The sequence below is a fragment of the Tachysurus vachellii genome, chromosome 6 (assembly GCF_030014155.1).
Source record: "Tachysurus vachellii isolate PV-2020 chromosome 6, HZAU_Pvac_v1, whole genome shotgun sequence".
Lineage (NCBI taxonomy): Eukaryota > Metazoa > Chordata > Actinopteri > Siluriformes > Bagridae > Tachysurus > Tachysurus vachellii.
The window spans coordinates 21,578,327-21,685,800 of NC_083465.1; the positions used below are offsets into that span (position 1 = coordinate 21,578,327).

The 107,474-nt window shown below is 39.2% G+C and overlaps 4 protein-coding genes across 7 annotated transcripts in view; 2 read left to right on the plus strand and 2 right to left on the minus strand.

Annotated features, from left to right (window-relative positions):
• Positions 1–12,023: 12,023 nt before the first annotated feature.
• Positions 12,024–78,475, minus strand: prim2 (DNA primase subunit 2). Of its 2 annotated transcripts, XM_060872888.1 has the most exons (15): positions 78,386–78,432; positions 77,572–77,665; positions 74,901–75,054; positions 74,363–74,475; positions 73,222–73,325; positions 72,610–72,730; positions 71,812–71,907; positions 71,347–71,484; positions 51,882–51,949; positions 42,112–42,184; positions 40,233–40,418; positions 22,695–22,821; positions 21,878–21,960; positions 16,152–16,220; positions 12,024–12,386 (listed from the first exon to the last, which is right to left on the minus strand). In XM_060872888.1, the coding sequence occupies exons 3-15, from the start codon at positions 75,043–75,045 to the stop codon at positions 12,165–12,167; spliced, it is 1,545 nt and encodes a 514-aa protein (XP_060728871.1). In that variant the 5' UTR covers positions 75,046–75,054; positions 77,572–77,665; positions 78,386–78,432; the 3' UTR covers positions 12,024–12,164. The 2 variants fall into 2 exon arrangements, with proteins under 2 accessions (XP_060728871.1, XP_060728870.1); XM_060872887.1 differs by lacking the exon at positions 77,572–77,665 and having other exon boundaries at positions 78,386–78,475.
• A 6,399-nt stretch (positions 78,476–84,874) lies between these two features.
• On the plus strand, positions 84,875–87,130 carry LOC132846734 (axonemal dynein light intermediate polypeptide 1-like). Its single transcript, XM_060871442.1, has 6 exons — positions 84,875–85,067; positions 85,296–85,432; positions 85,516–85,685; positions 86,382–86,560; positions 86,664–86,828; positions 86,916–87,130. Exons 1-6 carry the CDS (start codon positions 84,981–84,983, stop codon positions 86,949–86,951), a joined length of 774 nt encoding a protein of 257 aa, XP_060727425.1. The 5' UTR covers positions 84,875–84,980; the 3' UTR covers positions 86,952–87,130.
• An 8,629-nt stretch (positions 87,131–95,759) lies between these two features.
• On the plus strand, positions 95,760–101,767 carry il22ra2 (interleukin 22 receptor, alpha 2). Its single transcript, XM_060872893.1, has 5 exons — positions 95,760–95,853; positions 95,936–96,068; positions 96,870–97,048; positions 99,249–99,418; positions 100,824–101,767. The coding sequence occupies exons 1-5, from the start codon at positions 95,793–95,795 to the stop codon at positions 100,968–100,970; spliced, it is 690 nt and encodes a 229-aa protein (XP_060728876.1). The 5' UTR covers positions 95,760–95,792; the 3' UTR covers positions 100,971–101,767.
• A 2,008-nt stretch (positions 101,768–103,775) lies between these two features.
• The window catches only part of map3k21 (mitogen-activated protein kinase kinase kinase 21), a 21,776-nt gene continuing 18,077 nt past the window's right edge, over positions 103,776–107,474 (minus strand). For 2 of the 3 annotated variants that reach the window (XM_060872892.1, XM_060872890.1), the window contains 3 exons: positions 106,700–106,794; positions 105,927–106,607; positions 103,776–105,022 (listed from right to left, as the gene is read on the minus strand). In XM_060872892.1, coding sequence (XP_060728875.1) covers positions 104,637–105,022; positions 105,927–106,607; positions 106,700–106,794 — 1,162 coding nt within the window. In that variant the 3' untranslated portion in view covers positions 103,776–104,636. The remainder of the gene's footprint in view (positions 105,023–105,926; positions 106,608–106,699; positions 106,795–107,474) is intronic. The other variant, XM_060872891.1, reaches the window with a different exon arrangement.

Below are 107,474 nucleotides of genomic sequence, written 5' to 3' on the forward strand. Positions count from 1 at the left end.
CAATACCTCTACTGAGTGAAGGCCTTTTAGAAGCATCTGTCAGTGGTGTTTGCACCCACAAGGCTTCTGCTGAGCACCCCTCTAGGTTATTGCCATACAGGTTCGACATGAAAAGCCTCTCACTTACTAGGGGGTTTGGTAAAGATTGAAGGGTGGACGATACAGAGTGCTGTGGGAATGAGGCGGCTCAGTGGTTGTTGTGTAATGTTGTATTAGGACATTAGGTTGTATTAGGTTGTTGTATTAGGTCTTTTTGTGATGTGTTTTATTAGAGCATGTGTGTTCTGAATACATTGAGCAGATAAAGAAAGAAAGGCAAATAGAAACATCAAATATGTAATTATATATAACCATTTCTATGGTGCAGTATTGATTTGATGCAAACATTCTGGCACCCTAACAGTTAATATTATGTGATTCTTCTCCTGCCTTAAAAGAAGATTCTTGGTTCTTTAAGTTTCTCCAGGAGAGAATACACTTTCAGAAGAATCTTGGATCACTCCACAGTGCAGAATATTTCATATATATATATATATTATATCTTTAACATTCAGTGCTTGGTACATATTGACTTCTATCTCTCTAGAAGCTTTTTTTATATATATAAAAAATGACATTTTGGATTTATTTATATATTATGCATGGGGTTTTTTCCATAACTTTTTCTTTAAGATTTGTTCAAGTAGAAAATTTGGCTTGTCTATGCCAATTTCTTGTACATTTATGTTCCCTTTTCTATGAGAGGGTGCCAGTAATTCTGTAGATGTTCATTCCATCTTCAGGAAGACAATCTTTCATCTCACATCATCTGCAGCATCTGTTGCTGGAACACAAGAGGAAGCTGGCTGATTACACTCAGAGGAAAGAACAGATTAAAGCATGTAACACCAAACACTAGGTGTGAATGATAAATGATTTCCATGTCGATCAAAGTACATCTGGAATTGGAAACATTTTTGGTGTTTTGTATAAATGGAAATCTATTTATATAAATACAATTCCTGCAAAATATGAGGCTTCAAAGTGATTTGTTGAACCACTGTTTCTTGAGGAGAATAATTAATGTACTCATTTATGCAGAGTTAATATGCCCAGTTATAACAACATGCTATTTTTGATATTCTTTTACTGCTATTTATTTATTATTATTTTATTTCTGAGATGTCACTTCCAAATGAACTGAACTCTGGTACTAGTGTGGAGCAGAGAAAGACTGAATAAGAGTAATACAAAGGCAAACAGGGGGAAGTGTGATTCATAAGGCTCGCATCCAAAGATTCATAATCCTCGCCTCCGAAGATCCAGCCTCATCATCCTCACAGCGATCAAGCCCCAGCTAAAATAAGTGCAGGTTCTTGTCACATTGATTTTTTTGTTCCCTCTGTCCTAACAGTATGAGCTTTGTTCTGGCTATTTCTGTCACACACTGCAGTATCAAGTGAATCCCCAACTCCACTGCCACACACTCCTTATCCTCAACTCTGACATTTGGAGAAGTGAACTGTCAAAAAAATCCACAAACGCTTGTTCTTTCACATGAATTCAGAGAAAAGAGAGCAGTGTTCGTGAAACCTCCAGGAAAAATGAGCAGGATCAGGTGAGCGAACACCGAGCTGAGATAAGTGCAATTCTCTACAGACCGGAGAATGTACCTCAGGCCCCTGCTAATTAGTCACTGTCTGGACAGATTAGGAGCAAGTTCGAGCGCACAGGCAGAAGGAGAGCGCTTCACCTACTGTGTCATTAAGTGTCAAAGACGGACATAACTTTAAAAATAATTGCTTGTGCCAACACCGTGCAGTTTTCTCGCTGCCATTCCAAAATTTCCTTGGGAATTTGCAGCACGCTGATGTTGCTTTACAGAAGAAACGGTTCATTTGCAATATTATATCAGCAACCAATGATATAGAGAACAGAAAGCAGAGAGCCAAGCTTACAAATGCTCCGTCTCTGCCCAACACTCCAATGAACTGTTATAGTGAGAAGAGATTAAAGCTGGGAGATTCAATGTCGATGCATCTCAGGGAAAAGTGCTCAAAATGGGGAACTGGAGCAACTTGGAGCTCTTAGGCTACACTAGTCGGACAACATACCAGCCATTATACATCCTGCTTCAATAATTCCAAACCGAAATCTAACAGAAAGCCAAATTATAAACTTTACACAGCGGTTAAATATTCAGACAGGTTTATGTTCTAAACTTTACTGTTGTTTTCTTCTGGGAAAAAAAGGAAAAAACACAGAAGCAAACACAGAAAAAACTGTCACACTGTAAAATACAGGGAGATAAAAAAAAAGGACAGATAATTCTAAGGCATCAGGTGCTTGGTAAATCATTCATCTGTTTTAATTGATTTATCACAAAGTACATATTTGTCATATTTTCTGACAGGGTTGAAAACATTGATAAATAGGAGCATACATCTGAAAAAATGGATATACTGTATGTATATATATATATATATATATATGTATATGCGTACAGTATATATACAGTATTGGGATTTAGGAAAGGTAAAAGTTTACTTGCAAAACAATGTACAGCACTACAGCAGTTTTCTGTACAGCAGTTTTAACCCCCAGAAAAGGCTAATAATCCTGCAGGTAAGTGTTGTTGTCACCTTGTGTTTATAACTTAAGAAAAATCTTCGGCTTTGAGCTGTGGTGTTTTGTTGTGGTAGTGCTGAGGAACTATGGAATAAAAAAAAAAAAAAACATATGTCCTTATGTGTCTTGGATGAAGCATATTAGCCTTCATTTTCCCAGGTGGGTAGCTTTTGTGTGATAAGGGAGAGCATACTGTTAGGTGAGAATAAGCCAAGACTAAATTAGGGAGCGTGTGTGTGTGTGTGTGTGTGTGTGTGTGGATGGGGGAAGTGATTTAGTGTAAGTGTAAATTGGGGAATATTTGTGCTCAAAGTCCTGAAGAACTGAAAGATTCAGGTAACTTGTACAGAAAAAGAAAGTAAATGAAGTTAAAAGAAAAGTTCCCAGGAGCTAAGACAGGAATTTGTAAGAACATTTTCTCAGAAAGTCCCAGTGCATTAGCTCTCTCCTTTCTCTCTGCTCACTTGCTAATATTAACCTCATGAAGGAGTGACAGACGGAACTAATTGCCATCCGGACGTTTCAGACCTCCTACTGAACATGAGCGAGGATTGTAACACTCAGCGTGCTGTGTTTATACCGTATTTAAAATAAATAAATAAATAAATAAATAAATGCCACTAGGTCCATATTTCCTTAAACTTTGCATTCTATGAAATGTCAAAAATCCCAAATTATTATTATATTATTATTTCTACGTCAGATTGAGCAAATACCAGCACAGCAATGTGGTTGGGTGAAAAGCATTAATGTTCTGCGCCACATTGCACAGTCTGTTTGCAATATTTGTAAGTCGTGTAGTAATTTATCTTACTTTGGCAACATAAATGAACAAAAATTACCTCTACAAGCAAGTAGGTAAAATGGTGTCAGAGCTTTTGAGCATTCACTGTGTCCACCTTACACCCTGCCATTCCCAATAAGACCTGCTCCAAGTAGTTTTAGAAGCAGACAAATAGCAGAGAGTCTGTGTGTTATAGTATGATTAATAATTGCAAATCCTTTCACCAGGGTGAATATAAAACTACTGTCCTAATGCTGCAAGTAACTGTAAAGAAAAGACCGGGCAGCTTTGTCAGTTGCAAGCAAATCCCTAAAGAGTATTAAACATCAAGGGCTCTTGCCGACAATAGCAGAGTCGCACAGTCTTAATATCCGACTCCCTTATTATTTGGCGTAAATCCCTTCCCTGTCAAGCTCCACGCTCAGATCTAGAAAGCTAATTTAATTCCTGGAGTGTGGCAGGATCCAAGCAAAACCGGGCCATTTCTGCTCTACTGTGTTACACGCTCTGCAGCCAAGTGCTGTGCCCTGAGGAGACCTCGAGTAAAGATCTCCTCGCTCACAATGCCAACCTCACAAATGTAACCGAGAATTCGGCTGTTTTCCAGTTCGCATCATTTGGACAACAAAAGGGTACAGCATTTAAATGTCCTAATGAGTAATAATTATTGTGCTCCTTTACACAACAAACACATATGCGTTAGGTTTGGCTCATCACCGTTAATCACGGTACAAGATTAGAGAGTTAACACTACTGTTGTCTTTTACAAAATATCAATCAAAACAAATTTCCATTTTTATAATGATAAAAAGGAAATATACTGGCTGTGTAAGAGATTTTATGCAAGTGACATATATTTTCATGGGTATAGGTGGAGTCATTTCAAATATTATTGGAGCAACTGTGGATTTTCGTCCCAACCATTTGCGTCTGTAAGATTTTTCACATCGAGAACGTTTACGCCATATTTTACGTTCTATAAAACAGCCAGTTAAATGACATCAGGTTATATACACATGCACAGAAATGCTGTAAAGCAAAAAAAAAAATAATGTGTAATAATACACATAATAATAATACACAATAATAATTCAAATATAATGAAATGAAACAAACATTTACAGCATTTGGTAGCTGCTTTTATTCAGAGTAACTTAATGTAATATAATATAATATAATGTAATGTAATATAACACAGAACATTAAAATATAGATGTTTAAAATGCTTAATATGAGAACAGGACTTTCTGAAGTTTTAGGTTAATAAGAAATATCGGCTATTTGTCAATCCCACGTCTACTATTTATCCAGAAATTGCCTATCCTGTGTGAATGAATCGTAATTACTTCAGACATCCTTCGGCGACATTCATTAAACACACTTATCTCGCAGAAAGTGGATTTGATCTTATTGTGTGACGGATCTGCTAATAGTATCATGCACAGAGATTTTGTAATGAACATTTCCATTTATCTAAATCAGCCTGTGTGTGAAGTAAAGCTTCTGAACTTTGGTTATCCTACCATGATTTTTTTGTACATGGAAATGCTTTCTGAGTTGCTGTGATCCTCTTTCATAATAAAAAGCTACGTCTGTAGCTGGAGAAGTAAGTGCTTTCCGCTGTGCCACACATATGGTTATATACTTGCGAGTAGAATAACCAACTCCATGCGTTGCAAACTTCTTCATTAAGCAGGGTCAAGTCTTTGAGGACCAACTGGGAGCTTTCACTTAGGAGACCACTCAACCTCTAAATGGCTAAAGAACCAGTGGGAATCTTTTAGTATTATATATGAGCACTAACCCAGCATGACCGAAGAACCAATGGGAGGTAGAAAGAAAAAAAAGCACCATGCAGCATGCCAGAACGAAGCTGAAAGCATATGCATATTCAAAGCAAGGAGTATTCATTAAATTTTGTCCCTTAATGGCACCATTACTTCTTTGCCTACTGGGGGGGAGCCATTTGCATGCACAATGCAAGTCCGACACCGCAGAGCCTCTAATTGCCTCTAAATTTAGCAAGCCCAGCTTGTCCTAGGTACATGGTGAAAGAGGGGCGGACAAGACCATTACTGAAGGAGAGAAAGAGAAAGGAGACAAAGGGCATATTTAAATGCCCAAGGACACATTTACAGCTGGAATGCACAAAATGACAAGTTTCACACTATAACAATACAAACACATGGTACATACAAATGCCAATAAAAGAACAATTGCTGCTTCTTTTAATGGTTTGACATTCAAAAAATGTCTACAGCGATCTTTCCAAATTCCAGCAGATCCAAGGGAAGGTTTAACAGCTTAGATGTAAATGCTTTAGAGGATTAACCCAAAACATGTGCCTGAAAGAAGGCAAATGAGGAGTGATGGAGACCATGTGAACATCCTTAAGCACCATATCTCTGCTCTCAGAACTCAGCCAGCAAATACAGCCCCTATGTTATTTTGGTTAAGGCTTAGGAGCTCACTTTCCCATCCTCTTAATCTACTCTGAGGACCATCACACCATTATCTTTAATATGTACTATATCAGGAAGGGATGCACCAAATGTATACACAGACAGAATACATAGATGAATGGTTTATGTATGAATGTTCATTGATTGGCAAACACTTTCATCAAGTATATATTGAGTTTCCATTTTTCTGCTTAGGATATTTATTGAGCACTCAGTCTAGCAAGGACAACCCAGCAGCAAAGAAATCCTCCAGCATGTAAGAGCACAATGGTCTGATCAATAGGCCACAACACAACACAGCTTAACACAACAACCTTCTGGGTGTCTCCATGTCTGGCCTAGTACAATGTATGTACATGAGGATTTGGATCAGTCAGCATTCGTGTGAAAAAAGTGAGAAAATATGAAAAATAAAACCAAACAGAAGCAGTAGGAAACTTTTGGCACAAGTTTCTTCTCACAGGCTTCTTCCCTTCTTTTGAACAGCGAGTACATCCACCGTTACATATCCCGTCTGTTAAAGTGCAATATTCTACAGTACAGTATCATTTACTAGAATCAATGTAAATACATACTTATATTTTTCGATGGTTATATAAACTGTACAGTATTCACAATTGTAATATACAGTACAGTAGTTACTAAGCACATCTGTAAAGAACTCAACTGCACCTTTGTATATTATGTATATTTTTTATCTTTTTACCCTTTAGTCTATGTTTATATATGTATACACTATGTTTAAGAGAGCTCCTGAAACCACAACAACTTCCTTGTGTGTGTGTGTGTGAGCACCCCTGGTGAATCAAGCTGATTCTGAATCAGTAGTCATAGATGTGCATTGTATGGGTAGGAGACATTTTTAACTCTCATGCAGACTGGAGCAAGTGGTCAGTTATGAAACTCAGAAAAAAAAAGGTTTATACGTTTCCAATAAAACACAGTATTATTATTTCAGTATTCAGCTACAAATTTACATTGTAAATACTTGACCACATATAGTTTATTTTTCCCTTCTCACCTGCCAGTACTGAAATATTCATTAACTCTTACAGTGGAATGACACATCATGACGTGATGGACCACAGTGCAAAAATGTCACAAGTGCACTGTGGATCTCAGCATTCTATTAATTATGCATATAATGCAGATGCACTGTTTGAACACCAGATGCCCCAATATGTGCAATGCAACCCACAGAGTTAAATTATACAGAGAACATGCTGATCACATGCTCGTGCTTTCCATGGTGAGCTGCGTTATCTGCACTTGTGAAATAACCGCAAACCTGTTAGCACCAGACTGGAACAACCCACATGATTTGTTCGTTATTATGGTTACATAAGCACATTATAATGTTTAATCGGAGCTTTGCAGTTGCTTCCTATAACCATTTAAAAAGACAGAAATCAGGTATTTTAACCAACTTTGGAGCTCTATTTCTTAGTTATAAGTTATGTTTCAGTGAATTATCATCACCAGGTCAGACATTTTGTTTATCCAATCAAAATTCATACATTATAACAAACACACACACACTAGTACTGTTCAAGTAAAAAAATGTATTCAGTTAATCAGACATAAGCTGTTATAAATTACAATTAATCACTACTAACTTGTATTATAAACATGTGCATGCTAACTGATGTCCAGTGGTCTTCAGTAAGTTTATTAAAAGTAGCTTTTAACAACTTCCTTAGTGCCCTAGCCTAACGTAGCCCTAGCCCATGCAGTTCATGTATTTTCTTTAACAACAGTTCCCCTCATAGGTAGCATGTAGGGTAGGTCGCAATATGAATGGTGTCTTGAATTATCAACCTGCATACAGGATCCCTTACCCACATGTTTCTTTAAACAGATACTTCCAGTAGCTACCCAACACTTTCTAAATATAATAAATTCTTCCCTTAGCACTGGCTATGTGCCAAAATCTTTTAAGCTGGCGGTTATCAAACCTTTAATTAAAAAACCTGACCTCAACCCAAGCCAGCTGTCCAACTATAGGGAAATATCAAACCTCCCCTAGAAAAGGTTGTAACACAGCAGTTATGCTCATACCTGCAAAGTAATAATATTCATGAAATGTATCAATCAGGATTTAGGCCATAGCACGAAGACAGCGCTGGTTACAGTTGTAAATGACCTGCTACTGGCCTCTAATGAGGGTTGTGTCTCTTTGCTGTAGTGTTAATTTCGTCACCTATTTTTAATTTAGTCTTAGTCTTAGTCTTGTGCCAAATGTCCTTGTTAGTTTTAGTCATATTTAGTCATTCACATATCTTTTTTTGTTAGTCAAGTTTTAGTCGACTAAAAGGCTCGTCATTTTAGTCTAGTTTTAGTCAAAAGAAAACTCAAGGTATCTTAGTCAAGTTTTAGTCGACTAAAAGTCTTTTAATTTTAGTCTAGTTTTAGTCAAAAAATTGTAGCTTGGCCACATCTGGAATCTATTGTAAGAATAAATACAACAAGGCCTCATTAAATGCAATAATATCAGGAACACAAGAGTTATAGTGGAAATAAATAACTTAATGAAAAGCCTAAGATCAAAACTGTAGGTGTGTGTATATATATATATATATACATATATATATATATATATATATATATATATATATATATATACATGGTATTGCACACACCATTATTGATGATATTTGGAGCAATATTACATGTAATTGTTAAACTTGATTCCCTTATATATACATTTGCTTTTAAGCCTAATTATTCATTTTGATTATAATGTGATTGTGACAGAGGCGTGGGAAGAGGTTTCAGGTTGGGGGTGCTGAGTTTTTTCTGTCACCACTTTTGAATAAGAAACAATATCAAGGCTATAAAACTTGTCAAAACTCCGCGAATCACAAAAGTATCAGTGAGAAGTTGAGAACACTCGTTTAAACAGTGCATACACTCGAACTTGACTGCACATCACATTTTTTACTTTATTGATGCTGCTTTTAATCGTAATGCAAAGACCGGTCATCGGGACATAAGCTGTCATGTACAATAAAAGAGCCTGCGCAGCGACAGGAAATATAATTTAACACAAAAAGCCGCCTAGACCAGGGGTGGACTTGCGCTCAGGAGTTTTTATTTATTTACTTATTTGTTTGAGCGGCGTGTGGAAAAATTCATTCTATGCACACACTATTTTATTTCTTGATAACAGACCGCTGCGAACTACAGTATAACACACCGTTGCCATGAGAAACTGAACGTTGCCATGGACACACAGGATTCTAACCGTAGAGCACACTATTTTCTTTAGAGGAAGCAATACAATCGTTTTTAAATCAATAAACTCCTTTTTAAATCATCATTTTGTGTCAAATTATTGATTTATTTGGTAGGTAGCGATATAATAAGCGGGATCCGCTTCGCGGACCTGTAACTTGAGCAACAGCGCGAAGCCGCAAACTCGTTGTGAATATATTAAAGGCGTAACAGCTGATGAAAAAGCAGAGACAATTGTAGACGAAAATGAAGAGAGATTTTATCTTAGTTTTTATTTTATACATAACATTACCGTCTCGTCTTTTCTCGTCAACAATAATGCATGTTAATTTAGTCTTAGTCAGTGTTTTTGGACAGTGGTGCAGTCTTGTCATCGTCTCGTCTTAGTCATGAAAAAAAGGTTGTTGAACATATTTCGTCTCGTCTCGTCTGACGAAATTAACACTACTTTGCTGGTATTGCTTGATCTTAGTGCAGCTTTTGACGGATTTTTATTTGACGGAACAATATCAGTTCGTAGATTTAAATGGTGACCAAACAAACTCTAAACCTACTAAGGTAATGTTCGGTATTCTGCAAGGTTCTGTTTTAGGCCCATTGCTTGTCTCCCTATGTATGCTACCCCTTGGTGCAATTATTTATAAACATGGTATTAGCTTTCACTGTTATGCTGATGACACGGAGCTATATATTTCAGCTAAGTCAGATGTGAATCACCAGCTTAATAAGATTGAAGATTGTGTGATCAAACAGTGGCTGCTTACTAACTTCCTTCTGCTTAACTCTGACTATCGTCCCGTCGCACTCCGAACTACCTCGGGTCACGGGGAGCCTGTGCCTATCTCAGGCGTTATCGGGCATCAAGGCAGGATACACCCTGGACGGAGTGCCAACCCATCGCAAGCCCTTCGCACTCACACCCATTGTTATGAAGTGCTTCAAGAAGCTCATCATGAGGCATATCAAGACCCAATTACCACCCTCACTGGACCCCCTACAGAAACACTAGCTCATGCAGTTGTTACCTCTAGGTTGGATTATTGTATTGCTTTACTGTCTTTATGTTCCAGTAGGAGCATAAACAAGCTCCAGTTAGTCCAGAACGGAGCAGATAGAGTCCTAACTAGAACCAGAAGATATGAACATATCTCCTCTATCTTATCCTCATTGCATTGGCTCCCAGTCAAGTTTTGCATTGATTATCAAATACTATTAATAACCTATAAAGCACTTAATGGTCTCGTGCCACAGTACCCGAGTGAACGTTTGTTTTTTTATGATACGTCATGCCTACTTTGATCAAAAGGTGCAGGCTATGTGGTAGTGTCTCAAGTACAAATGGCAACAGCAGGTAGCAGAGCTTTTTCTTACAGAGCCCCACAGTTATGGAACAGGAACTCGGAACACTGGGACACCCACATTTACATTATTTACTGTTCAGTGTCACCCAAATGAGGATGGTTTCCCTTCTGAGCCTGGTTCCTCTCATGGATTCTTCTTCATATCATCTCAGGGAGTTTTCCTTGCTGCCGTTGCCTCCGGCTTGATCAATAGGGATGGGGATAAATATATAGTATTTTAAATTAATATTTTTAAATTCATTTTAAACTTTAAATGTATGTATTTATTTGTATTCTTATTTTTTTATTTTCTTATTATATATATATATATTTATTTCTTCTTTTTTCTTTTCTGTTTCTATACTTCTGTAAAGCTGCTTTGAGACAATGTGTATTGTTAAAAGCGCTATACAAATAAATTGAATTTGAAGCCTCAGGATCTCTAAATGACATCGGACCTGCAAAACATAGCGATCCTTCTAACAACAGTGCTTGCCTTGTATTTGTCATCTGATTGACAAAACCTACACTCTGTAAGGTGTTGTTTAGTGAGCATGGCTCGATGACACTGTCTTCGGATTTGCATCTTCGTAACATCAGCAAAAATGTGCTTCACCCAAACATTGTACTTAAGACTTGTCATGCTTCGGTGGAAGAACAGTCCATCATTGTAATATGTGCACACAACACAAAGTTTTATCCAAACTTCCATCTGTAAGCATGCTCCTCAATCACCGTATTATCCGCGTTTGACGGCATCACATACAGACAGGTAAACCACTGTGCTGTGATTAGGGCAAAGATCCCAAGGCAGAGGTTTGTGAATACTCAGATCAAAGTTCACCTACAGTAGACAAGGTTTATCTTCTACATCCAGTGTCCTTTCCTCTTCAGTCAATTGGCTTTTCCACCAGATGAATTTGATTTGTTTGGTCATTTTTAGAGGACTCCTGCAGCAAGGAGTCTAAAATAATAAGTGATATAGCTAAAGTGTAAATGTTAGAAATTTTAGAACCGCTGCATATCCTGTATTACGTTGACCACAGCGCCAACAAAAAGCCACTTGAAGCATGGATTATAGTCTGTACGTCTATCTGCTTGCTTAAAACAATAACATTAAATCTGTGCTTTTTTTTGATTGATTGTTTTGCGTGAAGGTTCAACAAAACGAATGAGTGAATGAAGGCTAATTTTATGGACTAAACCATTTTGGTTTGGTTTTAGATTTCCCTTTTCATCGCTTTCTAGTTTTGTAATTCAGTTAATTAAAAAGCACAAAATGGCAAAATGGTTTATAGAATATTACTACAAGTGGGTTAGTAAGTGGTTAGTATTACTACATTATTATTACTAATACATTACTAGGTATTGTTTAGTGTTTGCTAAAAGAATTTCAACACAGAGCTACATTTGAATACATATCTTGTGTCCATTGAAATGGATGGATTTAAGATCCCGCCTGGTGCATGAAAAGTGGAACACAAAGTGATATGAATAAAAACAAAGAGATGTTTTAAACACTGTAGAATGTAAATGTTAGTGCAAATAGATTAGAAAGGTTTTGGAGTCATGTCTAGATCAAATAAATACAATCAGTTTAGTCTTCATCATTAAAATTTTATTTTATTTTTAATGAATTCAGAAAACATGAAATATTGTTACTACCAATAATTACCATATAAACAACAGATATTATGACAACTGAAAAATCATGACAAATTCCAGTCAGATTTGTCTTTACTCATCAAGGAAGTATGACTCTAAATCCCCAATATCATCCACAGCTTTAGTGCTACTCTGACGTGACGGAGGGACACTGGGAACATTACTGGCCGTATTTTCCTGTCCCCTTTGAGGCATGTCTGCTTCTTTCTTGACCTCTTTTCCTCCACTGAGAAGCCTCTGACTCTCAATGAAGTACTGGTTTGGGTGATTCAGAGAAAATCCAGCATCGTCAATCTGTAAGGAAGAATCAGAACATTCGGAAAGTTTCACAAGCTTGTGTTGGCACTTTACACAGTAAGAGAGGATATTGAGATTAGAGCAATGTTGTTTATGGAAATGAACTCCTTTTGCAAAGTGAAAAAGACATGCTCTGCCCTCCTTTCTACCTTTCTACCAGCCTGATGTAGCTTTGAAGTTACACCAAACATTCCCACTGTGCTGCCTTGTCAGGAGATTGGAGTTCTTTTCCATTGTTTAAAGTAAAGGGAAGTAGACAGTTTAACTGTATGTGAACTGTTGGGAACATCACCAGGGCCTTGTACATTTCCAAGTCCTCCAGAAATGAATCAGATCTGAAGTCTTCTTGCCCTCAGAGAGGAGAAAACCCAGGTCAACAATGTTGCTTGAGAGCAAAGCTGAGCGATCCCTCACATACAGATCCTTTCGAGTCTTAAAGATATTACAGCAAGGTTTCCATAAACAGGGTTCATCTAGCACTGCAATCTCAATGGTATTAAATTGCTGCAGCTGTGGCAGGTTCAGAGCCACAGCTGTCTGTAGTCAGGAGTCAAGGGAGCAAAACTGGTTGTGCTCTTTAAATGAGAAAGATCACAGTCACTGATGATGAGTTGGTGTGACTATGTATGCAGAAGACGGCAGATGTCACTGCTTAACTTTAAAAGTCATGGAGGAAGCATGTCATAGCCTTCACCCTCTCTGACTGATACTCTTTGATATGTACGATATGTTAGATGACTTTACTAGTAGGATAAGCTTTGGAGGACAAAACAGAGGAGAAAAACAAGAAACAACGAAAACTGTACTTTAAAAAGTAGTAATGCTTATATATTTTTACTGAAATGAAACCTGCTATACGGTGCCACTTAAAAATAATATCAATAAATTGTCAATACAATTAAAATATCGAGCTGTACTTTAGGCAAATAATTTTAGCTGGAATTCAGTAAAATGTTGGGAACCTTTGCATTAGAGTGAAATGCACTATCACAGTGCTGAATAAAAAAAAAATCTAAAATTGAAATAAATAAAATTGAAGCATAATGCTGTATCGATCCAGCGAGTTTGGAGTGAGGTCATGTTCCACCTTGCTTTGTAGCAAGGAGGGGAACTGCAATGCTGCCAAAACTCCTTGCTGCCTTTTCATTACTCTCTCCAGCACTTGATTTATTGCCCTTGTGTAAATATTTCACCGATGAAGTATTACATTTTGACCTTTAATAAACGCCGGCGGGGTGGGAGGAACGGTGGCGAACTATCCGTTCTAACTCGTGGCTGTGGGAGCAGGTGGGACATATGGCGGTGATTAAAGTCCCACCACGTGGCCTAACAAGCGTGTCTTTATGCCTCTGATGACTCCAGCATATCAAATCAGACAGTGGGTGGAAGGGGGCAGGGAATCTATTCATGCGTCAATAAGTATGCTTTATCGTGCACATTAAAGTCAGTGATGTCTTTTCATACAAGCGACTTAAAATATGACTCCTGACTTTCAGATATATGCGCGTTTCACTGTCTGCGGAAACAGACAGCTCATCATTCAAGCCCCGTTAGGCTGTTCATCAGGAGGGCTGGCTTTTCATTTAGGAGAAAGACGAGTTGTTCACACTGTTTGTCTATTAGTCATCAGCTGCTAAACAGGACCTGTAGTTCTCAGAGGCACTGCTGTTTTCATTGTAATCCATTATAAGCAGTTCAATCTAATCACGGACACTGAGTGCTTTAAATCTATCCACGAACACGGTGCACGGTGAATCTCTTCCATCAAGAGGGATTTGGGGCCACAGATCAGGGCTTTTTAAAACACATTAAAATTAAAGTGCAGAAAATGTGAATCACATCACAGGAGTGAGTTATGATTACATTTCCTCCAGCTAGGGCACAGAGACCCGAAACCTTTCCACACTACCTTCATGTACTCCTTGGATGGTGCCACCAATCATCAACGACACTTGATGTAAACTGCTAATTGGGCCACATACTTTTTTTTTTTATACAACAGCACTGTTGAATTCTCAGTTGGTCATAATGTGGTCATTTCCTTTAATAGCACAGCTGTAGGGCAAATCGCAGGCATATATTAATGCGGTTTCAAAAGCATTGCGTTTCTATAGTAACAGTTTGTCGGCTGGTCTCTTGTAATTTAAATCTGTGGACGTTCCTGAATAAATGTAATTATTAACAACAACAAAAAAAAAAGCATACATGACTTTTTATAATAATCAGCCAGTGTAATCACTGACCATTTTCTGTACAGTACTATACGAGGAATAAACAATTGTTTGCTATTAGAGAACGAATGAGGAGGAGCTGCTTCCTGCAGGCCATTCAGGCCCTCAACCAGGACAACACTTAGAACCAGGACTGTTCTGGACTTGTCTACTCAACATACCCTTTATTCATTGTAAAAACTGTCCTAACACTAATCTGCATTGTTAAATTTCCCCCATGCACCGTCTCTCCTCTCACCTGTATGGACAATTCTGTTGTTAGTATATTTTTATTCTTTATTATATTCCTTTTTTTTTAATTCTTATTGATTCTCTTTTTTATTACACTACAGTTGATAAAGCATGTCACTGCATATGACTAAAATACAATAAAATAAAATTTGTATTTGAAAATCAAACCCGGGGTAATAAATGTTCCACGCTGCATTTCATTTTTTTGTTTAGCAGCACGGGTATCGCATTTATTCCTTACATACAATGTTGTTGCTGTACATGTATCAGATACACAAATACACAGCTTATACACCTTTTATCCATTTCAGGAAGTGATTTATTTTCCCCCAGTTTACCCTGAAAAGTCTCTGGCTTGAACACTGATGAGTTGTTTAACCTTTTGGCACTATACCCAGGATATTTTCCTTCATCCCTAAGCCTCAAACACTTCTTACGTGACGGTAATGACGAGTATTTGAAAGGTTTAGCGCTCGCTTTCGGATCAAAGATTTTCTCCTTTTCACTCAAATTAACTTGTCACCAAGCCGTTCGCTCAGCTCAGGTATCTGCGCGTATTTTCATCCATAACCTGTCAACATGGGGCCTGCCTTCTGATTGGAGGGACAGGACACCGCTAATCCTGACTGACACGGTTTGGAAACTTTTCTCTGTGTGTGTTTTGTGTGTGTGTTGGTGTGTGTTTGGAATTGTGTCGCATCAACACGGTCTATACAGCATTATGTCTAAATACCATGAGCACAGCAGGGGCTGAAACAGAACCGGAAATCGGCACACAGTGAAATGTTTACTCATTCATTTGCTTTCCCACTGGCTCTGACCCACAAATCTGCAGCTTTCAAGCCTCGCTTTATAGTACGCATTACTGAACTCTGGGAAAAAAACAAAACAGAAAAACAAAAACTCGTCAACAGCTGCTTCTCATAAAATAAAGACGACCCACCAATTTTAGCATCCAGGCCAATTTTGCTCTTGTGTAGTTAGCAATTTTGCCCTTCCAGGCAACAATAGAATATGAATCATTTAAAAAAATCTTTTTTTAGTTGTGACCCAAACTGCATGTCAAAAGGTCTGATGCTAAAACACATTAGAGCAAATAAAAAAAATAAAAAAAATAAATCCTAAATGGAATTCAATCCTAAGTGCTCTGATAATCCCATGAAAATAAAGCGGCTGTGAAAGATAATGATGGATGTGATTACGGTGGCCGGACTCGGTGGAACCACTGTGGATGAATTACAGGGTCGTCACGGAGTCGGAGGAAAACAGAAAGAGGGTCAGAATCAAAAGGCAAGCTTACATTGTGTGTCAGTTCAAAGTACTTCTGGCATGCCAGCTGATAGTGCATTCCCTTGACAAGGTCCAAAATCTGTAACAGAGAGAGAGAGGGAGAGAGAGAGAGATGGAGGGAGAGAGAAAGAGGAAGAGAGGGAGAGAGAGAGAACAAAAAGATCAACTGTTAAACGCTCCATTGCTTTTAATTTGCACTTTAACATGAAGGCCATGTTTTGCAATGTACAGTTTATTCCTAACAAAATGAAAACCTCAAAACCCGAAGCTGAACTCTGCATAATTATAAAGAATTCTACCAAATGAATTTAAAGGCAAAATGAGAATTTGTGATTAATGTTTAATGCTGCGTCTGACATCCTTACAGTCTTCCCTGAGCTCGTGTTTTTGAATTCAGAGCATTCCAGCTGAGCAAGATATCGACACATGCTGAAGTGTATTACACATGGCATCACAGCATGAAGTGTGAGAAGTATGACAGATGGTGGAAAGAGTTCACGTAAAGCGCCGCATCCAGCTCTTATCTCATATCAGAGAGAAGTACTGTAGGGCTGGTCGGGTTTGGGTTGGGTTCAGTTTGACGACTCGATCGCCTATAAAACAAGTTAAAGCTGAGGTTTGGCGTAGAAGTGATTTTTTTTCCCAGGACAGTGTCAATCATTCTCAATTCTTCAGAATCAGGTGCAGTTCTAGTAGCAGGTAAAAGACTTGATCATGTGATAAGGTTCTGGAGGATGTGGATCTGAAGAGAATATAGAAGTAACTTTAGCTAGATAATTAGCTTGGAATACCAAGAAAAAGAAAAGAGAATATTAAAAATCCAGCACTATAGCCACATAAACTGAGGCTGCTTCGTATTGTTTTCTGCCCAAAGAGACAAAAAAGTTGGAGGATTCAGGTCAAAATCCACCTGCAGTATGTTGGACTTAAAATGAACATGATAACACAAGGAAAAAAAGAAATAAAAAAGACAGACAGAAAGAAAGAAAAGAAAAGAACCTCTGCACCTCTGTGGTTGTTTCATGCATCATGAGATCATCAAAGATAAAATAACACAAGCACATATGTACATCGTCACATCACTCCTCCATTCAACCAGATGCAACAATTAAATGTTGATGCCATTCAAACACATGCCAGCAAATCCCTTCCCAATACATCATAGCACACATGGTCCATGAAGTCCAAGGTTGGTGACTTTAAGAAGATTCAAACTGGCACAGAAAATTTCTTGGTGCAGTTGCATAAAACAACACAGAGTTGAGTGAATGAATATTTTTATAAAAAGGTCGGTAATAAAAGTGCACTGGCATTCATTTTGGAACACAGGAAAGAGAGAATGTAAATAAGTTTGACATAAACTTGTAACTCGGAATTGCACGCCTCTGATTAGAGAGAACAGAAAATGTCTATTCTACTTGGTACTGCTACTCATTTACATTTTACATTTACAGCATTTAGCAGACACCCTTATCCAGAGTGACTTACAACTGAGCAACTGAGGGTTAAGGGCCTTGCTCAGGGGCCCAGCAGTGGCAGCTTGGTGGATCTGGGGTTCGAACCCATGACCTTCCGATCAGTAGCCGAACACCTTAACCACTGAGCTACCACATCCCTCAGAAACTCAGGACGGTCTCCTCAACATGGTGGCTAATAGCATCAACGACAAACATAGTAGCACCTCTTGGTTTTAAATCACCTACTGGACACACTAGTATTTAATGGCTGTGTTTGAATTTTCTTACTTCTAAGACTGATTAAGCATTTGAAGGCGTGTCTTAAAATTTCACTAACACTAAACATATAGTGATCAAATAATAAGGTATAATACAATAGGCCGATTCAGGACAAGCATCGGTAATGTTCCAACTCAGAATGTTTGACATATAGCACAGTGTTTGACTAGAAATCCCAACAATAATTCATAACATTTATTAATTACATATCCTTACAAATGAACCGCAAGGACTAAACAATTTTTTTTTCTTCTTCCTTCCTCCTTTGAGTTATAAATAGCATGTGGAATTCTCAAGTCCTTCAGCACATCCAGAGGTGGGAGTCACACCGTGTTGGGTGCTCACTGACAGAGTGAGAGAGAGGTTAATTCTGAGCCCCGTGCTACTTCGCACCGGCTGGCGTCTGCTCCTTCTGGCCTCTGGTGTCACTTTGGCACCAGACAGGGTGACGGAGACGGCTGCTGTTCGGCATTTTAATCACCACTCTCACATTGGCTGCAGTATTTAATTATCCAGCACACTGGGCTGAGTGCTGCAGTGCGAGCTTGTGGCCTCAAATCCACAGGTCTCAGACTCTCGGAACAGCCTCAGACTACGAGGGCCTGCTCGGGTCATTGAACTAATAGTGAATTTAATTTGACGGCAAGCGTGCAGCCTATGGGCTAAATTGTCAAACTAAGTTAGCGCTTTGCTCCCTGGTCTCCCTCAGCCTCACTGCAAGATGGCTTGGACAAACTGGCTAGTATACATTTACCAAAGAAAAGTGCACGATTTCTTTAGACACAAGTATCTGAGATACTTGTGAAATGGTGAGAATTTTCATGTTCAGAGCCACTATTAGTTGTAGCATGTAGAACACGGCGGGTGGGAAAATCACTAGCATGGACCCCCCATAACCTGCTGCACTACATAAATAGGCTGAGGCACAACCTGTCTAACAACAGAACATTCGGTTTGTTTGTTTTTCTCTACTAGTTGGCATAATTAGAGCATAAAGCTCACAGGTGACGTGTTTAAAATCAGAACTACACAGACTATGTGCTCCCTGGTTGTGTGGGACGTCATACCTTCTCTCCCCTGTCAATCACAACAACCCTGGCCAATCATTTGTGGGGCACTTGTGAGTTCATATATATGGAAGAGTGCAGTAAAGAAAAGAAAAGTAAAGAAAAGTAAGATTCAAACCCAATTAGTCCTCAGGTAAAATCTTTTATGTGCCATATGTGGACAGAAAACTAAACCTCACAGCCAAAACATTGACTAACATCATGCTGAGTTATTGTCACAGTCACAAAAACACATTGTGCAACATCGGAATCTTTTTTAGAAATGGATAAAGATCTGAAACTCTTTCTTTTCCCTTAGTGCTGCCTGATTATCTAGTCTAGTCTTGCTTACCACTATTTTGCCTGGTCAGTTAGATCTCCCAGAAACCTTACCATGAGACTGAACAGTACACTGCCATATTTACTTGTCAGTGGGCTAGCTAATAAACTTATGATTTGTTCGCCACTAAACAAATCCTTTCATCCCCAATATTAAATGAGTATAGGTTAGCAGGGCGTCAGCTTTTAAATTGCATTTACACGGTACTGCATAACGCTGAACTGAACATCACCTTATATTAACACTAAACTTCTAAGCTTTCACAATAAGATGATATAAAGAGACTTGAACAAACTTTCTTCATGGCACTATGAATATATATTTTTAAGACCGAGCTTTAATAGACTAATTTTCATCAGTCCATTAAATACACTGGTGTCTGAGGCCCATAACTACATCAGAACATTCCAGTAATAATCAGTGACCTCAGTTCATTGCTTATGCGCTATAACATAATTTCAGGTCTTAAAAGCTGCCAAATGTGTGCTTTAAATCACTGGGTTTTAAAGAGTGGGTCATAGAGAATTAAAAACGGCTGAATGAAATTACCCTTCATTACAGAGACCTACTGACCAGGAAGCGGAGGATTGCCAAGTGATATTCGGAATCTCAAATGAGCAAACTACATGCTATTTCCTGTACGGTATACACAATGTGCTTGAGTGCCTGATTTTTTATTTTTTTTTTGTTAAGTGGCGTGCTGTTTGGGCTAGATGTCTCTGCCATTTAGCAAAGCGAATAGAGGCCACTGGCCACTCGACCACTGTTGTATCAGAATATCATTTAATCAGTGCATTTGTAGTTGATTTCAGGCATTGCTAAGTATTAGCTTTAAACTCAATATCAATAATAATAATACTAATAATAATAATAATAATAATAAAAACATTTCATGTCTGTTTTTTAATTGGTTTAAATTTATTTAATTTAATATGGGAATATTTTTTGTTAATTTATTTATTTAGTTTACAGAATAAACTTCATTTATATTCTTTAAATTAATCTATATTACAGCAGATAAACCCCTGTTTCTATTACAATATCACTTGAACTGAAATCAGAGCATCAGAAAACAAAATATAATTCTATAGAATGACCCCACAAACATTTTTTTTTTCAAGGTTTCAAACCATTTTAGCCATAATTAAACTTGGAACGTGATTAATAATGCTGTTCATTTCTTGTGTTCTCCGGTGACACTCAGCGCAGACGTGTTCAGAAACATTTCACGGTTCCTGCGGGGGACATGAGACAAGCGATTTATAATCACTGTTCATGCCAAGTATCAAGAGGGGGTACAACGCCGAAGGACTTCTCCACTACAGGGTTTGCTACACCACTCGACAACACTGGATCCTGCTCAATATGCAGCACATGACAAAACCGAGGGGAAAAAAAAAAAATCACTGCTAGAATAGAGGAAAAGTATACGGATGTAATAAAATAAGAAACTATAAAATTCTAACTATAAAATAACGGAATTAATTATTTTTTATGATCAACTATGTTGTTGACTATAGATTATAGATTTTGAGTCTTGGTGATTACTGTTATTGCTTGTTGTTTACATCCAGGTTCTTTACACTACAACCTTATATTTTTTGGAATATACATGATACAATGAAGTATTAGAAATAATGTAAAGTGCACATTCTTTTAGAATGTTTAAATGATTATCAATAATTTTGTCAGTTCCTCAGTAATAATGATCAATAAATATCCGAAATAGACATCTAATACATATATCTATAGATATCATTACCAAACATTTTTTATATATATATATATATATATATATATATATATATATATATATATATATATATTTTTTTTTTAGCCATACTGCACCGCCCAACCCAGAGGTGTAGCAAAGTTAATGAAGACTGCACCATTCATTTAAAGATTTATGGGACTGTTGCTGATGTTGTTATAAACTGTTGTTTATGTTGTCATGGCAACAGCCTGACCCATTTACTAAGGTAGATGTAAAACGCTATAAACCATTCAAATGACTAATTAATGCATTGTGTCTGACTGTTCCTAGTTAATATTCGTAAACAGTGTCTGGTGATTTCCATTCCATCCTGTGATGCTGCATTAAACATGGTACCATTTCATGTTCATTTCAGTGCAACTCTGAATCACACAACAAAAGCTATTTAAATAGCAAACACTAACACATGAGGCATTTTTAAAGTCCATTCAGCTCCTAAACTTATTTTATATGACTTGGGTGACGGTAATAAAACTGCCAGGAAACACGTGAGCACTGGGTCAACATCTTGTTCCTACCAGCAAAATGAATCAGGATAGAGTGGCGCTTTTTTGTTTACAGTTACAACAGCCAAGTTCGTTTCACTGCTCTTATAAAAATCAAGTCCTTGTGAAGACGCTTTTCGGCTGCAGAACAATCGCACGTGCGTAACCTAGTGCATTATTTTCGGTTGAACAAACAGCAGCAAATGACATTGAGCTCAGCTTTAAAGCTGTTGGAGGAGTCGTATAGAGGAGAGCCGCTTTTATCCTGTGTCTAATGTCTTAATATGACACAGGTGGCTGTGTGTGTGTGTGTGTGTGTGTGTGTGTGTGTGTGTGTGTGTGTGTGTGTGTCCACCTGCATGATCCCACCAGGAGAGAGTTTATATGACTGCAGCTTTTGCTTCAGCAGCTCTGGGTCACTGTGGCGGAATGGACATCCTGAGAGGAGAACACGAGAATGACAGGAGAAATACAAACATTAGATCGGCTGAGATTAGAACAGTTTATAGCACAGTGTCGTTTAAATCCATATTCGGATAGGTCAGATTGGGATTAGTTGTATATAACAGTAGTTCTGACTACAGTAGTGAAGTGACGTTACTGGCTTATTTACAGTACATTTACGGCAAAAGTACTTCAGTTCAGAGGTGTTGTTACTTAAATAGAAATGTGTAATTATTTGGCAATGAAGTTTTCTGTAAGCAGATGTTTATTTAACATTTATGGAAGGAGTCTCCAGTGTCTATGCCGAGTTTTCTGTTTCTCTTTCGATCTAAATCTAAAGAAATGTAAGTGATAACAGGGCCTAACGTCACTATAAACAGTTAATGTCACCTTCATTGATAAGCTACAGTAAGTGCTGTGGTATATAAGAGGAAAATAACACTATGATTATTAATAATATCTCCACTTTGTATCAAGCCACGCCACCAGGTCCTTAGTTATTTTCTTATACAGTACCTGAACGGCTCTGTCTTTTATTCATTATATAATTAATTCTATAATTATTATTCCAGTCATTCTGGTTTGCAGTATGAGACTTAATTAATTATCAATTTTCTATCTTTCTTTTTTCTTCAGGACATTATCCGTTTTTATTTTCAGGTCATTACATACTGTATATCTCCCCCCAACAGAGCGCTGTGATTCATATTTAAAAGAACTTCGCTCACCGTGGTAGTCGCCTTGGCTGGGTGGATTAGATAAAATCACTTTCATGCAGCTGTAGGGCGTGTAGTCTGTTCTCTTGCCTTCCTTCCCAAACATGTGCCGGATGCTGTAGGCATATGCTTTGTCAAACTGAGGAGCAAATGAGAGCAAGAGAGAGAGAGAGAGAGAGAGAGAGAGAATCGTGTCAGATGGAGAACAGAACATACGTGAACATTGAGAGGGTCATGGGAGAAGAGTTGTGGGCCATAAGCGAGGAAGCTGGGGGTGAAAGAGACACAGTCGTCCATCAATTGGATCGTGGCAGAGGGCTTTCCACTATGAAATATAGAGCTATTAGCAGAGACCTGCTGCAGCGGTGCTGCCAAACTACAGATAGCTACGACTGGATTATGGATCATGTGTCCACTCTCTCGCACATGTCTCTATTCAACCACCTTCAGGCGTACACGAATGCATCCAGTAACCAATCTTTTATATCCGGGGAAAATCAGAATATATTTCCTTGCAATAACTTTCCTTAACATTTTACTATATTTTCCTGAATAAGCCACTTGCCACAGCAGTGCAAATATTTACATGATCTAGAAAGCACATAATCAGGTAGGTTGGTCGGTCCCGATACTGAACAAGCGAGCTAAAACTAAATCTAACACCTATCAGGAGCTCTGCATTATTGCATGAAAGCATTAGGGTTGAGTTTTATAGCACAGGGAGGCATTACAGGAATAAAACTGTTCCTCCGAGACATATGGACACACTCACTGAAAGATAACATATGTAAGAAAAACAGTTCATGATTACTATTTCTGGCATCTGTCAAGTCTGTAATCATGCTCTGTTCACTTCTGAACAATCAGTGATTGAGAAATCAATCTGCCTCGTTCATGTTTACACTGCTGTGGTACTTTACATGAGCGTCGAATGTGCCGTTGCTGATGTCTCAAGGAAAGTGGATTAAAGAAATTACACCAAATTTGGGGCTGTTTCATTTGAAATGACTCTCTTTATAAGTTTTCTTGAATGCACAGACTAAGCTACAAATAAATTGTTTCTGCATTTTATATCATCTGTTGGAGGTGGCGGCGGTGATTATGTTGGTTTGACAAAAATAAAAACTAATCTACTTTATGTCTGTTAACTGGAAGCAAGATGATGTGAATGCCAGATATTGAGCCTTAACGTCCTCACCCACTTATCGTGTAGTACGTTTTGTTTACATTATTACAACCTCTGTTTGGACAAAATCTATAAGTTTTATACAGACAAATTTGTACATTTTGCATTGTTCCAAATTCAGGAATAAAAACCAAGCTTTTTTTAGTCATGGTTTTCCGTCATTAATATTTTGTAGACTTTCAAAATCAAATTGTAAAGCCAGCATTGTGAATCGCATCAAATGGTCAAAATGTATTGGATGGACCCATGATGTCATGTTTCTTTTCTATATTATACCACAACCAGGAACCTTAAACGACAATGATAATATTAAGGTTAATGAAAAAGTCCAAGATTTTCGAAACTTTTCCAGATCTGGAGAATAACATGCCATTTTCTATTAATTTTTAGGACTGCAAATTCTGTTAGAAAAAGTAATGATAATAATATACCAGGGTGACTCATAGCCATGCAAGTCTTTAGAGGTTTAAATCAGAGAAGTAAGTTATATAAAGGTGCAGACACGATAAAAGTAATCATTACTGCATTCTAGATAAGAAATGTGATGGCAGTGATTGTGAGACATCACCCTCACAAGGTTATTATAGTGACAATCAAAACCTTAATGAAAAAAAAAAATAAACCTACCTTTATACGCATTTGGGTTTTATTTCATGGCTAAAAGAAAACTCTAATGTGTGCACTGCCTGACTTGAGAGATATTGCATATGCTTAAGAAACCATTACAGTGTTAGCATTCGACAAGGGTCACTGCACTCAATCTCAGCTCTGAACTCAATAAACCAATCACATACATTCAGAGAACCGTCCAAACTGAAAAATCCAGCCTCCATCTGCTGGTTGTCAGACTTGCAAGTGAGTGTTCTTCATTTCCCGGCACTCAGAAGCCATTAGAAGTACAATAAAACCCGTAAACTAGGCAAGGTGACTTCAAGCGGAGTGGCTTTAAAGAGGCAATAAAATCAACCTATCTGTATTAATAGGGCTTCGATAGCTGATGGATAGTTGAAGTCTCTTGTTTGAAAATCCTAAGAAGAGGTCTGCCAAATGAAGTAAATGTAGGTGAGAAGTATTGTGAAAGCTGAATTTGTGACTTGGATACTTTTTGTCCCAGTGTAGATCAGGTCGAGCCTTAGGAGCATAAGAAGATTAAAGCATGCAGCAGCACAAAAAGGGAAAGAAAAAGACCAAATTATAGCACGTGGAATTTTCCTAAGCCACCATATAAGCACACAGTCACATAAGGATGTGGTCTGTCTCCCTCCCTGTCTGCTGGGCTCATTAAAATAGAAACTAATTGCTGTATTAACATCAACAACCGCCCCTTTAATGTAATGTATGCAAATGCGCATCAGTGACATTACATACGTATCCCGAGTGGAAGCTTGGAAAAATCCGGAATGAAATAAATTGGTGAGGTAATTGGTCATGAATTACCATGTAAGTCGTGTAAAAAGACTGCTGGCACTAGCAGCTCTGAATCAGCGGCAGGCCGGGAGACGCTTGTGTGACAGCAGGATTGTGTGCATCTGAGAGCTAGCATCTGTTTTAACAATCTGTCAAATTCACTAGGATGAGATGTAACCATTTCATGCAATTCAGCTCATAGAACTAAAATAAATTTTTTAAAAAAGTAGTTTATATACACAGTATACACTCATTATACCAAAATGTATGTAGATTGTAATATTAACAAATGTCTAGCAGCTACATATCTGCCAAATACATCAGGCTTATTCGAACAACATGGTAATTCATAAAAGTTCATTATTTTGGGGGGTCGAAGAATAAAACATTAAAAATCCACTGCTTCTACTAAAAAGATTTGGTGCTGAAGTGTACAAGTTAATTGGGTCAGAAAAACAGTAACTGAGCTCAGTGCATTTATACTGTGCCCTGTGGGACCGAAGCTAGGATTCAAGCCACCGGAGAAAATCACACACAACCCCAGTCAAACTCGCACCTACAAATAAATCAGATCATCCCCATTGTGCTCGTGTGTTCCTCGAATATATGCAGGAGGTCACATGACTGCCAACACACACAGTCCATTTTCAATAACCTGCCACTGAGGGTCTACACGTGTTAATGCTGTTAAGACTGAGCAAAGAAGGAGATGAGAAGTGAGGAAAAGGCCAGCAGGCATTTCATGAGCATTTGGTGGAACCCTTCGGAACACCTCGATGTTAGTATTTGTGCTGAAGGTGCACTAAAAGGCATTCATGCTTCTCACTAAAGCCTTCTACAACATCCTAGAGCGCTGAGCATTAAGCATGTAAGACCCTCTTACCAACAATTAAAGCAAAAAGCATGCAGACATTTATCTTCCTTCTCCTGCTTGTCATGTTGCCAGATCAGCCTTAGTGGTGCACTTTACCATAAATGGTAAATGGTAGTAATTTGAGGATGAGTGTGATCGTTCATCATCATGCCCTTTCTTTACTGCAAAACTGTCACCACAACACCCTGTCTATTGTTTATAAAGCTCTGATCTGGTTTGTAAAAGCTTTTAAATCTCTGAAGAGAGCTAAATTGTGAGAGATTTTGAGCTGCAGAAAGAAGAAATGTACCATTTTCAGCAGAGAGAAAATAGATTTATAGAGGTAGATCAATTCTAGGTGGATTATTGCTCTAAATCTCTGATTTCTATAGCCTAAATGATTCCTCCAATATTCATCTTCTACCGCTTATCCGAACTACCTCGGGTCACGGGGAGCCTGTGCCTATCTCAGGCGTCATCGGGCATCAAGGCAGGATACACCCTGGACGGAGTGCCAACCCATCACAGGGCACACACACACACTCTCATTCACAAACACAATCACACACTACGGACAATTTTTTTCCAGAGATGCCAATCAACCTACCATGCATGTCTTTGGACCGGGGGAGGAAACCGGAGTACCCGGAGGAAACCCCCGAGGCACGGGGAGAACATGCAAACTCCACACACACAAGGCGTGTGAGAGGCGTGTGAGAGGCGAACCTGCTAACCACTAAGCCACCGTGCCCCCTTCCTACAATATAACCATTAGAAATTTCAAGTAATCATAATCATAGGGTAGTGATGGCTTAAGCGGTTAAGACTCCAGTTTGTTGATTGGAGGATTTGGGGTTCAAGCCACAGCAGGACCAAGCTTCCAATGTTGGGTCCTAAGGCCCTTATTTCAAAGAAATAAAAATATATTTTTTAAAAATTATAAATGGAAGATTCAGGTTTGTCATAAAATCACTTTTTTAAATGGAAAACTTTTTGACATTAGTTGTTTTACATGACAGAAAAACAAAATGTTATGTGTAGGTCTTGTACAACAGTTCGATCTGGTACACTAATTTGATTGGTCCAGCGGCACATTAAGAGTGCTCATATTAAGTCCAACCACACTTTGAGATTTTAATGTGCCTCGTTGTATCGCTCTGCTTGTCTATTTTCCACTTAAAATTCCACTTCTTAGTTTGACACAGTTACTACAGTAGTGTTATGGACATGGGCAAACATAGAAAGTGATGCAATTTTCATGCATATTATGTCTGACTTACAATATGAAAGCTCATTAGTTGACCATGAAAAGTAAGAAGGGAAGCCAATTTTACCAGCAGCGCCTTTAACAGGACTGTCAGTGGGATTTAGCTATCCTGCTAACTGGCTGTCTATCACTGAGTAAGTGTGGCTTGTTCTAGATTAATTTCCATTCATAAGACAAAAATGAACCGGACATTTGGCCATACTGTGTCCGAAATGTCAATTTTTTCAATTTCTCATTCTGCAGCTTCATGACTACACCAAATAACGGCAATGCTGATATTCAGACAACAGCAATCTTGCTTGTGATATTGATTAAATATATTGCATGCTTACATGCTATGCATGTAAATGGTGAATCCTCCAGTTTATTGCCAGTTATTATGGGGTCCCTCAAGGATCAGTTCTAGGACCTCTGCTTTTCTCGAATTATACATGCTTCCATTAGGGAACATCATTAGAAGACATGGAATTAGTTTCCACTGTTATGCTGACGATACACAGTTATATATCTCATCAAAACCAGATGAAATAGCTAAATTGTCCAAATTAACTGAGTGCGTTAGAGAGATAAAAGACTAGCTGAGCTTTAATTTTCTGTCGATAAACTCCAATAAGACAGAAATACTATTTATCGGTCCAAAAACCAGTACACAGAAGCTCTCACAATTCAACTTCCATTTAGAGGGATGTACTGTTACTACTAGCTCGACAGTGAAAGACCTGGGTGTTATATTAGACAACAACTTGTCTTTTGAAAATCATATCACCCATATTACAAAAACAGACTTCTTCCACCTTAGAAATATTGCCAAGCTGAGAAATGTCCTATCTGTATCTGATGCTGAGAAGCTAGTTCATACGATCATGACCTCCAGACTGGACTATTGTAATGCATTACTAGGTGGTTGTCCTGCATCTTTAATAAATAGGCTACAGTTAGTCCAAAATACAGCTGCCAGAGTTCTCGCTAGGACAAGAAAGTATGATCATATAACCCCAATTTTATCATCTCTACTTATGTACAAGGCTCTTAACGGTTTAGCTCCAATGTATCTAACTAGTCTTCTAACATGTTACAATCCTTGAGATAAAAAAAAAAAAACCTCAGGACTCCTGGTAATTCCCAGAATACCTAAGTCTACTAAAGGCAGTAGAGCGCTTTCGTATTTAGCGCCCAAACTTTGGAATAGTCTTCCTGATGGTGTTATTTCCCAGTTTAAATGTAGAGTTTTATAATCTCCATTGAGCACCGTCCACTGACCATCAACAACACAACAGTTGAGAGGGTTGGCAGTACAAAATTCCTGGGGGTGCATAACACAGAGAATCTCACCTGGTCTACCAACACATGGTCACTCTCCAAGAAGGCACATCAGCGGCTGCACTTTCTCCGCTGCCTGAACAGAGCATGTCTCCCTCCACCCATCCTCACCACCTTCTACAGAGGAACCATTAAGAGCGAGTTGATGAACTGCATCACTGTATGGCACGGGAACTGCAGTGCAGCTGAACGCAAGACCCTTCAGAGGATAGTGAATGCAGCCGAAAAGATCATCGGCGCCCCTCTCCCCTCGATCGAGGACATCTTCATGGAGCGATGCCTCAGCAGGGCCAACGGCATGGCGGGGACCCCACCCATCCCTCCTACAACATCTTTCATCTTCTACCATCAGGAAGAAGGTACAGGAGCATCAGAGCCCTGCTCTGCTAGACTGCGGAACAGTTTCTTCCCCCAAGCTGTGAGATCCCTGAACTCAAACCTCCACTGCCACCCCCTGAAAATACACAGGCCTCCTGTGACGTGACCCACCTGACTGCCACCAGTCACACTCTCCTCAGCATTAGCACACTGGCACATCAAAATTGTTTAAATGTTTACATGCTCATGCTGCACACCACATCTTGCACTAGTCCGCTACCAGCTGCTGTCTTTGAATGCCTCCTGTTGCACGTGTACAATATCAAGGAAGCATTGTAGAGTCTTCATACTTATATTTATTATTTGAGTGTATTTTTTTGTGTATTTATATTGTATTGCTTTGTTTTGTGCTTTGTGTTGTTTTTTGATATTTAATGTCTGTATGGATGTTGCACTGTTTGACCTGTGAGACACGACATCTCGTTCCACTGCATGACTTAACATGTAGCAAAATGGCAAATAAAGAAACTTGAACTTGAGGTTCCCCACTGAGTCTGGTTCCTCTCAAGGTTTCTTCCTCTCAAGGTTTTTCCTTGCCACTGCTGACTGAGTCACCTCAGACTTGCTCATTGGGGATAAATACATACACATTTAAATATATCTAATATTAATCTTGAATTTTGTATTCTATTAATCTTTATATTATTCTTTATATTAACCTTTTGTTCTATGTTTATGTTCTGTAAAGCTGCTTTGAGACAATGCCAACTGTAAAAAACGCTATACAAATAAACTTGAATTGAATTGAATGTGCACAAAGACTGCAATGCAAGGATATGCTATTATGTTGTACCCTATTTTGAGTACGATATTAAGCCATCGTATACTGGATTACCCGTGTGACAGGCCCCAGTTTGTTAGATTGGGAAGCAGCATGTCTGAACAGGTGGTGAGAAGCACAGGAGCATCACAAAGGCCTGTTCTGTCTCCGATCCTGTACACACTCTACACCTTGGACTTCCAATACAACACTGAGTCATGCCACTTGCAGGTTCTCTGATGATTCTGCCAGGGTAGTGTGTATTAAAAATGGGCAGGAGATTGAGTACGGGATGGTGGTGGACAGAATTGTAAAGTGGTGTTAGAACAACAAATTGCTTCTCAACATGTAAAAGGAGCTGGTGGGGCCTACAGGATGAAGAATGGTGGAATGAAAAGACGCTACTTCCTGTGGAAGCTTAGATCCTTCAGTGTATGTACCAAATTGCTAAAAACGTTCTACCAGTCTGTGGCTGCAACAATATTCTTTGGTGTAATCAGCTGGATTGAGCAGCTTCCGGACCTGTCAATGCAAAGAGCCGAGTAAGCAAATCAGGTAAGCTGTCTCAGTACTAGGCTGCAAACTGGACACCCTGGAGGTGTAAATTATTCTGGTGTAAAGTCTACTTAAATATGTTTATATAGGTTGAGCCAGTTCCTCAACTGCTACATACAAAAACTTACATTTTTATATACTATAATAGTTTTATACTCTTGCTTGCCTGAATAGTGGAAGAGAGCAGAACCAGGTTTCACACCTATACTACTTATTCTTAAAAGAATTAGAATACCCTAAATAAAAAACATCACAGCTCTATCAGTTTGGGCTTGGACCCCTAAAAATGAAAGAGTGTCAACAACATCCTATCTAGCTTGTTATCTGAACACATAGTGATCCTTCTCTCATCCTGCCTGGCACATCCTCCACTCATCCATGTGTCAATTAGCATGGTTAAGCCACTGAGAGGTGTTTGGGCTCGACTGTGTAAACACGGACAGGTCGAATGATGGAGGAGACCAGATTTGCTTCATGCAGGAAGAACACTCTCGAGGGGATCGGTGCTCTAATTAACCAGGCAGCTGGTGAGGGGGATTGCGTGTACAACTCCAGCAGCCATTAGCAACAGTACAGCGGCTTTTGTCCCAGCCGCATCTCTTTGTATCCCAATTACCTTCTTGACACTGGGGAGGGGAAGCTAAGTTTCTGTCATAAATTACAGTCCGGTCTGTCTCAGTGGGACAAAGAACAAGGGACACCATAAGAAAAGGCTACATGCACTTTAAACAAAAAGGTACGGATCCACCAAGCAGATAAGCCGGGTATTAAAGACAAACACAGACTTCCAATTAAGCATATAATGAGCATTTACATAATTTAAATCATCCCTGTTTGAACTCTGATTTCCTTGTGACAGATAACGTTAAGAGGCACTTCTATATAAAATATATATTATTGCAGTCTATATAAAAATGAAATTCTCTAGTCATGATCCCCACTATCCTGTAAGCCCTCCTCTCAGAATAAAACACCAACATAATGCTTTCACATGAAAGGTTATTTCAAATTGCTAAATTACCCTATAATTACTTTTTTATATTCATGTAACATTTTGAGAATAAATGTTCTTTTGGAATACTTAAAGAAGCATTAGGCATTATTGGTCAAGATTAGGGCTCTAATGGTTAAACAGGCAGAGCTGAATAAGCTTTGAATGATTTTTTTTCTTCTCACTCCTCAATTATTCCTGCCCATGTACGCAAAGCTCCACACCCCAGTACCTACACAGGTTCACCCAAACATCATGTCATGCCTGCACTTTCTATAAAATGGATCGTTTAACTTCTTGAAGCCAAGTTTTAACACCCAGTTCGGGTTATTCTGAATTATGGGTTTTTGAGCTATTTTAAGCTAAAATTAAGCTCAACAGGCCATTAATCTGCTTGAAAGCCAAGTTTAAACACTTGAATAAAAAATTAAACACAAAAAAAATTGTCCACTAATTTAATGGCTCCAATAAATAAACAAATCGCTTTGTTTAAATTTTGTTAAATTATTTGGGATGGAACTTTTCCAAATTTTTTTTTATCTTCTTATTAAATTCAATGAGAATAAATTAAAGCTGGTGAGGGAATTTCTGTTTATAGCTGCTATAATGTGAGTGATAACAGGAAGTAACTAATCTCATAAAACATTGCACAATTTACAATGAATAACTAATGAATAATTTACAATGAATAAAAGTTAAGATGCATCATTCAATAAACAATTAAAAAAAGTGTAATAGAAAATCGATGTGATATAATAGGTATAAGAGGAATAAAACCCCGAAAACATCTTTCAGGTCGGTTGGTGCACCAAACAAATCCAAAAGGAGCTTGTTCGTGGTGTATGTAGTACAAAGTAAAAGCATTCAATAATGCATTCAATAGAGCATTCAATAATGAGTGCCGTCTAAAAGCATTTAAAGAAAAGGCTTTAATGTTTTATTTACTGTAACTAAGCTGAGCAATAAAAAAAATCAAATCTCAGCAATGAGAAACGATGGACATCACAGATTTCAGAAAAAAAGCTTGATAAATATAGTCAATAATAGTTAAGATACCAACAGACTATATATGCAGACTTTAAAAACGGACTTTACTAAAGTATATTTAGACTGATTTGCTTATTTACAGAAGGCTAGTTTTAGGACGTTTTATACTGCATGAGTCTCTATATCGAGTGAGCCAAAATCATTCATCTCACACAGATGAGAAACTCTTCCAGCTAGATCAGTGAGAAGCCTTACTTCTGGCACATTCTGTCCTAAATCATCTGTCTTTATAATTACACTAAACAGCGTTCCAGAGTTATTAACATTCTTTAACTCATAGCACCATAAACTAACCAACATCCATCTATTAAAAGCAAGGTGGTATTTAGAGGTAACAATTGTGTCATAATATATTGTGAAATAACATTGTTCACTACTTAGACAGAGCCCATTCATTTTCACACATCTGACCAATACATCTGGCTTGTAAACTCTCACATTTCACACCAAAAAAGAGAATAAGAGTACAATCCAGCAGACACAGCAATATTTAAAGGAGTTTTACATTTTTCAAAATGACCACTGATTTTCTGCAGATTTGGCCCAAGACATGTTGTGTGACCACAACAGCCATTCAGCCAAAGACCTCTTTAATTCATGTGTATATAGAAATTAATTACCTGGGACTTCTGCTAGTTTTCTACAAGTAATATGGTCAAGTTGCATCATATATATATATATATATATATATATATATATATATATATATATATATATATATATATATATATATATATATATATATAATAATCTATAACAAATATATATATATAAAATCTGAACAAAAAAAATGACAATAAAATCAACCACAAAAATACTCAGTGATGTATTTATGAACTATAACCACATTTCATGACTAATGAATAAGTTGAGGACAAAAAATTTTGAGGTTACAATATTATATTACTTACTTATTACTTAGAATATTACTTTTTATTTTTTATATACTAGTATACTTTTATATACTAAATGAGTCTCTCATTTTAATTTACTAATGTTAATATATTGGTTGTTCTTTGCTCGTTAAAATATATGTTATTTAAATGTAACTTAATTTGACAATGACATTTGATGGAGACCCTGAAAAAAATCCCACATGTTCACCAAAAAACAAGCTGGGAGGTGGCAATGATACCCGCTTTACCCCATGCCAAAACGTCAGGGGTGTGCTGGCTAATCCAGGAATACATATAATATGTATTTATTTATTTAAATGTTGAACTCATTTTTTCTTTAGAAAGAGGAGTCACCATTTTAAAAATCATGGAGCTTAAAGCATTTAACATGGCAAATATTTGTGCATTTATTTTCGGAAATCAATCGGGTCACATGGTTACCTTCAACTAGTCACTCATGGTTTCTGTTTGCTAACAACTGTCACTTGACTAATAAATATAATCGTAGCTGCGCACCACAAGTGTACGTTTCTTCCTTGTTCGAACTGTCATCCTTGTGATTCAAAAATTCGGGTGTTTTCTCACATGCAAGACTGTCAGTGTTGGAGAAAGATGATGTGTTTTGACAACTTGTTAATCAAACAATCTGTTCTAGGAGACTTGAAGCTGACGGCACTTTACATCAGTGTATTCCGTCACAACCCGGGGTCCAAATAAGCTTAAACCTCGACTTGCTTTCTGTCTTCATTTGCTATGAATAGAAGAGAAATTAAGACTGCTAACACACACTATGAAGATTTTTACAGCAAGCATGAGCAAATGAGTGTCACCTTTGTACAAACCTCAGATTTTTAGATCTCAATGAATCGAGTGTTGAGCCTAGAGAGAAGCAAGGATCCCATGCCTACAGCTCAAATCAGAAAAAACAAGTCCTAGGCCAGTGATATGGAACAGGAGCTTTCGGAGACCTGGGCTTCATGCAATATTTATGAGATGTCATAACCTGATAGCTGAATAGGAGCCACAGAGTTCATCATTATTTATTAACACAAAATCAAACTTCTCGCTGAATTCAGAATGGGACACACACACATACACACACACACACACACACACACACACACACACACACACACAGAGGATTTATATCAAATGCCTAAAAGAAAGGTGAATGGGGTAAGAATGGAAGTTCATGAAATGACAAACCCACTTTACCTTTTCCTCTTCTACAGGGTGACTAACTTCCAGTGAGGACGTAAAGAACCTCTGCTGTTAGCTTAAAAAAAGCCATAATCCTTAATGGCCCTCCATCTAAATGTTTCAGTGGCACCCCTGCTAAGTGGATGAGGGTTTTAATATACATGAGCGAAGACAAGAGGGGAAAAATAAAGCAAAACAGCAATACGGCTTTAGCGCTTCAACTACATAGCTTGAGAGGATGATTAAAATCCATGACTCCATGCAACAGAAATAAAGCGTCATCAGTTCTGGTGATATGGAAGAAATGCCTTACTGAAACAACCTAACCACATGTCTCACTTCCTGTCAGGGTGTTTACATGTCTATCCATCTCTTTCTCGCTCTCTCTCTGCCTACTTATGTGATGGACAGCATACCTATTAATCTCTCTCCATCTAAACTCTCTATCTAGCCATCTCTCTAGCTTCAACTGTAGCCACCCACTCATTTATCTTCATCAATAAATATGCATTAATCCAGCCAAATCCATCTATATCTATCCATCAGTACAACCATCTTCAACTATATCTATCCATTCCCAGCCATCCATTTCCTCACACATCTTTACTCATCTGTATACAACTTATCTATCCATTAATCCATCCATCCCCAATCCATCTATAGCAATAAATCCATGTCCATCTATATCTACCAATCTCCATGCATCCATCCACTACTATATCTATCCATCCTTAAATCTATTTCCATCACCTATCTCCATCCATCCATTTATAACCTTTAATCAATCCATCACTATCTATATCTATCCCAGTATATATATATCCGGGCATCCAGCTCCAGCCGCATCACGTTATATCAATCTATTTATATCTATCCATCTCTGGCAATCACTCTATGTTTTTGCTGTGTGCTTAATGTGTGTTACACTTACTGTGTATAGTTTTAAAAGCTAGAATAGTTTGCATTTGATTTCTTCTGACATGAAAATCAGTTTTGGGGGAAAAACCCTGCTAAATGATTACATAAATGCAAAGTTTTATGTTATATTTATTTTATATTTTGTTTATATATGTATGCTTTTGCACAAACGTTTGACAATATGTGATCGTCATTCTTATTCTCATTCTCTCTTTCTCTCTCTCTCTCTCTTTTTTTTTTTTTTTTTTTTTAAAATCACTGAAAGCTGCACATTTTCTTTCCAGCACAAATATCACACGGGTTACAGGTTGGGTTTTCTTCATCAAACAGAAGTGGAATATTAATGTGGCTTTTGGCATGCTGTCTCTGACACCTCAGAAACATCAGTCTAGGAGCTGTACATCCCTCCATCCTGTGCCTCTGAAGGCAGAGTGTGTTAGTGAAGTGAGATCTCACCAAGTTACACCTGAGACACCATACTGTGAAGATGCAGCCACCCCAAAAATAGACCACTTTGGCGAGTGGCGGTGCATGACTACTACAGAACAGGAATGTCTGAATAATTTCTTCCCCTTCTCTGACTTGTGGAACGGATGAAGCTCTGTGAGCCCGAGTGGGGTAAACACACAGCCTTAGATTGCTTTTGAGTGTGTGAAAGTGGCTTAGTTGTAGTCAAAGCCGAAATGCTTCTTTGAACTGAGGCTTGTTCCTTGCTGACTGTGAGGCATGGAAAAATGCTCGGTGCTTCAGAGCACTGTTTAAATCTCAGAGTAAAGGATTTCCTATGGCTCAATACTGTCCATTTGAAAAAAAGGGAGAGAAAATACATTTCATATATGTAGGGCATTTACATTAGGGCTCTCTGAGATTAAAATCTTGAAAACATATATGTCTATTTGAAATTTTTCAGCTTCGTTTCCATTCAATCAAAAGAGGTCAATAATTTAATCAAAAAAAATACTATTTCCATAACAGAACTGTCTACAGTAATTCAGCACAAGATTATACATTTTTCAGGCTATTAAAATGAAATGCCTTGGTACTGCAGAGACTCAGTCCTAAACCATACGCATGATCTCATTTGGCCTCACTATATTATTCATATGTATATTAAGTCCTTCTGTTCATAGCCTTTTTGAGGGGCTGTAAGAGTTAGCATGATGCTCCTAGAGAAAAGCACTGATACCAAGTGTGGTGCAAAGCTTAAATAGTGACACAGCTCAAGGACACAATTTCACCAGAAAATGTAATTGCTTTTCCACTTCACAGGGATGTGGGGTTTCCATTCTGCATGGCTTATTTGTTCTCTCGCTCAGCCCACTCCCAAATTTTAGCTTTAAACTGGATTCCATTTTTGGGGAGTCTTATGATCTGACAGCACATTAATCTGCTGGACAGTAAAAGAGTCTAGGAGAATTTAATTGTCATTCTAGCTAGATAAGAGCATACAGTATACAACAAACTAGTGTTGTCCACCGCCTTGATGCAATATCACAGGGGTCACAGACAGCAGTGAATACAATCCTTAACATTGGGGGAAAAAATAAATGTTCATAGAAGGCAATAATTGTGAGACGGCATTGGAAAACCCATCAGATGTCAATGTGGCCAAATTACAGCCGCAAGAGTTGAAAAGTCAGGTTGTGGCAAGGTTTGTGTCACTGCCTATGACAGGTCTGACACCTCTATTTTGTGTTATGGGACACATTACACATAGTGTGTTCATTTATTGACTATTTCCCTGATAAACTCTGAATAATAAACAGTTTACACATAGCGCCTACAAAGAAGATTAACACATTGCAATCAATTACAAAGAAACAGTTTCCAAAAGGTGTCCCAACCCCATACAGTATCAGGTAACATTTCAAACACATTTTGGAATGAAAAGCATCTTGTAATGAACAGAAATACAAATGATTGGGATTATAGTTTGAATTGTTAGCTTGCAAACGGGGTATTGCATGTCACTAGTACATGAGTGTACTTAAATCCTACTCAGGGTGTATTCCTATCTCATTCACAATGTTCCTGGTCTCCTGATCCACCGTAACCCTGACCTGAACAAAGCGCTTACTAAAGTAGGTGGGTGGCTGAATAAATGTTTTCAGTCAGTATTTGAGTTTACAACTCTAGGTTTATTGCTCTATTTGGTCCTCTACTGGAATAACAAAAACTAACTCTGTTTTTAAAGCTTTTAATTCCCCACAAGTTTTATTTAGACCATGGATTATAAATTCATTAGGCGTGCCAGAATAAAACCTTCAGCAGGCCACGGCTCGCATGGCTGACACCCCTGCCCTATAACATACGTTGACCCTTCAACTATAATTAATCCAGATGATGTAAAAATGCTTTTATTTCCACGATTTCTGACCTTGCTCTGGCTCTCTGCCTGCAAATCTCATGATGCAAAGCCACTGATCAAACACAGAAGTACAAAAAAGATCTGAAACTACTGTATACTGAGAGTAATTTCCCCAAACAGTGAATAAATGTCATGCTTTAAATAAGTTGTTAGATAGCTATGTTTCCTAGTGAAATAGACACAAGTCTAATCTATTAAGATTGTAATCAGATACCAGCTGTCAAAAATACCCATGCTCCTGTTCTGCTTTTCAGACTCGCATTTCACCCCCTAAACACAGGTAAAAGCAGACTTTAATATTACATGCATTTAATTCTGTTCTAGTAGTAGTAGTAGCCTTTATTGTCACTGGTCACAGGTACCAGCGAAATTAGACATCAACCCGTCCATACATACAATACATACAATATGACAAGGGGGGACAGGACAGGAAGACAGGGGATTAAAGAGGAAATACAGCATAACATGAGGGAGGGGAGGAGAAAAAAAAAACAACTCCGAGACTATGCTCCTGTGGGGAGTACAGTGTGGGAACAGGAAAAAACACCTCAGCAACATAAGCACATAATCAGTACGCCACGACTTGCAATGAGAAATGAGAAAGGAGAAAGACTTTTAGGAAAAAGGAACGTCCATAAACCTACATGTAGTAGAAAAAGTCAAAAATGCATCTTTTTTTTCCAGTTTCCTTTGCCTGCCAACTGTTTTAATGAAGCTGTGAATATGTGCTTCATTCATTAATGGACTTCTAGTCACATTAATTAGAACATGCATAAACATACATATTCAGGCTTAAAAAAAAAAGTCTGTGGTATTTAGCAGCAGTGGCAGTTCATCTACATAAAAATAAAAAAACAGCACTGTACAGTTTTTCAAGAACAGAAATGTCAGCTCCATCTATTTTCTTGAAAAGGTTGCTTGTACTCAGCGAAACATGATAAAACCTTCTCTCATCCTAAAGATGTCCATCTAAATTAGTGAAACTGTGGTGATGCTATTGTTCTTCTTCTGCCTTTTTTTTTTTTTTTTACATGCAGCCAGAAACCACATTTACAAACTTGCTGTCCTCTTGATCTTCATTTATTGCTTTTGTCACACAAAGTGACATCTTATTTCTGCCAAAATGGGAAATGTAACATTTTGTGGAAAAGAAGCTTAATTTGTCTCCCCTTTGCCTTTACAATGTTGTCACAGAAAATTGCACACCATTTCATAGATGGAGAAGGGAAGTGCAGTGTGCGCAGTTCTATTGTTCAGTTTATTGGTTTTAGATTACTTCAGGTGCAGATATTCACCTCCGTTCACAGTGGAAAGAAACAAACCATCACAGCATAACTGAAGCTGTATGGCTCAATAGACACACTGCGATGAGTGTGGCCTCAGGCATGAATAATGTATTTAGCAGAATATTATGCTTATTTAGAAGAGAAGACAGCACATTGGGGGAGGGAAGAATGGCATGGCAAAAAAACAAACAAAAAAAAATTATTAAATCACATTGTGACTGCGGTATTCGTTTCCTCTTTAAAGTGCTACTGTGTTTCCTTAATTTATAAATTATAGAAAAGAAAGAAAGATTTGTCTATCCTGTACTAGCAGCCATTTTATTCAGAAATACGGTTTCCCAGGATTTCCATGTTAACTGTACATTTAAAACCAGGCTGTTTTAAGCAGGAAAAATAAATAAATGAATAAATAAATAAATAAAATAATAGCAGTGCCAATAATAATAATAAGTAGAATCTAATAATGCGGAGGAGCAAATTACTCAGTATTTTGAAAGTCAACAACAAACTTCTGCTCATATGCCATTAATTGTGAAACTGTTTCAATTTTACTCTGTATTCAAAGGCACTGCTTGCACAAAGTGCTGCGGAACAAAGCCGAGGACAAAAACAAGAAAATTACAATACATAATATTAGAGATGGCAGTGCGTCTTGCCTTCAGGATACAATGACTAGTGTCTGACTAGTGGGGAAACTAAATATATTCAAATGCGTCCCCATCAGGACAGTCATTCTCAGGTAAGGATGTGAATGCCATTAGCTCCTCGTTGATTGAGAATCAACTGGGAATAAACATTCCCTCGCCGAGCGAGATGACGAGACAGAGGACTCAGCTAGGGAGTGTAATCTTCTTGTTAAATGTACCATGGGCACAAAAAACACTGCATTCTCCAGAACTTCTTAATTAAGGACTGAAAGGAAGGGTGCCAAATTATTTCCAGCTTCTCCTTCACAGTATAAGAGCTCTCATTTGTCTGAATGACCGGAATTCAGAATCACTGAAGGGCAAACAGGGAGACGTACATCAACACAACAAGAATGTGAAATGTACAGATAGTGAGGAGGCTGCTAAATGAGCACAAGAGCAAGTGAGGGTTAAAGGCACGGCTATATTTACCTTATCAGCGTCCACTTTGCCCTTGACAAACTCAGACCTCCAGAACTGCAGAGCCTGGTCCAGCGTGAGGCCGATGCCCTTGAGGAAAAGGCCGTACTGCATGCGGCCGCCATGGCGCAGGTGGTGGTTTTCTCTCAGGGCTTTGTGCAGCTGCCTCATGCACAGAGGGAATGACTTGGTGGACAGCTAATAGAGGAAGAAAAGGAGGAATGAAAGGAGATCCTTTGCTGTCAAGCAAGTAATCAGGACACAGAATAGGGTGGAGTGATGTTATTAAGTCAGAGTATGAGAACGTCACAACCCAATATTACAGTCTGACACAGAACCATATTTACTCACTCTGCAATACACCGGGGAAAGACACAGAGCAGAACAAATAATGAAAACCCACTACTCAACTGACAGGACATATTGTTATAGGAAAATAATCAACAACAGGCTGGTGATGTGAGGAAACAGAACCTGCAGTCACACTGCCACACTGTGTTTGTCTACTCATAGCACAGTAATTTAACTAAGGTTTACAAATTTGCATTCATTAAAGGATGGCCGTTGCATTTAACGTTGTGGAACGTCAACAAAGCAAACGAGCTTCTGTTATCACTTATGTTATAGCAGTTGTAAAAATGCATTCCCTCTCTTACTGCCCTCTTTTCTTTCTGAGTTAGTAAAATAAAAACTTGACAGAAATCTGAATGTGCAAAGTCCTCTATCTGGAAGACTTAGAGAGATTATTGGCTGTTATAAAGCCCCGACATCAGAGTCATGCCTTAACTGTTAATGTGCTATTACTACACACAATAATAATTTATTAGAAAGATCATATGAAACTAAAACTTGTGATATGCATTGAAGCAGAAACTACATTTTTTTGCAAAATACTGTTTTATATAGTCTTCTTATTGTAAGTATCATATCTTATTATCAGAGCTGCTGAAAATCAAGAGCAATCAGAAACCAGAAATCTACTGTAACTGTGGTGCAAATAACTCAAAGCACCAGCAAATGTTAAAATAAATAAATAAATAAAGTTTTTATTAAAATTTGAAAATGACATTAGTTTTAAAACAAGTCTGATAAAGAGAAAAGAACAAGCGCCTACATAAACAGACACTACACAATGACAAACTGAAGGTGGCAGAGCTGATTAATTATGTAATGAAGATTTAACGCAATATGTAAATCGGTCATTAATTGGTCTAATTAAGCAATGACAATGTTGGACTGTTAATCACACACACTCAGTCACCAATGTAATACCACACTGTTAGAACAAGCACTCATTTACATGGTTAAGGAACATATTTATTTTGATTTTTAAATCATTTGAAGGACTGCCACAGGGTATTTAAAATAAATGTTGTCTCTGTTGTTCTTTTCTTTGAGCTGTCTACTGCCCTGTTTTAAACCCTCAGGGTGTTTCCCCATAGTGCCATGACTATGATACACTGTCATACCGGTCACGTGAGACAGTGCATCATATATACAGTATATACAAAACAGAAGAGAAATAATGTGGTAGTCTGCTGGCTAAAGTAAACAATACCTGAAATACAAAACTCAGAACTGTTAAATGAACATAACACACATTACACTACTAAAAATATTTAATTAACCCAGAGTGTTGGTTAAATATTTGACGTGTTCAGCTCGATCTGTAAAATACAGATGTGTCAGTGGTCTGTACTTCATGGCTAGAGAAAATTTTATTTATGCCAGCGTTGCAGAACAGTGAATTGAAAAGCAAATGAAAACTGTGAAATAAATAAATAAACAAACAAACAAACAAATAAATAAATAAATATTTTTAAACTAAAGATAGAAAAAGGTTAAGCGCATTACAAGCTAGATGTTATGATTTAAGTTACTGAGTACTCACCGGATCGATCTGTTCCATGGAGACTTTTCCGATGTTCTTCTGAATGCTGTAATCCTGACCCACGTAGGCATGACTGCAACACAGGACAAGTCAAGAATAAAACTGGAGATCAATCAAAGATGTTCAATATGGAATACCTTTTAGGTAGAAAATATATTTTATTGCTTTCAAAGTCAGAAAGTTACTGTCAGGTGGTCAGTGTTGTTTGTAATGATTACTGTGTTGGCAGTGGTGATAGTGGTGCTGGTGATGGGGTGGTTATGATGGTGGTGTTTGTGATAACAGGGGTGATGACTGATGAGAGGAATAAAATGAGTGAGGGATTTGGCAATGATCAGGGTTGTGCTGGCAGTGACGGGGGAGACTGATAATGGCATGAGTGACTCTAGTGGTAGGGGTGGCAAAGATGTAGTGCTGGTGGTAACGTGGCAAGGATAGTGAGGACGGGGCAATTGTAGTGCTGGGGGTAAGGTGGCAAGGATGGTGATGACAGGCGATTGTAGTGCTGGTGGTAACGTGGCTGATGGAAATGAAGGGGCAATTGTAGTTCTGGTGGTAACGTGGCTGATGGAAAGGACAGGGCAATTGTAGTTCTGGTGGTAACGTGGCTGATGGAAAGGACAGGGTGATTGTAGTTCTGGTGGTAACGTGGCTGATGGAAATGACAGGGCAATTGTAGTTCTGGTGGTAACGTGGCTGATGGAAATGACAGGGCAATTGTAGTTCTGGTGGTAACGTGGCTGATGGAAATAACAGGGCAATTGTAGTTCTGGTGGTAACGTGGCTGATGGAAATGACAGGGCAATTGTAGTTCTGGTGGTAACGTGGCTGATGGAAATGACAGGGCAATTATAGATCTGGTGGTAACGTGGCTGATGGAAATGATAGGGCACTCGTAGTTCTGGTGGTAACGTGGCTGATGGAAATGACAGGGCAATTGTAGTTCTGGTGGTAACGTGGCTGATGGAAATGACAGGGCAATTATAGATCTGGTGGTAACGTGGCTGATGGAAATGATAGGGCAATTGTAGTTCTGGTGGTAACGTGGCTGATGGAAATGATAGGGCAATTGTAGTTCTGGTGGTAACGTGGCTGATGGAAATGACAGGGCAATTGTAGTTCTGGTGGTAACGTGGCTGATGGAAATGACAGGGCAATTGTAGTTCTGGTGGTAACGTGGCTGATGGAAATGACAGGGCAATCGTAGTTCTGGTGGTAACGTGACTGATGGCGATGTTTGGTGGTGTTAAGAACAGGAGATTAGTTTATTGTGTTATCCCAGATTTCACTAGATTGTAAGTGTGGGTCATCACCAACATACATGGAACTCTTATTGACTAGTCTTAAAATTCAGAAAGTCAGATGGCAGTCAAATGATTTTAGACCCTTCTCTCTTTTCACGCTGTACAAGGCACCAAGATTGGAATTTAGACCCAATAACTCATACCTACAACAGATAAAACCATAGACCCAGCAGACAGACAGACATAACATGAAATTTTCAGCTGACTGACAGCATCACAGAGGAACTCTTTTGGCTCTAGAGCACGTCTGCCAGAAGAAGCACCACAAACCTGAGGAATGGTTGGTGTATCTCAGTATTGTTTAACACCGTGTGCTCAGAGTAGCAAATATATGTTAAATACAAGAATGAGCTCAATTGAGCTGAACTTTTTTATCTGAACTAAAAATATTTAAATACAGATTATTAGATTTTTACAGAGCTTTAAACAACAAAATATATCATGTATAACCCCAAAGGTCCTGACCATAGGCACTGGATTTTACAGACAGATTTTAGTCCTCCATTTTGGTTATATAATCTGTTTGGGTGCAAAAACTGAATGGCCAAAATGCCCAGGAAAGCTGAAAGCTGAACGAGTGAAAAAGCTATTTCCAAACAAAGAGATGTATCTTAAATAACGGCCATTAAAAAAAAAATAATAATAATAATAATAATAATAATAAAAAAATCTTCTTCATATTTGGTTCAACTGTCACAAACATGGTTAAAAAAAAGCTTTTTCAGGCACTCTAGATTTTTCTAAGACTGCATAGAATCCCATTCTACTTTCGGCAGATGACGTACTAGACAAGCCTTGTGAATCAGAACAACAGAAAATAAGCACTCTCCACACTTCACAAAATGTTTCTCTCAACAAATACAAACGTAAAACATTTTGGGTATAATTTCTACTCATAAAGATAAATGGTGCGTTCAGACAAAACACCTCTGACAGCGACGATACATCATAATCACTGAATGAAACTTCAGAAAAACAGTTATCTCGAGAGAAGCTTCGTGTTTTGACAACTGAATTGGATGGAGTATTAACTAACAATGAAAAATAAGATCTTTCCAGTGATTGATTTAAACTAACATATAACAACACCGGATATTATACATAATGTGGACACAAGCAGGCTATTTTAATTTCCCCACAGTGCATGAAATTGTTCATATTCATGCATGCTCTTTTCCGAGGACTCCCCTGAGTTCAACATCCATCGCTGATTTGCGACCGTTTCTATACTTTATTCGCCAGTTGGGACTTTAGCCAAGTTAATCTCCCGTATCAACTGCGGTTCTACTGAGATTCTGGAGGTAAGCACCTTTGCTAGAACACTTCCCCCTCCTCTAAATGTGAAAGCTCAGCAGTGGAAAGAAATGCAGGTGCATTATTGAAGCTGCCCCTGCTTCAGCACTGTGATTCGCTGAATGCTTTCATACTAGCCTAAAGCTAAACTCCACACTGCACATTCTGATGCTGGTAGAGTCAGAATTCAGACATAGCTGCCTGGTAGAAATGATGATGTCTTGATCATTCCTATGATTAAGGAATAAAGCAGGACACAGCAAGTTCGTATGAGAAAATTATTCCGGTGATGGGATGGTGTGATGCTGCTTGATGCGAAACTGAGTTACTGTTATGACCCTGAATTTGAACACACTGTTTAGTCAGTTTAAACGTGTTCTTTAAAGACTTTTTATTAGATTATATCTACGTTTAACGATGTGAAACGTCCACGAAACGTCTGCACCCGTTATCCCTTATGATCGAGCAGCTCTACACGGTCGTTCCCTCGCCGACGTTGTTTTTCCTCACCACAAGTTGTGCATTAATTTTGTATAACAGCAGCACAGATAGTTCTGGCTATAACACGAAGGTGAGTGTTACTGCGCTTGAACCTCAATGTTAGGGTTTCTATAGCAACAGCACATACATAGGGAATTGTATGATGGACGCCGCATTTTAATTTATACGTTTTGTTTGACAAAGGAATCCTGTGTATACACGTGTGAGATACTGAGTGAAATCATGCAAGAAAGAGAGAGTGAGAGAGAGAGAGCGAGATCATATTGAGCAAGCGAGTATGAGCGAGTGAGAGGGAAAGCAAGAAAGAGAGGAAGCAAGAAAGAGAGAGTGAGTGAGTGAGCAAGTTCATATTGAGCAAGTGAATGAGAGAAAGAGAGCGTGAGAGAGAGAGCGTGCAAAATCATACAGAGCAAGCGAGCATGAGAAAGCGAATAAGAGAGAGAGAGAGCGAGAGAGAGAGAGAGAGAGAGGGAGGGAGAGAGAGAGGGAGGGAGAAGGAGGCTATAGTGTAGGTGAGAACATGAACCAAGTTGTCTTTCCCACAACATTATATCTAACTGTATACACACACGCACACACACTATCACGCGCACACACACTCTCACTCACGCACACACACACACACTCACGCTCGCACACACACACACACTCACGCTCGCACACACACACACACTCACGCTCGCACACACACACACACACTCACGCTCGCACACACACACACACTCACGCTCGCACACACACACACACTCACGCTCGCACACACACACACACTCACGCTCGCACACACACACACTCACGCTCGCACACACACTCTCACTCACGCACACACACACACACTCACGCTCGCACACACACACACACTCACGCTCGCACACACACACACACACTCACGCTCGCACACACACACACACACTCACGCTCGCACACACACACACACTCACGCTCGCACACACACACACACTCACGCTCGCACACACACACACTCACGCTCGCACACACACACACTCACGCTCGCACACACACACACTCTCACGCTCGCACACACACACACACTCTCACGCTCGCACACACACACACACTCTCACGCTCGCACACACACACACTCTCACGCTCGCACACACACACACTCTCACGCTCGCACACACACACACTCTCACGCTCGCACACACACACACTCACGCTCGCACACACACACACTCTCACGCTCGCACACACACACTCTCACGCTCGCGCGCACACACACGCTCTCACGCTCGCGCGCACACACACACTCTCTCACGCTCCCGCACACACACACACTCTCACGCTCGCGCACACACACACACTCTCACGCTCGCGCACACACACTCTCACGCGCGCACACACACACTCTCACGCGCGCACACACACACACTCTCACGCGTGCACACACACACTCTCACGCGCGCACACACACACTCACGCTCGCACACACACACACACACTCACGCTCGCACACACACACACTCACGCTCGCGCACACACACACACTCACGCTCGCACACACACACTCACGCTCGCACGCACACACTCACGCTCGCACGCACACACACTCTCACGCTCGCGCGCACACACACACTCTCACGCTCGCGTGCACACACACACTCTCACGCTCGCGCGCACACACACACTCTCACGCTCGCGCGCACACACACACACTCTCACGCTCGCGCGCACACACACACACTCTCACGCTCGCGCACACACACACACACGCTCGCGCACACACACACACTCTCACGCGCGCGCACACTCTCACGCTCGCGCGCACACACACACTCTCACGCTCGCGCACACACACACTCTCACGCTCGCGCACACACACACACTCACGCTCGCGCACACACACACACACTCACGCGCGCGCACACTCTCACGCGCGCGCACACACACTCTCGCGCGCGCACACACACTCTCACGCGCGCACACACACTCTCACGCGCGCACACACACACACTCTCACGCGCGCACACACACACACTCTCACGCGCGCACACACACACACTCTCACGCGCGCACACACACACACTCACGCTCGCACACACACACACACTCACGCTCGCACACACACACACACACTCACGCTCGCACGCACACACTCTCACGCTCGCACGCACACACACTCTCACGCTCGCACACACACACTCTCACGCTCGCACACACACACTCTCACGCTCGCACACACACACTCTCACGCTCGCGCGCACACACACACACTCTCACGCTCGCGCGCACACACACACACTCTCACGCTCGCGCGCACACACACACACTCTCACGCTCGCGCGCACACACACACACTCTCACGCTCGCGCGCACACACACACACTCTCACGCACACACACTCTCACGCTCGCGCACACACACTCTCACGCGCGCGCACACACACTCTCACGCGCGCGCACACACACTCTCACGCACGCGCACACACACTCTCACGCACGCACACACACACTCTCACGCACGCACACACACACTCTCACGCACGCACACACACACACTCTCACGCACGCACACACACACACTCTCACGCACGCACACACTCACGCTCGCACGCACGCACACACTCACGCACGCACACACTCACGCACGCACACACTCAGGCACGCACACACTCACGCACGCACACACTCACGCACGCACACACTCACGCACGCACACACTCAGGCACGCACACACTCAGGCACGCACACACTCAGGCACGCACACACTCAGGCACGCACACACTCACGCACGCACGCACGCACGCACGCACTCACGCACGCACGCACTCACGCACGCACGCACTCACGCACGCACGCACTCACGCACGCACACACTCACGCACGCACACACTCACGCACGCACGCACTCACGCACGCACGCACTCACGCACGCACGCACTCACGCACGCACGCACTCACGCACGCACGCACTCACGCACGCACGCACTCAGGCACGCACACACTCAGGCACATACTCAGGCACGCACACACTCAGGCACACACACGCACACACTCAGGCACGCACACACTCAGGCACGCACACACTCAGGCACGCACACACTCAGGCACGCACACACTCAGGCACGCACACACTCAGGCACGCACACACTCAGGCACGCACACACTCAGGCACGCACACACTCAGGCACGCACACACTCAGGCACGCACACACTCACGCACGCACACACTCAGGCACACACTCACGCACGCACACACACACTCAGGCACGCACACACACACTCAGGCACGCACACACTCAGGCACGCACACACTCACGCACGCACACACTCAGGCACGCACACACTCAGGCACGCACACACTCACGCACGCACACACTCACGCACGCACACACTCACGCACGCACGCACTCACGCACGCACGCACTCACGCACGCACGCACTCACGCACGCACGCACTCACGCACGCACGCACTCACGCACGCACACACTCACGCACGCACACACTCACGCACACACTCACGCACGCACACACGCACGCACACACGCACGCACACACTAACGCACGCACACACTCACGCACGCACACACTCACGCACGCACACACTCACGCACGCACACACTCACGCACGCACACACTCACGCACGCACGCACGCATGCACGCACACACTCACGCACGCACGCACGCACGCACTCACGCACGCACACACTCACGCACGCACACACTCACGCACGCACACACTCACGCACGCACACACACGCCACTGTTCACTAGCACAATAATCTCGCTGGTGTTCCTCTTGTTGTGACTCACACAGTGATTAACTATTCGTCAGGACTAACTACCTGGGACTGACAATTTTCACCAACCATCTTTCCATTTTATTTTTTTGGCTTGGAAAGAGATGAAATCTTGTTTAAGGCATGTCAGGAAAAGACATATTTGACAGCACAACATAAAACTGAATGACAAATGAGATGCATTTGTCTAAAGCAAAGCGAGATTTCTCTTGCGGTGAACAGGAGTTCATGATTCAAATACAAATCATGGGTTTTCAACAGAATCAAAGCAAAGAAACTGCAAACTATTGTTGAGTGAAAAAGTTTGTATACACTTTAGGAGAAATGACAAGACTTTGGCTTCAAGAGGCAACTTATTACGATCAAGAGACAGAAATGAAAGCATGTGTCCTATCTCAGCTGTTACCCTGACCAACCCTGGATCACTACACTGATTTGATATTGATTCCCTGTCCCAGTCAGTGAAAAGGGTTGGGTTTGTTGGTTTAGATGGCTTCATTTCCCATAATATTTTCATGAGTCAGTTATAAATCAAAATAATCTTGGCCCACATGCTTGAGTGTGAAACATTCGATTCTGAGCCTTCCTGCTCTGGTGCAACAACATAACATGGAAACATCACTGTTCGGATCTCACTGTTCGGATCTCTTCATTAATCCAACAAGATTTTCATTCCAAACTGAATGAAGGCTAATGAAACTTTAAATCATCCTCATCATCATCATCTTGACAGTTAATGATAATAAATAACGATAATGTTTAGTGCGATCAGATGTAATTTCTCTGTACACATTAAAATAACAATGACAAACAAATTCTTCCTCTAAACCTTCATACAACATATAATAAAAAAAGCTCTCTGTGCATAAGATACAAAGAGTAACACAAGCAAAATGTGTGTAAGTGTTTGCATCGAACACTCAATATTCTCCTGCATTCAACCTTTTCTGTCCACTCACAGCAACTGGATTCTTAGATATATTTGTAATATTCACTGTTTTGCTGAAGAATTTATCCACATTTCAGTCTTAACCTTTTTATAAGGGAAACTGTACAAACACAATCAATGATATTATTCTCAATAATAATAATAAAAAAAAAAAAACATGGGACCACAAACTTTTGCTATATATGCCTGGCCAATAGTATTACCTCACAAGACCTGCTGAGGTCAACTGAAACAGATGAAGCTCAATAGATTTGTATCTAAACATCTGAATCCACACACAGTAGTGCGAACAGTCTCCTATTGAACCGATTGGACACGTCCTCACACTGCTCAGGGTCAAACGAGAGTCTTATCAGGCCAGACCAGGGATGACACACAGCAGAAAGCATCTGGCAGCCTCAAACTGCTGCCTGTGTGTCCCCACACCGAATTCAATTAAAGCAACAGAATTCAAGGGACTGCAGCTGCTTTAATTGGATAACAAATGAAATGGCTGCTGGCTGTGATGCCAATCGAGCATGCTGCCATTGTTCCTTTATACCATGAGAGGGGGGGAGAGAAAGAGGAGAAAGAGGAGAGAGAGAGAGAGAGAGAGAGAGAGAGAGAGAGAGGAGAGTAAGAGAGAGGAGAGCGAGCGAAAGAAGAGCGAGCGAGAGATGAGCGGGGAGAGAGATGGAGGAGAGCGAGAGAGAGTGAGAGCAAGGAGAGCGAGAGCGAGTGAGAGTGATAGCAAGAGGAGAGAGAGCAAGGCAAGGAGAGGAGGCGAGAAGGAGAGAGGGAGCGAGGAAAAATAAAGGAGAGAGAGAGTGTAAGAGAAAGGAGAGAAATAGAGTGAGCGAGAGAAAGAGCGAGCGAGAGAGAAAAGAGAGAGCGCAAGAAAGAGTGAAGAGAGACAGAGAGCAAGAGGAGAGAGAGAGAGACAGAGAGAGAGAGGGGAGAGGGAGAGAGACAGACAGAGAGGGGGGGAGAGGGAGAGAGACAGACAGAGAGGGGGGGAGAGGGAGAGAGAGACAGAGAGAGAGAGAGAGAGAGAGAGAGGAGAGGGAGAGAGAGAGACAGAGAGAGAGAGAGACAGACAGAGAGAGAGAGGACACCCTTGTGTGTGGACTCTATAGAGCAGCTGCCCTTTAATATCCATCTACGTCAGTCACATCAGTCAGAACAGCCGGGTTTTACACGTCCAGAACCGAGCACTGATACTGTGGTGCACATGCACAATAACAGCGAAATAAAATTAAATCAAACAAAACAAATGGAGTGAAGCTGTACAAGATGGAGCAGCGGTCATTATTACTACAATGAACATGTTGAGTCTGTTAACAAAGACTGTTAATGCTCAATGTCAGGAAATGGATCTAAAAATATGTAATTTGTTTGCTTTGTTTTTTTTGTTGTTGTTTATTATTATTATTTTTTCAAACTCCTACACACGAGTGGAAGACGGCTTTTACTGAATGACGACGTCACACACGATGTCTTGGCCCAAATCTGCAGAAAATCTAGGGACATTCTGAATAACTGTAAGCTCCTCAATAGACTGCGTAGTTTGCTTAATTTTGCACTCATTTCTACAATCGCAAAATGGTGAAATCCTGGAGCTAAAGAAAGCTTGTGATGGCTAATTTGTCCGTATGATGATGTCACAAATGATGATGTGAGAATGAGTAAACCAGTTCACAAAATAAATGCCCTACACTCGTGTAGTAACACCCAGTACCATGGCAACCAGCCAGTACTGGAAAAAAAGATGAACAAAAACACAGATTCTTATCGAAGGAAGACGACATTTTACAACGTCGTTTATTTTAAAAGCTTCTCGTCACACGATTCGGCTCAGAAGAGGAGATGTGTCTGAGAAGACATGAGACTCAGTGAATTGCACCAGCGATAACAAAACAGTGATGATAAATAGCAGAGCTGTAAATCAGAAGCGCTGAGAAATATCTGATGATCCCAATTACCTGAGGTGGTTAAGCAGAGGCTGGAGTCGCTCGTCAGACTGCACGGCTGGTAAAGAGCGCGCTGTCAGCTGCGAAAACACAACACAGTACGAAAGGGTCAAACGTTAAGGTCATCTTTACGATCAGTGGGTTTTGTGCTGCCAAAAGAAAAACGAGGGAAATACATTACTAATACATTACTACAGTCAAATAAAACGACTTACAAGTTGTTGTTTACTTGGAATATGGATGATGGAACTTGTAATGAGTCTATTGTTAGTGCCAGTATTTCCTTCCTCAAAAAAGTCATCTCTAGAATCAGCATAATATATATTTAACTGTGAATATGTCTGTATGTTGACTAACCTAATGCAAACTTGCCACTGGATTTATTGTTCATGCTGTGAGAAGCCATGTTGACTTAACATCACTTACTGAACTCAGGAGCTGAGGATACCTGAGCCCCAAGTCTATTAGAGCTGAGGAGGGGGTTTCCTTGTATTGTTTTTTTTTTCCTAGTCGGAAAAAAAAAGCCCAGACTTATGAGCTTTACCGTTATTATAAGCAAGAAAGTAGTGCATAAAAAAATGAACATGAATCTAAATACTTAAACCGCATAAAAACGTATATTTACCAGAAACTAAAATAAATCATGTCCAATATCTGCGGAATGACAATGAACTGTTTACAGTATCACTACTACTAATAATAACAACAGTACTACAACATCTGGAAGCAGCTGTATACTACTGTGTGGGGGAATACTCAAATCTGATGACACTATTGTCACCTGCAAGGTCACATTCATCATTTCTACAGTAGCCATTTACCAAGGGATTTGTATGGCAGGTGCTCTAGTTAATTAAATATTAATAAATTCATTATAAAAATGCCATTATTTAACTAAAAAAAAGGTTGTCGATGAGATGAAGATTTCTGTGACAATACTTTTCAGTTTCTTCATAACATGGCCAGCTGTATTTTTATTTTTGCCTAATTAAGTGTGTGTGTTGTGTGTGTGTGTGAGAGAGAGAGAGAGAGAGAGAGAGAGAGAGAGAGAGAGAGAGAGAGAGAGACAGAGGGGGGGGGAGAAATTCAGAGTCTGCATATGACATAAGCAATAAACGCAACTAACTTTCACTGATTTTCCACAACATTAAATGCAACTATATATGAATAAAAGTATCTGCTTATAAAACTGTGTGTAAGCTGAGTAAAAGAAAGAATGAAACCGTTAGAAACAAGCTGTTACGGTACATTGATCAACTTCCATCCTGCTGTTTCTTCTCATATCGCACGTCTCGTTAAAAAGAGCAACAGAACTGAACAGACATGAATCGTCACACACACAACACTACGCTCAGCTCGTAAATATAACATACATAAGCTCTGAAGATGCAGTGCGTCTGCTAACCGAAGCAGGACACAGTCGGCGATTAAGAGACGTGTTGGTTTGCAGCAACATTTCCACTCCAACAAACATGGGATCTCAAGATCATAAAAACAGTTCATCCAAATGAATTAGCTTCTATTTCTATGCACCGGTTCAACAAGGCATGCAGTACAGAAACAAATTCTGCACAAACACACACACAGTAAGACACACACACCAGCTAACAAACCTTTACAATCATCTGCAAAGCTGAATTTACACTAAATAAACAGACGTGTGCTAACAGTAAATGTACAGATTACAGCAGCAACCAACTATTTAGTAAAAGCTCATGGGAATGTATTAATAATGATTTTCCTGCACTGAAACAGTTCACAACTGTTTTTGGTTCATTGGATACAAACACAGAACACAAGACGATTGTTTTATTTATTTATTTATTTATAGCATAATTTGTCCACTTTACACTTGTTTTTATTTATGTTCCTTCTCGTTCCTCTCCTAGAACTGGCACTAATAGTATACAGTATATTACATGGACATATTGCTATAAAAGTCCTCACTGTCTTTCAAAAGTGGAAGTTCGACCAGAAAAAGAAATGCATAAATACTATTATTAATATAATAATTATTATTATTATTATAAACACAATAATAACGTTGTCTCTGCTGAAACATAACAAACGTCAATATTCTGACGTGTTTAAAAACTATTTAATATTCAGAGCATGAAGAAATTTCTGTAATCTGTTTTAATACTTTGTCTCTAATGATTGTGAAGCGTTATATTGTACAGTATGGGTTTTGAAACGGTAAACATCTCTCGGTCTTACTACTCTGAAGAAAGGCTCTAGTTGCATAATGCAGCTTAGAGCAAGAACTAACCCAGATCATGGATGTTCCACAAAATAAATAAATGGATACAAATCAATCTTTGGATTTGTTATCGATCTGCTGTGGAATATATGACTTGTTTTTTTAGTTTCTTTCATATTATATAACCATCACGTTCAATGCTAAACAAAAGGCCGTGGAAAGCGGTGAATAGCAGCAATAGACTGAAACACACTCGGTTCAGTATAGTTTGTTAACCAGGTTTTGTTTTGTGGCATTCAGAAAAAGAAAAATCCAGACAACACACAAAGCTCGAAGGAAACACTATGAGTCACAGACATTCAGCCAAATGGAAGCAGAGTACATTCTCATGCAAGGTCTCCTGATGGCCCGACAGACAGCAGAGAGAAGCCAAGAGGGGCAAAAAACACACACACACACACACTCTCACTCTCTCTCTCTCTCTCTCTCTCTCCGTAACGCCTCGCTAATAGTCCAGAGGGACGCAGAATCATTACTTCACTGCTGCCATGTTGGTGATCCAGATAATTGGTAAGAAATAGGAGTCAGAGAGAGAAAAGTGCAGCAGAGAGCGCAGGACTCCAGAGAGACGGCTGAAGTACAGAGAATTTTTCCTGAATTCAACATGGCATTCCATATTTCCTACTGTGTAAAATCCAGAACGATACTAAACCACCTGATCGACGTAAACATCACTTCCACTACTGACATGATCAACTGAATTAATCCAGCTGATTTACAGGGAAAAATCTAAAGTTAATATAAGGAAACAGAAAATAAGAATAATAATCCTATTTCTCACTCCTTGCCAGTATTTCCACTGGTGGAAACAGAACACCTACAAACACGCTTCGACCTCGTCCGACGTACTGTAGCTCTTATCCGGCTTCAGCAACACTTCTTGCTTTCCTTCTCAGCGCATGTTGTCAGTGAATCTGATTGAGTTATTAGTTGTGCCATCAAACTCCCTGCTGTATTCTCTGCTTTCTCCACAAAGCTGTCTGCATCGCTTTCAACTGATTCACATAGACTCCATGTTTCTTTTATTCCTCTACTCTTCGTGTTCATCTGCAGCCGGTCTGTCGTTCTTCATCTTCCAAAACCTCATCTGTCTGTCATATACAAACATTTGTGTTGAACATTTACAGCTCTAAGAGCGGTAGCCTTCTCATCTCGCACCGCACGTATTAAGTAATTCTGGTTGGTAGCTTTATTAGTACGTCTACAAGCTGGAGTATGCAGTGTTTCATGGCTTTCTAAAGTCCCTCTACGGATTTGTGTGATTTTTGAGGCCAATAGCGTTTGATTTTGCCGCAGTTGTTTGTCAAAATTTGACATGAGATTTAAAACGTTTTTTTTTTGTTTTTGTTTTTTTGTGAAAACTACCTGAATTGGTGAAATCGCAAGTACAGGATTCTTCTTTTAAACCACTAACGGTGAAGCCACACGTCGTTAGTTTCCACGATAGCTGTAATCATGGTCCAAACATGTGAATGGAAGAGGACGTTGGCTGACTAGTCCTGTAAAGCAGTTTTGCGACAACGTCCATTGAAAAAACTGATACACAAATAAAACGGAATTGATTGACTCAGACATTCAGACTACTGACTTGTCCATTCCTGATATATATATATATTATACATCATGACAGCATTACTTAAATTCTACTTCCAGATTTCACTTCTTGTTGTGAAGATAAATGTTGACAGTCGATGATTAATTGCTTCCAATTGAATCTAAAATTTTGGCACAACACAGAGCACCAGAACACTTTATCTTAAAAGTGTTTTGTACGAAATCTGCTTTAACGTAACACTTTTATGACAGTAAAAATGTGATCAGCCCTTACACAGTGCGTTCAAAACAACCTCCCGGACGCAAACAGAACAAACTCTTTGACAAAGTTGTATAAAATCTTAAAAGTACACATTTAAATACTTGATACTTTAATGACATACTTAATTATTTTTGTGTTTCACCATCCAAAGTAATTCAAACAGGAAACAATAAGACTCCTTTACACACACACACACACACACACACACACACTTATCTGCTAGAAGTGTTTCTCTGAGGGGTTAAAACAAAGCATCAAAGATAAAAGATTTGTGAAAAAGAAGACTAGGCTTCATCATGGGTGTATGGATTAATAGATTGTCATCAGGCTGTTTTTCAGCATCATGAACTCTTTTGTCTGGCAGATCTCATGGAAAGTAAAGAGGACAAAAGCTTCCATTTTCAAGCGGAAACTGATCAATGTCGGGAGAAGAAACGACCGCATTCTTTCCTCTGCACTTTCTTTTACTCTTAATTAAACAATCTCTATTGTCTTTAGTTGGGCAATTAATCACAAATAGGAAAAGCATCTTAATATGTTAACACTGTCTTATGGTAGGTACTTAGGATTCAGACCCTTACTTGTGCATTTGGCTTTTTAGAACTTGATAAACGTGTCACTCGGAAACTGGGACGTCAAAGTGCAGGAACAAAATCAAGTCGAGATATTTGTGAGATTTGCTTTTCTAATTGGTAAGCAGCTTAGTTTTGTGAAATCATTTCAAAGAAGAGATGAATTTGAGGGGGGAAAAAAAGGCTAGACTATGAAGAGACAGCTCCTCCATTAGGATACAGCGAGAACTACATGCCCTCACCCTCACTACTCTAAAGGAGTTTCATAACAATCAATAGACCACGTCAAACACTTTTCATTTGGTAAAAACTGTTTTTTATACATTCTGAAAAAAGACCTGATTTCTGTTGAATGTTGTCTGCTATTAAAAAAAAATAATTAAAAAAATTCCCTTAAGCTTTGAGATATTGGCAAACTGGTTAGAAATACAGCATTTGGAAACGCGGCTCATTAAATAAAAACCCTGCCAAAGCAGCCATCGCTCATTTAAGAGCTGGCGACAGCAAACAGTAGAATATATATCCAAAAAGTGAAAACGCTAATGAGTGCTCCCGGCCAGATGGTGATTCAAGTGCAGTGCAGCATAAGCCATTCTAGAGAGTGGTACTCGTCAGGAACCTGAACTCTCAAGCTGTCCATCGACATCCTGCCAGGGGAGCGTGCGCTACACCGAGAAGCTACTCCAGCTAATTGGCATTAGTGTGGTTCACTGGAAGCAAGCACATTTCTCTAAGGAGCACTGGGTCCCAAAGATGTAGCTTGTTAACATGTACACCAACTGGGAAGTAATGCAGGTCTCTAAGAGGATGGTCGTCCTCTGGGGAAAATGAGAGACGAGTGAATGACATCAAGCGACAGAGCGGATGATGAAATTTTACCATTAGCCAGATGTCTGAACAGTTCATGACCATTAACTGTTGGCATCAATGAAAAAAGAAAAAAGTCAGTTTTTTTTTTTTTGACAAAAAAGTTAGGTGCAAAACTAGGAAGAAGAAGAAATGGGTCAAAAATGGAGAAAAACATGTACATGTAAAAATACATTTAAAAAAAATCTTAACGTACGACACCTTTTCTAGTCATTAATGTGGTAACATCAAAATGAATAGCTAATACAATGATAAATGATTGCACCATTAGCATTGATCAACTATTTACACTAAAAACTAAAGGGAAAATAATGGCTAGATTAAATCCATAACAGGTACCCTGTATGTTTTCATAGGGTTGTTGGAAGCCGTACCGTACCACCGTCCAAACAACAAAAAGGATTGTTTAGCACGTTTATTCTTAATCCTTCTCTTTTTTTTTAACTTCTTAATTTACATTTCTTCTTCATTTTATGTTTAAATGCCCTTGTCGCTGTCCGACTAAATTTCTTTGTATTGTATAGCCTTACAAAGTAAACAGCACCAACTAGCTGACAGCCGAAAGTTTATAAAGAGAAACAAACTGAAGCAGTTATTGTGCGTGAAATCGCGGAACAGTTTACAATTTGACTTGAAGAGCAGATGGAACATCAGACCTACGATATCACTGTCTAACTATAGAGGATGTGTTACTGACAATCAACCATTCAAATGCTACAAAAATGATAAAATTATAGATCTGGATTTTAGAGTGGTGAAGGCCTAAATTCACACCTACACCTTCATATATTTCCAGATGACTGATAAATCAAATATGTCCAAAGTAAACATAAACCATAAAAAGTAAGCCTGAAAAGTTGTTCTTGTGTTTGAAGCTTCCACCTAAAGCAAGGTCATAATAACTAATCACATGGTTCTCTACATGGCTTCCTTTAAAAGCTGAGAAGTCTCCAATGTTTTGCTTTTAACAATAATCACTTATTCAGACATGTTTTCTCAGATTCTTCCCAAAGTTTTAGATGCATCAAGATTTATTGGTAACTTATTGATCAGATCCATAGACGGATAGGCAGCTGCAGTTAGGAACAACATCTGCCGCTGCTTTGCTAATCCTCTGTAACGATAGGTCGTATTGAGCATGGGATTATCACGGTATGAAAACAAGCAGCAATGTCATCTTTCTTTTGTTGACCGAGACAGCACAGTGTTGATAAGCAATCAGTAATACAGAAATTGATCTGACCAGATTAAGTCTCAGGACCACGACGGGCTATCTGTCCAATACAGATATGGAAACGCAACCAGGAGGATGAACATGAATCAGACAATGACGCACCCACAACACGTCAGCAAAAGGTTTGTTGTACTCTACGAGCTTATATTTTCACTATGGTAACGATTACATGAAGACCCTGAAGCATTAGTGTTATAAGTGTTTAGTTTAATCCACAACAACATGAACTCCTCATGATATAATGGAGTGAGAGGTTAACTGGACACTTTGTTATACAGAATCTTGTTTCAGGGTTCACACACTGCTCATACTAACAATTAATCCTGGCTATTCATAATCTGAGGTTTCACACTTTACATCTCTAAACCCTGGCTCTAATTTGCATATCGGTGGCGTCAACGACCACGACTGCGTAAATACAGCACACAATTGCGAAGTTTAAATAACAACTGATTATTTGGTGAGTTGAGAAATCGAAGGAAAAAAAAGACAACAGCAAACAAAAGAACAAATGTTTTTAACTACAGTTTACACAACGCACATCATATGCTTTGTACAGTGATAGAGAAACCACTTCTTGTTAAACTTGTAGTATTCAAAGCAAAGAACAAAATATTTAAAAGCTTAAAACATTTTGAGAAAGCCAATGGGAGTTTGAGGCAAGTCACTGAGCTTAAACTTAAATGAGGCAGGTTTACGTAGTTCACATGTGTACATCATGAAGACTATTGGAAAAGATATGAATCATGCTGGCAGCATTATGTACATTTCTTCTTTTTTTATTTTTTTTATTTTTATAAACTTAGTAAGGATAAGGTATTCCTTAACTATACATCACTGCGCTTCCCGCAATCAAAATTACACATTACAGTAGATATAGTTTCAGCTTTAATTTCAGCACAACCATTTGGTAGATTTTTCCCCCTGTACTAGTACATGTGATTTGGGACACTAAATAACACACACTTGTGTGTCAGAAATTAGGGATGAAATTACATTTTTTGGGGGTGGGGGGCTGAAAATGATCCTTCCTACAGTACATCCAAAATCATCCCGCTGCTCACATCAAGCCCTTCACAAGCTGACTAACTGAAAACATTGACCGTCTTGTTAGCAGTGTTGCAAAATGTCATTTGGTGCAATTGGAAAAGGCTATTCATAATCTGAGGTTTCACACTTTACATCTCTAAACCCTGGCTCTAATTTGCATATCGGTGGCGTCAACGACCACGACTGCGTAAATACAGCACACAATTGCGAAGTTTAAATAACAACTGATTATTTGGTGAGTTGAGAAATCGAAGGAAAAAAAAGACAACAGCAAACAAAAGAACAAATGTTTTTAACTACAGTTTACACAACGCACATCATATGCTTTGTACAGTGATAGAGAAACCACTTCTTGTTAAACTTGTAGTATTCAAAGCAAAGAACAAAATATTTAAAAGCTTAAAACATTTTGAGAAAGCCAATGGGAGTTTGAGGCAAGTCACTGAGCTTAAACTTAAATGAGGCAGGTTTACGTAGTTCACATGTGTACATCATGAAGACTATTGGAAAAGATATGAATCATGCTGGCAGCATTATGTACATTTCTTCTTTTTTTATTTTTTTTATTTTTATAAACTTAGTAAGGATAAGGTATTCCTTAACTATACATCACTGCGCTTCCCGCAATCAAAATTACACATTACAGTAGATATAGTTTCAGCTTTAATTTCAGCACAACCATTTGGTAGATTTTTCCCCCTGTACTAGTACATGTGATTTGGGACACTAAATAACACACACTTGTGTGTCAGAAATTAGGGATGAAATTACATTTTTTGGGGGTGGGGGGCTGAAAATGATCCTTCCTACAGTACATCCAAAATCATCCCGCTGCTCACATCAAGCCCTTCACAAGCTGACTAACTGAAAACATTGACCGTCTTGTTAGCAGTGTTGCAAAATGTCATTTGGTGCAATTGCTCTGGAGTTCCAGGCCAAGCAGCAGAACCGCTGTGTTGTCGTTAAAGCCTGGCAGCTCAGTATGCCAAGTGTTCGCATCTGATCCACACCGGAAAAACTTGACCGCACCTTCCGTTTAAAGAAACAAACAATTTAGCACTTTCCCCAAATGGTCAGTTATTTAGTATTCAAACATACCAGCTTTAAATATCGTTGCCAACCACAAATTAGTTTGGCATCGAAAAAAAAAATGCTTGTCTGCTTGTCATGTCAAAAAGCCTTTGAATTTAGGAAGGCAATTTTCTTTTCTCATCTCTGTCCATGGTCAAAGCTTGTTTTTTGGTTGTGTGTGTGTGTGTGTGTGTGTGTGTATGTTTCTTCTTTTAAATATCTATGTTGCTGATTGACAGTTTTCTATTACTCCAACAAAGTGCAAAATTCTGCACAGTTGCCTTAACAAAAACAAGCAAATTGTAAATAGTCTAAATTATAGCTTGTCAATTTATTCATGTGTTGTTATTTCTCGCTCAATCAAAATAAATTAGATGTAAGCTTCATTTTATTGCCTGATTTATAAGACCAGGCCATTCCTCTGACTGATGTTCTAACTAGAAATTTCAAAATAAATAAATGTCCCTACTACAAGTACCTCATATTACAGAACAGTCCTCATCAAGCAAAGTATTTTATAAACAGTAGCAGGAGTATAGGGTGTCATTCGGGACTGAGCACTGCAGTAAAATTGAAAACTTTTATGAAGGAAAAAAACAAACAAACAAAAACACACAGCTAAACAGACCATAATCTGGTAGCCATAATGGGAGACTCCTGAATACTGCAGATCTGCACATTTATGCAATAATCCAATCAGACTGTCATCAGAATGGGGAAAAAGTGTGATCTCAGTGACTTAAAATCATGGTATGGTTCTTAGTAGATGAGCTGGTTTGAGTATTTCTGTGATTTTCACACAAGTCACTACTCACTACAGAGTTTATACAGATGTGTGTGTGTGTGTGTGGGGGGGGGGGGTCGCAGTAAATAGCAGGTCTGATTGTGGCAACTCCATTGTGATGATAGAAGTCAGAGGCCAAAGTGCTTGAACCTAACAGGAACTTAAATGAGCACTCTTTATAGAGCAGAAGCGAGCAGAAAAAGCATCTCAATATGCACACGTCAAACCTTGAAAAGTCTTGTCTCCAAAAACAGAAGAGCACATCAGGTTCCACTCCTGTCACAACAGTAATCTGGGGGTTCCTGTGAACACAAGCTCACAGAAGGCAGCTAAACATCACCCGGTCTTCAAGAGTCCAGTTAACCAGGTATACACGTGTTACTAAACTAGGCGAAGTGTGTATAAACAAGCATTTTCTATTAATGGAAGCCTGGAGGAAGTGCTGTATAATTGGGCTTCGCCGATGTTGTGAAATCTTCGGGTTTGTCAAGCAAACCCACAGCCTATATATAACTAAAACAGAGAGGCCTATTCATCAAACAAACAAATAACTTTAACCTTTTACAGCACCAAAGATGTTACTGTGCTCAATATCTGCGACGGTGCTCAAAGCAAAATGTCATTTGATGTAAATGTGCAGCAGTTCAAAGCAATTACAATGTACAAGAAAAAAAAACATATGCAGTGTGTTCTGGGAATGAGTTCAAGCCTGTAAGAGGTCAGATGGCAAATTAAAATCCATGACTTACACAGAACAAAAGCCTTCATAGGATTGTTACAGTAGCAGTAACAATCATTTAATTTGGTTAACTATGTGGAAAGTGATGAGTGCAATCTGGATTGGGATGAAGGGGTGTTGAAGTGGACCTGCAGGGAGGAGCCATGTTTTATTTCTTCCCTTTTGCATGAAAATATACTTTCTGCTTTCATCTTGTTTTAGTTTTTACGAAAACACAAACTGTTAAAACAAGTTAAACACTGACGGCCAAAAATCTTTAGGCCATGGCTCATTTCTTTAATTAATTAAGACAGTGAACTGAAGCGGTTTTCCCAGGAATGGCATCTTTGTCGTGGCATTTTACGTTCGTTTTTTAATGACCGTTCCGATGCAGCATTATTCACTCAGGTCAGTCGTCCATACGCGCCGTGTACTCTGTGTACGCTCTTCAGAGTGTTTAAACGCCATCCAGATGGTGCAAACGTGCCAGAGGCATTGAGTGGAGTCACAGTGTTATCGTATAAATTACTTTTTTTCATGGTTCTCCAGACCACTTTTCCATTGTTCTCCTCTATCATTTGGATTAAAAGCAAAAAAGACGTTCTAGACACCTTCAGTGAGGTTTTGAAAACACCTCCAAGATTTTCTGGTCTGAGGTCAGCAGGGCAAAGCAGCTCATGGGGTTGGATAAATTTAAGTTTAGTCTGAGCCTGAACTCACTATTGTGAAAGAATATTGTGCATCTTATTACGACCTCTGAATATCACTTATACAACAATCATCTCATCCATGCAACATGTATCAGTTTGGTGTTAATGCACAATCTCACAGCGTCCATCAGGTTTTACAGTTCGATGATGCTACATTATCCATGAACGACGTCTGAAATGTACGTGACTCTGTTAACCATCGCTGGGTATGTAACCTTTGAGACTGAACAGTAGTCAGTAATTATTACTAGTGTAGAAATGTAACCAATAAAGGAAGAGAGAATGAGACAGATAATGATGCACGGTAACAGCTTCCCAAGAGCTGCTGCAATGATGATGATGTTTAAACATTAACAGGCTTTATCTTTTAGTGCTGTGACAATGTTCTGAAGAACACTGAAGCTTTTAACACATCTACATACCTTCAATAATTATAGCTGTAAAATATGCAAGAGCTTTATTAGCTCAGGGGTTTTATTAGAGAGCGAGAAAGAGAGGCAGGGAATTAAAGTGATAACTATGGGATGGAAATGGCTGGTTGAAAAAGTGATGGCTTTGCCGTGTTTCACTACAATTCCTTAACTTGTCTCGATTCAATCAAATACCAAACTAAATAAATCTGCAATTTAATACTTACAGGGTAAGAAACAGACAGGAAGAGTTCCATGAATTTGATGTTGCTTCAATAGCGCAGGCTGAATCAGTAAAATCCATGCGGGGTTTTTTTTTGTTGTTGTTTGTTTACTTTTAACTTTGTACAAAAAAGCAAAGGACACATGCTGGAGTCCAAGAGACACCTTTCTCCGGAGTGGAAAAAGGAAATTGGTGCTGCAAAAGGAACCTCATTAACCTTCAAATGTTTTTTTTTTTTTTATTGAAGATTCAGACTTGTACCTGACAACAATGAAAAGAAAAAAAAATATCTTTTTCTCAAATGTAAGAACGTAAAGAACAGACTTGCATTCTCATTACTGGTCTTGTCAGGTTATCTATGAAGAACGGACAGGAAGACAGAATGCATGTTGGGAGAATTGAGATGTGCTGCTATCATCACCAGTTGAACAATGGACCGTCCAAATACATTTCTAGCAGTGAGACAGGACGGCTGAACGCGAGATAAAATTGGCTCTTCGGTGCCTTTTCAGCTTCTTAATAGGTTTGCTATTAAATGGCTGATTAACCGAATGTTAATAAAACGTGTTTTAATGTCGTAAGCTCATGGTTTGTAGCTCTGATCTCACATTAACCCAAAACGAATCCTACAAAGCTTAGTCGTCCTTTACTACAGAATGGAAGCTGGCATGGTTTAACAGAAAGGACTTTCACCAACATCTAAATCATGTATTACAATCATTCTTTATACATGCTTGTATTGATTATTGTCGTTATAAAGATGTTAAAACTTAAGATTTATAGGTCAGGCTTCTATTATCCACCATCTGGGACTTCTAGAGGGTTCCCCCTGAGTAATTTAATGCATCCTCGGTATTTGTATTTTTGAGTACTGGAATTGAACTTTGGCCGTGGATAATATAGTACGAGTGCAAAAGGGAACAAGATCGCATAAGAAGGCATTTTAAGAAATGGCTAATTAATCACATTTTAATTACTATTACCATTAACATTGTGTTTGCAAGTTGTTTCAAAGCATTTTTGGTTAAAAAAAAAAAATCATCCTTATCCGTCTACTGCACACATTTTGATTATCCATTATAAAGCTTATTCCATATAATTTCTTGGTTTATTTTAAGATATTCTAATGCAATATATATATATATTTTATTTTTATTTTTTTTTGGACCCTACCTCTAAAAAAAAAATTGTGTCGTCCAACAATGGTACAAAATATCACAGAGAAAATGATGAATTCACAGATCATAAGACAAAGTTTAAGAGCATGTTAATAAATAATTCAGAAATAAAGCTAAAACACTTCAAACTTCTTGACATTGAATTTGATCCAGGTGCAGATTGGTAACGTAATATATTTATGTCAGTCAGGTAGGGATATGGTAGCCTAGTATTTAAGGTGTTGGACTACTCATCAGTACGTCTTAATTTAAAATCCCAGGTCCACCAAGCTGCCAATTCTGGGCCCCTGTGCAAGGCCCTTAACGCCAGTTCCATAAATTAAAAGAAAAAAAGATGTAAGTCACTCTGGATAACGGTGTCTGTTAAATGCCAGAAATGTAAAGTCATGTCATTTACTGCATGTTCTTCACGCTTTGTGAAATTTCTTGTTTGTGGAACAAAGGTGTAGATTACTTTCTCCACATCACATGTTGTTCTGTAGTTACACAGTTCTTTTGGCCTGGTGAGGATGTGATTTATGAATTTTTCTCCCCACAGATCACTTAGTTTTATCTGCCATTTTTAATCAGATGGGAAGGAAAAAAGTGTGTGTTTAAAGCTGTTACTTTCCACCAGCATTTGAAAGTTTACAAGCCACATAGCTCCTAAACATTAAAACTAGATATTTCCTCATTACTTTAAAAAAAAAAAAGAAGCAGAATGAACATGGAGACAACAAAGCAGTAAGGTCAAGCAGTCGTCACACCAATTACCAACATGTGCACGCTGTTCAGCAACTTCAGGTCTCTTGCATCATGTTCATGAAAAATATAGTAACACATTCTTTCAGCACAAAGGAAGCTGAAGGAGATGATATACTCTTTCAATATTTTACTTAGCACTAGCTCTTTTTAAGCAAAGCCAAGAGACAGTCGTTTAGTGCCACTGAAATTGCTGTATGCTCGTCACAATTTCATGCTTCACACCAGGATAGCTCAATAGTCACACGTACAACGAATAATATTTGCTGAAGCTACAAAACCAGCAGCTTTTTGTGGTGACCAGTGACCACAAATCAGATCGCTAGAAATAAAAATTGTAGAGGGAAATGTTTGCATGGATGGATGGACGGACTAACGGACAGATTTAGACCTCTTATCATATCAATTTAGACCTCTTATTCACAATGTATTAAACACCAACACACCTAAATATTAGGTAGTAAAAGAAAGAAATATTTTTTTAAATGATTGGTTCCTCTTAAGCTTTCTTCGACAGACAGAGAGACAAACAGAGAGACAGACAGACAGACAGACAGACAGACAGACCAGGGTTCCCACTCTTTTTCAGAGTTCATTTTCCAGGACATTTCAAATTTAGGAAAAAAAGACAAGGATCACAGATTCACGGCCTAAAGTAATATGTTCTTCTCTCAGAAGACTGAGAGATATGTTCTTCTCTCTTTTAAGACTTCTCTAAGAAGTCTTAAAAACAACTTTATGGCTATTACTTTATAAAATTAGAAAAACACCAGATACACACACACACAGAGCTTCTGAAGTTAAACTCTTCACTTTATTATAATGAACACATTATAACAACTGCCAAGGCCCTTCTTGTTAAACTTTCCCTTCCCTCTTCCCATAACTGCATTCTCAAAAAAAAAAAACGGCATTATGAAAAATAACTGCAGAAGCATTCCCAAATGGAATAAACAACATTTAATTGTCTGTCCAAAACATTCACTGCATTAAGCTCCAATGAACAGTATCCTTTTGAACTTTTCAGTGTAGTTGCTTCAAACTCTCTTGCAGGTTTGCCAAACTTTGTTCTAGAGCTTCAAACTCCTCACTTTTCTCTGTGACACTTTTTCGATAGGCATTTGATTTTGACAGTAAGGTGAAGTCATGCTTTCTCTCTCTGTATTTATAAATGTGTCATTGACTCACTTTCACAAACGATTCGTTAATAAATGCATATTCAAAGAAACGCCACTGTATTGTATGTTGCTAAAAACGTTCTGCTCCGGCTTTGTTTGGAACTACTATGGTTAGTGAAGGATAGAAAGGAAGTCACTTAACTTCTTGTTTAGTGAACTGGTGCAAAAATCAATATCACATTTGCAAACGTGTTTTTAAGTTTATATAAGAAAAAGTATTATATGTTACCGGCCTTCGCCTTATGTTTAAAACACTAGTCTGTGCTGCACTTTGAGCATGCAAATAATTGTTCAATGTTTGATTCGCTGTGCATCGCGACAGTAGAATATCTAATTTTGACTTCCTATATCGCTCATAAAACTGAATGAAATTTCAACATTTATAAAATAAAAAGACTGCACATATTAATACCCTTTCCTTTCTCAGGCCAATGCCATCATGCATGCTTTAGATTGCTGTGCATTCCCCTTGCACATGATATTCAGATTAACAAGGCTAATATAACCTGCTTACACGTCACCATTTGCTGAAAACATTCGAGCACTTAAACCATTCCTAGCACCTGAAACCTCCAACACAAGACAGCGTCATCCGTCACAGCGATATTAAACAGCATAACAAAAAAAACGTCAAAACTCAGCGTCCCTGAACAGAGAGCTTTCTGTTACTAGCGTTAATCGTTTCGACCAGAGTTGTAAACTGTTCTTTAAATGATCAAGAACATTTAAAAATAATAATTTTCCAGGACAGTTTATGTTTTCTCTCATTTTCCATGTGTTTTCCAGGACTGGAACATTTGTCATTAATTTTCCAGGATTTCCAGGAAAATGACCACTGTTTAACTAGCAGTGGACATCCTACAGTAATAAAGTGGTTTAAGAATCTCTAGTAAATAGCCAACAAGTCTTTACTTAGGTTTAAGAGATCTCAGTTCAGTCTCATCTTCAAATCCATGTCTATCAAAAGCCATACGCATGTCAGGCCTGTACTGTAGCGGACAAAATCATTACAGACGCTTTTGTATTATTGCCCTCTAGCCCCATTCGACAGTCAATTGACTCTATTATGCTGTGTACGGGTCTGGACAATTCGTGTCAGCCCTGACCTTTGACCTTCTGTAAGCTCATCATCATGTGTGGTGTAGCGTGAGATACGGCCAACACACCGTGTCTAAAATAGCAACAAAGCGTTTGGCTTTTTAATGTTCAGCGCACAAGGCAGCATGCATGACACCCATCATTCGCTGTTCAAAGGCACTTAAATCTTTCTCGAGACTGTTCTAGGTCATACACAATTCAATGTCTCCATCCTTAAAACCGCTTCTTAAGCCTGCGCGCTATCCTTCATCTTCACTTACCAAAGTGGATATAACAGATGAAAGCAATTAGGGAGCACAGCCTTCACCTGGATTCACCTGGGTAGGCATCCCTAATGGACATCCTTCACGTCCTGTAGGCTCAGCGTATTTCTCTAACATATTAATCATCTCTGCCAAAACAGCAAGAGCCCGTGCCATTAGAGAATTTACTTTAAGAGCCAAATTCTTATACTCAAGGTGACCACTGTTTTTAAAAAAAAAAAAAAAAAAAAACAACTATGCAACGTCATGGGATTTATTTATAATGTCCTACGTCCATAAATATCACCCCTGGAGTGTTTCTAAAACGTGTTCGTCAACACGGATCAATATCACGCGGCAGCCAAATAAAGTTTAAAAAGGCACTAAAACAAATAACGTTAACATCATTACAACAAGGAAACAAAATAACTCAGTCGGATAAAGAATTCAAAACAATGCGCAGCTTTAGATTATAGTTCTGTCTAATGACAGCTCCACTACATCAGGTAACCTTTTCACGGGATATCCGATATTTGCTGACTGAACCACTTTATCCGCAGTGACTTTCACAGGAGTGAGATTTAACAGCAATTTGATGGAAGTGGACTTTCAGTGTAAGCTGCTGTGCTCAGCTTGAGCAGGTAAAAGTGCATCCACATGTCAGATATCCTGTATATTTATCAAGGACACACAACCAACTCGGTGTGAATTTTTATGCGTCTCTAAATTCTAACACGCACCTTATTCACAGCATAATCTCTAAAGGGACACAGATTTTGATCCACTGATCGAAAACAATGTCAGATATAATTTTCCAAGATTATTAGTGTTTAAAAACTAGAAAAAGTAAAAATGTCTTCTTTTTGGTGTGCATCTTTAGACAAAATGGGGTTTAACATTTAACGTTTAAGTTCAATGCTGCATTTCCAGCACACAGTTCCTGGTCTGATTCCTACCACCAGTGACATTTACGCGCACCGGCCGAGCAGCACTGTCATTTTTATAAGGCTCATATATTGCCAAAAGTACATATTGGGCTCTTCCTCAAACTGCTGCCACAAAATTGAAAGCACACAACTGTATAAAGCGCCTGTGTGTGTTGTACATTAAGATTTCCATTCACTGGAATTAAGAGGCCCAAACATGAGCCAACAGGACAATACCAACAGTGCGCAAAGTGAGCTCCATGAAGACATGGTTGCCAAGGTTAGTGTGGAACGACTTGTGTCTTACACTCGAACATATGGAGATAAAACAAAGACAAAAGCCAAGCTCGAGCTGAAACGTGACCTCATTTCACTGGGGTCACAAACACAATGAGCTACAGATTCATCATTGTTCAAGACCAAGTCATAAATGGATAGTTTTCCTAAACCAATGTATATGCACAAATAGAGCAGTGAAGTGAAGCAGGTATGCAGAGAAACTGTAGCATGTGGGGAAAAAAAGCACTTCAGAGCACGGAGCCATGGGGGTCGTCTTGGTTGCGCCGAAATACCGCTTGTGAGTCAAGACGCGATTCACAATACCTTGTACTTGTTTTCAACATCCATTCTCAGTGATAGTGCTCTTCTCACTTAGGTCAGCCTTCATGATCTCTCTCAGAACATCTTACATATCAAACTAAACATGTGGAATTCAACAACGGCATCTGACTTAAAACAGAGTCACATCAAATAATCCGTGATGCCCTTGATCGTTTAATACAGAGTAGGTTACTCGTTTCAGTGAAACTTAGGAGTACCAATACATGAACTCATAGCCAGTCTGAAATAAATTATATTGATGCATGCAGAATAATAATCATTACAAGACATCATAAGTTTTGAATAAATAAAACAATCGTTGTTTATCTAAAAAACAAAAGAGCGAGAGAATAATTACCGCCTCATAAAGCGTTCAACAGCTCAATCACCCGAAAGGAAAGGAACGTTATATTACATTTTCTACTTCTATACAGCTGATTCTGGTGTCTGTTTGCTGAAGCTGACACATGAAGGTCCACAGCCTCATATCAAATTGTTTCATTCAGCAGGCTGAGTACAACGGAGAAGCTGGAGGTGGTGACCCTCATATCAGGTGACAATAGATTTTCACCCTTCAGAGCATCTCAATCCAAACCTGATATACAGACGTGTCTGTCATGACAAGTTGCATTTTACGTTAGTGCTTGAAGTCACGGTTAGCCATTAAAGACCGTTGGCTCATTAGGAGTGACAGAATTTCACTGAATAGCACCAATTCAAAGGAGTACAAGATACACATTTATTAGTCGACCGACTGGCTCGTGTAAATTCTGACCGACGGTCTGATTTGATGTTTGGAAGAAGAACAAGGAAATAAATAAAATGTCATCTGCCAAGCTGTGAAGAAATCCACCCCTCTTATACGTCTACTTCTGCCAGTTGTACAACATTCTGCCAACAAACTTCACTACACAGATGGATTCAGAGCACGATGGGATTGATGCAGCTCTAGTTATATTCTAACTGAATAACTCATTATTATACACCATGTACATGTTAGAATACATTCTGACGCTTAACTTTTAATGAATATATAAAAAGATTTCACCAAAAGCAGAGAGACTGGACCGATTAGGCTTGTGTGACATAACATCTTTCATGTAGCACGTGTACATGAAATTCACTGACACAATAACCAGTGACATTTATTATTAAATAGTCATAAAATTATATTACTAAACATTACACATTTTACACGTCGGAGCACATTAGTAATAAATGTACATGTTATCATTCTAAAATGTGCTAAAACAGCAGTTTGTTTTGTCTCCCACGTAAAAGAAGAGACGAGGAAATCTGCACGAGTGTTCTGAACTGTCCCGTATTAACAGACACTTCCGTGGCTTAGCTCACTTTCTGTCCTAGTAAATGGAGAATGTTTTGATTTCATTAATATAAATTCAAATCTCTCTCTGTGTGTTTGACTTAAACAAGTATATAAAGTATTTAACACCCTTTTACCTTATTAATGTGTTCTCAGCCCTAAGGGAACGAAGGACGAAGATTTCAAACGGAAAGAACAACTTGACCCTCTTAAAATGAACATAATTATACCTCTTAAATATTAACTGTAATGCAACATGTTCATCTGTCATTCGTTCACATAGTAATGCCCCCCCCCCCCCAAAGCTACTTACAATTAACCAGTGAGCCACAATCACAGCCCAGACTGAAAAAGGCCTAGATAATTAGTTAATCATATGTGTAATGTTTACCTCACACACAACAAATGCCCTTAGTACAGTAGTTCTATTCAGCGTTCTTATAATGAGCACAGTCCTAGAGAATCAGTGACTTACTGCGAGTGCTTTGGAGAGCCTGGTACGGAAATCGTTGAGGACGATAGCGACGATGTCCTGGTGAGGGATGTACGCATAGCCAGCCTTCAAGAACACTTTCCTCGTCCGTACTAAATCCAGAGCATCCTGGAATGGTACCTGGACCAGAATAAAATCGTGACGGCTTATGAGCCAGGCTTTCTTCACACAGCTGCAGGCTCTGATTAAATATAACGGATGCATTTGCTCATAAATTTAGCAATTAGAAGACATCTTTTGCCTTCACATATCACGTTCCAAGTATATAAACCCTGCAGGGAATTTCAGCAGTAAAAATAAAACAAAGGATTCTGAGCATGATGGGACATGCAGAAAAAAAATAAATAAATAAAATAAATAAATGACTTTTCTAAGTATTACTTTTATGTGAGAGTATATTTCATCATTTTAGGCGCTTTTGCACGAGCGTGCTACAGTGAGTCGTACTTTGTAGAAGTCTTGCTCAGCAACAGTGATTCCACTGACGGAGTAACTGGAGTTTATGAGCTGCTCTTTAAAATGAGTCTTTTCTTCAGCACTTATCTGTCAAAGGAAAGATAAAGGACAAATCAGACATTAAGAGAAAATCTAAGCAGACGTCACGCATCAAACACTGCACAAAAACAAACAAATCAGCTAAGACATTAGACTTGGATGGATTTCAATTAACGTGTAGCGGAAGGACGGCGATTAATCCCACGGCATCAAAGCTCTGCGTAATGAAGTCATTTTCTATTCACTCCTCAGACACGCTGAGATATTATTATTGTTTTCTAGTTCAGTTCTCAGCCATGGATGGGTTCACAGCTCCACCTGCTGTTCACATCAAACACGATGCACCTGCTGTGCATTTTTAGCTCCCTGGGAAACAGATGTAGTTTCAATATAGTTTTAATAGTTCAGATACCGTTGCTAGGATGCAAGTGTCTCTGTATCACTAAACTCCCACACAGCACCATAGCAATATTAAATCATACTGATGTAAGACGTACGACGAAAGGGAAATTCGGCTTTAATTATCTACTTAGACGATTTATAGACGAAACCAAACTACCAGGATAATATTATTAAATTCTATTCTACTAATATAAAATTTCACACAGTATACAACAAATTAATCGTATTGAACTCTTTACTTGGACATAAACAGCAACAAAGTTCTGAAGAATGAGGTACACTAACTCCAACAGAGGGATTTTTTTTTATCCTCAAACCCTGAGGGACGATGAAAAAAATTATCCTTACCGTATCGTATTTCAGATTATTTTTGTGTAGAAAGTCAGTCTTATACTTCGATGGAAGTTCACTGAAACGGTAGCGGAAAAGATCCATCTCCTGCTGGATAAACCACCGCCTGAGATCCTCCCTGAAATCAGATTTAGACGTTACTGCATACAGTATTATAAAGTAAGTCGTATTTGATTGATGTCTGGTATCTTGTATCACCTACAGTAAATCATTCAGTTTATCTGCATTAGGACCAGCACTTGCAGTAGCACTCTTGAGTCCTGTGACTTACTTCGACTTGTGTGTTTTATTGACACTATTGACCTGTTTTCCAAAAAACTTTGTATTCATCTACGTGTAGTGACTAAGAAAAAGTTGAGTATTCTATACAAAAACCGTCAAACACTTGAATTAGATGCAAGCAACTGTAAAGTCCAAACGGCATGAGAGAAAAATAGTGTAAAATTGTTCTATAGACTAAACACAAAAGGTGTTGATGTATTTTGGATCATGTACAGTGAGATGCTAAGTGTCAGAGCCACACATAATAATAAACACAATTATAATTAGTCCCGGAATATAAAGCGGCTTCGAGATACTCTACTGCACAGAGAAAAGAACTGCACTTACGTCTGGCAGTAGGCCAGGCGGAGGATAAAATGAGAGATGTGATCTTTCCTTCGTTTCTCATATTCCGTGGGCCCAGCTTGATTTTTGTTCGAGCTCGATTCATCCTAATTAATCAAAGCAGAATGTTAAATGCCACTGAAAAGCGAATCATTGTTAATAATAAATTCTGTAGTCCTCGACCTTTTGTGGTCAGTGATCCCATTTTAAAGGCACAAAATTATTGTTCGGATTACTTGACGTTTATTAATGTGCCAGAATGCATGCTATTAAAGTAGGCTGAAATATCACACTGTAATATCCATCCACCCAGGTACTGTTTACAGTGTTAAACTACTGTGTTTGTATTGTTTCTTGTTAGAAACCATGACGTGCCACTCATATGTCCAACAGAACAGCGGTCACCCTGTTGATGGGTGATCACAAGCGTGAATGGCCATATTTTGAATGCCCTCCAATTTTGTTATGCTGCCCTGAGCAGCGATGAGCCCATGAGCACCAGATTAAATAGCTGCGGTTGGCATTGTGTGTCTTCGAGGACGCATGTGTTAGCCTTTAACCTCCCCATTTGATACCTGGAAGCGTTAACTGGTGAGTGGGAATTTACAGGTGACCAAATTGGAAGGACAAAATGAGGAAAAATCTAAAAAAAGAAACTAAATAAATCCATAAAAATACATTTAAATGAAAATATTGTTTGCAGATCACTTACACTCGATTAATTAAAGGATTAATGTGTTACACATAATAACGTGATTACCATGTCAGCACGTTAGACATGGCACCGCCGCAGTCTGGTGTAAAATGGGCTCAAGAGAAGAGAAATTATATAAAAGCAAAAAAAGGTTTGAATTAGTATCATTAAAATGTTCCAGACATCAAGCCCATGTTCATACTGCTTTACATGTCTGGACTAATCTGCAACTCATGCTGTGAGGCTTGTAGACTAATTATCCACTACTAAAAATCTAATACGTCTGCTAGAGTCATTAAAATGCAAACATTTATTTAGACCAAACTATGCAACCATAAACCAGAATATTATCAATTCAATACACTTTCAAAATCATGACAATTCAGAAGTTCAGTTTATGTTTATTTCATTCATCTTTAATTGGAAGGAAACTTGGGTGCATTTCCTCACCAGTTCCTCTCTCTGTGGGAAACCGAGACTGGAGAACTCAGTCTGGAGCTTCTTCTTGTACTGTTCGGTCGTTTTCACGTAGCTCACCCCAAGGTTTTCCACAGTCTTGAGCACTGTATAAAAAAAAGTAGGATTTAAGACAAGGCTGTTATAGTGTGAGAGACTTTTCAGTGTCTCTTTTCCACAGATTTGGGTCAAGATGCTTTGTGTGATGTCATCATAATGCACATTCAGCCAAAGCCCTCTTCCTTTCACATGCATCAAACAAGAGTACAGTTATTGCAGATAGCAATTATGCATGTTTTATCACTGGTAGGGTTTAAAAAGCAGAATTATGTGCCTGCAATTTCACTAATTAGAGTAGCATTCGGCCAAATATATCTTTATATATATATAAATAATAAATTCAGATTCAAGAATCTGCAAAATCAAGCATTTTTCGCCTCAACAATCATAAAAAAAACCCTCAGATTTCCCTCTCTACCAGCAAAGATGGTAATGAGGTGCCAGAAAACACTCAATGTGTGGAGGCTCTTACATTTCAGCCTGTCCACGGCAAAGCCCTCAAACTCGTTCAGAGAGATGTTCTCCAGTGGAGGCTGACAGTAGAACTGCAAACAGTGGCCATAGAGCTCATTCTGTTGATTTAGTGTCACCTTCTTCTTTCTGCCTGAGAACAGCATGGTGATTTTCTGCCCAATAAATAAAAGAGGGAAAAGGAAAAAAAAAAACATACACACAGCATATGAATAAGTTATTGCTTTTAGTTGGTTAAAACACACACAAACATACACACACAGAAATGCCGAGTTATCTACATGCATTGCCTTCATAGTCCTCTCTATTAATTTATTCAATCAAGAATACACAGAAATCATACTGGTAATAACCTGGTAATAGTTTTTATATAGTTAAATGAGTTTTGACTGATTGACTGGTCAAGTTCAATATCTTAAAGAAAGAAAAACTAATGTTGATTTGAATACAACTGACATAAAACTGGGAAATGTGCTCTTGATATAATACTAATTCGCCAACTATAATATAATACTAGTATGTTGGGAGTCATTTATTTTTGTATAATGTCTTCTCTAAAATAAAGAAACTTCAACAAAAAAAATGTTTATTTCGTTGTTTTTGGTCCAATTGCAAACACAAGTTTATGTCAAATTTACAATGCTGATTAATCTTTAAGCTCCGCTCACTTAGCACAAACACAGCATATCCATTCCTGTGTAAAGCTCAACCCTTCATCTGTCTTCATAAAATGTCCACCAGTTTCTATTATAAGCCTTATGTATATGTAAACCACAGTAACTAGAAAATAGACAATAAATCACATTGCAGGTTTGAAACTGGTTCCACAAAATGAAAACCAAATCTCAGAATTTTCTGTGTTGCTTTTTAGCCGCAATTAAAAGAACATTACAGAAAATATTGATTATTGCTGGATTTACGTCGGAGTAATTCACAACACTGACATCAAAATATCCAAGCAACTTTATTTAAATGCTAAACTGAGCACAATTATAAGAACCACAGATTCCAGACAAATTCCAGTAACAGGATAAAGATTTTTGCTGTTACTGTAAACATCCTGCAGTGCTCAGGTTTCCTCCTGGCTCACAGACTGATGAGTAGCCAATCAGCAACAAGCAAGTGATGTTCATTAACGACCGAATCTTTTCGTTGTGCATCTTAATTTAGTGTCACGTTTATAGGTTTGTTGTGATATACTTGTGTTTTTCTGATTATACCGTTGTGTGTTTGTAGTTAAAGGTGGGGTGCACGTTGTTTGAGAAATGCTTCAGAAAACTGAGTCGTGCCGACAATCAAAACAACCGTGTAGCCAATGAGCAGAAACTGGCGTGACTTCTCAATATGCGGCGGAGAGAGTGTTCAGTGCGCATGTCTGACATTATCTGAAAGCGATTGAAACACTGACATGGCGGATACCTGCCGTTACCTCTGCTTCGGGTTCTAGGTGTTGAACGTCGTCTTCCGCGTGAAACGGAGCTAAACCTTTCACGGTACAACACACAGTACTACAAAAACACATTTGTATTACCATAGTATTACTCATTGAGTTCATTTACTGATAAAAATATCCCCTCAGCCAGCTGCCCCAGCAGGTTCCGCCATAATAGTTACCTGGGTTACGTATTTATGTGTGAGGTGGAGCTATCAAAACAGGGGTGACGCCCATTTGGGTTTGGGGTGTGTTTGTTTAGGTGATTTCAAATGTCAACATTGGCTTTCAAACATCATGCACCCCACCTTTAAGTCCGAATTTGGAGTTTCTGGTTGTGTTGTGTGTCAAAATTTGGGGTTCATTTTTTGAGGTGTGTCTGAATGTGTGTGCCTTTTTTTTTTTTGTTTGTTTTCTTTGTTGTTGTGTTTAAAGTTGCATCGGAGTTTCTGGTTTTGTTGTGTATCCAAACCTTGCATAATCATGGTTGCATTTAGAGGTTTGTTTTTGACATACTGAATACGTGTTGTCTTTCAGGTTTACTGTTAAGTACTGAATTTGATGTTGATGTTTTACAAACCACAAAAACTTTCATTATTACAAATTTTTAATGAGAAAAAATAAAAAAACAAAATGAGACTTCATTTTCATGAATAACTGAATTATTGAAAAAAATAATTTAAAAAAATCCAGTACATAAAAATACTGTATGTAATCAACTGCCTAATAAGGAATGACATTGTGTTATTTTTTTGTGTTTGTTTGTTTGTATTTAAAGAACTCTGACTTGGAGAGGGACGTTCAGCAAGCTTATAAATAAAAGTCTGTCTATCTGATGCAGGTTCAGGTATGTAATTTGTGATGGGAGTTTATTTCAGTTCAACAATAAACACCTGTTTACTGTAGTGGAGAAAAAGCTAACAAGATTTTGGAGTGCAGAGAGAGCTACTGAAGACCTTTTTTGACTCTGTGGTAGCCTCAGCCATATTCTATGGTGTGGTATTCTAGTGTAGCAGTCATGGCCTAATGGTTACAGAGTCTGACTCGTAACCCAAAGGTTGTGGGTTCGAGGCTCGGGCCGGCCACGACTGAGGTGCAAGGCACTGAATCCCCCCCCCAACTGCTCCCCGGGCGCCGCAGCATAAATGGCTGTCCACTGCTCCGGGTCTGTGTTCACGGTGTGTGTGCACTTTGGATGGGTTAAATGCAGAGAACGAATTCTGAGTATGGGTCACCGTACTTAGCCGTATGTCACTTCTACTGCCACTCAGAAAGGAAGAGACTGGACAAGCTGATCAGGAAGGCCCGCTCAGTACTGGGGATTCCTCTGGACACTGTACAGGAGGTGGGAGAAAGGAGGATGGTAGCAAAACTATCATCATTGCTGGAGAACGACTCTCACCCCCTGTATGAAACGGTGTCAGCTCTGAGCAGCTCCTTCAGTGACAGACTGTTACATCTTAAGTGTCTGAAGGAGCGACACAGACAATCTTTTCTACTGCTGCTATTAGACTTTACAACAAAAGCTGCTCACAGTAAACCAGTCACCATAATACACATTATTATTACTGTTTAACTGCAATAACAAAGTATTTTAAACATGTGCAATAACAGAAATTTTGAAAAATGTGCAATGTTACCTATGTGCAATATGTCTTCAGTGTAACTACTACTGTTTTTATACATTTTTGTTTTTGGATATACTGTATATTATATTATGTCTTTATTCTTTTTATATTTTTTTAATGCTGTAAGAGAAATTTCCCCATTGAGGGACGAATAAAGGTATATCTTATCTTATCTTATCTTATCTTATCTTATCTAATTTTATCTTAAGAGAAGCTAGCAGGCTAAGCTAGCAGCTAACTTTCTGAGCTAATGTTGCTAGCTGTGCAAAGGAAGTAATAACTTCACGTCTGTTCTTGCTAAAGGCGTTTGCTAACAAGTTGTTTGCAATAACATAAAAACCGCGCAATGTATTTTACGAATGCTAGAAGTGGATAAAGACAATTTAAACATAACAAAACAAAACAAAACAAAACAAAACAACTTACCCAGTTAAGGACGTCAAAATCCCGCCAACAAGGTTGTATGAACGAAGCGCGGGGAACTGACGTCACACCAAACATTAACCAATCAGAGCCTGGTAGTGTCACGTGTACTCATGGCTCATCACCATAGATATCTACACACTAGATGTCGCATTGGGGTCCTAAAAATGCGTCAAAATCGCCGCCATCTTTGTACGGTGCTCCTTTACTTCAAATGCATGGACGATGCCGGACTTCTGTGCTGCATTTGGTTGTTCAAACGAAAGAAATTTAAAAACCAGACAGTAAGGGATTACAATTCACAAGTGAGAATGTGTTTTATGATATTGAATGTTAGGAAATTATATTTCTTGTTCAGTTGGTTTGTTTTAGTCCTTTGTTAACGACCGCAGCTAATCCAGGCTAGTTACCCATTAGTTTTTGACAGTTAGGAAAACCGACAGTTTGTAGATTCAGAAGCTCTTAATAAGGACATTAAAAATTGACCCATGCTTTTTTGCTTAAAGGTGAAAAGGTGATTATGTATGTTCTGTAAGATTCCCTTATCTCATTCATTCATTCATTCATTCATCTTCTACCGCTTATCCGAACTACCTCGGGTCACGGGGAGCCTGTGCCTATCTCAGGCGTCATCGGGCATCAAGGCAGGATACACCCTGGACGTAGTGCCAACCCATCACAGGGCACACACACACACACTCATTCACACACACACTCACACACTACGGACAATTTTCCAGAGATGCCAATCAACCTACCATGCATGTCTTTGGACCGGGGGAGGAAACCGGAGTACCCGGAGGAAACCCCCGAGGCACGGGGAGAACATGCAAACTCCACACACACAAGGCAGAGGCGGGAATCGAACCCACAACCCTGGAGGTGTGAGGCGAACGTGATAACCACTAAGCCACCGTGCCCCCCAGATTCCCTTATCTGTCAAATATATTTTATTAGATTGTCCTGGACTTAACACAAGCAGAATGCTCTTTTATCAAGTTACTTCACTTAAAGACATATTTAATGACATTATGCCTAAAAAACGTTTTGGATTTTTTTTATCGTATGTTAATTAAAATAAAAAATTCTATAATATGACTTGCTGTTTATATTTGTTTTGTTTTTATTGCATTTATATGATATTTGTGTTTTTGTAATTGAATTTTACCATGAAAATAGCTTTTGATTGCTGACATGGCATTAAATAAAATAATCTGAATCTGAATCTGTTTGTAGATTCCCAAGTGATAAACAGAGACGAGTTGCAGTTGCAGGGACACTAAACACTTTTTTTTAATGGTTAATTCAGCTGAAAGTCCTGGAAAGATGTCACCAGTTAGGTTGGCAGTTCAGCCTCAAAGTCAAACTTTGTGGGGTTTTTTTTTTTTTGGTTTATGTGACTTTAGTACATACTTATTTAATGTGGCCAAAGTATTGCGGGAAAAGAATAAATAAAAGATTGAACAGTCTTTGTCACCTCAACTATCTAACTTTCACATTATGTTCCTCTCAAATTTGTGATTTGCTTCCACCTGCAAATTGCTTTGTGTATCATATTTAATAAACCAATACAATTTAAATGTTTAAATGAACACGTATAGTCACACCATTGTAGCAGTGTTACATGCAGTAGGCTATAAGGTAAGTAGTGATTGTTCATGTGAAGTTTACTCAAGTGGAAGAATGTAAGTAATAAACTTACACCTACTAGCACTATGCATTATATTGTGAAAAAATATAATTGATATTACCTTAATATCAAAACCTTAAATTTTACATGTCTGACCTTTGGAACGAACCAAAAAAAACTAGAAATCGCATTCAAGACGATTTATGGTGATTTTATTTCTTTGCCTACATTGACGCTAATGCATTAAGAGGAGAGGGTCCCCCGTACCAAGATGGCGGCTCAGTTGACGCATTCGCTCCAATGTACTGTCCTATACAAGGCGACATCTAGTGTATATATCTATGGCACAACACGTAGTCTTATAGAGGATCACGTGTAAAATCAATCACAGCGCCATCACGCGCTCAGAGATCTCACTGCAGTTTAAGCTGATACTGTTTTTTTCCTCTTAACTCACAGTCAACTCTGTCCTTCAATCTGTCTAAATAAATCTCATTGTACTCAATGAAGCAAGCATACAGCGTTAATAATAGTGCTATTACCAGGGATTAAGTTTCACTTAAGTAGAATGAAATGAAATGAATTTATTCCTTCTTACTGTATGTATTCTGTGGACACTACTAATAGTTACTGAGTTCAGAGTTCCAGTCTCACACACTGCTAATTGGTGTATAAATTCAGACATCACCATAGACAAACACTGGTAGTAGAGGCCTCAGTGACTCTAAAGGAGACACTGTATTAAATACCAAAATCACTGAAATTTATGCCCTGCCAGCTGAGCCGGTGGCAGCGGTGGGCAAATTTGGGTCTTGAACACCCAATCAAAGTTTTATTTTTTCATTATTATTTTAGCCAAATGTCCGGAGTTTCCCCATGTGGTAAAAACCAAACAAAACATGGGCACCAAATACTAAACCGAATGCACTGATTGCTTTACTGGTCCGGATTCAACGTTCTGGACGTGAACTGGAAGGAAGGAGCTCATACAGCCAGCGCAACAACTTGAAGGTAAGTAAGCAACATTTAACTTAATAAATTAAACATTGAGTTCATTTTTAAGGTTTGTGTATAATTCTGCATGTTCCACACATTCATGGCACATCTTTAAAAGGCTTCTCACATGACAACAAAGCGACCTGTGGCCTATCTGTTGAGGCCAGGGCATGACCTAGCACAGACTGCAGCTTATCATTAAATTTTAATCAAATCTATTATTCAATTCAGTGCCCTAGTATTCAGTGCGCACAGTTTATTATTCAGTGCATTAGTATTCAGTGCGCACGGTTTATTAATCAGTGCACTAGTATTCAGTGTGCACGGTTTATTAATCAGTGCCCTGGTATTCAGTGCGCACGGTTTATTAATCAGTGCACTGGTATTCAGTGTGCACGGTTTATTAATCAGTGCACTGGTATTCAGTGCGCATGGTTTATTAATCAGTGCACTGGTATTCAGTGTGCACGGTTTATTAATCAGTGCACTAGTATTCAGTGTGCACGGTTTATTAATCGGTGCACTAGTATTCAGTGTGCACGGTTTATTAATCAGTGCACTAGTATTCAGTGTGCACGGTTTATTAATCAGTGCACTGGTATTCAGTGTGCACGGTTTATTAATCAGTGCACTGGTATTCAGTGCGCACGGTTTATTAATCAGTGCACTGGTATTCAGTGTGCACGGTTTATTAATCAGTGCACTGGTATTCAGTGCGCACGGTTTATTAATCAGTGCACTGGTATTCGGTGCGCATGGTTTATTAATCAGTGCACTGGTATTCGGTGCGCATGGTTTATTAATCAGTGCACTGGTATTCGGTGCGCACGGTTTATTAATCAGTGCACTGGTATTCGGTGCGCACGGTTTATTAATCAGTGCACTGGTATTCAGTGTGCACGGTTTATTAAACAGTGCACTGGTATTCAGTGTGCACGGTTTATTAATCGGTGCACTAATATTCAGTGTGCACGGTTTATTAATCAGTGCACTAGTATTCAGTGCGCACAGTTTATTAATCAGTGCACTAGTATTCAGTGCGCACAGTTTATTAATCAGTGCACTAGTATTCAGTGCGCACAGTTTATTAATCAGTGCACTAGTATTCAGTGCGCACAGTTTATTAATCAGTGCACTAGTATTCAGTGCGCACAGTTTATTAATCAGTGCACTAGTATTCAGTGCGCACAGTTTATTAATCAGTGCACTAGTATTCAGTGTGCACGGTTTATTAATCAGTGCACTGGTATTCAGTGCGCACGGTTTATTAATCAGTGCCCTGGTATTCAGTGCGCACGGTTTATTAATCAGTGCCCTGGTATTCAGTGCGCACGGTTTATTAATCAGTGCACTGGTATTCAGTGTGCACGGTTTATTAATCAGTGCACTGGTATTCAGTGCGCACGGTTTATTAATCAGTGCACTGGTATTCAGTGTGCACGGTTTATTAATCAGTGCACTGGTATTCAGTGCGCACGGTTTATTAATCAGTGCACTGGTATTCGGTGCGCATGGTTTATTAATCAGTGCACTGGTATTCGGTGCGCATGGTTTATTAATCAGTGCACTGGTATTCGGTGCGCACGGTTTATTAATCAGTGCACTGGTATTCAGTGTGCACGGTTTATTAAACAGTGCACTGGTATTCAGTGTGCACGGTTTATTAATCGGTGCACTAATATTCAGTGTGCACGGTTTATTAATCAGTGCACTGGTATTCAGTGTGCACGGTTTATTAAACAGTGCACTGGTATTCAGTGTGCACGGTTTATTAATCGGTGCACTAATATTCAGTGTGCACGGTTTATTAATCAGTGCACTGGTATTCAGTGTGCACGGTTTATTAATCGGTGCACTAATATTCAGTGTGCACGGTTTATTAAACAGTGCACTGGTATTCAGTGTGCACGGTTTATTAATCGGTGCACTAATATTCAGTGTGCACGGTTTATTAATCAGTGCACTGGTATTCAGTGTGCACGGTTTATTAATCGGTGCACTAATATTCAGTGTGCACGGTTTATTAAACAGTGCACTGGTATTCAGTGCGCACGGTTTATTAATCGGTGCACTAATATTCAGTGTGCACGGTTTATTAATCAGTGCACTGGTATTCGGTGTGCACGGTTTATTAATCAGTGCACTGGTATTCAGTGTGCACGGTTTATTAATCGGTGCACTAATATTCAGTGTGCACGGTTTATTAATCAGTGCACTGGTATTCAGTGCGCACGGTTTATTAATCAGTGCCCTGGTATTCAGTGCGCACGGTTTATTAATCAGTGCACTGGTATTCAGTGTGCACGGTTTATTAATCAGTGCACTGGTATTCAGTGCGCACGGTTTATTAATCAGTGCACTGGTATTCGGTGCGCATGGTTTATTAATCAGTGCACTGGTATTCGGTGCGCATGGTTTATTAATCAGTGCACTGGTATTCGGTGCGCACGGTTTATTAATCAGTGCACTGGTATTCGGTGCGCACGGTTTATTAATCAGTGCACTGGTATTCAGTGTGCACGGTTTATTAAACAGTGCACTGGTATTCAGTGTGCACGGTTTATTAATCGGTGCACTAATATTCAGTGTGCACGGTTTATTAATCAGTGCACTAGTATTCAGTGCGCACAGTTTATTAATCAGTACACTAGTATTCAGTGCGCACAGTTTATTAATCAGTGCACTAGTATTCAGTGCGCACAGTTTATTAATCAGTGCACTAGTATTCAGTGCGCACAGTTTATTAATCAGTGCACTAGTATTCAGTGTGCACGGTTTATTAATCAGTGCACTGGTATTCAGTGCGCACGGTTTATTAATCAGTGCCCTGGTATTCAGTGCGCACGGTTTATTAATCAGTGCCCTGGTATTCAGTGCGCACGGTTTATTAATCAGTGCACTGGTATTCAGTGTGCACGGTTTATTAATCAGTGCACTGGTATTCAGTGCGCACGGTTTATTAATCAGTGCACTGGTATTCAGTGTGCACGGTTTATTAATCAGTGCACTGGTATTCAGTGCGCACGGTTTATTAATCAGTGCACTGGTATTCGGTGCGCATGGTTTATTAATCAGTGCACTGGTATTCGGTGCGCATGGTTTATTAATCAGTGCACTGGTATTCGGTGCGCACGGTTTATTAATCAGTGCACTGGTATTCAGTGTGCACGGTTTATTAAACAGTGCACTGGTATTCAGTGTGCACGGTTTATTAATCGGTGCACTAATATTCAGTGTGCACGGTTTATTAATCAGTGCACTGGTATTCAGTGTGCACGGTTTATTAAACAGTGCACTGGTATTCAGTGTGCACGGTTTATTAATCGGTGCACTAATATTCAGTGTGCACGGTTTATTAATCAGTGCACTGGTATTCAGTGTGCACGGTTTATTAATCGGTGCACTAATATTCAGTGTGCACGGTTTATTAAACAGTGCACTGGTATTCAGTGTGCACGGTTTATTAATCGGTGCACTAATATTCAGTGTGCACGGTTTATTAATCGGTGCACTAATATTCAGTGTGCACGGTTTATTAAACAGTGCACTGGTATTCGGTGCGCACGGTTTATTAATCGGTGCACTAATATTCAGTGTGCACGGTTTATTAAACAGTGCACTGGTATTCAGTGTGCACGGTTTATTTGTTTTTATGTGTAATAACCTTACATTTATTTGTTACCACCTCAATCCTAGTACATTCCCGCATCTCATTCTATTCTATTCCATTATATCATCTAAAGCACAACTGTACTTTTTTGTATGCACAAGCGTTCTAATTGATTCTGATTCTGATTCTGGTTCCAACGACACGTGTGTAAGCATCACGAGTTGCCATAGTGAGCGTAAAACCGCAAAGTCGCAAGCTCTGCCAGACAGATAGAGAATTTACCCGAAATAAAGCTTTATCTTGGGACTTATTTTATTTTTAAAAGTTTAATTCAAGCATATAGTTAACTTAATTGAACCCGAATGAACATGCTTCCGTCTACCGAGTCTTTACTAAAGTATGAAAACCCAGAGCTGGTGAGCAAAACCACCGAGAAGATATCACCAAAGGTAACTGGTTAGTCCTATTTAACTAGCCTTGTTAGTTAAATATGACGAGAGATAAATATGCTAGTTGTCTTTCCATCTCATCTACTAATATATGGGCGTTCTATTTAGTTGCTGTTGATGACTTTTAGTATGAATGAAGTAACAGTAGTCAGCAATCTTGTAGTTTACCTGTCATTAGCCAGCAATCTTTCAAATGTAATTCTGAAAATCAGGCTATATCACTTTAAGGCTCAACCTCTGAAGGATACTCCTCAGCAGCCTGCCATCTCTGGTCCAGTTCTACCACCACCCAAAACCAAAAGCCCTTCATATGATGCCATTAAACAGCAAACAGAAGAGATTCTTAATGCTATCCTACCACCAAGGTAAGGCCATCTCTATCTTCCATACATCCCTCTCGTCCCGATATGTAAGACATTAAGGGTGTTTATGTGTAAAATGTTTGCAGGGAATGGATGGAGAATAATCAGCTGTTTGTACAGCGAGTGTCCAGCACGCCATGTACACGGACAGATGTCATTCATCTGCAAGAGGAACTGGATCTCAAACTGCAGCAGAGACAGGCCAGAGATACGGGCATCTGCCCCGTCCGCAGAGAGCTCTACACACAGTGCTTTGGTTGGTTTGAGAAATGGCTTGTTAAATCAGGATTACATAATCAGCATTGTTGGTAAATTATTCATACGAAACAGGGGAGACAGAACAGCTTCTTGACGCACCTGCATTGTGGGAGGGAGAGCAACTTAGATTTAAAGGTGGGGTGCACGATGTTTGAAAAATGCTTCAGAAAACTGAGTCGGGCCGACTAACAAAACAAACTTGTAGCCAATCAGCAGAAAGGGGCGTGTCTTGTCAATATGCGGCGGAGAGAGTTTTCAGTGCGCATGTCTGACATTATCTGAAAGCGATTGAAACGTTGACATTGCAGATACCTGCCGTTACCTCTGCCTCGGGTTCTAGGTGTTGAACGTTGTCTTCCGTGTGAAACAGAGCTAAAACTTTCATGGTAAAACACACAGTACTACAAAAACACATTTGACCTGTATTACCATAGTATTACTCATTGAGTTCATTTACTGATTTACTGATGCCCCAGCAGGTTCTGCCATAATAGTTGCCTGGGTTACGTATGTATGTGTGGGGCGGAGCTATCAAAACAGGGGTGGGACCAATTTGGGTTAGGGGCGTGTTTGTTTTGGTGATTTCAAATGTCAACATTGGCTTACAAACATCGTGCACCCCACCTTTAAGTTAAAGATTTAGTACAAAACATATCAGAACACATTCTAACATATTCCTTTGTTTTGTCCTTAGATGAACTAATCAGACAAATTACCATCAACTGTGCTGAGAGAGGAGTGTTGCTTTTACGAGTGAGAGATGAAATTCGCATGACTATCGATGCCTATCAGACTTTATACGAGAGCAGTGTGGCTTTTGGCATGAGGAAAGCTTTGCAGTCTGAGCAAGGGAAGTCTGACATGGAGAAGAAGGTAGTTGACACTATTCATCCCTGTTTCTGCAAATTTCATTAAAAAAAAAAAAAAGTAAAAAAGTATCTGCATACATCTGTAAATGAAACTGTAACTTGGGCAGATTGCAGACTTGGAGAATGAGAAGACCGAATTGGAAAGACAGGTGAACGAGCTGAAGGCAAAATGTGAGGTAATTGAGAAACAAGAAAGTGAACGGCGACAAGTCGAAGAGAAGAAGCACACAGAGGAGATTCAGTTTCTAAAGCGCACCAACCAGCAACTCAAGGTATGCTCTTTATAAGGCACTAATCACCTTTAAAACAACTGGCTGTGACATTTGTGTAATAATTCTTCCTATTCTCTGTTTATTTAGACCCAATTGGATGCCATCGTTGCCCCGAGGAAATAAAGGTGTCACGCTTCGGATTATTTATAAACAAAATCTTTCAATTTTATGATGTTTTTCCAAGTCCACTTTATTTAGGAAATCTCCTGTAATGGAGATTTTCAAATAAAATATGGTGCACTGGACCACACTGTTATGTGGTTGGATTGTATATTGAATAAAGTGCATTTGAGATGTTCTGATGCTCTTTTGCATTTTTGGACTCTGTGGGCACTTTTCTGTTCTTTTTTTTTTGTTCTTAACGTTGTGTGTGTCGTGTGTAGCGGACACCGACGTCCTGTATCTTCTGTGCGTGTTGGATCCTTCGTTTCTGTAGAAATTAAATGCAAAAGACAAGCGATAAAGGGAGAGAATATTTATGGTTATGACTTGTTTTAATGAAGACCATCTAGGTGTCTATGTAGATGTCTATAGATGTCTATACTCATGAAAATCCCTGACAGCAGCGGGGTTCAGGGAGAACAATACGTACCTCTTTAGATGCGAGTTTATTCTGCCGCACCGGCTCATTGTAAAAGCCTCTCTCTTCCTGTTGACTTGTACTGCAGCTAAAAACAAATTTAATGTGAATAATGTGAATGTTGGGGGGCACGGTGGCTTAGTGGTTAGGACGTTCGCCTCACACCTCCAGGGTTGGGGGTTCGATTCCCGCCTCTGCCTTGTGTGTGTGGAGTTTGCATGTTCTCCCCGTGCCTAGGGGGTTTCCTCCGGGTACTCCGGTTTCCTCCCCCGGTCCAAAGACATGCATGGTAGGTTGATTGGCATCTCTGGAAAATTGTCCGTAGTGTGTGAGTGAATGAGAGTGTGTGTGTGCCCTGTGATGGGTTGGCACTCCGTCCAGGGTGTATCCTGCCTTGATGCCCGATGATGCCTATCTCAGGCATCATCGGGCATCTCTACTCTATACAGGTAGATTCATCTTCTACCGCTTATCTGAAATACCTCGGCTCCCCGTGACCCGAGGTATTTCGGATAAGCGGTAGAAGATGAATGAATGAATGAATGAATAATGTGAATGTTAACAACTATGAAACTTCACACCTTACACCTCCCAACAACTTGTACCAATATGGCTCAACGAAATGATCTCTAGGAGTGTGCATGCTTTTTGTGGTTTGATTTATATATCAGAGGTCACCTCTATGTTCTGTCAGCTTCTTAGACTTCATACAGAAAAGTTAGTTGATCCAAAATTCAGATATACCAACAATATAAAGAAAGTTAACAGAGCTTCAAAATAATTTCTATTATGAAAATACAACTTGTACAATAACTAAAACAGCTCACATTTATGGTTACTCATATACAAAGATACGTGGTGCCTTCACTATTAAATTTAGTTTACCCTTCGACTGTGGCTTCTTTATGTTCTGCTGGTCTGTGTTTGTTTCAACTGAAACAGAAACCTCCGAAAGGCCCTAAGGAATTCTGTTAAAAATAAAAGCAGACAGCTTATTACTTACAGGCCACCCATCTTATTGTCATGGTCAGAGCTTCGATTGATTCAGATCCCGAAACCCAGAAAAACAACAATGCAATGTCTCAAAACATTATACAATACATCATAAATCAATAAGTAAGTCCAGGGCTTCTGCCAGTGCTAACAGAAAATAAGGTGGATTCTAAACTCAGAAGTCAGTGTATGTATATTTGCACATGACCAAATACATCAGTTTGGTACATGAATGCTATATGCAATCTGTACTGCCCCATATATTGTACCCTAGTTATAAAGAATGAAAAGGTTTTCTTAAAAATAAAACCATAACCAGAGTACATACAAGCAAGAACATTTTAATCTCAACATTTCAAGGAAACCAATCTGAAACCTGGTCTCGAATTCTCTCAAAAACCATTATTCAACCCTGTTTGTACAGTGAGAAGAAAGGTTTGTCAGTTTCCATATAGCTGAAGACAAGTATAGTCAGCTCCAAAACTATTGACACCCTTCATGAAATATGTATTTACGTTAACAGTGGATAAGGAACTAAAAATGCTCTCATCAGATGAACTGCTCTGTATTCTCCATTCTTTGCCATCATTAAGGTGCTGTGATGTTGACAATGGAAGGTTGTGCAATGTAACTCCTATAATGAATTTATTCAATTAAAGGCTTGATTGATGTTACTCATGTTTAACGTTAATTAAGCACAAAAGGATTTTCACCCCATTAAGCTATTCCTTCTGTTCTATTTTGGAGATGACTGTTTGCTCATGAGCTATTCCTATAGTTTGGATGCTCTGAGTTGAGCTGACATTGTGGTTATCAGTAATACATCACTTAATCAAACCAAACATTGTAAGCAAGCACAAAATATTCTATTTGTTTTTGCTCACCTTTTCTGGAATACGCCATGCTCTTTGGAACATGAGGGGTGATCCATAGGTATGTCATCGATCTTCCTTTGCCTTCCAAGCAGATAAGCACTCTGCCTGTGGATGTACATCACAGGAAGTGGCTCATCATTATTGAAGGGGTACAATCGCCTGCTTCTTGTAGGAATTCTGACCTCAGGAGGTTTGTTATACTTAATGGCCATCCCTCTGTACGTGATGGTATATTCTACCAGAGCGCCTGAAAATTCAAAGCTGGACTTCTCGTTCTCAGCAGCAGGGGCCTCCTCATTGTTCTCTATACCAGCAAAGTCATGCGTTTCATTTCCCCCTTTTTCCTGTACAACATACACAAAGTTGGCTTTAATTATTTAATAAGAGGATTCGGAAATATTCAGTTATTCAGATTTCGGTATTACTGATAAATACAGCAATGAATTTAGTCCACACAGCATTCTGTATCTTAGTAGCGGATTAAAGGGGAAAGAGGACGGTGATAAATGTCATGCCTTGGGGCAATTACACGCGTGCAATAAAAAACAAGAATTGTAGATGACGAAGTCATTTGAAACAGCCGTTTCCCCAAACCTGGTAATTGAGTATGTCATATTCTTCTTTCCTTGCTCTAACACACCTACATTAACTCATAAAAGGCATTTAATTACTTTACCTCATGAATCAGGTGTGCCATGAGCAGGGGAAACACTAAAAATGTTCAGGACAAGGTTTACTCCAGAACCTGTTCAGTATGCTATGTGAACACGCTACATTCCCTGTGAAAAAAACAGCTTCGACTGATTGTCAAGATACGATTGGCTTCTTTTGTTCCTTCAACACGCTTACAGGCGTATTTATTTTACATTTAAATGTTTTTCACAATTTGTGAATGCAGTGCAGCAGCTAACCACATTTGACTGTGGTTACAACGTACATGTATTGTGCAATGTATTGTTTAAGCCTATAAATAAACACTAGTGCTGTGTGTGTCTGTTGCTAGTACATCCAAAGATACAGTACAGCTAATTCCAGTTTACCCGCCACAAGCACTGCTATTCCCCTGCTATTCAACAAGTGCCCCAAAGCAGACCCTATTTCAGCCCCAGTCCAACTGAATTGAATAACCACCCATCCCAGTCAGTATTAACTAGTTACCCAAAGTTTACACTCCCTTTTCATCTTAGACAGAAACTCATCCAAGGCCTCTAATCCTTTTTACTCATCTACTAAAACATACACCAGGAATATTAACTTGTATTTCTAATTAAAGACTGAAGGTGACTGATATTTCATGTTTCAAAACGTTCAAAAAAACCAATACGTCTGTTTTATAGATAACTTATATTTAGAATTCTTGTGTACAGACCCAGAGAGAAGCTTATCCTCATGAGTAACTCATGTTGGATTTTCCCACTACTTTTCCATAATAGCCTACTGAGCCATCATCCTTTCTTTAGTCCACAGGGGTATTAGTCAAACCTTGTGGCAGTTTAAAAAATACCACTAAAGTACCACTGAAGTACCACTACCACTGAACTCTGGAGCAGTGGAACTGTGTTCTCTGGCGTGATTAATCACACTTCACTATCTGGTAGTCTGATCTAGATTTGGCAAATTCCTGGAGAACACTACCTATTAGATTGTATTGTGCCAAGAGTACAGTTTGGTGGAGGAGGAATGATGGTCTGGGACTGTTTTACAAGGGTTTTGTCTAAGCTCATAAATTTCAGTGAAGGGTTTTGTTAATGCTACGGCATACAAAGACAATTTAGACAATCCAATGCTCTCAATTTGGCACTGAATGCCAATAAACATGATACAACATCTTGTAGAAAGCCTCTCTAGAAGTGAGGTATTTAGTTCATACTGATCAGTATTTTTGCTCTTTATACTGTACATACTAAATCTGACTCATTCATGAAGGACTCATCACTAACATCTTGATTGGTTTTTGAGCCCATGCTGTCTTTCTTGCACTTTATCACAATACTTCATAATGACCCCAGCTGAAGTGATCCCAGAAACCATAAATAATTAAATATGTATTATATATTTTTTACAACAGTGAAAAGGGGTTTAAAGAAAGAATAAAACCTGATGTAGTAGGAAAATAATGAAGTCCTGCTATCATTTATTCCTCATACCACAGAAACTGGTTAACAATTAAATTTTTTTATTTCTTATCATGAGACACTTCTTTTTTCCCCCCAAGCATTTAATATTGTGAAACGACACACAAATTGTTATGTTAAATAAAGAGCAGGAAGTGCAAAGTCTTCCATCCTGAAGCACTATCCGAACAGACACAGCGGTCAGTTTCAGGAACGGAAGTTGTCACAGCATGCATTACATACTGGTACAGTATGGTACGTGTGGTTTCCAGTTATCAGTGTGCCATGAATCATGTCAACCCACAAATCTGGCCCAACAGCTTAAACTCAACAAGCGAGTTGTTAAAATAAAAGCATGTTTTAGAGTGTGGATTTTCTCTGGCTGCTTTGGCTTTGTCCTCTATCCTAAATCATGTCAGTAGGCAGTAGGCATGTTGATGAGCCGCTACACTAAATTAGTGTAGTGTAAATTGTGTGTGTGCGTGTGTGTGTGTATGTTTGTGTGTAGTCCCACCTTGTAGCCTTTATGTTAATTCTAAATCCACCACAACCCTAAATAAAAATATAAAAAACCTCTGAAATCCACTGACAGTCCTGCACAAGAACAATACAAGAATTAAAGGTGTCTATCTGTGGAAAAAATAAGATGAGATAAAAACTAACCCTAATCTAAATGAACAATTTGATGGTTACTTGAGAATTAGATTGCAATTATCATTACAAATCTTACAAGTGCTTCTTACGTCCTGTGTTAATATTTAGATACATTTGGTAAATTAGACACCCAACACAATAATAACACAATTTTCTTTATTAAAAAAGATGTAATCTCATCTTGTTGACGTGTTAGTAAACTTCATGACCTTGTATTTGTAAATATAGGGCATGCTTTATGATGAGGAAGGGAAGTGAACATTTCTCTAAACAATTAAATGGCATCTGATAATAGCACACACACACAAGGTCTAAAGCTGCAGCGGTGGTGTGGGCGAGGTGGCGGAAGTCAGGGTAACTTTTTTCGCAGGAAAATGTTTGGTTTCTAATTGCTGTAAATCATCCTGCATTTACTGCATGTGGCTTGGGTGCAGGATGAGATATGTCATGCTTCAAGAAAAAAAAGAGACATCTTTTTATTGTTGTTCTAAATATTAGTGTAAAGCGTCTTAGGAAAAAATGTCACACAGTTCTCCAGAAACACAAAGCCGTCACAAGGGAAAACTGTAAAAAAGGAGAATAGGACACAGCTGGGTTGGTTGGAGGTGCAGGACAGCTGTTGGGAGGACAGTAAAAGTGGGAAAACAAAGGGGTTAGAGCCTTAGACAGATGCCATATGAGAGATCTTCAAATCTATATATTTCCTGTCTGCTCTGAGCTCTTTTCTCCCACACAACTGGTGCTTACTGGATGCTTCATGTCCATTTTGTACTTGTATTGTATGTGTATTTCTAACTTGACCATCTTGACTTTCTGGTGCTGTGGGCAGTTGTGGCTCAAGCGGATAAGGCTGTGGGTTGTTGCTCAGTTAATAGGGGTTTAACCATTATTGGGGTCTTAAGCAAAGCCCTTAACCCTCTCCACTCCAGGAGTGCTGGCTGATCATGGCTGATGCTATACTTAGATACTGGGATATGTAAAGAAAATGATTTGACCGTATTCTAATGTATATGTCACAAAAAAATAGGCTTCTTCTTCCATGGTGAATGTTACTAAATCACAATATTTTCCCAGTGTTGGTGTTTGATGTGAACATTAACCAAAGCTCTTGACCTACATATGCATAATCCTATCTCATACAGATACACACACAAATCAGTGTGCACTAAAGGAACAGTTTTTCTTCTATATACATTTACATTTACAGCATTTGGCAGACGCCCTTATCCGATGTACATAAGTGCTTAAATCTCCATCAGTGGATACATTAATGCATGCTGGCTCACTAGATTACATACTTAAGATACAATGAGTTTAAAACATTGTTCAAAGTTACAATGAAAAATTTTTTAAGGTTTTTTTTATATATATAAAAGCAAAAGATAGGGAAAGAAGTGCTAGTTGAAGTGTTTCTACATTTTATTATATTATATATTTACCATTCTCCATAAACTACTATATTTTACTATATGTTTATAATATCGAATGTCTAAAATCATATTTTATTATATTATATTTATTTTTCTTCTTCTATTGTTCATTATTTCAAGCTTGAGCTAGGAGCTGAGCACTTATTTTTACAAAGCATTTAGGTTCGTTTTATCTTTTTGCAATTAGATAAAGATTTTTTTTTTAATTGAAATTTAAATGAAATTTTTTCCATCCTAGAGATTTATATTTGGATTTTTTTTTCATATTTCCTATCTGACAGCTGATGAATATTCAATGGATTCTAAATAAATTCAATCAGCATGACAGTTATTATAGTATTTTCTGTGTGCAAAAATGCAGAGGTGTATTGTCATATTCAATTAATGACATGAGCAACCTGTAAGTAAAGCAGGAAATTGTTGGATTTTGCTGAGTTATAGTGAGTATAGTTGACAGTAAATGTGAATTGAGAGAATTAAAGGTCAAAGGAACAAACTAAAGGTCACCTGTATTACAATAGCAAGCGTCAGTCTTTTGACACCACGCTCATCTGCGTGAGGAAATGTGGTTCTCCACTGTAGGTGGTTTACATTGTGATAATTATGATGCACTGAAACTGCAAAAAGAGATCATGTGGAAGAGGAACCAATAAAATAAACGCCCGAGGCAGGAGACACCAATTGTTTAGGAATTTCCCGGTAGCATAATATTTGAGTACATTTTCACCAAATATGAAAGTGAAGGGGGGGCACGGTGGCTTAGTGGTTAGCACGTTCGCCTCACACCTCCAGGGTTGGGGGTTCGATTCCCACCTCTGCCTTGTGTGTGTGGAGTTTGCATGTTCTCCTCGTGCCTCGGGGGTTTCCTCCGGGTACTCCGGTTTCCTCCCCTGGTCCAAAGACATGCATGGTAGGTTGATTGGCATCTCTGGAAAATTGTCCGTAGTGTGTGGTTGCGTGCGTGAATGAGAGTGTGTGTGTGCCCTGCGATGGGTTGGCACTCCGTCCAGGGTGTATCGCGCCTTGATGCCCGATGACGCCTGAGATAGGCACAGGCTCCCCGTGACCCGAGGTAGTTCGGATAAGCGGTAGAAAATGAATGAGTGAGTGAGTGAGTTTTTAGAACAGTTCAGATAAAAAGTCAATTAAATAAAATTGCTTCTTAATTAAAGCACATATTTAGAGTATAATTAGATTTTTAAAAAAATACATGCATACATTTGATGCAAGAAAACTAGGAAAGTGTAAGGATTTGTGACTATGACTAGGGCCAAGTTTAAGTGACGTGACATACGGCTAAGTACAGTGACCCATATTCAGAATTCGTTCCCTGCATTTAACCCATCCAAAGTGCACACACACAGCAGTGAACACACACACCATGAACACACACCCGGAGTAGTGGGCAGCCATTTATGCTGCCGTGCCCAGGGAGCAGTTGGGGGGGTTTGGTGCCGGCCCGAGACTCAAACCCACAAGGGTTAGGAGTCAGACTCTCTAACCATTAGGCCACGACTTCCCCCCAAGCTTTATGCATATTCCAGGGTCAGAGGGCAGGGTCAGCCATCGTGTGGCACCCCTGGAGCAGGTGAGGTTAAGGGCCTTGCTCTTGTCTCAGCAGCTTGTGGCCTTGAACCTTCTGACCCCGACCTTCTGATTAGGAACCCAGCGCCTTGACCGCTTGACCATCACGTCCATGTGATAGCCAGAAGACTGGGACAGAGCACCAACACTTCTAGTAAGATTTTCCTGGTATGCAGTGATTAGTACCTACCAAAAATGGGTTGCTGATTGGATGCCCCAGCACTGCCAAGCTGCCACTGTCGATTGGTGCTGTATCATGTCTGACCCTATGCTCTGACCCCAACCTCCAAAGTCGGGATATGTGAAGAAAGAATTTCACTGTGCAAAATAAAGGCTTCTGTTCTATTCTATCCTATAGTAAGTGGTCCAAAGAAGGACACACAATGAACTGACCATGGCTTCATGGGTGTGCAAGGCTTACTGATGCTTTTGGGGAGTTAAGGATAGCCCTTCTGGTCTGATCCTACTGTAGAGATACTTAAAAAAATAAATGCTGGCTCATTTCATCACGAATGCCCATGCTGACCCCATTCAGCTTTTGTTCAGGAGTGCTTTGAGGAACATGATAAAGATGTTGATTTGATCTCTAACTATTTCTGATCAATAATCCGTGGGTTGTGTTGAATAAAGTCTGATCCACCCCACCTTCACCTTCATATATAGGAGTGCCATGTCACTTCCCCAATCCATATTTATGAAAGCGTAGTAGAGTTGAACACATTTCAGCTGGAAACATGTGCATCCTGAGCACACTACTGCTTTTGTGCAACGTCGCTCTCTTCCTCAGAGCAGAGAGTAAGTCACTAGCCTCTGCGGCTCTGTTAAACGCTGCTTTGTCAGATTGTAACCTTGATTTTTAACAATCTGTGTCTTTAAGGCGATGTTCAGCTTCTGGACTACACGGCACCCTTCCAGGTGGAATTCCATTCAGTGAACTTCAGAAATGTCCTGCACTGGAAACACCATCCTGAGGCACCGGGAGACCTGCAATATTTCGTGCAGTATAAAGTGTAAGCTTTTATTAAAAACTATATTTTTGAATGTTAACTTCATGTAGCAGATCTGAGGATGTTATGATCTAATTTTTAGGATTTTTGAAGATATATTTTTACACATATAACTATTTTCAGTGTGCTCCTAATGAGCAAGATCTTAATAATCCATATATTATTTTTATTTAGGGTTCAACTTTATAGTCTTGATATAGCTTGCTTTCCTTAATGGAATTCTTAGTTTGCACATTTTTTTTCTGTTTGCTGCAATAGTTTTCAAATAAGAGACAGAAATTAACAAATACAATAACGACCATGATTTAAATAAACAAACAAACAAACAAACAAACAAATAAATAAATATATCGTATTCAACCGTATTTCCAGTAATTAAGATACGGACATCACTGGAATTCAATTCAATTCAATTCAAACTTATTTGTATAGCGCTTTAACAACGGACATTGTCTCAAAGCAGCTTTACGGAAGATAATAAACATAATACAAAAAGTTTTATATTTTACAAAAGTTCAAGATTAGTAACAATATAACCTATATATGATTAATAACAATATAACATAAAAAATAGTAAATATCTAACTATTGTTTAGGCATAAATATATATTTATTTTGATAGGGATATTTTTATTCTGATTTTTACTATAGCTATACAAATTGAATTGAATTTGAACTGAATTGAATAAATGAGTGGTAATTAAAATCCAGATTTAGATTCAGATTTTTTTGTTGCATTGTGCATATGCCTGGTCATAACAATGCGTTTTTTACTGTCAATTGACTTGTCCATCATGGTTGCAGGTATGGAGACAAGCAGTGGATTGTGTGTGAGTCGTGCCAGGCTATTCATAAACTACAGTGTGACCTGAGCCAGGAGACATCTGACCCACGTCAGTGGTACTATGCAAGGGTTCAGGCACAATCCTCCAAAGGTCTATCACCATGGGTCACCAGCGCCAGGTTTTACCCTCAGTGGGACAGTGAGTGAATTTTTTATTTTTTAAACTCTGCATCACGTTTCTCCAGTCCTGCATAGATCCTGATCTGTGCAGTTTTTAAGTGGGTTTGTTAAATAGTAGATTCAGATGCGAATGGGATTTCTGTCTGGCTATAATGCAAGAGTAGTGCTGGCACACATAGTCATATGCTTTGGTCTTGTCTGTCAACCTCACAATTCTGGAGTAATCTACTTTACTTTATAACTGGATATGCTATAGAAGGTGTAGTTTACTTAATTGGATTAAGGATAAAACTCCTTCACTTGTGGTGTCAAAAGATACTATTTGAAAGAATAATATGCCTTGCAAAAGGGAATGTAGACACCTTTGGACATATTTGGTCTCCTTTTTTGCCACATTATCAGATATGACCGTAGAAAGTTTAGACATTAACATCTATCTATCTATCTATCTATCTATCTATCTATCTATCTATCTATCTATCTATCTATGTTTTCTATGTTAGTTTCATTTAAGCCTGCTTGTGTTAACGGTTGAATTATTTGATAGTTTTCTAAGATACTGACAACTATCAAAGCTATTTCAGGCTTATTGTAGATACTTGCGTTTTTCTCGAAATAAATGCCACATATGAGCAAACTTACACCTATAGGACACATTTATTTCAAACCTGGAATTAGTAAAATTGTAATAATCTTGTATTAGGAAATGCTAGATAAATCCGACTATATTGGAGATATTTGTACTCACTGAGGTATCATTTGTTGCAGTGTGGGTTTTGAAAAGTACCTGAATAAATTATGTAGCTTGTTTATATTATTTTACACATTTTGCAAAGAAAAAACCCTCAAAATGATGTCTCATAAAGAAATCTTGGGGGAAATCTGATGGCTCTTTCAGGGCTGGTTGTGTCTTACAATATACAGATACGTGTAAATCTCAGATTCAGGGTCACCTTTATTGACAAGTTATGTGGTTTACATGCACAAAGAAACTGTTGCGAGACAGTTATACAGCAAGACTCTTTTCTGTTCTGGCACTGAGGCGGTGGAATGAACTTTCTCTCACCGGCTATCTTCAAGCAATAGGCGAAGACCTCCCTGTTCCTGAAACACTTAAAGGTGCCTTTCCACACAAAACCGTTTTTACTTGTATTTTTGATATGTGTTAGGTCCATATGTGTTTGTGTTGTGTCATGAATGTGAAAATGAACTGCTACCTCCCCGGTCAGTTCTAGCCACTTAAAAGAAATAAGGGGAGAAATCAGGTCAGTTGGAAAAGCTGCTCACTCTGACATCAGAGTGACTGAGCTCATTACTATTCATGAGCTCTCCCACTTGAGACCGCGCCCCCAGAATTCGTGTAGCTCAGTGAATTTCCTATACAGCAAGGATGGCTGAACGTCAACGGGCTTGTGAAGAAGCCATTCTGCCGCAATTCAAGGTGATTGTAAACAAATTTCCTCTAGCCTAGGCTACTTATTGCGCTGGGTGAATGAATAGTCATGCTCTCATATCCTAGCGGTTAGCCAATCGGAGCCAAGCAGCATAGCTCATTTGAATATTCATGAGAACTGGCGCAAATCGAGCTGAGTCTTCCTGCAGGCTTTCTATACCACACTAGAATGGCTTGGAACAAGGTAACCAAGGCATTTTTTCCACAAAAAAATGTTACAGAGTCCATGGTAAACTTCAGACATTACCACAAAAGTAATGAAATACGTGCGGCAGGGCACCTTTAAACTAGCAGTTATTTTCCCTGTTTGTTCTATGTGTATAATAAAAAAAAGAAACATAGTTTTAGGTTGATGGTATCCTAAGTCTGTAACCTTGTGAATCAGTGTTAATGTATTCATTAATAGAGACTTCAAAGCACTTTTGTACGTCTCTCTGGATAAACGTGTCTGTCAAATGGCGTAAAATGTGTTGGTGTGGTGGAGCTTAAATACAGCAGAATGCAAGACATGAAAATAATATTAATAAGGTAAACGTTATAAGGAAAGATAAGTAAAAGAGAGAAGATAAAGTTCTGAAATAAGGAGCATAATGTAAAGAAATAAATCTATGAAACTATGAACATAAATACACAAATGTTTTTTTAAGAAAAAAAGGACAATAAAAACGTTAGCTGCATTAATTCATGATTCATATTAGTATGTGTATAATACTAACAAAATGAATCTGTATTAACTTCAACTGAACTGATTCCCTTTGTATCACAGCGACTTTCAGCCCACCAAAACTCAAGCTGAATGTGACAGAGCAAGGCATCGTAGTCTGGATCAGACCACCACGGACCCCTGTACACGGACAGAGGAACAGCAGGGTCTCGGTTACCAAACTGCTGAATCTGATCTTTAGGATTTACCTCATTCACGACGGGTTGGAGCAGGTACAATAAATAAAAAATGAATGTTTTCTGCATATAGATTCACTAAGTATTTAAAATATTGACTTAGTGCTAAGCATGTTCGAGGGTTCGATTCCCGCCTGCGTCCTGTGTGCATAGACTTTGCAAATATGCTTTGGGGTTTCCTCTGGGTACTCTGGTTTCTTCTACTAGTCCAACGGCATAGTCTCATTGGCATCTCTAAATTGTCTATGGTGTGTGAATTTGTGTGTGTCTAGGTTCCCCATGACCCAGTGTAGAATAAATGAATGGACAGAAGGTGCAGGTGCAGGGCAGAACATTTAACAGGTGTTTTTAACCCTACATCTGTCCACTTCATATAAAAGCGTTCAACTGCAGAGCCGCAACTTCTATTTCCAGCTTTCAGATCACTTACGAGTACGCTTCTAGCTTGCTGCTTTGAGCTTGCTGCTAACGCCCCCCCACCACCACCACCACCACCACCACACACACATACAATGTTAAAATTAAATGTTAAATGCTTAAAACTAGGAGCACGGTGGCTTAGTGGTTAACATGTTCGCCTCACACCTCCAGGGTTGGGGGTTCGATTCCCGCCTTGTGTGTGTGGAGTTTGCATGTTCTCCCCGTGCCTCGGGGGTTTCCTCCGGGTACTCCGGTTTCCTCCCCCGGTCCAAAGACATGCAGGGTAGGTTGATTGGCATCTCTGGAAAATTGTCCGTAGTGTGTGATTGTGTGAGTGAATGAGAGTGTGTGTGCCCTGCGATGGGACCTGAGAATAGTTCGGTTAAGCGGTAGAAAATGAGTGAGAGAGCGAGTGGTTAAAACTACAAAATGATCATTAATAAATAAATTTTAAAAAATGCACTTGTTGACAAATTGCTGTGATATAAGTGGAATAAAACTTTCCTGCTATGTGTCAGGACACAACATCACTGCATCATTGATTATTCTCTAACGGTGGCATGTTTTAGTCCTTCCGTAAATTAAAATGCAATAACACACTCATTAAGTTAGCATGGCCTTCTATGGATTTGAAATGCTGGCGTTTTCAGTCAGTATGAACCAACAATTTTATCTCATAGTAGTGACTGTATTGGATTTTATTATCATCTTTGGTATATGGAACTTTCCTCTACTGCTTTTCTTTAGCAATCATGGTCAGGTGTCTACTTACTTTTAGCACTATATTTATAGTATATAGTAAGATGATGGACTACGGATCGGATCGTTTGTGAGTTCAGATCCCAGTACCACAAAGCTGCCACTGCTGGGACCTTAAACAAGGCCCTTAACCTTCAACTGCTCAGCTGTATGAATGCAAATCGCTGTGGATCAAATGCGATAAATGTAACTGTATCCTTTATGTATTAAATATATAAAATATTTCTTTTAACCATTCATGTGTACCAAATGTGACCCGCAGGTCCATGAAACCAATAGCTGCCCAAGGAAACTCCTGATCGAGCACTTATACCCTCAAACGACGTACTGTATTCAAGCCGTGACCGTCATGCCCCTGTCTGGCCTTACAAGCCCGAGGAGTCCCGAGTCCTGCGTCAGCACCCTGTAATGTGTCACACAGGTACACAAACCGCTACACTGGATCTCTACAGCAGGGGAGACATTTGAGACACTCGCCACTGTCCATCACGCAGTCCTGCCTTTATGTTTCTCCACACAGTACACCGGGCGCAATAGCGGGTTAGGGAAGGAAAGAACCTGCACGCTACACACAAAAACATCTCATCACCTGATAGCCAGGGACTGCTCATTTGGGATATGGTCCTGCTGGGAGCTGTTCAATTCAGACCTAAAATAAAGATGGCATTTTTGTTCTGACTGTATTTAGTTTGACATTTGATACAGGACATGCTTTGTTGGCATTTTAGAGCAGGAGTTTTGAACACAAATGCCTTTATCTATCTACAGGCACTGTTTTTATCATCGCCGCAATCTATTTCTAGAAAGTTTTAAAGATGTAAAATTAATACATAAAAAAATATATATATTGCAAACCATCTGATTAATTTTCATCATCTTTACTTATTTAGAGTCTTTATTTTGTCTTCTCCAATTATTTGTTTCTGAGCTCTTGGATTTTGTGTTGAGGTTCACATTGTTCTTGCCATGGGTTTTTCCTCTGGTTTATCAGGATTCTTCCCCCCAAATAAACTTGCTTGTAGGTGGATTGGTGAATTGGATAAATTATTCCTAGCTGTGAATGAGTGTCCTATATGATCCCTAGCTCATCCCTAATGTTTCAGGGAGTAGCTCCTGAACCCTGGTCGGCTTATAAGGGTTATTGCTAGGCTTACAGAGTTCAGGTTGCTTTGTTCAATTGATCAGAACTGTTTTGGCAGCACAAAGAGGGATCTATACAATATTAGGCATGTTTTTCAACACACACACAAACACACACACACACACACACGGCAAGAACTAGAAAAGCAGCAATTCGTATATAAGCAGTCAGATAACATGAGGCATAAAGGATTTATTGGTCACTTGAGCACAGTATTGATTTCAGAAGGAATCCATTCCAACAGTTACTGGTGCTGTCATCTAAAACAGTACCAGCAAACCACCTCAACATTGATTTGGTCATGTGGCTCAGACAGGCACTAAAATAACTGAGCAAGTCCTCAAAATAATAATGTATATACAGTACATGTGATCCATGTAACAAATATTGCCTTTGTTTTATATATAAAAAAAAAAAAAAAAAAAACTTTCACAAACCAAAATGCTGGAAAGAAAGGGCAACTTTGGTGAGAAGTTCATTCAGTGGCTTTTTAGTGTCCATGTGCTGTTTTTATTTAAATCTGTAGTTACGACTGTTTGGAAGAAGAGGATAAAATGAAAAAAAAAATAAAATAAAGAAAATCAACATCTGGTATTTTTCCTACAGACACGCTACTACTTCATTTTAGTAAAAAAATAATTACAGTATCCTGAACCACACATTTCAGTGTTTTCTCATGTAATCAAATGTGCAACTGCAGTTCCAGCCTCACTGGTGTTCTGTAAGACTTCATCATCATCATCATAATTACATTAATTTCACATAAAAAAATAATTAAATCTTGTAAAACAGCAGTTCTTGGTCAGCAATCACTATATAAAATCACAGTGCTACATAAGAAGCTCTTATGAGATGATCACAGGGCACGTTCTAACATTTTGTCCAAAACGGATGCTCCAAATGACAAGTGATGTTCACCTGCATGGACTAGTAAGTTCACAGAATGACAATATTTCTACTTATTAAAAAGTGACACATTTCAGCCCAAAGTTGTTGTTTTTTAATATATACTCAGTTTACGCAGATGTTGTTACAAAAATGTATAAAAATCAAATCAATCTCTGGACAGTTGCTTAAACTCTTGAACATACCTGAAGGTTCTGTGAGTCTTTAAACAAATATTTCCTCTCAGCAGATTTTTTTGTAGCTTTAATAGATGTAAGGAAAGCGTGAGGTCTTACGACTGGTAGAACTTTAGCATTACAAGGAAACATTGTAGAAATGGTTCCGATTATACCTTGTCATTTAGCTTCACTGAGCTTTGAGCTAAAACCTACTTACAGTAAGAGCAGATCAGTGTTTGTGCCAGCTCAATGTACACATAAGGAGCTAAAATAGGGGTCTTCAGTAGGGAAATTGCAATACAGGGAAGCCCTTTGATTTAACAGCCAGTTGAGAAGAATGAGAGAAGCTAACAGTTTGAAGAAAGAAAACAACATTAAAAAGGAATTCATAGATCAAAACAGGAAAATGCTACTCAAATTCCAATTACATTTTGGTCTGCTAAAACGATTTACATAAAACAAATCAGATTTGTAATAAAGCTCGACTTAAAAAAACAAAACAAAACAAAAAACAAAAAAAAAAAAAACAACTGCTGGTTCAGTAATCACTACCATACTGTTATTGAATTCATTACCTGCTTTTCAGGTAACAAAGTAAATGCATTGTTCACATAAACCAAACGCATTAAGAAATACCTTCTAACCTTATGGTATATTGTCAGAGGCATGTCAGTCCGTGTTTTAGAAGCCGATTGGTCCGATCCTCACGTTGGATATTGAACTGAATAACAAGGGCTTTCTGTGCCCATCGTGTGAAAAGACTGGAACCACAGTGCATCTACAGCTTGTAAACTTTAGGAAGTAATAACAGTTTAACCAGCCATGGTAAAAGCAAACAGAACTATCACAAGCAGGGAAGAAGCATAATCTCAACCTGCACCTGTTTCGCAGATGTGGTGGGGAAAAAAAAAAGGTAAAGGTCACCTGGGAACTAGAGCATCACGCAAACAACAGCAGCAAACTCTGTGGTGAGGGGAAGCCAAACAGTGTGACCACCAAGAGGCTGTAATACTGACTGCACTGTTTTACTCACTGTTAAAAAGTGTAAATGTTACAGATACTGAGCAAGCAATGGAGAGGAAGTCACTAGGTTTCATGACCCATGTGACTTCCTCAGGGAACTAACATTTTAAATAAAGATGCCCGATTCCACGTTCGCTCATATCTGCACCATACAGCAATGTCTCTCTATATTCCGATCAACCAGGAGGCAAAAACCTGCAGTATTATATATTTTATAAAAGAAAAAAAAATTCCACACATTTTCATTCTATATAAATTCAGAATAAACTCTAATATCCAGGATTATCGCAGTTCAATAAACAACTTTGTTTCTAATACAAATAAAATTAACACCTACAAAATTTTAAAGTACAGTAATATGCCGACTTTTTTTTTTTTTTTTAAAAAACATGGAATGTGCACGTGGTAGTGTAAAAACATAATCGGCTACGCACTGGCCATTCTACAGTAAAACGGAATGCTGATCATTTTGCTCATATGTCCTTTCATATTAAATTACTTATCAAAATAAACTGAATATAAATAAAAAACAAAAACAAACAAACAAACAAAACATACAACACGACAACTCCAGCAGCAATAGATTGGGCATGGATGCCACAATGTTTTGCGAGTCCTGTACACAGGAGAGGAGAGGAGGCGAGGAGAGGAGGTTAGAGGTGAGGAAGGGAGGTCAGAGGAAAGAAAAGGAAGGGAGGCGAGAGGGCAGGAAAGGAAGAGAGGCGAGAGGGCAGGAAAGGAAGAGAGGTGAAGAGAGGAAGAGAGGTGAGAGGAGAGGAGAGGAAGGGAGGTGAAGAGAGGCGAGAGGAGAGGAAAGGAAGGGAGGCGAGAGGAGAGGAGGCTCATTTCAAGAAAAGAACTCCTTTTCCAGTTCAAAGGCAGACGGGCGACTTGGTGTGCTCTGGATTCGGCAAAGGGGGACGGTGCAGTCACGTTTCTGTCCCTCAGTGTCCACGTCTAAGAGAGAGCAGCCCATTTTGACCTCAGGAGACAGCATGATGCCCAGGCTCTGCGCAGTCTTCTCTCCAGAGCAGTGACCTAGAGAATAGCTCTTGTTTCTGCTCCTCAGTAGTCCCCAGCAGTGAGGTTTGACTCGCAGAGACAACGGCCTGGGCCTGGAGAGGGAGTCTGAAGCACTCTGCTTTTCTTGGCTGCTCTCTTTCTTTTTCTGTAAGGATGCCACTATAGGGACTTCAGCAGCAGCATTAGACATGGAACAGTTTGTGCCAGCTGCTGGAAAAAACAAAACAAAACAAAACACCGGATTAAACCCAAATTAAACAGGTAATTTAAATGATCTTACCCTAAATGAAAGGAGTCAGGTGAAATAATGGGAGTCTATGCACCAGATCTGAGCAATAACTAAAATATTAATAAAAAAAAAAATCCAATTAAAAACACTATATGGCCAAAACATTTGTGAACAATGTGAACATCCCATAGCGAATGTATTCTTCCTTTGCTGTTATAATAGCCTACATTCTTCTGAGAAGTCTTTCAACTAGAGTCGTCTGTGTTTTTATAAAAAGAGACAAAATAAATAAATAAAAAATGAATGTAATGGCCATTTATTTTTGACCGATATTATTAGTGCTCTTTCATTGCCTATTGGTTAAGGGGAAGAAAAAAAAAAAAATAAATTTTATATACACACACACACACACATACATACACACATTACACTCCTAAAAAATTGACATTTTAGAACTATTTGTTAAATCCACGGAAATTACGCACAAAAGAAATAAACCGACATTCCAATATTATTTTCAAGTGTATTGTTTGACAAGCATCATACACGCTTAATGTGCTTTGGTTGGGTGGTTACGGTTAATTCATAAGAATTTCAATTGATGACCAAATCTATGAAAAAAAAAAAAAAAAAAAAAAAAAAAAAAATTTTATGCAACATTTAAAAGTTTCATTTAAGAGTGATATTAAGGTAGTCACAGACCATAACACTTTTGACCCACCTTTACCAATGATACCAATAAGCCTGGAGACAATGTAAAGAGTTTTGAAAAAGATATCCCTAAATAATAAGTGTACATGTAAGCATTCACCAAGCAACCATCAACCAACAAGCAAATGTAAATGCAACCAGAGATGAGAACTGCAGTTGACAAATCTTACTTACTATTCTGACAGACAGCAGGACTGGATTTCTTCCTCCTGAGACGGGACCCAGAGTTGGTGCCATGATCTGGTACTATAGGAGGGCACAGATCAGTTCTGTTCACATTTCTGCTGCTCTGGCTGATATTGTAGAATCCAAAGCCATTGACTGGTGCCTCAGTTACAGGGCTACGTTCGAGACTCTCAGAGTCTGGGTGAAGGAGACACTTAGTGGAGTTGCACTCTGAGATTGAAGACATGACCAGCAGGTTGTCGTCCCTGCGTGGGCTGGAACTGCGTCGGAAACGCGTGGCACGTTGAAACAGGCCTTCCCGCTTCTTCCGGTCTTCTCGAGGCTCCACCTCATCAGTAGGCGTGGCCTTATGGGCATCACGCAGGTCCAGTCCCAGAGCCACAGCGGCTAGGAGTGAGGCACAGCTGTGCAGCACAGTGTCTGTGCGGCGGCGCCCACCTGCACGCTTCAGACTGTTGGTGGGTGTGTGTTGAGGTGTTGTACTTGTTGAACTGGTGGATGTGGCCGGCTCTTCCTGGCTCTCTGTCCCACCCCCTACACTGACCCCAGGTACCTCGCTCTGCTCGTCCTTCCACAGAGGTAGATCAATGTAGACCTGATTGGGGAACTTGAGTTGCTTTGGTTTGCTGTCTGAACTGTCGAGAGAGCTTGTTTCATCTTTAGCCGTGCCTACATAAGAAGGTTCATTGGGTCAGTGTTACTGCAAGTAAACGGAGAATGATGGGGAAAGACAGTTAAGCAGTGTTCCGGCTCTTGCTTACCCTGTTCGGCAAATAATGCAGCCAGTGGAACAGATTTCTGGGATTTCAGTGGAGTAGTGGACCAAGGATTGTTCCCATCTGAGAGGGGCCGAACTCTGGAAGCCAAGTAATCATGTCAACAATGCAGGAGCTTAAGTCCTTGACAAAAGGACAGGTGAGTGCAGGTTTGCCTTCATCATAGTTAGTTTTAATGTTTTTAATTTATCTACAAAAAGAACCAGAATATGAAGCTGACAAGATCCAAAAGAGGATCAAAGGATATTAAAATAGCTTGGAAGTAGATCTAAAATTAAGGGGCAGGCAATATGATGTATATTTAGTATACAATTAGTAAGAAAGATTAAATCATTTACACATTAACGATTTATCCAGATAAAAGCATTTGTTACTTGAAAGGCACATACAATGCCTCATCTGAAACAGATTCATCTTGAATCTACTGTAAGAATACACAAATGTTTGCACCAGTTTGCATTAATATGCATTAAGTTTGCATTATGGAATTCCACTTATGTGAACACAGACAAGTACTGACATTTTTCTGACTGATTAAAGAGTAACATAAAGGAATAACTTGCTTACTCAAAACTCAGTTCTAACTGAAGTTTAAGGGCAGTTGCTGGAATCAGTCTATAGATGTTATAAACCCCTTTGTGACGTGTGGCACATGCTATCAAATATGAGGTTGTGACAACTCGTCTGGAAGATGCTGGAGATGTGGAGATTTTTCCTTATATATAACCATTATATATAATGCAGCTCGAGCATGTACACT

Excerpts from the sequence above, each read along its gene's own strand:
- il22ra2 (XM_060872893.1), top strand. The coding sequence starts at position 95,793 with ATGTGCATCCTGAGCACACTACTGCTTTTGTGCAACGTCGCTCTCTTC. Across the intron at positions 97,049-99,248 it reads GTTTTACCCTCAGTGGGACA|CGACTTTCAGCCCACCAAAA; the intron begins GTGAGTGAATTT and ends TTTGTATCACAG. Across the intron at positions 99,419-100,823 it reads TTCACGACGGGTTGGAGCAG|GTCCATGAAACCAATAGCTG; the intron begins GTACAATAAATA and ends TGTGACCCGCAG.
- prim2 (XM_060872887.1), bottom strand. The coding sequence starts at position 78,460 with ATGTTTGGTGTGACGTCAGTTCCCCGCGCTTCGTTCATACAACCTTGT. Across the intron at positions 75,055-78,385 it reads ATTTTGACGTCCTTAACTGG|AAAATCACCATGCTGTTCTC; the intron begins GTAAGTTGTTTT and ends TTTATTGGGCAG. Across the intron at positions 16,221-21,877 it reads CTCCTGGTGGGATCATGCAG|ATTTTGGACCTTGTCAAGGG; the intron begins GTGGACACACAC and ends TCTCTGTTACAG.
- LOC132846734 (XM_060871442.1), top strand. The coding sequence starts at position 84,981 with ATGAACATGCTTCCGTCTACCGAGTCTTTACTAAAGTATGAAAACCCA. Across the intron at positions 85,068-85,295 it reads CCGAGAAGATATCACCAAAG|GCTCAACCTCTGAAGGATAC; the intron begins GTAACTGGTTAG and ends TATCACTTTAAG. Across the intron at positions 86,561-86,663 it reads AGTCTGACATGGAGAAGAAG|ATTGCAGACTTGGAGAATGA; the intron begins GTAGTTGACACT and ends TAACTTGGGCAG.